Source organism: Pholis gunnellus (assembly GCF_910591455.1).
Source record: "Pholis gunnellus genome assembly, chromosome: 7".
Classification (NCBI taxonomy): domain Eukaryota; kingdom Metazoa; phylum Chordata; class Actinopteri; order Perciformes; family Pholidae; genus Pholis; species Pholis gunnellus.
Genome location: NC_136533.1, coordinates 7,628,427 through 7,768,341, shown reverse-complemented (window position 1 = coordinate 7,768,341; position 139,915 = coordinate 7,628,427). Strand labels below are relative to the sequence as shown.

The window sequence follows — 139,915 nt, the reverse complement described above, 5'->3', positions numbered from 1 at the left end:
GGTCCTTTAGTGTGACCCCGACTCTATGCCTTCCAGATATGAAAGTCTGCATAATGTTGGAGGATATAAGCTATTCTCTACTTTCACCGTGAAGCGCAGACTTGAAAAGAGGCCTCTCTCTCTCTTCGAAGCCCCCTCGAGCTGCCTCCGATAAAATCCGTCACACGCAGAGGGATTTGGGACATGAAAGCTCAAAAATTTACATGCGCTTCAAATCATTTTACAACTCCTTTTGTCTCCCAAAAAACGGCTTCATAAGATGAAAAGGGAGGTGGGGGATATACTTGAAATTGAGCAAAAAGCTGGCGGAGGATTTGCCGAGGTCAGTGCTGCCTTGGCTCGTCTGGCTGCTGTTGCAGGCAGGATGTTCCGCAGCGAAGGTTTAGGGTGGCTGTTGTAAACCGAGCTGCCCGTTCATTGCAGGAAAAATAAACAGAGGGCCAGGCCTGAAGAAAGTCCTGAGTACAGTGAAGCATATGTTCCCTTGCTTAGCTGACACATTGTTTTAGAAATAACAGTCTGAGAGGCCACTTTCCATTCTTCTTGCACATACACACACACAAATGCATGGACACACTCGCATGTGCACATTTTTATAACCGCTTTCATTCGTTGTCGTTCTCTCAGAAAGCACTCACACAGGTTCCCTAACTCACAACCCTGCAGGACTCCTTTTCCTCTGCGCCGCTGTGATAACATTGTGACTGGATATGGAATGGAATAAAGCTCCCTCCTTTCCTGCTCAGCTTCCACTCCTCTATCATTCATCCTCCATCCAGCGGGCTCCCTCCACACAGCCAGCTCTCCATCCCTCTCCTGTCCAGATGACTATTTTTAGCGGCAGCGCTGCTATTCTGGAATTTGTTGCTGACTGGCTGCTGCTGGGTGTCTGGGAGGCGATCTCTTCAGGAATGTCTGGCCCACTCTCAAACCACTCCAGAGTCCCAGTGCAGGGTGGACGGCTCGGGGCTCTGATTACAACGTTAAGCCCGCTATAGCTGTAGCTGTAGCTCACTCTCCATCCAGCGGAAACACAGAGAGAACTTTCTCTGTCCTATACCACTACGGTACTTTTACTTTTGTCAGTGTCTTTATGTGTGCTTTTGTACTTATATTGATTATAGTACGTAGTCAGGACAACAATCTGTTAAAACAGTGACTTTATGTAGACCTGTCATTTGGTCCTCACAGGGTAAACCATTACAATTTAGGGTTTACACTTGGTTTTCTGGTTAAAACTGAGAAAAAATGAAAAGATTGACACGACTCTTATATCGGTCAGTGTCCAGTTAGCTTAGCTTAGCATAAAGACCGGAGACAGGGGAAAACAGCTAGCCTTGTTCAGTGCCAGGCGGCAACCTCGTGCGAAGGCCTAAATGTCGAATATGAGACTTCAAAATGGCAGTCCTCTAACCAATTGGTGACATCCCGTTGACTACGTCCACTTCTTATACAGTCTATGCTCTGTCCCAAGATGACAAAATCCTTTTACCAGCACCTCCGAAGATCTTTAGTGAGCTCCCAGCCAAGAAAAACCCAGCATATACCTGCAAAATTGACATTTTTACACTTGTACAGATTGAACAAACAAGATACGAGTGAGCTAGAGGTGCTGGTAGTTGGATTTATTTACCATTGGACTGAGCCAGACCAGCTGTTTACCTCTGTTTCCAGTCTTCATGCTAAGCTAAGCTAACTTGCTGCTGGCTATAACTTTGTTTTTTTTGGACAGATGTGAGAACGGTATCGACCTATTAGAAAGCAAACACACATATATCCTAATATGTCGTACGATTCCTTTAAGGTAAGGATTTGGGTTGGTGTTAGGCATGTCGTTGTTATGGTTAAAGTTCGGTTAAGTCTCCAGGAAATGAATGGAAGTCCATGCTTACATGTTTTGGTGTGTTCGTGTGTGCGTGTACTTGTGTGTGTGGTCCATGAAAAGAAAATAAGCAGCACTAATGGGAAGTTTTTCCTGTCTTGGATCAGGCTTTAGGGGTTTCAAAGCAAAATTGTTTGCAGCAGAGGGAACGCCGTCCAAGCCCACCTGTTGCTCATGATTGCAGAGATCCGCTTGAGCTGGGCCTTGTCAAGAGACATACTGCAGTATGCCACTCAATAACATCAATGGACCGGGCAGGTCAATTCATTCCACAAGATTATCCAAGCAGAGGCGATGCACTACAATGCAAATACAAAGTACACATCGGCATGCCTGAACTGCTAAGCAATAGGAGAGATGCAGTGCTGCTCGCGTTTCTTTATGTGTCACCCAAACATTCAGAAATAATGTTTAAATGCTATTTAAGACAATACTGCTGCTTGTCCTTTCAGTAAAACATTGCTCTGTAGATGCTTTCCCCCAGGCTACAATGTGACTCCACAGGGTGTATTTCACTTACGTCTACATCATGTTTAATGAGATAAACCCTGCCCTTCCAAATGGCAATGAGAGTTCATCCGGTGAGGGAGTGTTTTCCCCCAGGCCAAGTGATTAGGGCATGAACAGGAGGGTGTAAAAATAACACGATGGGAGACAGCCAAGTCTATTAAAGCACGTATTCAGGCTCACTTTGCCTCTTCAGAAGCCAAGAGGAGGAAATGCTTCTATGGCACCCTTATATTGTATTCCCTGAACTGCCGATCCTCATGCTGCTGATAAGAATTCCAATCAGAAAACATCTTGTTCTTGTTAGCTTTAGGATGTACAAGGCCGAGTATGAAAAGTGAACAGTCAGCAGTGTGAGCATGGATGCAGCTAATTGGCCTTGGCCCTTCCCCAGTAAGGGGATGTGGGTTTAGCTCCAGTATGGTGGGGCCGAGTCTAGGCCATGGAGAAGAAGGGAGACAGGGAGGAAGCCCGTCAGACGCTGTGGACGAGCCATCCAGCTAACCGGCCAGTCAGGTAATTAAAGAGCCTTCAGCACTCTGTATGAGAGCTGTCTCTGTCCGGAGCGTGAAAGGCCGAGGCGAGGGCTGGGAAGCAAAGTCGTTCTTGGCTAAAGCTCAGAGATGTGCGGCCTGGCTGCTCCGGGACCCGATCCCATGGCCGCAGAGTTTTAGCGCTGCTGGTTTTAGCTCATCCTTCAATTTGGTTTTTGTTTCTGATGCTTTTTGCTTTTACCAACCCCCACCCCAATCCAATTCACCCATAGCTTTAAGTAGAAATACAGCAGAGAGAACTGGATGGATGGATGTATCCCCCAGCTGGATAACATTCCTCTGGTTTCCACTTGTGTCTGCTTCTCGTTTTTTATGGGTCAGTGTTTCTGTGATTAAAGTTTCTTTTCCTTTTTCCCCTCCCTCTGCTTTTCCACTCTCTTTCCATTCATAGCTATTTTCCTCTCTTCCCTTCTCGCCTGTCCGTTTTTTCATGTGAATTTAAATAGTCCCCAAAAAATTTGACCAGGGAACTTCCCATCCAGTTTTGTCCTGCAGCCACTTCACCACCAGGATTAAAAAGAAAGGAACCCTCATTTCTCTCATCCTGTAAATATTTAACATTTGAAAGTTTAGTCTTGCAATTATTGTACCGGCTTTATTGAAACAATAAAATGATAAGCTGTCTCTGCTCAGTGTGCAGTGGTGTTGCAGCATCATGATCACACTTTCTCACGCTGCCACCCAACAGAATCTCTTCACATGGCCTTATCAACTATACCAACTGACTGGCCATTCTCAAACTGATATTGCAGTGATTGATATGAGCATGGGTGTGGACTCCCTGTCCCGCTTCCTCTTCCTTCGCTGCTCTCCAGACGTGGTTGTTTCACACGGAGGGGGGGGCGGGGCGGGGGGGGGGGGGGGGGGGGGGGGGGGGGTGGGGGGGGGGTGGGGGGGGCTCGATGAGACTCCAGGTGTGAGATGTGAGGTGCAGTATGTTCATTTGCTTGTCAATAAATGTGGTGCACGGCCGGTAACCCGATGGCAGCATCCAGCAGCTGGATCGATGTATGACCACAACAACCAAACACACATTTATTCTGGAAATTCCAACCTGAAATGAGATTTCAGCTCATCATTATAAATTAGGTTTTTTTTTAGACATCCTGTCAATTTATCCTGTTAGAGTAATCAATTTGCTCGTGTCTCAGCAGCTAGTTTGGAGAAGTACACTCTGTCCATTACGATAATCTGCTCAGTACAACTATAACCACATTTACCAAGAATTTGTTTTTTTCTTATCTGACCTCTTTGCCACATTCAGAAAACTTGGTAGTAAAACACAGGTCCACATTAATCCCTGTCAGGGTGGTCCATCTACTGTTGTCTCTTTTTAAGAGGAAGAGGGGGGGAAAAAACTTCCCAGGAGTATGTGAGGCCTGACATTCGCTATCCCATTACAGCCCACCTAAGACACAGACATGCACATAAAACAACGTGAGACACAAGGTAATGAAGTGCTAACCACTGAGGTAATCACTCTCGGAGCAGCGACCCTCTCCTGCTCCCTTCTTGTCCTTCCACCCTTGGTTCTTCTTTTCTACCCCCCCCCCCCCCCCCACCTCCTCATGTGCTTTTACAATAGTATGTCACTGACGAGAAATTCCACCAGATGAATGAAAATGTGTTTTTGTCCCAAGTATGCTTGTGGGAATGGAGACAACTATGAGGAGGTTTTGTGGTTCTCTTCGTGATGAGGGGATTAAAAACAGCCTAGGGGGGGATGAATACACGCTTCCTGGATTGATTTAAGTAAAGAGGAACATCCTAGACAGATATAAAGGTCTGCATTGCCTGCCAAGACGAGGGGTGGGGAAGTTCTTTTGGGAACGGTTGAGTTTCAAATGAAAGCAAGCGCTTTGCGACTACAGGTGAGTCCTGTTTGATGCTCACTTAGGGTGACATTTGGATGGGAATGCTGCACTTTTTTTTTCTCCTCCCAGGCAAAGATACAAATCTCCCTTTGGCAGCTGCGCTTTGCTGGGGTGGGGGTCGGTTGTTGGGGTGTCTTGTCTTAACATGGTAGATAGGCTGGTGAGTCGTTCCTGAAAGATTCCCTTTATGAGTGATGGCCATCTGGGCCATTTCTCAGTATGTGTGTGAGTTTTCCTTTTTTTCCTCCTCTTTTCCCCCCCCTCCTAAATAGCAGTGAAATGTTGAAGGAAAACAAATGAAAAGATAGCGCTTTGAAAATGGATCTGTCCCAGCAGCCTTCCACCACCACCTCCCTCCTCCTCCTCCTCCTCCTCCCCCCCCCTCCTCCTCCTCAATTCTGACCCCCTCCTCCCTCCACTTGTGCAGGCTTGATGAAAGAGTATACCTCTTTTCGTCGCACGCAACAGGGGGAGTTGGGAGGGAGGGTTGGGGTAAAATTAAAAGAGGGAGTAGGAAGGAATGATGGAGACGAGATTGGAGGAGAGAGTGACTGTTAGAGGAAGATCCATCGGCGGAGGCACGATGGTAAAAAATAGTCGCTGGAGAGCAGATAGAAGAATGAGCTGAGAGAGAATAAATGGCAGCGAAGTTGTATGTAGGGGAGGTAAAAGGAGAAAGAAGAGGGTTCTTTGCAGCTGAAGAATATTAGGAGGTTCAAAATAGCTAAAGAACCGTAAAAGGGGCAGGAGGCGTATGGGTTTTTCAGAGCTTCTATGCTGACAACAGCCGAAAACAGGGTGGTTGAAAGGGGACCTTTGAGCTGTAAAACCAAACAGCACCTCAGTTTCCACTGATTACATAGCTAATGTCTAATCAAAATAAACTTAAGTTTAGGCAACACAATTACTTACTTAGGTTTAGGAAAAGCGTAGTTGATGTTAAATTCACTGACTAATGAATCATCTCACTACCAAGTGAGGTGTGGACGAGCTCACTCTCTAATTTACATCAGTTGATTTGAGCGTCTAATAAAGACGCTGGGGTTTACATTGGAGTTAGTTGACAGTGCGATGGGTCACATTCAGATGCTAAAGAAGGCATCCATGCGTCGGTATCAGACACCGAGGGGCACTGACCTAGCATCGGTATTTGACGAGTTGGGAGTGAGAACGGGTTAAACAAACCAAAACAACAAGCTAAATGAGGCTAAAAGTTGTGTAGAGCTGAGGGGACATGCAGAGTCAGGTGATTTCACTACAAGCTGTAAGGAACAGAGATTAATTTGATCCTAATATAAAAAGTGCAGGTTACAGACACAGAGAAGAAGGCTGAGACAATGAGCTGTCTCAGAAAAAAAAGAAAACAATGCTATCACTTGCATGCAAAGTGTCACATTTTTACCTGACACTTTATTCAGAACCCTTTCCAACTCTTACAAAACAATGATCGTGCGATGAGCAGGGAGCTGCCATAACTTGTCCCTCTGACCACTGAAACACTGTACACCGAGACATTCAGTTCCTGACAACATCAAAGACAGTAACTGACACACACACACACGCCTCCCACACGTCTCCTTCTCAAAGCACAAATCTTTCTTAACCTAATGACACGCTATAGTGGTGAGCTATGCACTGAGCAGGGTGGGAAAAGATTAGTGAACTGACAGACATTCCGAGTAGCTGATGTCAACGTATTATCGCAAAATATGCTCAATATGATATTACGAACCAAAATATGAGCCCCTTGGACAATGTGATAGGTTATATGCTTGGACGAGGGTGGTCCCCAACTGGCTGACCTAGAGGTCGAAATCATAACTCCTGAGGTAGAAATTCCTCAGGCCTGGTCTAAAGAGAACCCCACAAAGGTGAGAGGTGGACCAGGATGCCTTTGTTGTCAGACACTGGAAGCAATACTACCCAAATGACTGGTTCACGGGCCCACTGACCACAAGGGAACATTCCAGACATTCTGCACTCCGACAGTGACGTCCTGGTGAGTTTACGGAGGACAGATGTCCGCTTCACAGCCTGTGTGGCAGAGTGTGTGTGTGTGTGGGGGGAGGGGTCTTTTGATAGCATTGTTTTTTCCCACTTTCAGACTTGCTGTGGTTTGAACTCTGGTGAATCACTCTGAGTCCCTGTGAAGCTCATCCATCTGAAGGCCGCCAGAAGTTTATTTAGACTGATGTTGGACCAGGATAACCTTTGACCCTGCAGGCATTGCAGCTTGTAGTTTCAAGGTCAGGTCATCTGGACTATGGAACAGAGCTTAAGCTCACATGTCCGAAAAACAATCATCCTGTTGTTGTGTCCTTGAGCAACACAAAAACCAGACCAAGGGAGATGGACTTACATATATCAGGTAGAAAAACATTACATGGAATGCCAAAGCAGCTATAAAAGCACTTGCTTTGCAATGCTTTATAAATATAATATTCCTCCTAAAACATGCCAAGTGTTGCCCAACATTTTTTTTTAACTAAAACCCATAAGACAAACTACCGTCGTTGCTCAAGTGACTCTTGCCTTGTCACGGAGGTCCCTCGAGAATCTCCTATGCTAGCTACAGAGATGAAATTCAATTAACCGTCATTGTATTTGGAGGCAGAAATCTTGGTGACATTTAAATCCTATATAGAATAAACCAAATTGACAAGCATGGCTAAATACCACAAATACCGTGAAAGAAAGAGAGACAATGTGTTCATTGGCAATGCAAACCATTAATGGGTATTTTTTTTAAAGTTTTTAAAAAAGTGGTGCAATAAAATATATTATCAGGAGGTTGCGAGTAAAATCTCTGCTTTTATCTTCTCATTATAAAGCAATCAGTGTGCATCACTGCAAATCTGCTAAGTCAATTACCTGCCCTTTTCTTCAATGTTAAATTTGTCCCGAAGGGTCAGCACTCGCTGAGCTTTGATTGAGTTCCACCAGGTGCACATACAGTATTTAGACGTGGTATTTTCCTTCATCTAATTCACATCCTGAAATGGCTGTTTTATCTGGAATTTCCTCCGAATAAAGCAGCTGCATAAACAGGACAAGCAATTTGTGTGCATGCGATGCTAAGCGCCGAGGCTTCCTCTGCCACATTTGGCTCTCAGCGAAATGTCAGCGACAGTTTAGAGTTCCAGTCCTGATCCAGTTTCCCTCCCGCAGAGAGAAGAGTTTCATTATGGGGCTTGCCATAGAAAGTCGATCGCACTCCAATTAACCTCTGCCTTCTGTGGATGGAGATAGAAGCTTTGTGCGGCGCGTGTGACGAAAGGCAAGCCTCATATCTCCAGTGTAAACACAGCAATTATTGAAGAGCTTGTTGCTCGGAGCCACAGAGACTACAAAGGGTTTTGTCTCACTAGTGGTGTGTTTGACTTCCTTTCCCGCACACATGACTTGTCTCTCAGTCAGGCACGGCCAAGGGTGGAGCAGCTACTTCCTGTGAAAAGTCAGAAAAGGCTGAAGGGGTTAAAAGGGAGCCCACTGACCCACATAAACAAGTACTCTCATTCATGGCCTCCGTTACTCCCTCATTGCTAAAGACTGACTCACAACGATCAAACACCACTGGAGTGCTACACCCTCCCACCTTCCTCATCACCACCACCAAACTCTTCTCCTTCTCCCACACAATTCACCCACTCCAGTAAAGCTCTCTCTCTTGTATCCTCCCCTCAGTTTAAAAGTCAGCATCCACACCCTACTGTACTGTACATACAGCGTATGTGATCATAGACACATACTGTATATATACACACACCATGCATGCACCCACTCACTCAGTCTTTCCTTCACACACACAAACACTCCGGGAGAGGGAGAGGAGGTCAACATAACTCTTCTCTCAAGAATGCAGCAGAAGTTTATGTTGCCATTGGAAAGGGGAAGAGGCATCTTGTGTGAGCTCAGATGAGCAATTATCCTTTTCAGCACACAGACAAAAAGAAAAGGGCCCTTTTTCTGGGAACGTGCCTCCCACCAGTATTTCTCCAAGCAGCCGCAGGAGTACGACAACGTTTGCACTAAACGGGCAAACGTCAATCTGTCACTGGGTAGGAATGTGTTATTTTTACCGTGACTATTTTTACCTCCACTTATTTTCTATGGCGCCAAGTAATAACTTTTTGTTTGGACACATAAAAGTGGAACCAGAAATGGTTCTTGAGGTATTGGTTTTCAGATGGTATTGCGCTTTGCATGCTCAGTTACATTGGCCCATATAGACGGTGGATATTGCATTTTGAATTATGAGCATTGGGGCTCATTTTGTTTATGGTCCCGGCTTACTAAGATGTGGTGATATAAGATAAAGTCATGGCGTCATAAACACATTGTAAATTAGATGTTATAGGCCATCCAGATAGAAAAAACTCAACTTATACAGGCATCTGTCTGTGTTGATTAACGAGAGTAACCTATCTCTGTTTGAAGAACTTCACACAACTTTATGGCTGTGGGCTTTGGGGTTGTGTAAAGCAACTTCTGCACTGTAACCATTTACTCTCATATCAGCTTTTATGACGAGTAGAAATAAACATTCAGGGCTCTAATCTTAAATAAGTCCACACCCATTTATATACAGCCATAAATATGTGCATGGATGTCCACGAATGCAACACACACACAAGTTTGTAATCACACACACACACACACACACACACACACAGTTTGGCACCACCAAGCGGTCCTTCCTCTCCTTCCGCTGGTGTTTTCAACTAGATTGCCACAGTTGATCAGCGATGCCGTCCCCGCCAACATTTTAGCAGCCGTCCTCGTGTATGGCAGGGTGGCTTCCATGGCACGTTGATATGATATGTTTACACCTCTTAACCTATCTCTTCTCTCTCTTTCTCCCTGTGTGTGTTTGTGTTTATCCTGTCCGCTACACAGTCTTCCTGCCCTCCGCCAAAGATTAATTGAATTGTTTTCTGGCATCTCCGCTCACAATGTGAATAAATGAGAGGCATGCTAGTGTTTACAGTTAATTTCTCCAGTTGGCAACTCAAACTGAAACTTTGTGTTTTGCTTCACCGCCGCAATCCCTAGACAGAAAATAGCAGGAAGTCTAGAAGCTACGATTTCTTCACGAGGGTTGAGCACACGTACACTTCGGAACGGATTTTGTCAGGCGCTTGTATTGATTGTTGTTGTGTGAGTTGTTTATGAATGTGTACGCAGAAAATGTGTGAAAATCTACCATTTCCCTCATAGAGGCGAACATGAGGATTAATATATAGAGAATTATAGTTATTATGTTTGTTTAGTCAACAGCTTTCTATGAGATACAGGTTTCTGTTGCCATCAAAATGTTGTTTTCTGGAGCACCTTGGCTGAATGGTTGCATCACATGTGTTGCATGTCGTAGCCCCCTCTCGCTCCCCTTTCTAGTCTGCCTCTTATGTCTCAACTATCCAATAAAGATAAAGATAAAATCTTTAGAAATAGTGAATACAAAAATTCTATCAAACACAAGCCAGACAGTGAACTGTTTTACCTTTTAAAGACAACAACCTGACACAAACCTTTTCTTTAAATGTTCCAAAAATCGTGGAATAGAGACAACACTGTATATCCAAGACTTCATCCCTTCAAGACATTTAAAAAAAAAAAAAAGTGGAAGATGCACTGCCTTTTTTGCCTCCTTCCCTTTCTCTACCCCCCTGTCCTTCCCTCTGAACATATTTTAAGGATGGTTGGCAGACAGAGCTCAGTGTAGTAAGAGACAAAACCCCTCCAGACAGGATGGGAGCCCTTATTTACTTTGCAGATAAGGATTGTGGGTAGTGGAGGGAGCGAGGCGTGTTGGCATGTTGGCTTGTTTTCGGGAAGCTTCTGGGATGTCTATGATAAGAACACAGTGTGCATGTGTGTGTGTGTGTGTGTGTGTGTGTGTGTTCGTGTGTGTGTGTGAAACAATGTTTCCATGCAATTACACAACCAATGTTTTGGTAAGTTTGGTCAAGACTACAGTATTAGCCTACAACTGAGCTGCAGCTGGACATTTCATTTACTCAATACATTTAGCCGGCCTTATTATTACATCCTTATTATTCATTAGTTATTTCATAATTTATCCACTTTTAGCTAAAGCATTCAAACCATTTATATGACCCTCAGCTTTGTCCGTTAGTCCAACTTAAAGCTAATTCAACTATTTATTCTTTACTTCAAGCTAACTATTACATATTATTTTTAACAAACTGTTGAGATGTATCTGCTTGAAAACATGTGGATTCCTTTTTATTCTAATTTCAACATAATACATTTTTTTATTCAGCTTCTACAAACTTTCCATGTACCCCCTGGTAACCTCCCCCTCAGATGTACCTCCTGAGGTGCAAGTATACCCTTGTTGGGAATCACTGTTTTATACGATCAAAACTTTGTATTTTGTAAGCCAGTACAGTCAGCATGACTTTATACTGTAGATCTCACAGCGCAAGCATACTGTATGCTGATAAAACCAGACACAGACACGTCAGCTTCAGAGTAGTGCACACATGAAACAGCTCTTTAATCTTTGCAGAGAGGAGAGCAGGAATGCATATTTATTGGTGTGGCGTGTCTATGCCAGGCGAGCAAGACCGAGCTGAAGTGTTAAGTGTGTCGGGTGAGAATTACAGCCGTGTGTGATCATTATAATTATAAAGTTCAGGGTATTGCGCTCTATTCATCATCACTTGGAGGTAGCTCATATCTTTCATAGACTGACTGATTTGGCTGATGAATGATGTGTCATGGGGGTGGGTGTGGATACAGCAAGAATCCAGCCGAAGTTAGTTTAATTTCTAGTTTCTAGTTTCTAGTTTCTATTTTCTTTTGTGAACCTGTGAGCATGTGAGTTTACCCAAGAGTGTGTGTGATGCGATGGGGTGAGAGTGAACGATCAACTCCAAATCACAGCCCGGGGAACCATGTCAAAGTAACCGAGCTGTGAATCACGAGTGTGAGTTAACCCTCCCTTTTAAAAAATAGAAAAAAACAACTCCCGCTCACATGTGAGAACTCGGACGCGCTGGTGTTTGAGGTTCTCAAATGAGCCATCTCCCAATCATATCTCCAAATATCCAATATCTGCTGCTCACAGATCCATAACACCACTGACTTCCGTGGTGTTTTTCCAGCCGCTGACTTCGCCTCTTCCCATCATTTCCACTCATCGTCACTCGCTTTAACTGCTGTTGGCATCCTTGCAGGCATATCTATCACTAAAATGCACAAGAAGCCTAGATACCTCAATGGAACTAGGGTGAAAACAAGGCCTTCCAGCGTTCCCAAACATCCCGTTCAAGTCCAGTGAATTCCTCCAATCTGTGATTCATCTGCGTGTTGACAGACAAGACATGCGAGAGAGAAGAGGACACCTGTGAAGGGAGGAGCTGTAGAAATTCAAGGCATGACTATCTTTACAGCAAGTTGGTTATCACGGCTGAAAATGTGGTTCATTTCCAAAAGAAAAAAGGTATTTGTGCGTGTGTGTTTGTGCATGTGTGTGTGTGTGTCGATAGATTAGATAAATGGAGAGAGAGAGTGAGACGTTGGTCTATCCTTGTGCTCACTTTCATCCTGAAAAAAATTACTGTTTCCATTTTATAATAGGGGCCGCTGTGCCCTTGTACAGGGTAAAGAACCCAGTTGGCCAGCAGTATTTCATTAACATCAAAGAAGTGCATCAGGTGCACTGCAGTTTCAACTTGTGTTGCACAACAAATCGGCAATTAGCTCATTCTTGTGCTTTGGCATCATCATCATCCTCTCTGGTTTAATTTAACTTACGTAAGAGTGTCCCCTCACTGCAGCATGCCTGCTTTGTTTGGATGCTTTAGCAATGATTATGCAGGTGGAACTGACCTTGTGAATGTTTATTCCCTGCAGTGTTTACATGTTTACGAGATGGCGGCTGTGATCACTCACTGGATTAAAGATAGGAAAAGGTAGTTTTTCTTTCCTATCATGAGCCTTTCCTCAAGGCAGTGATACACAGGGTGACATTTAGGGCAACTTTTAATTGGCAACTATCTTAACGGAGCAATAGCATTTAAAGGTGATATCTAATATCTTTCTGGCGCAGTATAACTACCACTATATCAGCAGGGGTTCTGCTGATCATTACCAGTTGCTTCTTTGTTACCTCAATGGCTGCACAGATTTCAAGCTTTTGAAACTGAGTATCTGCTTCAGAATGTCAACCCTCCCAGGCTTCTTGGACAAAGCTTTGTTTAGCTCCATCCAAAATCGGATTAAATGGAGAACGTTTTGACTTGTCATTGCAGAAAAAGCACAGGTGTAACTAATAACATTAATGATGGCTGCATTCCATTTAGCTGTGCCAGTAAGGCATGCCAGCAAGCGATAGCATGCACAGTATGAGGGCCCTGGCACTGGAATATCTGAATGGAATGCACCCATAATTGTCCACTGTAAGAAACATTTGTCAGCATTATACTTGTTGGAAAGCTAATGCTAGCTAATGTTAGCTAATGCCAGCAAACATCAAACATCACTTCTCAGAGCATCACAGCACAGTCACATTTTACAAGCGTCCAGCAGTGCATTCACTGTAGCTTGTCTTGCTAACTTTAAGCTTGCAATATTTATGTGGTAAAATATCACAAGTCACTTTGTTTTTGGAAGATATGTGAATACGTGCAAGTTTAAAAATGAGTAAAGTTGAGTAATAACTGAAATGTTGTGATCAGCGATGTCATCATTAGAGTTGCAAAGTGGGAGGAGCAGGAGTCGCTAATGATGGGTGGGAGCTAAAACTGATATTACAACCTGCAGCTTAAATCTGTTCACTTTCTGGGTCCGTTTTTGTAGAATTCGGTTGCTATATGGCGGCATGTTGTTTTCACACCTGTAACAACAACACGCTTTTTTAATACCGTTACGATCCACGTCTCTGACTAGCTTTATCTCCATAAAAAGCATCACCCAAGGCTCATGGGTATTGTAGTAACTAGATCCATCAGTGGGCGATGAAAGGAGACCATTCTGGCCATGTTTTTAAGGAACAAATCCATCAACCTCATCAACTAGATTCAAGCTGGTATAGGCATGTACCTTGTTAACGTGCTCTTGAGCAAGATTGTGATCCTGTTTTGTAGCTGGTGGGATTGGTATTGCAATCTGACCCCTTTCAATATGAACGAATGACTTACCTCAACTGACAGAAACAAAAAAATGCCAATGACTGAAAAGAAATGGAAAAGTTTAAACCTACATGAAGCTGGATGGGCGGCTGTGTGCCAAAAATATGTCTCACTGTTACTAAGCCACAGCCTTTCAAACAGTGCTGCAAGCTGGTTTTAAATGTTGCCTTCCCAGCTGACAGGAAATTGGAAACAGACAAAAATATTTGTTTTCTAGTGTTAAAGATGAGTGTTAAAGATGATGGATTACAATTTATCTCAAAGGGTCTCTTAATCCTTTATCCTATGAAAACTGGTTTAAATAAACCCTTTAATCAATTTGTTGAAGGATTAACTACTTTGCTTGAGTTCATGCTGTTAAACTTTGTCACTACAATTATCATGTGTTCAAATGAAGTTAGTTCATTATTGGAGGCAGATGTTCACTTAGCTGACACTGCTAATTGTCAATCTCCTCCTGTGTGTGTGCGTGGGTGTGTGTGTGTGTGTGTGTGTGGATGCCTGTATGTGCATATACTCAAAATTCACAGCAGGCAAGAATCCCAAAGAAAGCCAGAAGTGATCCAATCTGACTCCAGGCCATCTGTCTCTGCCAGAAGAAATGATAGAGGGAGCAGTGATAAATTATTTCTCTGCTTGTGATCTTCAGGGCAGCATTCTTCCCTTTCCATAAGCATATGTGACCCCTGTCTTCCTTTTTTTTTAATATACTGCCTTCCTCTGGATGTGCGTTTTATCTTCTTCCAAATGTACCAGCTCCTCACCATTTCTCTCCTGTGGTTGGGTCTGCGTGTTGTGTCGTGTGGCTGCCTTTCAGATGTCTCCCCAAGGCCTCCATGAGCAGCAGATGGGTATAACGGGGTCCGTGAGCATTTTGAGCTCCATAAGATCATGTGATTATGTGACACCCAAGGGACGACAAAGGGAGAGACTGATCTCATCCCTTTTCCATATAAGTCACCTCCCTTGTTTAGGCTGTGTAAGTCTGGAGAAAAAAAACAGATGCTGAAGCAATTTATTGTGGAGTTTGAGAAGAATTAGGGATGGGAATTTTCTGTGGTGGCTGCACCCTTGAGCCAGACCCACACTAGTCCCACGTAGCCAGACCTGTCTCCACACTGCAGTGGCACTGTGCCAGGAGAAAGGGCTGGCAGAACCCACTATCAGTGATATTATAAGTGTGTTCAAAATGTGGTTTCTTACAGGTTATTTGCGTAACCATTCTGTAACTTTAAGACTAAAATTATAAACATTTTCTGTATTTCTCACCATTTGCCACTGAGTCAAAACAAACCATACGTAGTTTAACACCACTGCCAGATGTCAAGTCACATCATCAACGACAACCCTACAATTTAATTTGATACCAATTCTTTAGGTAATGCTATATTTATGTTGTCTGCACTGGCCACACCAAACTAGGTTTCCATAAAACACAGGCTAGCAGCTACCCACAGGTGGGTCAAGGGACATTTTATTTGTGTTTGGCAAATAGATTTACAGAGTTTGCGGTCTTTTATTTAACATTTATATCTGCAGTAGACCTTTGAGCCACATGAGGGTGCATGAATGTTCATGTTGTTCTGATAATTATAGCCTACGTATAACATTGAATCTAATGGAAAAGGTTGGTGCACATTCTGTTTGTTAAACTGTTTAGAGGAAAAAACAAGAGACCGTTGACTCTGAAATGGGTTGCGTTTTGTCATTTTTGAAAAGATGGTCTCCAGAAAAATAGTTTGGGAAACACTGTTGTACAATTAAACGTGCTGTGACAATTGTGCAGCACGAATTGCATTAAAATTATCATAAAAAAGGTTGGATCCTAATTGCTTAAGATTATCTATATAATATTCAGAGCATTAATATAGCAGCAAACAACTACATACAGTGGAGTAATGTCTTCCCTGAGCAGATATTGAAGTTGCTCTTCCTCTGTGAGACTGCGCCGTCGTGGAAGCTAGCGCCCACCCTCGGGTTCCCCCCCAAGTAAACACCATATTGCCATGTTGAGAGCCATGTGGAGGCATCAGATATGCTCTAAATTTAGAATTTAGCACCTTTAAGGAATTGATCAATTCAAAATAAAGGTCATAGATAGCTAACACATGTATGTCGGCTCCGTCAGCATATGGTCACTCTTTCTTTTTCCAATTTCAACTCCTCCACCCCATCCCTCTGTGTCCTTGACGCCTTGGCTTATCCTCTCCTCCTTGATTCGGCTACCACCCATGTGCCCACATGAGGTCATTCGATCTTTGATGTGAGTCTGTTTGGCATTGCCTCACGCGAGTAGGAGCCATCTATACTGCCTTTGATTACAGTTTTGATGAAACTGATGGAGCAGGGTTTCTGTGGGAGCTGTCTGCCGCCAACCTCTTCTAACTCCCTCAGCTGGTCCTCCGTTTCCCCTACGGCTTCCTCCTTAACTCTGACACCTGTGTTAGGCGCCTCTGACAGGTAAATCACGACAACGACCTTGCATAGCTTTCACTGAACTACTCAATCTACTTTGCGCCGCCTATCCCACATACCCTGGATATATGTCTTTCACCACCAGCCTATGATGGCCAGACCCAGCGATCATACCAGTGATGAAATGGTCTGTCCCCGCATACAAGCAGCCTGACTGGGAGGATTAATTAAGTCAGGGAAGATGGGGGGTGCAAGAAGGGGGAGGTTAGGCGTGGGCTTGCATGACTTTCGTCTTTACAGGGAGCTAGAAATTCTATGTTTACATAGGGGGAACTGAAAAAACATACATATGCATTGACAAGTGGGACTTTCATGTGCTGTAATGTTGTGTTAATGAGAAAAAACAAGCGGCTCCGTGTGTGAAAAAGCCGCATGTCACTAAGTGAGGCACCTTCAGCAGCTGTGAATTTAAACATACATCCACACACATGCTGCACTTGTACAAAAACACAGAGACACACGAACCACATGTCGGCACAAGAAAGAAGTGACAGAGTTCTATAGTTGTGTCGGCAATTAGGTGACTCACTCACACAGCTCACGTGTTGACACATATTCTGGTTGTAGGGTCAGCGCTTTAGAGAGCCATAAAAGGTTACCTGCACACCTGCACACATCATGGTACCAGCTCTTTTCACTTAATCATCTCCACTGGTCCACCTCCTACCAATAGCATTTGACTTGAACAGAGTGCCTTTCTAGGGAGACAGTGGAGGTGAACTGGTGTGTATTCTCTGCTGAAGATGGGATGTGGGAAGCTCTATGCGTGCAAAGCCTACATTCATCATTGTCAGTGGCCTTGTGTTGTCTGGCCAACCCCCCAAAAGCTTGGGTATGAACCATTGACTCCTGTAAAAGGGGTTTCCACTTAGCCATGGCTCAATAAAAAGAGCCAATGCACTTAGTGTGCTGTTAATTACCCCACTTCAAGTGAAGCAAAACCCCTGTTAACTTAACATAATGGACTCTGTCACCACTTGTTCTGGGTAAATGATGGGGTTGTTGTCAACGCAAGAGATGTGTAAAGATGACTTGTTCTGTATGAAAACAGTACAAGAACAAATGCAAATTGTTTTTGTACTATCCTCTTTCTCAACATTGACTTTGTATTTCACCACTGATTCATTTTTGATGCAGAAACTTTTATTTTTGTTAACCATTCTTTTTTTATGGGCGGTTCCTGTTATACCTTCTCTTGAAATACGGATGGCACCGATTGCAGCCATTAAGAATTTACATTCAAAAGTCACACAGGTTTTTTTTAACTTGAGAACAATTGCAATCAGAAACTCACGACCAATAGTCTGCAGCCCGTTCTTTCTCTCCTACCTTGGAAATAAAACTGTCAAACTGTCAATCTTGAAGTGCTTATCAAGCGCGATAAGAGAAAACACCTGTCTGAGTGGACCAAAGGTGTGTAGGGCTTGATGCCCATTTGCCCGAGTGGCAAACTGCTGCTCCACTGCAGCCCATGAAGCTTTTCCGTCTATGAAACTATTGACAGGACACCTCAAACTACAAACAAGATCAGTCACTACTCTTTATAATGGATTTTTTTGCAAAACCTTTTATGTACATTCCACTTAAGTCAGGTATCAACCGACTGGGACTGAGCATGTGAGACACTGACGTTCATGTGCAATGGGCCGCACACAGAAGAAGCAAACCAGGAACCAAGAAAACATTTTAGGCTTTCTTCTCACCATCTTAGTGTCCAGAATACATTTCTTATAATACATTCATGGCCTAAAGGCTAATGTCAGCGTGGTAATATGCTTATAATGACAATGTCAACATGCTGATATTTCACCAAAGTTATCATAACTCATCATGTTGGGTAACTGTAAATGTCTGTGTCAAATTTTATAGCAGCAAATAGTTGGCAAGTCACTCTCAAGTCGGGGAATCACCAACTATTGTGATTCATTGTCTGGAAAAATGAATGTCTGTACCACGTTTCGTGCCTATTAATCTAGTAGTCAAAATATATCAGCGGGTCCTACCACTATCCTGGCTGAAAAAAATGAATTATTGTCTTTCGCACAGTAAAAGGAACTGATGTGGAAAGGTTCTGACTCGTCTCTTAGGGGTCATATAAGTACACAAAAACTAGTGGCCAGAGGACTGGAAGTGTGCGTGAGGCTGAAAATATCTGGCCCAGTTCTTAAATAACCCTCTCTAAATTGGTACACTTCTCTCAGGGGCAGCTGGCCTCAATGTTTATTGGTCTTTTTAGAGACAAAAGTGTTTGTGCGTGCGTGTATGACTGTGTGTGTGTTTGCATCCTTGTGGTTTTCCACATGACTTTGAAACAGATATTATTGCCATAGTGAGGAATCAAGCGGATGAAGACTTGGCTTCTTCTCAGTTTGAATGTGAAGTGAGTGAAAAATGCTGGAGTCAAATTCAATTACCTTAAGTGGATCGAACTCAAAATGAACAGGTCTGTTTCAAATTGGGTCCGTTTTCAACTCACAGAACAGCCCTTTTAGTTCACTAAATGTAATATGAGCTCAGAGGCAGTGCCACTGAGATTAAGACATTTACAGACAAAACAAGCTATCAACAGTTCATGTTTATAACTCAACACAGCAGTGTCACTGTAGATGGCAAATTATCACCAACTGTCAATGCTCTACTTTCTTGGGGTCAGGATTTCTTGCGATCGCTGTTTTATTGGATAGTCGCTGCGGGGTAACGTTTCACTTTGAACTCCAGAACAATGCACTGGTCATTGTCCTGCAGTTACAGAAACTTCTGGAAATCCTCATTTTCAGCTTCAACCAGATCTTTCAGTAGCTATTATAGTAAAATATTTCCTGTTGGAGGCAAAGGAAACCCAGACAGCCATGTGTCAAACAGCCCGACCCAAAGTAGTATCCGCTCGCTATTCATCTGCCGGCTTCAACAGAGAGGACACAAGAAACTTCTCCCACAGACAAATCTGTGCTGTATCTCATGCCAGGACATTTGTCTAATCTTTTAGTGAATCACTTTTTGTCAATGAAGATCTTACCTTTACGGAGAGTGAGCGCAGGAGAGAGAGAGAGAGAGGGAGGGAGGGAGGTAAATTACATAATGAGATCAAGGGCCAGAGTGTTTGTGTGACCCAGTTTGACAAGTAGTAAGCAGACACGATCTGAGAACCATTATGCACTCTGACAGGTCCAAATGAATGGGCCATTTCTCTAATGTGGAACAGGGATGGGGGGCCTCGGATACTTCAGATGTTTCAAATTCAGCAAAACAGTGACCTCCCTCCAGAGATCTGCGAAAATAAATCCCCAGTCACACACTCCAACCACAGGAAAGGAGAAAAATGGGCCCTGTCTACACAGCCCACTCGCTCGCTTTCTCACCAGCATGTGAGACAAAGTGAAAAAGTATGTGGTGCTCTACTCGCATTATGTTGCATGTTTTTGTATGTGTTTCATGTTGTTTTTGTGTGTGTGGATGCACTGTATGTGTGTGAAATATACTGGGTGTCCCTATTTTCAATGCCTACTGGATGTGAATCTTCAGCCTCTGTGTTTGTGCTTAAGAAATCATGCAAGTGCATGTTTTCATGTGAGTGTGTGTGTTAACTAATCAACTGAAAGACCAGCTGTAATTCTCCAATGTGTTTTCTCCATTTTCTATTCCTCTCTGTATCGTCTCCCACTGTCAGTCTGCCCACTAGGCCAGCATCTCTGGACCTCAGCCATGAGGAGGCCATTTTTTGGCTCCAGCACTGCGTGCTGAAAAATCCCCACTTGAACTCTGCAGACACCCCAGCTTCATGAGAATCCAGCTTCATGGCTAAAAGGTTGCATGTTTGACTCCCAACGCTGGCCGGTAGAGGTGCAACAATAAATCACAGAACAGGGACCACAATGGAGCACATATCAACTAAATCTGATCAGTTGTGACTCCAAAAGATACACGTTTTTGTCGTCCATTAGCAACATTCAGAGGTCTCAACTGCTGTACCTGAAAATCTATGTAAAATAACAAGATTAAATTCTATAGGAAATATCCTTGTCTTACTCAAGAGATCTAAAATCTGTTTGAATAAATTTGGGTTTGTGGCAAACTGAAGTATTTAGAGAACATGAACTTCTTACCAAGTTTGGCCAGTTGCTCTTTATGAGAACATTCAAGCCATTTTTATTCCCCAGTTTAGCTTTATGCAGACAAATGTCTGTTTGTAAAAAAAGCTACCTTGGTTTCCACCTTCCCTTTGCAGTCATTTTTACAATACAAATTACAAAATTCACAGTACAATCTTCAAACCCATAACTCTCTTTGTCTTCCAAACTTCTGCTCACAGCCCATGTAACTAAGTGTGTGAGCATGCCTGCACAGACAAGGAAGCTATAAAACCGTGAAGTGCTTCTTTTCCTTCCCTCTGACACATTTCTCTTTCGGCGGTGCTTTTTTAGCACACTGAGCAGGAGGCAGCAGCAGCAGGAGGAGGTTGATGGAGAGGGCCACCTGAACAAACCCAGTGTGGAACCAGGCAGCCAGGACAGCCAGGTCCAGCCAGATTTATGACTCTCCACCCCTCTTTTCCCACACAGAGGCCCCTCTCTGGAGCTTCTGGATGCATTGGACCTTGTCTATTACTTTTTGTCACTTCTGTCTGCCTCGCCTTCCTCTCCCTTTACTGTCCCACTTTCCCATTTCTCTTTTTTTATGTCCAATCTTGGTATCTCTTTCTCCCTTTCTCCCCCTCCTTTTCTCCCAGACATCCTGGCCAGCTGTTCTTTCAGACAGCGTGTCTACAGCTGTCTGTGCGAAGCTGGGTTGCAACTCCAGAGGTAGGCCGCATAGCCTGCGGCGTGGAGCTCTTTCCCAACACCTCTGTCTCCTCTCTTCGCAGCATCCATGACCTGAACGTGACCTTAACACCACAACTACATGTTTTGTCAAAAAAAAACAACACCCACCCACACTGCACGGAGGTAGTCTTGAAGAGGTAGCGCCGTAGAGAATGCACTGGGAAAAAAACAACGCAATATAGTGTCACACAGAAGCACAAGATACTCTAAAATAAGTATTCTGTCAACAAAACTAGCTTTGAGGGTGTAGCATTTGCAGTACAGTAAACACGTGATATGAAAAAAGTGCTCTGAGCCCTTTTTCTTTCTTTTTTCATTCTCTTCTCCATCCAGCAACAGTGAAGCCTTGGCAGAGGCTTCACATTGCCCAGAGTGAAAATCAAACCACCAACTACAGACATTCAGTAAATGGGTAAAACTTTTCCCCAGACAAGAGTAAACTCTGGTACAACACCCCATAAGACAAGGGGTAGTAAAACCAAATGAAGTGTGCAGCAAATTAGCCCTGCCTTGCTGCAGATATTGCAATAATTAATCCAGCCCTTGCACGCTTCTCTGCTGTGGTAGTCTGCTCAGTTGGCCAAGTCAATCACAGATGACGGACTTGAAGAACTCCCAATTTGCCTTCTTTTCAGAAAAGAAAAAATGTTCATCTGACTGTACCTTCATGCATATGGGGAACTGTGTTTCAAAGTTATTTGTTCTTATGTTGGAGAAAAATATTTCCAGAAAAGTTTACATAGCTGCGTCCCTATTATTTATTCGCGTTCCAGGGTAATTGTCGAGATAGGTCAAAACAACATTCCTCTCTGTTTCAACAAAGGAAGAGTTCGATTATTGGAGGCAGCAGCTTAAAACTCTTGAAGCAACATCGTACTAAACTGCAAGTGAACTCAAAACCTTTTGAGTTTTGCCGCACAGTGTTGACCAAATGTTATGAATCTTGGGAAGCACGGTTTATTACTTATGGGGGGCCTCCAGTGTTTCTTGGTTGTCACAGTAAACCCTGTTGCCATCTGCGCTGCATGGCGGAGACCTGAGACCTCGAGATGGACGTGTTTACTCTGCAGTTAATCACCATGTCTGATGCGGCCTCTCTGGACGTGTGAGGGGGGAAATGCCGGCTAAATGCAGTCACCACGACCTAACGAGGTGGTTAAGCTGCAGCAGCGCGCCATCAGCCGTACTCTGTAATTCAGAGACACCGACTCAACAGTTCCCCTGGCCAGCCTGCGTCACAAGTGCGTTCGTCTGTATTCGCCATGTCGCCCACAACCCCGTGAAACATGTAGAACGGCTGCTATAGGAGATCGGGATCCAAGGGGCCGTCAATCAGCGTGAAGTGTGTGGTTTGAAAATGGGGAGAATGGAGAGAGGGGGAATGATTACGGAGAACAGGGAATTACTGTTTGACCGATTTTCGTGGGGCAAGCGTCAAACGTCCCATATGAATGCAAAATGAGTGTAAAATCTGTTGCACGTACACATACTGAATATCTCTGCCACATACAGAAGGCACAGAAACCGGCCTTTCTCCTCCTCTCTGTCCTCGTGGCACAGCAGTGCTGTTCTTGGCAGTACCTTGTGCTGTAGCTCCACTCTTTGCTAATGGTTAAACAGCATGCCCATGCCATGCTCGCTAATGACAGGCTAGGCTTACTCCACTGAAGTGGCGCTTTTCAGAGTCAACAGTGCACAAAGAGCATATCGAGCACCTTCCAAAGCTGCCGAGGTGCTGTGAGGACACTGTCTACATGCACAAGAATGCACACGTATTATCAGTCAAACAAAGCTGTGCAACATAGAAAGTGTCTGCTTACACAGATTTTCGTGGTGACTGATGGATGTGGACTGAAATACACACAAAGATCTTTGTTTTTTCAGCCTTTATCTTCCCGCAGTTCCTCACAGATCTCTCTTTCTGATATATTTAGCGAGAGGTATCAACTTCTAGCTTTATAACTTAGCCAACAGTTGCTGTTCATCATGTATCATCTCGTCTTTACTTGTATGTAATTTCTCATTTTGAGAGCATTGATCTGCTTCACTTCGAACCATTAAAATCACCAAAAGCCGACATCTGCATCCCGATAGTCTTGTTGTTTACGGAAAAGTCAAAGTGTCCCAGAATGAACCCTCTCAAATTCTCTGTATATCATATAGAGAGATATGTAAACAAATTGGAAAGAACTATAAGTAAACCTTTCCCAGATTCATAAGCTATAACTCCTCACACCTTCACTGAACAAGATGAGAGTGAGTGTGTGTCGTTTTAAAACAGGACGGCCAGAGCGCTTTGTTTGACTTGGCATTTGTTTAGCCATATTATTGGGACAGTAAACTTCCGAGCTGAGTCGTTATGTGCACCACATGTTGGGCCTCTTCTTTTTTACGTTTCCCATGAGACAGCTAAAATGTAAGAGGACCTCCACCTATTCCCACAAGAAGTGATGTAGAGGAGGTAAAGGTCTGCAAAGTGTAGGAGAATTTCATGCACATCATCCATCATTTTCAGCAAGCAAAGCATAAATATGTGTGCACGTGTGCATGCAAAAAAAAAGAACTTTTTCTTGCATTTGTGTGTGTGTGCATGGGCATGTATGCATCTCAAGCCATGCATTCACTCAAATTCTCTCTCTTTGGGATATCTGACTCTCAGATCCTGACACACTTTCCCAGCATCCACAAACTGGATCTGTTTCTGCCCCTCGGCGGGGCCATTTCCACACTTCCTCAGCAGAAAAGGTGGGAGCTAGAAGAATGTGTCTTTTCATTAAGACTGGCGCTGCATGAATATTTCAAACAGGCAACATGATTCCTCAGTGCCACCCGACACAAAGGAGAGTTCTCCGGTTGAACTTCGGGGTGGGGCGAGCAGAGGTGAAATCTCAGATTGGAACTTGGCTTCAAGGCACCACCTGCCCGCAGTGACAGACGGACAGACAGGGCCCTGGAGCTGGTGCCGTGACAGGGGTTTGGTTAAACCCTGTCTGACCATGTCTGCATGTATCTGTGCCAGGCCTGCCACTGGAACTCACTCTGCTGTGGAAAAGTACAAGCTCAGGCATGTGCGTGCATTGTTGATTGTGTTTGTGTGGATGGAGAGGATAGGTGAGCCTGTGGACATACCAGGCATTCCACGTCGGCAATAAAGCCAAATTGAAGGTGGGGGATAAAGCCGGGGTTGTTGAGTGATACCAGGGCCGCTGGGACTGAGAAGGTGGGACAGAGAGGTTTAGGATGGTTGAGAGGTGCTGACACTGCTTTAGGCGAAAAGCGGGGAAAGATTATGCAGTGGGGACTTGGGCCAATTTTGTGGTCAGACCAACATCAACTAGGTTGTGCTCCAATTTTGACTCAGAAATAGACAATTATGCCCTCAAAAGTGCAAGATATTACACACTCTGAAAATATGTGAATTTGCCCGAGTTCACTCTCCCACAAGCAGCTGAATAAGACTTGAGTGGTTTCGCTCAAAGCATGCACTGAGCGAATGTGTATCAAACATTTCTGTCAAATGGCACTGATTCCTGTACTGCATTACTGCCAACACCCTGTCATATTGTTATTGAACATGTTCATGGTGGCGACCCTGGATGTCACGTTGGTATGATATCTCCACATTTGTTTGGGTTTAGAAACCATTCCAGGGTGCTTGTTAAGGCCTTGGCCAAACACAGGCCACTCTACAGATCAGAAGCAGATAGCAGATATGTGGTTAAAAAAAACACACATACTTTTCAAGTACAGGGAACAAAATGTTCTTTCAAACATACTGCACAAAAAGGATATGTACATAACTCTACAATAATTGCCTATAACAGTAGTCTGTGACCACTTTAAAAGCATTGTCTACTCATGACCCCTCGTCACAGGATGGATATGTTTGGTGTATTTATGAGTTGTTTGCAGTTCAGACTCTCACAGATTGTTTCATTTAAATAATTGTGAAATGCTGAACTGGCAAGTATCTTATGATAGAACAAGACTTTCTGACGTGATGGTGGTGCTAAAGGAAAACTCAAGGGAAGTTACTACAATTCATCCAGAGGGGAACATGTACTGTATGTATGCACCAAATTTCATGGGAATCCATCCAATAGTTAGTTGAGATATTTCACTCACAACCACAAATGTGTATCTGATGGTGGCACTGGAGAAAAGTCATGGGATCACCAAAGTCATTAGGATTTATCCTCTGGGAACCATGAATGTTTGTACAAAGTTTAGTGCTAATCCATCATGGATTCAAGGATCCAAGGATCCAAGGATCCAAAGATTCAAGGATCATTCATTGTCAATATGCAACACAGGGATACACAACAACATTTAGTTGTAGCCCATTTGTAACACAACAAACCCATGACAAATGAAACAACACAAAGCAGTATTACATTCCTGTAGTGCGATTTTTGAATTAGCATCATAAGGAATGTAAACAGCAGCAACAATAACGAGTAAATGTTTGATGGTCCTCAGATCTGATTCAAACTTCTTAACGGATAAGTTGTTCTTTTTTTCCTTCTGTAAAACCTTTTGTTGCCATGAAATCATGAAGGACCATGTTATTGCTGTTCATTTCAAATTATTTCCCAGTATGTTCAATATATCAGGTAAAATGCTGAAGTATTGCCAGTCGATGTTGAACATGATCTGCTGTAACAAATATTTAACACCTCCGGTGTACAAATCTCTGCGCAGCTTGAGCTCTGGTACGTCCAGTTTTCTGTACAGCACCTTCATGTGTTTGATACAGTTCCAGAGATCTCTGTTGGTGAGCGCAGAGCTCGGCTGAAGGCACTGCCCATTAAGCCACAACACTGAAGCAATTAAAGCCAATTAAAATGCTGTTAGGAAACCCGATGGGCTCCCCGCTGAGACGGGTATGTAACATGACACTGATGAATGCAGGAGACAGGAGGTCCAGACCGCCGACACAATGGGGTCATCAGAGCTCACAGGGAGACAATGTTACAGTGTTCAAATGGACTTCCACTTATGTGAATGGAAATTCCTCACAGATTTGGATTTTTAAATCTTTTAATTGCTCGAGTGTGACCTGGTCTACATCACCGTCAACTGTTTCACCTGCTGTTCACATTTCAATTTTCTTTAGTGGCCTTTGAATTTGCAAAAGCGGCCTCCATTGTTCTTTTGATGTACCATGCAGTCCCTCACTCACACGCACACTCTGCTCTGTTGTGGCAAAGACATGGAGTTCTGCTGAAGCCCAGAATAAGCCTGCAGCTTTAATAACGGAGCAATTTCCAAAGCTGTGTAATAATAACTCAATGCCCACAGCTGATGGCAGCAGCTCCGACTTGAGTCTTTTGACATCTGGATGCTCTTCAGATAGTCTCCCTAACATGGCACGGTCAATTCAAAATGAGGCTGCCTTTCAAAAGACAACAGAAGGGGCTTTTGTCTCGAAGTTTGACAGGCTTCCAGGCAACATGTGGATGCAGGCAGCCATTTTAAGGTATGTCTTCCTGCAATTCTGGGCTCTTTTTACCCCTGGACAGACTAATGCGAGCCAGATTGTTGGTGCTTTGGGGAAAATATAGATCTCATGATTACCAACAATTGACCAATTCATTTGAGGCCTCCTTTGACATGGCGTATGTGCAGCTGCATTCAGGATTGTAGTTATTGTGTGTGTGTGTGTTTTTGAGTGTGTGTGTGTGTGTGTGTGTGAGGTTGATCACTCCCACAATAATAAATCAAAAGAGGCTGGTAGCCTTTAGATCATGTTGGGCCCCATGTTTTGAAGAATGGATTGGCACTCAATATGAGCACTGATTGAGCCACTGAGAGGGTGTTTGGATTAGAATGAGCCTATACATTACACAGATGGGGCTCAGCCTAAGTGCTTATGTATGTGTGTGACAGCCAGCGTATTCTTGTAAACGCAGTTTTGGAGATACTGCACAGTGTCGTTAAACCCGGCCAAAGCAGGCAGCACGTGCGAGCAGTGGCATTAAAAGAAACAAAGGTCGCGTGATGTACGATTTAAAGGCTCAACTGAGATCAACAGCTTTTGTAGCTGGAAGTTTTTAGCCTATATAGCTTTAGATGGGCTGCCATAAAATCAGTTTGGAAAGGCGAAAGGAAGCAATAGAAAAACTTTACTGGCTTGAGATGAAGTGCTTGTGTACAAAGAGATTCCAGAAATGCCAAGGGAGATGGAGACTGCCCACGGGCCAGGTAGCTCAAAAGCATCCTACTTCCTTATCATGAAGCCGTTCACAGCTGGAATACAGCTGATTCTTTGCACTGCTCTGTCTGAAACCTCTGGCACCCGTACTTACAGTATATACACACTAATATAAAATGTATGAGTAGGGGATCTCTCCAGATAACAGACACGATACATCTGAAAGTTATTTTTCTGCTTTTTATCTTATCTTATCTTCTAAGAGCCCAATGCTGACAGTCAATAAGAGGCAGCCACAGTGACTTTTGACAGTGACTTTTGTAAATGAATGAAGAAACAGTGTTCTTCACAACACAGCCACTTCACTTTGTAAATGGTGCCATAAGGGAAGAGGTTGTTGTCTTATAATCCCATCAATATGATTATTAGGTTTTAAGAAGATTCTTTTTTAACATTTTCACTTCTGCATGTATGCAGTAATAGTCACCAAAGGCCCAACCAGCCACCACAAGAAAGCCAAGAAAATTTAGATGAAAAAAACTCGATATATATATATAACCAAAAGCAAATTGTGGAAATGTGAATGTGTATACAAATGAATGATAGTTGGCCTCATGTAAAAGTGGAGATCATATAGTTGATCTGTAAAGATCTTTTTTTAAGAGATGTTTGCTCAAAACAGTTTGTCTTTTCAGTGAGTTGTGGTTCTTTGAGTCTGAATATTTAAAAAACCCTGATAATTGTAAAGATACTATCTGGTCATAAGAAAACAACTGTCCATCAGCATCAGAAATGTTTCCCACCGGTTTAACTCATATAAGATCGGAGCCGAACGCCTGTTGTTCCATTGCCTGTTAGCGTGCGATTCCTTGATCCTTCTGTAACATGAAGCCTGTGTAGCGAGCCGGACCACATGGGGAGTGCGATGTTGTGAGGTGAGGTATTTTTCGACTGGGAGACGGATATGTAATGCATTCCAGACACTCGGGCCGCACACGGCTTTCTCCCCTGCTACCTATAGGCATCAATCCTCTCCCCTTTCGCTAGAACAATAAACCCACTGCCACTAAGGAAGAAGTCATTTCAGACCCAGAAACACAACTACCTCTTCTGTCGCTTCCTGGAGCCTGTTGAGTGGGATCCGAACATAGTCTGCTGTCTTGGTCTCTAAACACGAAACACTTTCTCTGACCCATAAACATCAACCCTTGACCCAAAATGTAAGACCTTGTACCCACGTTCACACCTTAAAGACCCCGAGTGTTTTGCTATTGACCTTCAGCTCACCCACAGAGCCAACCAGGACACTACATCTCTCACCCATCCCCCACAAAACAGATTCTCCAATACGTGACCTCTTGGATGATCACCTCGAATAAAGATGTTTCTGGGGATTCTCCTACACGGAGGTCTAAGCTGGTTTAACTGAGTTGCATAACTGGGATGATACTCAGGTTTCCCTGTCCAATGAGGCCCAGATGGAAGATGATGGTGTGTTTTTAAAAAACAAATCCCAATGGGACCTGCGTGCCTCAACCCTCCTCCGCTCCCTGACTTCCTCGCCTCTGCCCTCCATCCTTTCCTCATCTCCTCCACACTGCATTAAGGAGCACCAATCAGGTTTGAGCTTAAAACAACAGCCTCTCTTTTCACCTTGTCAACACTCGGGCGGGGAGGGGGATGCAAAGACATATGTGAAACACAGCGTGCTGAAATAATACTCATAATTAATGTCCAGGGGTTGCTAAAGAATCAACATTGTTGGTTTTATAATCGTGCCCTTTCCTCCCACCTTTGAGTGAAATTTTCAGCAATGCTCATTTGCAAAGCAGCTCTCTCTCTGTGTCATTTTGGTTTGTTTCTCTCCCTCGTTCTCTCTTTATTAAATCAGTTGCATTGAATGTTATTATGTCAGGGCTGACTCACCAAACAGAGCCAGAAGCGTGTGGGGATGGCAAGTTAATTTTATCTATTCTAAACTATAGTAAAAGCAGATCCGTCTTCTCGTGCTTCTTCAAACTGCCGCCAAAGAACAACAGATTGACAGCGCTCCCTGTGTGAGACGAACACTCCCGCTTGGCATTCATTTGATAGGAATGCATGGGTGGAAGCATGGCTCTTTGTGATGTCTATGTGTGTCTCAGCTTCCCCTTGTCGCTCCAATGTTCTCTCCTCTTTCATCCCTCCATTTCTTTGTTTTATTTCCTCACTTCCAAGGCATCTGATCCTGCAGACCTTGAGACACATGAGAGTTGATGGTGCATTCTTCACATCCAAACTGGAGAGCTTTGAACTAAGCTGCATTAGACAGAGTCAGCGAGGCCAAACTGAGCTCTTTCCCCAACTCCCACGTTGGGAACCTCTGCTTTCGAGCATGTCCAAGTCAATACACAAATATTCATAGTCAGGAAAAAATGTCTTTTTATTTCTCTAAATATTGAACATTGCCTTCAAGTCAAGTCTAGGGAAAGAAGTGTCAAGTATGTCAATTCTCCCAGCAATCATGTCCAAGTCGAGTCTGGTCTTCTTGTTTTTGATTGAGGTCTGATGTAAAGTTTCATATCTCAAATCAGCTTATCTGGTTCTGATGGTTTCAAAGTACATGGATGTGCATTTGGCAGTGTGCTGAATTTATTCTACTGTATAAGTAATCGTTTACATTTCAAATTAATTTTATAATAAAGAGCAGCAACAAGGAATTTAAATGAAAAGACCCGAGAGTTGTCCAGCATTTATTTAACTGGTGATCAAAATACCAGAAAGTGTAAAAACAAAGCTCTTTAAGCAAGACTGTTGTAATTATATTCACCTAGCTTGAGAAGGCCCTACACGTGTTACATAAAAAAGCCCCTTAGCCCTCCACATACCTTACTACCTTAACACAGGGGGAGTCCCCTGGAAATCACAGTAGCTGTTCTAGCAAACTGCATAGCACAGTGGATCCAGTTCCCTGTCGCTTTGTTACCTGCTGTATTTTTGCGCATATGCCGGGGTTCTTCATGTGAGTGTGAGGTTATGGCTATCATGTGTGTGTGTGTGTGTGTGTGTGTGTGTGTATAGGTGTGTGTGTGTGTGTGTGTGTGTGTGTGTGTGTGTGTGTGTGTGTGCTAGAAAAGTGACAGCCAACATGAAAAGATGTTTAGTGTCTGCAAGTTGCTGAATTGCAAAAAGAAGAATTACAGCTTACACATTAACTGCAACAAAAAGATAACATTTGCTGTTATGCAGATCCACTGGGGTTCCACAGCTGATAGTATAATAAATCCTTTATGCAGAGGACGGCCTAAAAATATGTATGCCACACAAGGTTAGGTCATGCTCACTGGCCCAGAACTGCCTCTGAGACTTTGTCTTTTCTTAGTTTCCGAGAACTGCAGTCCGAACTCACTTTTATTGACCTACTTTTGAGGTGGTGCACAGATGATATATAGAGCAGGCCTTTTTAGAGAACAGGGCTAGCCAAGTGGTGGGGGCTGCGGGGGGCTGCAGCGTTGCATACCTCTGTGTATGTACAAGGAGTAGCCTTTCACCTCTCAAGCTCTGTGCTGCCTTTGTCTTTGCAAAGGGGGACATAAATCAACAGAAGTCCAGCACAGGAATCAACAGTGACCAGAAACTCTAAATGAATACAGAAAGAACAGGGGCGAGGTGAGTAGAGAGGTAGAAGTTCTGCAGAAAGATTGTGTTCAGTTGCTTAATAATCGAGACATTCGTTCTGAGTGTGAGAGACAATCTCCTCTTCCACCCCCATATGTATGTGAGTGCCGAGGCAGGATTTATGTTGACTCTGCAACATGTTCAACTCACAAGTCTGGCAGACAGCTAGGAGGCTGGGCGAGCACGAGACATAGATAAAGCGAGAGAGAGAGAGAAGAAGAAAATGATCCGGTCTCTTTCTCTGGCTTAACTCTAAGCAGCTCTGCAGAAGGAAAACCCGGACAGGAGTCAGCAAGAAAAAAAATGCGTGAAAGTCCAAGCTTTCAAAGAAAAGCCTCCGGCATCATCTACTGATTTGTCACACAAGGGTGCAGAGTTAAAGGGTTTTCTCTTATGGTCTTGACCTATAACCTTTTTCACCAGAGTGTCAAAAACAAATGACAAGCAAGTCTTTTAATTGTCGACAGACAGGAGGCTGCTGTCCTTATGTTAGCTGATACTGTCTTCAGGCTTTAAAAGTTTAAAAAATACGATCTCCAACAATTTGAACAAGGCATCCAGAAATTGTTCAATTTGTCTTTTTTATCAATCAATCAAACATATTAAATGCTAACATAGGCATGCTAACATATACACAATGACAATGCTAACATGTTGATGTTGGCAGGTATAATGTTCAACATGGGACGATGCTAAAGTTTGCTTTACAGCACCAAAAACAAAAAAGGAAGGCTGAGGTATTTAGTCATAAACCAAAGTATTACAATTTTGACTTGCTTGTAGCACTAGAGGAAAAGTCAGGGGATCACCAAAGTCATTAGGATTCTTCCTCTAGGGACCATGATTGCTTGTATAAAGTTAATGGCAATCCATAAAGTAGTTATTCTGTCTGGACCAAAGTGGTGCTACCCACTAAAACCTGATGCAGTCTTTGAGTAACTTTCAGTGCCTTTATAACCCCTTGGTGGTGAAAGAGCTAGGCATTATGAAATTGCAGACAAAATGACTTTAAATAATTGTGTGGGATTTGTTTATTTACCACTGTATTATTGAGATTATTATTATTCAGCTTGAGGTATAGGTTAAATGTATATAATGTGTCACGGAAAGGAGGTTGTGTAGTGTAACACCCTGTCAATATTAGAGCGTTTAATCGCTCATCTTCAACCACAGCTGTCACTCTCAGATCTGTGGAACAGAAGTGATGATGGTTCTCAGCCATTACACACACATATACACATGCACACACACACACACACACACACATGAAACACACACTGTTACCTACAGCAACATGTCCCGACAGGTGTAGATCCTGTACACCTGGAGGTTTTACACGCTGTTGCTGTGCCATTACATAAGAGTTTTGTGATGGGGGCAAAGCATTCTTACAAGCTGATTCACAAGTGTAAAAACATTATAAAACATGGGAATGAGTAGTCTGTAGAGGACGACTTTGACAAGGGAGCGAATCAGGAGCCATTAAATCAATTTAAGACCAGAGCAGGGCCAGGACAGGTGTGAGCAGCTTCCCAGGTGCACCTCCACAGGCCATGTAGCACCAGTAATCAGCAGTCAAGGGTGGTAATGACAGGTTGCTGTTCTCAGAGAGCTGCACACACACACACACACACACACACACGCACACAAACAGGAGCACATACAGTTATAACTCAGAGGGACACTTGCACGCACACAGTCAAACTTAGCCTGTTTCATCACAACAGGCATTTTGCTTTCTTAACCTTCTCACACATTTACCCTCAGTGTGCCTCTCCCTCGTCGACCACTCAGACATTTTCACACCTCAGCTCGGATCTCTCACCTACTATCTCACAGGTCAACACACACGCAATAAACTCAAACAGCAGCTGTGCGGTTATATAAGCAGCTCCCAACCTGTCTGCAGACCTGTAGACCTCCAGCCATTAGGGTCAGATCAAAGGTCAACCAACACTTCCAATACAAAAGAAAGAGTACAAATCGAATCGTTTTTGATGATGTAGGAAATTAGAACAGAGCCTCTTTTATTGTAGTTTAGTTTTTTAATGGTTTACTAACGTCAAACTGGTGTAAGAAAACATAGAGTATGATATATGTTAGTAAGAAGTAGAAGTAAAGAAACACTTTGAGATTTTTAACAATGCAGGCCTGAAACATAAACTTAGTCATTTCTATCTATATTTCACGTTTTCCAAAACATTATTGTTTCTTGTTCAATTTGGCAGCCATTAACAAATATCACTTTGCCCTTTCCTTGAAATGTAATTATGTATAATAATTGAGATAAGAATGACTTAATACTTTAAAAAGTACAAATACACAAGTTTGTTGCAGTAACAACAAAATGTAATTTGTTACTTCCACAACTGCTGATTTGTATTTCAGTTTTTTGAGGATAGAACTGTTTCTGACAGCTATGAGAGCAGTGTGTGTTTGCATTCTGTCAAAGAGAAGATTGATTGATGTAGGAGATTTGTGAAAGGCTACGTGTATCAAAAGCAGCCTAAAGTCACCTCTAGGCCTAATGACAGATGAAATAAACATTTGCCACCTGTGTGCTTTTATCTTCAGCTGCTGTTAATCTGAGAGGGGGTGGCAGAGCACCCAGTCTGTCACGAACTGCAGGTATGTTAAGACACGCAGCCCCTGCTTTCCCCCCAGTACAGGGTGTGGTAACGGTGCTGGCACATTGCGTCCTCAGTTCAGAAAGAAAAACACCCCATACTTAGCACCATACTTCTCGACTAGTGGTGCACTTTTTTCCCCCTTTAAATTTCCATCACAGCGATGTCAAAAGTGCAGTGAAGCGAACAGCGAGCAGATCTGGCCTCCGGTCTCGCCAGGATGTCATTATGAGATACCAGCGTCACCGCATGCTATTTTTAACTCTGTCCACAGTCACAGCCAGCAAGCCAGGCTTCATGTGTGCGTTTGTGTGTGTCGGTGTGACCCTGAAGTCTAGTCGGTTACGTATGACGGGGGGCAAACTGTCTTGCAGCTTGTCTCAGGCACATCTCATGTATGTCTGCAGATTACAAGCCCTGTCAGAGCGTATTCAACAGTGCTGCAGGGGAAAGCTCTCGTCCCTAAGGTGCTCAATGTGGAGGTATACGACCGCAGTGACCTTCCTCTGTGACCCTGCTGACTGTAAACACACACCAGGCCTAATCTTCGGGGCCTCCATAAGCTGCAGAGCAAACAGGACCCCTGACATAGGAGCTGTGTTGAGGAAATAATGAGTGGACCATATTGGATGTACTGAGTGAGAATCTAAATTCCACTGAAAAGTGGGAAACAAGAACACTAAATTATCACTTTACCCTACTGTTATGGTCCTTTAAGTAGCACAGAGATGAGTCGAAAGGGTAATAACACAGAAGCAAATGCACAATTCACTCTGAAGGGGATGCAGGAATGTGTAATGAACATATATCGGCCAGAGGCTGCCCTCCGCACTCCCCTCCATGCTGACAGGTCCTCAGCAGCCCTCAGGGCCGCAGCTAAAAGTCATGTCAGATTGGCATCTTTGCTCCTACATGACCCCCAGAGATTCTGCAGCCACCACCACGGCCGCTGTAGAGCTCAGCACAGAAAGAAAGCTTTTGTCTCCGAACAAAGCCAAAACGCCACATCTGCCAGAAACACTCTTTCCATCCTTTTACATCGATACCAAGCACGACCCGGGCAGGCTTAATGATCTACAGCGCAGGGAAGAAAAGTCGGTTGCGAGGCAATTGTGTTTGTATAGACTGTGGGTTCCGCTGAAAGGAAGCTATGGGTGGCAAGAGGAAGAGGAGAGAGGTGAGCGGATGTGGGGAGGACAGTGGTGGTTTGGCACAAGCCGCTGTGTGTGAGCGTCAGGCAGCATTGGCTGGCTGATGGAGTAAATTGTGCTATGTAGTCCTGCATTTGAGGGTTTTTATAGAGTGAGAGTGAACGAGGGGGAGAATGATCATTATGGCTCCTGGAATAGCATAATTAGAGAGAAAGGCCTCGCAGTCTGAGTGTCTGTGCCTGTGTATGTCTCTGTGTGTGAGTGATGTTTTTCTCTTTCTCTGGGGAATAAAACGTCAGCATCCCAGGTACATTTATGCAACACTGGTTTACTTCTTCTTACTCTTCTTCACAAGAGGTACATCTACCACACACGGAATAGCATGTTCATTCATTTGGGGTCATGTTTTGGGCCACCTGTTGAATGTAAGTCAAATATTCCCTCTCCCTTTACAGTTGTGGTCCCTGCTAACTCCTGAGGGATAATATGTTCACCAGCCAGTTGCTAACTGTCTCTGTCTGCTGTTTTGTCCTGGGCAGGCAGCATGCAGTGGCAGCCAGCTTCTATGTCCAAAAACAACACCATGAGAGTGGTGAGAATGAACCAAACCGAGTACAGCACAGATGTTGACATTAGTAAACTGAAGTCTTACAATCCTTACAGCATCTCGCTTGTTTAACATAATGTCTGCAGTCTGTAGATGAAAAATCCATTACCTGACACATTCTAATTCATCTCCAAAGGAAAGAAAGTTTATAGATAGCTAGCTACATACTTTAACCTACAGCTCCTCCGTTGCATGCGAGCACAAGCTTAATGAGGATGCAAGCCACTGGAATGATGGGTGAGACAGGCAGACGAGATGCTCAACTAATGTCAAGATTAATTAATGGTATGGTCCCCTTTAGGGGTGTCTGAAATCGTATTTCTTCAAGGTATTGATATAAGAAATGTATTGTTGTATTATTATATAAAATCTCTGTAGATCTGAGGGGAAGTCGGGTATTCATGTGCGCCCTTACGCATTACACATACAGTGGTCATTTTAGCAATTGTTATCGTAGAAACATATAGTTGCTATGGACCTATACTTCCTGATTTATGATTATGTGGATTACATAGAAATTGATTTTGTGGGATATCTACAAATGAAAGCGCATTGGTCGTATGTGTATCTACGAACGCTGTATGAGAACAGTAACAAAGCTTAGAGCAGCACAAGCTGAATTCTATTCATCTTCATCCCACTCTCTTGTATTGGGGCGGGGTCAAAAATCTAAGAGACAGAAACCCAGCCAACCTATTGTTGTTGCTTTTAATCAATTTGGATGAATTGAGCATTCAACATTTTGTTAAACTCAAAAGAGTTCATACCCTGTAAGTTGATATATCAATGACTAATTCTATAAAGATCTTCAGGTTTGTCATTTTAGTGCTTCTGACTGTAAATGCAGGAAGCATTTTATCAACGACTCTCAACAAAGGGCCTTGATTGAAATTAGTCCATTAAGTAAACGCCAGACGGATGAAGTAGCCTAATCATCACATCTCATCAAGAAAACGTGGATGTGATAGCGGTTAAACGCACATCAAGGCCGTGTTCAGGAAATAGGAAGTGAGCACTCAGTGCAGCTGTAAACGGCAAATTGATTTTCTCCTCGGAACAAAAGCATAATCATACCGCTTCCAAATGTAGTGCCCCAACATTCCCGTTAACAAAGGGCAGATTAAATACTTACAAGTGCACAGACACGCTTTACGCACACACTGTGAGTTAATTGCATACATGCATGTGTGTGTTCACACTCAGACACACACCACCATTCTCCACCGCCAGCTTGACTTGATTTGCTGCTGCGGAGTGTGAAGCCGCTCTGCTGATGAAAGGCAAAGGAGCTTGATCTGTCACTGCCGCACGGGCAATACATGCACAACAGTTTACACAACAATGGCACACTAAAGTTGGCCTTCATTAGAGGGATTAGAGGCCTAATCTAAAACACTGTTCAAGTCTCTCATCCCAAACCCTAAACAGCCTCTCCAGGGGGGCCCTTCCCTCCTACACCAACCATAACATCTCAGACTTCAAACGCTCCATCTGTAACCCCAACCTCTGGGAGCTATCCCCTCTCTCATCGACCCCTATCTCAGAGCGAGGGGTTGCAGAGGGTGATGGACCCCATGTGATGGCGCAGCTGTGGAATGATTTATTGCTGGGTTAATTGTTGGGTGAACGGGAATTGTAGCCATAGGCTGCTAGTTCTGGTTTGATTACGGGTTCACTTGCTATCAGATTGTAGCATACAATTCATTAGCTTACTCTCTGTGGACGACTGAGGGCCACGGAAGGAAAGGTTAGAGTTCAGGTAATAGAGGGTGTCCTGCTCTATTGCGGTAATTAGGGGTCATTCGTTTTGGACTTCCTGTTCTGACCAGCTGCATGGTGTCTGACCACCATAAAGCTGCAAGGATCAATGGGCCCCCAACAGCCTTCTGATGACTTTGACCCTCAAACGTTCTGTTTCTCATGTGGTCTTAAGAATGGAACGATATTTATCATTGTTGCTATCTGAGCTTGTGAATAGCTTTGGTTTTATGTGCTTGAAGGTGCTTGAGGTTTTGAGTATTTGCTGCTGCAACCCTGAAAGAATGAGGTGACTGCAATTTTGAATGTGTGGCTCAAAACTTCACTACAATTACAGCTAAATAACAACAATTTACCCATTACTACTTACATTTACATACATTTTATTATCTCACACTTATGGACTTTTAATGTATTGTGCTGTTAGTGTAATGTTTTTTTTTGTATACATGCTGGGATAACAGATGCAAATTACCTTCTAACTAACTCTGGTGCAATTACTTTTCATTGTGCGCTGTCCCTGCAAAAATGAACAATAAAGTAAAATACATTTTATCACTATAGCACTTCAGAACAGAGTGCCTCACAATTAGGCGGATAAAAAAAAAAAATACTGAGCCAAAACAATAAAATTCTCAATAAATCACTGGGAAGCTGATTATAAAATGTGGGCTTTTAAACGTGGTTTAAAAGAAGAAACAGAGTCCAAAAGGAGAGTGCTGTGCTCAATGGGTAAATGTTGATGCACTCAATAAACAGACTCTAGTGGCTCTTGAAGGCAAAGTGTTGAAACATGAAATGGGTGAAAAAGAACAAACTACAGGCGCTCATACGTTGCAGTTTTGTGTAATTTTCAAAAAAAAAGTATTTATTGGTCACATGACTTGTTCATGAAACAGCATTGATTTTTTATTAAGAATTAATAAAATAAACATTTATTTTAACACACGTGTTGAATAATGTTTTCCTTTGAGTTAATGTGTTTTGCTCTGTTTTTTGCTTTCTAAATGATACTTATTAGCTCCACCTGTTGTCCCAGTTATCCAATCAACATATATTTCTAAATGAATGCACAAAACAGGCTCAGACATATAAGGCAAACAGAATTGACTGCAGTTGTCACACACAGCAAGTCACTCCAAGGTCTAGGAGCCCAAATTGCAAAGTAATTATTAGATCTGTGCATAAAAATCCACAAACCTCTCTATGATCATTATTTTTCTGAGGAACTACTTTCTACTGAAGAAATAGCTCTTCTGAAAACAGGGTGTTCTGTTTATTATGCAGTGTAATAGTGATGCTGTTTCTGTAGAGAGATGTTGCTGTTGGATTTTTAAGTCCAACACACTCAAAAAAAGCTGCCATTTCAGAGACAAATATCTTAAAACCTCAGCATGTAAAACCAAAACTAGCCATACGGCTGTATCGCCCGATAATCCGAATGTATGTAAAACAGAATATATGAGAGAATGTGTGCAGCTCAAATGTAGACAGAGGAACAGAGAGAGAAGTAGGATCGACTGAGCAGTATTGTATTTGTTTTTGTTGCTATATGGTCTCATGTGTCTGGAAATAAAGTTGAGTATATAAGAGTTGGTATAATCAGTCTCGGGCTAAAGGACTGCAATCTTCTGTTTCCTGATATTAACTACTAATAACAATCAGCCTGCACTGCATCATGCATGACCTTATACACATTTCAGGATAGAAACTATAAAATGGACTGAAGAAGAAGTGTCAACTTTCATTTCTGTTTTTTTTATCTCATAAAAACCTAAACCAGACTTTGGAATCTAAGGGTGTGAGGTGGAGACGGAGGTGATGGTGCACATAATGGAAACTCAGCTGCCATATTTTTAGCAGTGCTGATTGGATTGCTTTTGGCGTGGCTCCCCTAACTCCACCCTGGAATCTATAGCTTTTTTATTATTTCCCATAATGTGAGTACTGGCGGAAGCACACAGAAAAGGCATCCCTGTGAAACCACGCGAGCTGTGAAGTAATCACCCAAATACGTCCTTGTTAGCCCAGAGTCCAGTTGACACTCACTGGGCTTTTACCCAAGCTAAAAGTGCGTCTCCTTTGCTTTCATCTCTCCTCCCTTTTATTCAGCGTGTGAGAGCTTTACTGGGTGCTGCTGGTCCGGGGCCGAACTGAGGCCTTAAGCCCCTCTCCTGTAAAGAAGTGGGATGCCAAACATCCTCTGATTTACAGCTTGGAGCACACGCTATGCCTTTGCCCCTATGGGCTATAAAAGGCAAATGAGAGCGAGATGTCCAGATCCCGCTTGCTATATTAACCTACATTCTTTCCAGTGGAGTAGAGTGGCTGCATGAACTGACTATAACCACATGGTGGAAAGAGGCAAAGCTTCCAGGCCCCAATATACCGCTCACGTGAGGGTTGGGATGGCGGTCTGATAAAATCAGCTGCTGACCTGCTCTTGCATGCTGCGTATAGAGCGGCATTCCTTTTCTGCCACACAACACTGGCTCCACAGCCTTGTCGGGCCTCAAATCATATTAAATATTTCCTCGGGTGTTTAAGGCAGGAACACCTGGGGACCTGAGTGACGAGAAGTCGAAAAGAGAGGAGCCAGTGTGATCCATGATCAGTGTCGACAGCCACGCTAGCCGACACATTCTCGTCCCAATGCGTCAAATACTGCAGCTTGGTTCAATGAGCTTGAAATTATGACGCAATACGAAACCCTGTAGCGTCAGTTTTGCCTGTGCCACTGATAGCTTGCCAATATACACTTGTTGCATGTAGTGCCTTTTAAAATAAACTTCAGTTTTTACAGAATGTTAAGGCAAAAAAGTTTAGGAAAAGAGTGACGTTAGCTTGACTGACTGATGACTCACGGGACTAACAACACTAACAACTTACGTGGCAAAATGTCAACCGTTACTTTTAGTTTCGCACAGGACACAGCGGCCTCAGTGCATCGGGTGTCATGCGATGAGGACCACTGACCAAGCTGCGATAAGGGTAAAAGTTAAGGGATTACCAAAGCTGTTGCAACTCATTCTCAGGTCCCTACAATAGTTGTTGAGAATTTTCACTCACTCCACAAATGTCAAGCTGCTTTTGACGTTAGAGGAAAACTCATCAAAGTCAGTAGGATTCATGCAGACCATTGATGTCTGTACAAAATTTCAGGGTGATCCATCCAATGTTTACATCAGTCTGGAACAAAGTGAAGGACTTTGGCGTCCATAGAGCCACATTCTTTGCATGGCTGAAAATCTGGGAGTTTAAGGAGAAAACAATTGAAATGTAAAACTAAAATAAAGGGTACATGAAGGGGGGGGGGGGGCGTTTCTATCAGGTCCTTGTAATCCTTTGAAGCACAGCACATCAGGCCCCTGTCGAAGATGCCGCCAACTGCCTTAACCCCACCCGTTCCTCTCAGGATTAGCTTTGCTATGATTTAGCGCTGTTTCTCACTGGCCTCTGGAATGCGACGGATGACGGATCTATTTTCCTACATTGTTTCACCTGCTCTAAATGAAACCACATGCTGCACAGGACCGCCTCTCCTTTGCCTGTAATTGGAAGCACATGCACAGTGAAGCCAAGAGTAAAGCGGAGCAGCCACAACCGACAGGTCCAACCCCCCCCTCTACCTCCACCTCCCCTCCCCTCGGTCTGGGGTGCCATTTTGGTCCGGGCCAAGTGGCAGGACACAGTGCAGAGCCTGAAAGAATTCATTGAACTAACTGACCTGGCATTACACGTCAAATTCAGTTCACTGGGACGACTGTATCATGTGTCCTGTGAGTCTTTCAGGCCCCCGGACTGAAATTTGAGTGACAGTTGAAAGTCTGCTAAAGGAAAGAGGCCTTGACATTGAGTCTGACGTGCTTTAAGAACACAAGCAGTACTACACTGTTCATTCGCCAGAGTCTGTAATGTCTGGATGCGACAGGCCATGGATTCAGGGCAGAAGTATCACCAACTCTTACATCACTGCAAGATTGCATAAGGGAAGAATGTATGATAATTATTAACCTCATCAGTCACGATAATTTAACACGTCTGCCAGTGATGCACGGGACCTTTCAGTGATATCCAGAGGGAGAGAAACTGAACTCTCTATATTCAACCAAACCCAAGGCTTGTTGGCAGAGATTTAACCGTTAGTTTAGCTGTTACGGTAACATATTTGTTGACCTAAAAGTTGTCAATCCTCCTCCAATCAAATATTGATTGGTTGATTTGATTATTCATACTGTCCTTGGATGTTATGAGTGATGAATGAAGATGATTATGTATAGTTTGACACTTCATCTGCTGAAGGTTCTCTGTGCTCAGCTAAAATCTAAAGTCAGTCACGGTCCAAAATGCAACTCACACAAGTGTGTTGCGGAATCTACAAGCCACTAGAAATGTACTTCTTAGTGAAGTAAGAAACATCTTTTTCAACGAGGGAGAATTAATAGATGTGATTTTAAGGAGTTAAATGTAAAAACATTACAAAGCATTACCCACCGATCGAGACTGTAAACTCTCTCCATGTTCCTATAAAAAAAAAAGGACCATTAACAAATGAATTTGATCATGAGTGAGGTGAAGAGGTTTTTATGTCCTCTTCTCTCTGAGCCAAATTGGAACATTAGCTTAGAACGTCAGGCATGCAGGTTTGAAATACAGATTAATGAACGGTTGGTATTTCTGTAAATATGTTTGTAAATTCACTTGGCAGCAAAGCGCCTCTTTTCCTGTTTTTCTCAGTCTAAATGGCCAGATAAGTCATTACCGGGAATATTGGGAATGCAAAACACCGTTTTTCAGGTTTCAGCCTCATTATTGTGAGAAACAAAAAGCCGTGTCCGTGATTGAGCTTGACATCGTCTGTAAACTCATCAGAATATAAGCTCACGTGGGCCTCTAAGTGGCCTGATTGCCATGGAAAAGATGGCAAGGATTTTCCACCAAAACAGTGATTAGCACCCTGGTACAGTTATTGGGCTAGATTAGTGACTCTGGCGCCAAAGATTAGTGCAACCATCTGGCTTCACAAGTCAACTGGAGAAGATTGGTTGAGCTGCTGGCTGGCTTTAACCATTTTATCACTGTGTTTGCACCCTTAAAGCTGCTGCCGTGGGCATGGGTGCAGGACAAGGAGATGCTTCTCACTTTTCATGGATATCACAGAGTGAATGTAGATATCAACCAAACATGGTGTTTGCTTGTCCTGAATCTGTCTTGCTGGCTGCAAGGTTTAAATATTGGACTGTGCTGCAGTGACACCTAGTGCTGATAGTTGGAGTTTATTTTTCTATTTGTATATTTCTTTTGCTTCATGCTTCTTATCCAGTGGTGACAGCATGTAATACATTCAAGTGAAAGAAGGAATGAGAGATTAAATTCAATTAAAATCTTCCTGCTCACGTGTGATTACTATCCAAATAAAACCCTCAGTATTCTCTTTGAAGGACACATGTATGTTAGAAGAGTTCAACACACAGCTAATAGCTACTCCAAACAGGAAATTAGTGCACAGTAAAACCTCATATCTATTCCAAATTGCAAATGAAAATAAACCAAACAAAAAACACTTCAGATATTACAGTTTTATATTGAGCAATAACCTACAGACATAACCCAGGAGATCAGTATCTAACTGCAATAAAACTGAATTTCCTGTCGTCTTTTGTGACTGGATTTTTGTGCAATGGTGCTTTAAAAAAATGTACGATCAATGCCAATGTTGCCAATGCCACGTACAATATTTATCTGAGACGCCAACTACGGTATGGTTAAGGTTAGGGAAACCCCATAGTTATGACAATTAACTAAATTATGGCTGAGGTGTGGTTAGGCAACTAAATCACTTGGATGTGGTTCGGGAAAGATTGTCTTTACAGTTAATAAAAAGGCACATAACCACCCTCACCTCCAAACCTTGCTTTCTGCTTTGCTAGATATAGCGCACGCAACCTCCTGCTTTGGCACTAAACGTTAGCATAGTGGGGGGTAGAATTGTCCATTATGGATGTAATTCCTGCTTGGCTGCAGGTAGAAGCAGAAATGTAACAGTTTTGACAGCTATGTCAAAACCTTTGGCACATAAAACGACTAGAGATATAAATATCTTTTTCTAATTTGTATGAAAAGTTTTTTAAATTTGAGATAACAATACATCTCACACATATTAATGTTGGATTACTATCCAGTTTTGTTATGATGCTGTTTGTGTATGTAGGCTGGCTGGGGTGATATAAGTCCATTCTCTACAGCTCTCTGTCCCTTGGTGACTTATTAGTAATTTATCTTGCTCAGTATGACATGAGCAGCTTATATTTTTCAGTTCTTAGTTGCTGCACCTACTGCATAATATGACACGGGATCACTGGAGGGGCTCAGACTGCTGCTGTGCAATGAGAGACAGGACAGAATTCACATCCTCCCACCACCTCCTGCTCCTCCTTCTGCCTCCTCCGTGCACTCCCAACTCAGTCAATTACCGAGATGGAGCTGTGATTGATCTTGTTGCAGGCAGACAAAAGCCCTCGGTTCAATAATAGCAAATGTTCTCTTCAGCAATCCTGAGCAGTCTGTCCACGAGACTCGTTAAGAACACATGCAATGCTCAAGTCACAGGCTCATTGATTACAAAAGGCAGATACATTTCAACAAGGACCACAATCAATAACCACAGCTGTGCAACGGACAATATAAAAGTCTTTAATCATAAATAATTGTACCGGATGACCATGCATGAGTTTTACAGAGTCAATCTCCTCATCTCAGCATCGTTGATGAATTAGGTGATATGACTGTGTGTGTGATGGGTGCATTGACACCACTGATGAGCAGGTAGTTTGTGCATGAATGATGAAGCGCATGTGTGAATGAAAGATGCACAGAACATGTGAGAGAGAGAAAACAGCCTTTGAAATATGACCAGATCATCTCACTCATAACCTCTCATAATCATGAAATCATACAGCCGTCAAAAGCATAAAGAGACACTGGTGGGCTTTTAATAACCACTCCAGGTCTTTTCCAGTGAGTGAATAGGCATGTCAATTATTAGAACAATTCACAGCTGCTTTGATGTCAATTGGTTTCCGTATTTTTCAGCCTTAATGTGCCACAAGGATCTTACATTTCCAAACATTAAAGGAATAGTTGGATAAATATTTGCTTTCTTGCCAAGAAAGATCAGAGGATGGATACCACTGACAGCGGTGCCAATCTTTTCAAATTCTCGGGAAGAAAGCAAATAAACACATTCCCCAAAATGTCCACCTACTCCTTTACGACGTATGCTACGTCCCTAAGCAACCACTACAACAATCCAACAACAGCTTTTTACAACTATCCCACAATGTGCCACTGCGGCATTGCTTCAGACCACATTCTGCCCCCTTGTCCCTGTTAGATTCATTTAATAGGTCAAAGGCATTGACATCCATCATATACAGGAGGAACAACCATAAAGGGCAAAGAGGGGCTGATAAAAGAGGGAGAGACAGGCAGAACGACACGCTGTAAAAGCCAAAGGCCTCTGGTAAGGACTGACGCAGGGGAAACTGAGGCAGCAACAGGGAGGACATGTAGACATCAGGAAAAAGGGACACCAGAAAGTATAATGTCTCAGGCGGCCTTCTAAATCACTCGGTGCTGTGGTGCTGTAGGCACACTGCAGCTCTTCTTTTTTTTATAATATGCTGTAAACTACACAGTACATTAAGCAGCTCTTTGTGTCTGCAGTATATTCTGCCTGAACAGTGTAAACGCTGCAACAATGTGAGCTGACAAATGCCTCACGTTCAAAAGACACCACATGAAATCCCATGGTATCAATCTGGCTGATAACTGGCGACACAGCTCGGCAGCTTGTGGGCGTCACTCTGGAGGAAACAGACACAAACAGTAAACAGCATGCGAGTCCCTATTTTTATGCAACTGGTCATGTCAAGGCTTACACTCACATAGACAAGCGAATAAAGCGTTTTGTGTGTAACGCGGAAAGAACATCTCTTGAATCTCAAGTGTTTAAAGTTGGCTTATTTCCACCCTCCTCTGGGGTCCTGGTGAGCGGAGGATGTTGTACATTCATCAGCAGAGAGAGCCGTCAGAAGCCTGGCTGACAAATGACCTTGGCCCCTAATGCCCGCCAAGCTGTGTTTTTTTTATGTTGACAACGCGCTGGTGATATTCTATGTTCTTCTTTTTGTCAACAAAATCCATTAAAAAAAAAGCAGCTATGAATTGCTTCTTCTAACAAACATACAGTGATTAAATACCCAGAGCCGGATATAGCTTATTCCTCTATACCATAGCCTTCCATTGGTGTCACGATATAGTACTTGTTCATTCATTATGATCAACATGGGCATTGTAGATCATTTTTTGAAGTAGCAGTTTGATTTTATATATATGTGATAACAAAGAAACTACAGGCTATTATGTGAACAAAATGTCGTACTCTCCATCAGCTTGGTTTTAGTCCTTGATTTGTTGACAATAAGAAAAATACAGCAAAGCATCAGCTTTATCCTTGAAGGATTACATACAGAAGAACAACATTCACAATAAAGTGTGATACATAATGTATAAAATAGATTGTAATAAAAACAGTTACAAAGCAATGTCAATAAACGGTAAGAAAAACAAGGAACAATAACACAAATTCACCACCTCTGCCTCTCTTTGATTTTTTTACAATTTTTTGCAACTGAACAACATTTTTGTTATTTAATAAATTAAAAAATTCTGTTTCTAAAAAAGATATTTATTAAGTGTGAATTTCCCAGAAGCACTAAAATCAGAGCTACTGAGGGGAAATAATCAAACATGCAGAGAGAGCATGAGCTTTGTGATGCATTTTGTGTTTGCCGCTTTCTGCGAAACTCCTCCACACAATGAATCATTCATGGCTTCCAAGATAACTAACTGAGCAGTGATTATTATTGCAGAGGGCTATTGGGAACGTTTGTAAGTGAGTTAGTTGGCTGGGTCTCCTGTCTCCTCCCTGAGAAAGAAAGAGAACGTTCCAGGGGAGTGACCAAGAAGCCAAGATGGCTGTCGCAATGCCCGTTGCCACCTCCCACAGCCAGTCCCAGGTTGGGCGCTTGTCGGCTATGATCTTTTTTTTTTTAGCAGTGAAGGTTGATGATGAATGCTGTATGCAGACGTCTGCTGTGCGTCCCATGAAGCAGCATCAGATCCCCGGCAAGCTATCGACACCCTGCTCGCTGACAGCATTGAAGCGACTTTATTAAGTGTGTGGTGAGTCAAAATAGGAGCACTTACATGCTCTCTGCCTGTACTGTGAGTGCCTCTAGGTCAGGGGTGTCAAACTCAAGGCCCGCCACGTCATTTTATGTGGCCCGCGAATCCGCCAGCAAAAAATTAAAATAAAAAAAATAAATAAATAACAAGTTAGACTCGATAATACAAATATCCCCATAGTCGAAATTATGAGATAGAAAATCGAAGCTATGAGATAGAAAGTCGAAGTTATGAGATAGAAAGTCGAAGTTGTGAGATAGTAAGTCAAAATTATGAGATAGAAAGTCAAAATTATGAGATAGATAGTCATAATTATGAGATACTTAAACACAACAGTCATAGAACCCTTGAAAGGATTTTAAGCTTTGAACAAAGTTATTGTAATAACTTGTGTTTGATATTTGTCTTTGCTATTTTCTTTCAAAGTTTGATAGAGTAATGTGGGTTTCTTAACCCTAAATTAAAAGGATTTAAGTTATAATAACAGAAATGTGCTTAAATATATTTGTACATGTATACAGTATAACTGCATGTACAATATTTTAACACTTGAATAAACAATAATCAAATGCAGAGACCGTTATTTACCAATATGCTAGGAGTAGTTACATTTACACAGTCTTACATTTACAACCGGCCCTTTGAGGGCGACCATGATGCTGATGTGGCCCAGAGTGAAGATGAGTTTGACACCCCTGCTCTAGGTGAATGAATATGCAGGATCCTGTTGAGACAAGGAACAGAGTCATTGGCTCTCGTGTGGGTCTTTGTAGCAGCTTCACTTTCAGAGGCGAAATACAGAAGAGCAGCTGATGTGAATAGCTTAACAAGCAGCCTCGTTGTTGTTTTTGAAGTACCTGTGTTGTGTTCCCTTCAGTGGCTGCTAATCTGCAAGAGGGGAGGTAAACAGAATCAGTGCCAAGATATTTATAGGACAATTATTTGACAAATTTCTAGTTCTTGTATTTCCTTTGTCAATGTCAAGAGAGTGCTCGAAAAACACCCACGCACTCTACCGAGACCTTAGTGGTGAAAAAAGAGCCAGTACTTGTTGTGCCAGAGGATATGAAAACGAATCAATTCATTATGATGTTTGACCTGGATGAGCACAAGGACAAACATGGGAGGAAAGACACCGGAGGAAATCCTTCAGGACTGCAAAATACAACAGCAAGGTAGCAGTTTGTTTCTTAATACGGGTCACATTACAAAACGTTAATGTCATTTTTTATATTGGTTCTATAGATCTGTCAGAGAGGTGGTTATATAAACAGTGGTTCATTAAGTCAATACCATTGTAAACTGTATTACAATAAGGCTGTCGTGGTCCCTAATTGGAATAGTAAGGCTGTGGATAAGAAAAAATACGATACAATGGTTGTATAATATCTTATGAAAAGTAATTTTTAGTGCTTTTTCGTATTGTTTTCATACGATTGTCCAGCAACATGAGCGTTCAATGTGTCTGTGCAACCTCCTGCGGTGTTTAGGCAACAAAACTACTTGGTTAGGTTTAGAAAAAGATGGCGGTTTGGTTTGAATTAACTAAGGAAAAGGCATTTCATAAAGGTCCAGTGTGTAGGATTTAGGGGGATCATAATATTTATAACTACTGTATGTTTTTTTTATTAGTGTATAATCATTTTGCTACCTATAATAAGCCCTTCAAGTCTACATAGGGAGCGGGTCCTCTTCCCAGAGTCCTCCATGTTGCACCGTCATGTTTCTACAGTAGCCCATAACGGACAAACCAAACAACGGCTCTGGAGAGGCCGCCACTTTAAAAGGGAATTGTGAGGGGATCCAGTTTGTTGCAATCTGCGCCCTCATCGCTGGAAGACACTTAATCCTAAACACTGCTCACTCAGAACACGAACAGCGGCCTCCTGGGTAAAAGTCCTGTTCATACTAGATCACCTGTCCTGGCTTACGATTGCGTGCATGATATATGAATTGGTAGGTAGTAGGTTGTACAGATTACAGTGCATTACAAACAGTGTATAAGAACAGCCTGAAGAAAACATACAATAGGGAAATAAAAGATTGTTTATTATACTTGCATTGCCATAGTCGAAACAAATGTTGTGAACCACATTCATCTTCACAGCTGTGAGTACCCACACTGTTACAGTAAAGGGAATGCTTCTTATTAAGACTCACTAAAAGTAAAGGTCAAATAAAACCCCAAAATGCTGAAGGCACGCAGGCACATGGTTTCATGGAGTGGCAGCTCAGCCACTTGGGATTATTTCTCTCTACGCCCTTAGCTGCTTCACTACGAGATGCTCTTCAATTATCCAGAGAGTGAAACGCAGAGTACAGCGTTACAGACGTTTACCTTTACATGTGGACTTGGACTGACTGGCGGCCACAGCGGTCAGGTCTGCTGGTAGACCTACATATACGCCACCATAGTTCCTGAGGGGAGAGGAGAGGAATGTAGCAATTAAAAGACAAATCAGTGATTAGATAATGTTGGTGGTGGTTCTCAATCGATTACAGTTACTCCTTTGAGCAATGCATTAGCTTTCTAACTGTTCATGGAAGATACCACATCTGTTTAAAAAAAAATCTCATTAGGCTTTGTGTGATGTTGTAATGCATTTAAAAAGATAATTAGGTGTGCCTGGAATCTTTGCATCTTTTCATCAAACGTTTTGATTGGGTGATCAGGAATAAGTGTTAAATGGAACACAGCCATTGTTTATCTTATTATTTACACCAGTGCTTGTCAAAATAACCTCTATTAAAAAGGCCTATTCATATTCAGGTTCCATAGTCTGCATACTACATGAAAAAGGATGGAACTTTTCAATTACACAGCACAAGTGGATTAATATGATTAGATCAAAATGCTCCCACCAGTACCATACAAACTAAAATGTAGTTAATTAGACAAAAGGTTTAAGAAATTAAGCTAATTACCTTCTCTTCTCATCGTCTGGCGAGGGTTCTTCTGTCCTGATTGAGAGAAGCACAGGTCAGGTCAGCTCTTATGGGAGCGCAGAGGACATACGAACTGGACAGCAAACAAACATACAGTGCACGCTGATGAGAAGAAGTAAGAGCTGGACAGTGGAAGTGCATTTGCTCAGTTGCAGAGCATTCGAGATATGCTGCATGAGCCCTTTGGGGAATTCTGCTAATTCCCATGTGGGAGTTCTGAACAGCTGATGATCAGGCTGAATTGCAAATTTTTGTTTCAGGTCTGGAACCAGGCTACTAAACAACCAGTTTCCAATGACCTCTGTTTTTAGGGTGTGTTGTTGTTGTTGTTTGTTTGTTTTTAAGGACTGACATGACCACCCAATTTACTGTGTGTGTGTGTGTGTGTGTGTGTGTGTGTGTGTGTGTAGGTGTGTGTAGGTGTGTGTGCGTAGGTGTGTGTGTGTGTGTGTGTGTGATATTTTGTTGTGTTGTCCTAGGAAGCTGTGATTAGCTTCAGTGAGTCAGTAGTGTGCTACTGTCAGCTCTCATGAGTCCTGTGCTGACTGTTCAGATGGTTATCAAGGAGCACACACACACACACACACACACACCATCACACACACACACACACACACACACACACACACACACACACGTACTCACTGATTCCAGGAAATGCTTTGGAAAATGCTGCCCCTCCCAAAGCTTTGATAGACGCTAACTGTTGATGGCAAAAGACAACCTGTCCTCCACATGACAATATTGTCTGAATTTAATGTTCTAAAGCTAGAAGAAGAGTCAAGTATCTATTCATTTCTTTTATTTTCAATGTTTTTGTTTTGTTTTTGACAGTAAAGTCAATATTTTTTAATATTGGTATTTTGGTAAGCATAGATGAGACAACTTTTACTTTGCAGTAAAGTTTTTAGCGCATCTATCAAACTACGAATCACTAGAAGTCGTCATTCTGCCAACACACAGTATGTATTTGTTTGTCATGAAGGAAATAACTATATATTCTATATATCACATATGAAGCAAAAGACAACACATTAAAGAAATCAGCATTTTCAATAGTTCATTTTTATTGCTGCGTACAACCATCAGTGATGGTTTTGTGTGTGCACTGAAATACTCACAGTGTTTTGAATTTATATTTTAGTTATATATTGTTTTCTTCTGTTCTTTCAGCTGCACTTTTACTCGACAATGCTTTTATATTGAAATGTATATTTGTAAAACATCGGCGTGATATCAGTGTGGACAAAAACATTTGAACAATGAATACAACATGGGCAGGTATATCACGGTGTACATTGTGATCTGAATGTCCAAAAGCCACAGATGATGAGCCTCAAAAATGTTTTAAAAAGTTGGAAATGACTGATGTACTTACACATCTTTAGAGACATCTGCTGGCCCTGAAAACAGGTCAAAAGAGCAGAATGAATTCATCTTTGCTGTGAAAAGAATTCAAGGATTTGAGTTACCAGTAATATTCAACAGCCTTGGGATGTATACCATAGACACTTAAAGATAAATATAGACAACAAAATGTAATACATCACTCTTCATAACACGACTTATCTAGCAGCGCCCTCCTCATACACTATATCAGAACATTTCACAGAAACTAAACACTTCTTCATTTGCTCAGCTGGCTGCTTTGGAGAGCTCTCCATGAGACCACCTGGGACTTTTCCACGGATCTGGTTCTGGAAAAGCATCAGTGAATATACTGACAACTGGTTAGTTAAGTCCTACACCCTGTAGTGCCATGGATGCAAGATTTACACAGAATGTAAATCGGGAAGTGCTCAAATCTACTTTGCATGGGTTTTGTTTTGTCAGTTTCCTGTTTCTATTTTGTTCACTCCTTTAGTTTACTCCCCTTGTGTCTTTCCTTCTTTTACTTCCTGCCTTCTTTCTTCCACCTTTGGGATTGTCTGCCCCTCCCCCATGAGTTCCACCTGTTCCTTGTCCACCCTGCTCTCACCTGTCCCTCGTTATCTCCTCCTTTCCTCGAGTATGTCGTCTCTGTGCTCCCATTGTCATATGTCAGTTCGTCTTTGGACTCTCGGTCTTTAAGCCTTTTTGCTTTATGAAAGCACGCCATGGTCTGCGTTTGGGTCCTTCCTCTGCTGACCTGGTCCCGCTGGGCCAAAGCTACTTCCTGATTCTGGTTGCATATTTTATTAATTCTATTCCTGTACTATTTGATGTTTACTTTAATAGGCAGTAGTTCATGCCATAAACCCATTCCACATACCACTGCATTGAAACATATAGCCTATGGGTTTGCAGAGTCCATTATCAGATAGGCCTTCAGAAATACAAACTTCAACATTCAAAAAGACAAAGAAACAGCACAAAGCACAATGACACATCTGAAGGCAGCAGACATATATGATATTAGGCATACAGTGTAAAATGCCTTCCCAGTGACACGCAATGTGCTCATCCCAATCATGTTTAACTCTTTTATGATTAAACAACAGATCATTCTTTGCTGAACCACAGGCAGTCCACTTAACTTGATTTGAATCTAAATGAGACCACAATGCCTTCGGTTGGATAAAAACCTAACTTCCTGCTTGAACGTTCTGTATCACGTCATTGATAACCGCGGGGGGAACAAAAGCCTTAATGCTGCCATTCAGATGCTTTTTCATGCCATTTTCTATTGTATTAGTGTAGAAATGTACCTTGAAAAAGAACACTACACAAATAAGACGTAAGAGCAGAACATTGGAAAATCTACATTACACAGAAGGAGAGCGAATTTCATCCTTGTAAAATGTAGTCTGCTGACATGACACAGGGGCCTATTCAGGAGCCTGACAAAAGCTCATTCATATCCAAGGGTGCACATCTGGGTGCATACGACTAGGGATGAGCAATGTAACATAGAGTGCACTGAGGCAGTAATTTGATGTTTGATTAGCTTGAAATTAAAACGATTCTTGTATGACTTGAATATCGCATGGAAGCTAAGAACTAATTAATAAACGCATTTTACTTTAATAAAGATTTAATACATTGTTAATGATGCACTGACAAATGGTTTTAATGTAAAGAATTTGTCAACAATTGTATTTTCTCCCATGAAGGTACATCATAACTGCAATGTCTGTATTATCACTAATTATCTGTTTATACATCAGCCTGCACTTTTGGGTGCCTAAAGGAGGAGTTTCAGTGGTTGACAAATACAGTGTTAAATACTGCTAACAACTACATTGTTGCGTGTTACAAGCCAGTGTTAACTGTTTATATACTGCTTATAAATGCTAACTACAAATGTGTAGTGACATAGTTATACATAAAAGCAGAAGGTGCCGCTATCTATACTTGACAGAAAAGAATAAGCAATATACAAACATTTTATTAATGGGTTATACTACCTTATAATGTAGTTGTTCATGGATATAAGGATATGTTTAAGTGTTTCGTAATGTGCAGTATTTCTCAACAATTATAACTTCTACCTTTACTGTCAAGACATACAGTATTTAATATAAAATCTGTCTGTGTTGGCATCCACAGGAGTTATAGTTGCTTACACCTACATTACAGTGTGTTGAAAGTAATTATTAAATGTTTATGTATTATAGATGATAAGACGGTGAGGTAAATACATTGTAACCAAATAAACACTGGACACACATGTGCAGTGACACAAGTATACATCCTGGGCTAAAATGATGTGCAATTGGAGCAGTATGGTTGTTCCATCGTAATTCTACAGAACATAATAGCGTGAGGAAACAGTGTCCTTTGCCTCTGGCCTGGTGTCAGCTGGCGTGGACAAATGAGTGCAACCATTAATCCACATGTCACAAGGCCTTGACATCGTGCTGAACAGTGACCTATGAGAAGGAACAGAAAAATGGACCTGCTGCACCCAAATGAACGCAGCTGCTGTTTTTTTGTAGACAAGCAAGCCGACACTCACAACAAACTCAGACACCTAGATGCTGTTCACAGATATATAGGAGATCAAATTCTGAGCAAAAGACAACACCGGGTTACGTTTCCCAGGAGCTCTCTGTGGCTCTGTTAACATGCCTGGCAAGCACTGATTAGGTACCTGCAAGCACAAACACATTTGCAAAAGCACAAACACACACCGTACTGATTTAATGGGCAGCGGTGGTGAGGTAATCCTGCAGATACTTCAATCTAATTACTACCTCAATTTGACTTTGACTGTTTGACTTTGTTTGGTATAATTCAAAACAGGTATTGAATCAGGATAAATCAACTGAGAGAGATGTGTTATATGAGGACAAGCTGCGGTGAAGCAGGATGTCTGTTCTCCTCTGCTCAAATGTGTCCTCCTGGCTTTATGAATGAAACATACCCATTGATCAGAGCTGGGTGTTTGTCACTAAAGCCGGCTGTTATACACACTCAAAAATCCTTTAAGAGAAAGAAAAAGACATTAAAAAAAAAGGACTCGCTTTTCTGTCAATGTAGAATTTAACTTTGTAATTACAATATCAGTGTCATTGTTGCTATCAAAGCGGTACAGTCCTAAGGCTACTACTCTGGTGCCTTATATTAGAATATGGGCGAACCTTCACGATCGACCCACCACCCTTAGCTTTACGAGACCACTGCACGCACACTGTGGGGTAAAAATGTATCATTTTTGAGGCACAAACATACATGATGATGCACGGCTGAGCTGTCTATCTATGAATGAATTCAAGACACACAGGTAACACACACACACACACACACACACACACACACACACACACACATGGACACATCTCAGTACATACACTACATGCAAGCATAACCCCGACACACTTCATTTACATTCAAAACACCCTCCCCCCTTGTTGCAGATCCAGTGGTAACTCTCTCCCTCATACTCTCACCCATCATCACACACACACATATAGATGCACACACACACACACACACACACGCACATATTCCTTAAAAACACTCACTCACCTCCTGAGGTGTTGGTGGCTGAGGAATTGCCACAACCCATTTTGCATCGATACGTCCACCGTCCAAGCAGAACGGAGACGCTTAAGAAGATGAAGGAGGAGGAGGAGGAGGAAAGAAGGGAGACTCAAGACACGTTGGGAGAGACGTGGGGATAGCAATGTCTTTCACTGTGACACAGGGATCTCCTTAGGTCGTTTACCCCCCTCCCCTCTGTCCAGCCTATCCGCGCCTATCCTCTTAGCAAAGCAGTGGAGAGCTGAGAGTGAAGTGAAAGCATGGAGAGAGGGGCTTTTATACACACACACACACACACACACTCACAAACACACACACACACTAGAAGAGAGGATGAGAGAGAGAGAGAGAGAGAGAGAGAGAGGAGAGAGGGGAGAGAAAGATGCTATGCCCTCACATGATTTGCTCTTTTCCTCCACCCTGAAATGGTTGCCCGGGAAACCGGGGGAATGTGGGCGGAGGATGGGGATGAGAATCAACCAATAGGGAGCTTTCTTTGTTTGTATAAAGGAGGGGGGGTGATATACATTTAAGGGTCATCAATGTAGCAGCCTGTGTGATAACTTGTAAAATCCTCAAATCGTCTTTGTGTGCCGAACAGAGGACCTATATTCATGCTACACACACACACACACACACACACACACACACACACACACACACACACACACACACACACACACACACACACACACACACACACTCTTGTTTGAGGTCTTGACAATCACTGAGAGTGAAGTTAAAACAATCCTATAACAGTCTTGTAATTTAACCACGAGGGTCACGCAAAAGTCAGTTTGCAGACTCCTAATAAATCCCAATTCAATCTCTTCCCCTCCTTCAGTCACGCCATTGTGTGCCGAGAGCCGAGACTAGAGTGCAGTCATAAGAGGGGGAGATGAAACGACAGGAAGAATTGCATAAGCAGTTTCCACCAGTGTAAATACGCTTCACATGCAGTGGTGTTATCTTATGATGTCAAGATGTCTGTGTGGTTGAGAGGCAAGATTCTTTAAATTCTTTGTTTTTTTGAGGGAACTTGCTCCGGCTCTGACAAAGCCTCCAAACAAACTGAATCTCTCCTCCGCATTTTGTTTTGTTTTGCTACAAGGTGATCATGTCCCCGTCAGTATGAATTCTAATAACTTTGTTGATCCCTTATTAATGTTTCATCTAGAGCCCTCATCGGGTCAAGATTTTCTTTTGTCTTTACTTTGCTTTCTGACTAAATGCCTGCAAAACTAATGGCATTGCCACAATCATCAGCTAAACAAGCTAAATTAAGATGGTGAAGATGGTAACCATTATACCTGATGAACATAAACATGTTATTATCTGTGAGTAAAGCTCTGAACGCAGGTACATTTTGGCCACAAAAGAACTTCTACTTCTCTTAAAAAGGGTAAGTGTACAATAATTGAGTTGTAATTTTGTGTATTTATGTACTGACTGTCCCAGTCACAAGCTTTTGAACTGTAAATATTCGTCTCTACTTTCTTTCTTTTCTTTCTTTCTTTCAATGTTACAAACTAGTGTTTCATAATTATGCTTTTAAAGATTTCTTGAAGTGGTATTATCCTGAGATAATTGAGTTACCTCTCTGACATCAATGTATTACTGCTGTTCTCAAAATAGACCAGATTGCCTTGGAAACAGGTGAAGTTATCATAGTACAGTTCATTTTACAATTGTTTTAAGTGAATGCTTTTAAAACTCCATATTAAATCAAAGGTTGTGTAAGGATGGAGATTTTGTTTGTTTTTTTGCTTTCACCTCTGTGTCAACAGTCCCCTAAACCATTTGATATAAATCTTTAATGTTTTTGTCTAGAAAAGCTGCAAAATACAATATATGATCATAATTTTACGTTCAAGTACATTTTTCAATATAATATTTTGTTAAGGAAAATGTGGATCTATTAAAACTTGTATTAAACGCCTCCATAATGAGTTCCACGCCTGAAAGACTGCGTCATTCTCAAATGATGATATCTCATTCTGCAAATATTGTCGATTTTATTATTCACTTAATTTGAGAATTCCCAATTGATGCTACTTTATGTTTGTACTTTAGAGGGAGTAATCAGTCATACGTAACCAAGTGAATTACAAAATGAATGCAATTGTTATCAGTTACAGCTACATTTGTATTTGAATTTGAATTGAATGTTGGTAATTACAAAAGGGGTTGCATCCGAATATATTCATTTTGGTAAAAAGCTCAGAATACAACATTCTTTCTGTGTGTTGAGTCAGACAGTGTTGAGAACTGTTATGATGTTTACACAGCCTGGTTTAGGTTTTTGGGACTTTTCAGCTTTATTTCCCACATTAAAACATTACTTAGAGAAGCAATCAACAAGTAATCAAATTTATTGTGTTACATTACTTTGATGAAGTTAAATCAATTAATTTGTATCAAAACTATAATAATAGTATACCTAACATATTACAAAGATTTCACCTCCATTATGACTACATTTTACTGCTAATATTTCTGTACTTTTAGATTCCAGTAAAGGATCTGACCAGACAATAATTTAGTATATTGTGACCTTGTTCTGGTGTGATGTTGTGCAATCAGTCAAAGCTTTTTTCAAGGGACGAATATCGGTTTTTGAAATTAAACTTTGCAATTCTGCATATGTCCACATGGGGGCACTGTTGATAGTGAAATGGTAAAAACGTTACACGTAGCCTACATCTGCTACAACAGTCAACTGCTAACTGCCCATCGAAACCTGGGCAAAAAAATCAAATCACATCTTCAGAAAATATTCTAATTAAAAATAAAACCATACACATATTTAGTTTGCAGTTAGAGTGAAGCTGTTTTTAACTATTCACTGTGCTCTCAACGGATGAGATCAGACTGGGCCCGCCTCCAACTCCTACGTGGTCCTCTCGCCCGCGCAGAGGCCTCTGGGAAACCGAGTCCACGCTTTAAATAATTCAAGCTCCCATTCCTTCTCTTCCAACAGCTAACAAGATGCCGGCCGTACATCACAAACTGCTCCTGGAGGAAGCTCTGCAGGACAGTCCTCAGGTAGGCCCGTGCCTCCCCGCTATAACTACAGTGTGGTTAATACTGCTAATCACAATTATCGGCGTTCATGCGTCTGTGTGTTTTGTTTACAACGCTACCGCCCGCCACAGGGCGACTCTCCGACGTGCTGGTGTATATTTAGACCCGCATCACCGTGGGAGCCGTCACGAGCATCGCTCAACCAGAAATCCTGCAATGTTTTAATTCTCTAATATCGTGTGAAGTTGGATTTTTGGGGGGGCTAGACCCTGTCCTGGGAGCAGAACTGGGCCTTACTCGCAGAATGTGGGAGGGGTTTCCATTATCGGACGGCACTAGAATTAGCTTGCAGCAGTGGTAGCTGTCAGCAGTGAATACCAGATGATGTTTGATGCTTAAAGGTCTGATAGTGCAGTCAAGTTATTGAAGTTGCACTAGGCCTCGTGCATGGTTATCGGCGAGGGTGACGTGTATTGCAGGACAGTATTTGCTATAACGCTCATCTAATGTAGGCTACATTTAGATGTAGCCCACATTCTCTGCTTTTAGTTGCATCACTCCTTTCCTAGACTCCTTGATAGTTCTGCTTAAGTGCAACCCAAAGCTAGAGGGTTATTTCTGTCTTTATGGGGGTTTTTTTAAACTACAAAATGCTGTTTCCCCCTTACATGAAATAGGGCTGGAGTAAAATGTGAACACAGCAACGGTTGGCAGATCGTTTCGCTTTGGTGTGAAATGGCTTTCAGTCAGCTGGAGTGAACTGCAAACACACTCCGGCTGATGGGTGTGTTCCTCTGTATCTGCCCTGCCCTGCTGCACCTGTTTGTGGAAGAAGAAACAACTACGCCCGACAGGATTCTCATTTGCATAGTCAGCCTGCAGTAAAATCATTCTGCCTTTTTTAGTTTCACTTCCGAGCTGCACCTCCATATATGTGCCTCTGCACACTGCAGACACCCTCGTTTCTTCTTATGACATCTTTCCAATTCCAGCTTATTCATCTCTTTTATGAGTTACAGGTTCCCTCCAAAACTCAAACTGTGCTTTGTTTTTTAACTTAGGCACTATATAAGTCTGGTGTTCATCACAAAAAGGATCATTTGACACGATTACAAGATGCCGAGCTCCACCTGATTTACCCTGATGAACACAAACGTTTGACGTGATTTGTTAAAACACGCTTAAACTTATTTGCATAATGAGCTGTTGCCCCAAGACTAATGCACGCCTCATTATGATTCACAGTGAGTGATGCAACCAATAGTTATTTAATTTTTTGATTAATTTGCTGTTAATAGATTAATAGTTTTTATTCTATAAAATGTCAGAATGTTGTGAAAAATCCAGGTTGTAATTAGTCAAACTCAGACTACTGAAGCCTCATATACACTTCACTTAAACTTTAGATCATTTGCACACAGAATGAGGCCCTTTGATCTAGTCTGCAGTTACTTGCGTTGGAATCGGTAACAGTTAACGGTAGCAATGACTCCAGCAAGTACAACCTGTTTCCATGTTTATGTGGGCACCTCACAGCTGTCGCTAAGAAAGTGTGAACCTACTCTTTTTATGAGTTCATTTATCTATTGTCTCATCTGTTCATCCTGGTGTCATATTAATTAATCAGTGTGTGAATATCTTCTTCCACAGACTCGCTCCCTGCTCAGCGTGTTTGAGGAGGATTCTGGGACGCTCACAGACTACACCAACCAGCTGCTACAATCCATGCAGCGTGTGTTTGGAGCCCAGGTACTGAACAACACACAGACTCTGTTCCCTTTGCTGTGCGTGGCTAGGATTGAATAGCAACTTCCGAATAGCAAATGTCCACAAATGCACTCATGATTTAAAATTCAGTGGTCCGAGATCACTGTGATCTCACAAAACGCATGTTTGAACACATCTGCTAATTCCTCAGCATGACTAGTTGGCGGAGGCATACAACCGCTAGGCAGTAATTCTAGTTTTACATCTGAACAAGAGTCAAAACTGTATCTGGTTGAAGATGATTTGGGGTTAAACGTTAGTAGAGGGTTGATTTGAGAAGATGGTCCTCCTGAACAGACAAATGCCAAACTAGGATATTCTATTTTATTTAACCCCACAAATGCAAACTGAAGAATAAATGACGTACTGAAGGTTATTGAAGGTGGAGCAGAGAACCTTTAGTTTTTCAGCTGGAATGGAGGTACCGTACACTGTGCCTCTGTACAATTTGACAATTTTCGGTAAGTGGTGTGAAACTCCTCTTGTGCTGTCGGCGTGTAGATAGTTTTGACTTTGCTGTTCTTTTGTTCTCTGGAGAAGATGATGCCAAATTGAGCGACGCGCTTAAATGTCGCAGTCTCAATACATGCTTCATTTTCCTCCTGAAAACGTACACAGCCTGTGTAACATGACGTCAGACCCTTTCTCAACCAATGACCGTTCGCCAGTAGAGTTGGCATTAATGTGACCCATCACCTTGTGCTTTTCCAAGGAAGTTCATCTGAACCCTCATTCATCCATTTATTTTCCTTTTTATTCCTTCGAGACTGAAAAGAGAGAGTGAAAGGAAATGTAGAAGCTACGGACAAATCCGGAGTAATCCTTTGTGTTCACTTTGCTTTTTGCCTCTATCTGCCTCCTACAGAGTGAGATGGGATTGGCCACGGAGCAGCTCTCACACCAACTTCTGGATTATGAGAAGAAAGTAAGTATGGTGGTGCCATGGTTTTGAGACATGTCCCTTTCTTGTCTTGTGTCGGCTTGATTTTCCTTTCTGCAGTCTCTCTGAACGTTGCCCTCTGAACGGCCAGCCCCTGCAGTCCAGATAACAGAAGAGAGAAGCTGACGGAAATAGTTGACATGCTTGTCAGTCGCCTTCAATTATCACCATTCTCTCAAAGCAGTGATGTTAATATGAAAAAAACAACAGAAAGAGACGCATCGTTTAATCATTTTTCATTTCTTTCCATGTTGTGTGTGTGAGTTTGCGTGTGTGTGTGTGTGTGTGTGTGTGTGTGTGTGTGTGTGTGTGTGTGTGTGTGTGTGTGTGTGTGTGTGTGTGTGTGTGTGTGTGTGTGTGTGTGTGTGTGTGTGTGTGTGTGTGTGTTAAATAACCTTGAAGCAGAAGTGCCTCTCTGTTCAATCTATCACGGGGTCTGGTTTTATGCCGCCAACGAGAGCTACAAAATAGAAAAGTTGCTGAAGTCAACAGAGCAGGTCTATTAAATCATGCTTAAAAACAAGAGATATGTTGGCTTTCTGGATTAGGTGGGCAAAAAAAAAATGCATTGACCAGTAATGGATGCACTTTTAGCTCCTTTTAAACAAGAATTAAAACTCAGCATCTTAGCATGGTTATTAGAATCTTTGGTCTTGTTCCATGAAAGGAACGTGCCGTACATCCTGGCTTCTTGGCACCTAGTGTAGGCTCGATCTATGCAACAATATGCGGTTTCTTCAGGGTGTAAACTTGTTTCCCTTCTTCTATTATCTAGAATTTTGCACTTGGAAAAGGGGATGAAGAAGTAATCGTCACGCTGCAGAACTTTGCCAAAACTGTAATAGAGGTGAGCTGCATTTTTGTTGTTTTATATGTGTGTATTTATCTGTGAGAGGGATGATAAACCACTGCATGGTGAGTAGTCGGTTCTTTATCGTGCAGCACCTGTGCTCCACTAGCATGCCGGTGAAAAGACCTTTAACCTCGCTGTGAGACCACATTCGATTGTATACAGATGCTAAGAGGGGATATGATGCCCGTCACAGTGAATGGAAGGAGGAAGGAGGGGTGTGTCGGCTCAGTTGTATAGACAAAACAGATGGGCCTGTCACTGTCAGACATGGCGGTCCACAATCCTGTCCAGTCAGCACTCAACAGGATTTAGGACACACCAATCCACACACGCACACATGCTCAGAGGACACAGGTTGATTGTTTGCTTGACCTTTACCTCATGACTTACAGCCGGGAACTCCTTTCACAATGAGGATTAGGCCTAATGCTGCACCTGAGCCAGTGAACTTTAGCACTTGCTCGATCGTTCCGATAAACCTGGATGTCATCTCGTTAGATGCTGGAGCGTAGCTCGTTGATAAGAAGGGAGACTTCTATCAGGACTTCCTGGTGTGTGCGATGTGTGGTTCTGTTTCCAATATCACAGTAAACAATAGGTTTTTGTTATTCTCTTCAAGAAATGTTTCGCAATATGGGCTTTTTATGGTGTGGCGGAGTAATTATCTGCAGTTCTGCACCCATTTCGCTCAAAATGTTACTTTCCATCTCGCTGCAGGAATAATAACTGGCAGCATGTGTTGCTGTAAATATTGAAATAAATTGAAATCCCTCAAGATGTTTGGCAAGGGTGCATCTTTTGTTTGTTTCCTTGTGCAGTGCATGACAATTTTTTTGTTTTTGTCGTTCAGCTGAACTCGCTCCACTCTGAGCTAGCCAACCAGATGGCTGACAGCATGGTTTTCCCCTTGATCCAGTTCAGAGAGAAAGACCTTTCAGGTAGACACACACACACACACAAATATAAAAAACTTATTGTAAAAAAGGTTTATTTTTCCAAGTGTGTTGGGGGTATTTTAGGCTTTAAGACCACGTTAACAGTCGAAAAATGACAGATAATGAGGAGAGAGGGACGTTGTGGTTCGTGATCAGCTGTCCGCGCCCTAACCCTGGGCCACTAGATCCCATTCTTACACATTATTGTGACATTATTACAGATATTTAATCTGTTCTCTGTAACAGTTAGATGCAACAGGCGAAGCCCTACCTTCTGGCAAAAGACAATTTCAGTGCGGTTTTAGTGATGCTTAGTAAGTTAGAAATGTATTTAATTCTGGATAAATTTATATTCTGCAATTTAAGGTCAGTGCCCATAAGTTCCGCCCACACCGGAGGAGACAATATGCTTTTTATTTTTACTTATAGTTCATACTGCAGCGGCATTTACAAAGTGCGTACTGTTGTGTGCCATAAGCTTTCAATTGGGACGTACTACTTCGTCACAACATTACACCTTGAACTTTGAACCTCTTGCTCATAAATAGTATGATAGTATCTGTATTGGAAATCATTATTTGTATTGTGTGAAGGGGCCTCAATTATGTCTCCTTACAAATGACAGCAAAAGTCCAGAGAAGCTTCTGTGTGGTGGAATACACTAACAACAGGGTCAACAACACACAACTACGTTTTTATGGGAAAACTGGGAGATCCTGATGCTCAATATGTCTGATGTTAAGTGTGCAGCAAGCTTTTTGTCCGAAAGTCAGTTTTAGGCTAACTACATTTCCGTAAGTTAAGCGAAAGCATCTTGACAGTAAATGATGTGTGACTTTAGTTATCCGCTGCTACTCTGGTAAAGAAATGGGGCTAAAATAATCCTTTGACATGCTGAAAAATTGCCCAAAGCTGCTGTCACAGCAATGCGATCGGCTATTTGTCAGGTTCTGTTAGTCGTCATTTGATCGTGGTTCGCAGAAGCCCGTGTTTTTTTTTCAAAGAAGATAAGAATTTTGTTCACAATGATCAATGTGGATTCTCGCCTACAGCACAAATTTGAAAGCCTGCCTTTTGAAGAAACCGTGAGGTTAAACACCAGCCTCGGGATATTGTTACAAACCAATCCCGCTAGATGTAATAATAGGATGTAACGAATCGTTCTCCACGAAAGAAATGGAGAACTGGTAACTGCTGTTGTTAGAGAGGACTGTTTAGCTCCCCGTGTTATTCTGAGAGGATGCTGCGTGGTTAGGCTCTCAGGATGTCAAGCATCTTTCTCAGAGGATCACCAAACAGGAAAGCAGCAGAACAATGCGGTAACATTGTGCTTTCTAGGCAGAGCAAACGTAACTACACAAATTGACAGCGCATACAAACTGTGTGAAATAGCAAAATAATGTAAAATTGTGTAATTTTCTAAAGGATTCAGTTTGAACCGACAGCTTAAGTTTATCTACTTTAAGCATCGGTGCATTTTTTCACGTTGTGGATCTATTTTAGATATTGTAACAAAACTTCACATCCTTTGACTCTTTCAGAGATAAGCACACTGAAGGAAATATTTGGCATCGCCACTGATGGTAAGTAGATATCCTAACTGATTTTTAGGAAACCCATTATTTTGCCGTTGCTATCTGATCCTCATGTTCTGTCTCTTCTCTCCTGCAGAGCACGAGGCAGCGATGGTCAAATACAGCCGACTGCCCAAGAAGAAGGAGAATGAGAAGGTAGAGTGAGCGCGAGCCACGTTCAAGACTTAAAAATGAAGTAATACTCTGGTAGTGGAATTGTTTAATTAGCATTTGAAATACAAATAGATGGAATTACCCAGCAGGCCCCACAGTTTTAGTCAGACTGTAACATCACCATGACCTTTAATGGCTGCGGAGCAAAGATTCCTTTATTTGCTTCTATTAGATGTGTCGATAATGTGACTGAGCTGCTTATTTGTATGTGTGTGAGAGAGTAGGGCAATGATTTGCATATGAATGAGTGTGTGTGTGTGTGCGCAGAGCTTGATAATGAGTTAATGCTGGATGTAATGTTTTTATATATATGCTGTATAGTTGCATGTTTAACCCTCTCCCGTCTGGACAGCTGAAGTCAGACTTGGTGAAGGAGGTGGCGTACACTAGAAGGAAGCAGCACCAGGCCTCACTGCAGTATTACTGCGCCCTCAACGCCCTGCAGTATCGCAAGAGAGTAGCTATGCTCGAACCCATGCTCGGCTACACACAGGCACAGGTACTTACAAACTAGGTCAGACCACATTATCATATCGGTATTCAAATACGGTAGTCAAAAATGAGAAGCAATGTCCTCGTTGGAACTGAGCTAGTTTGCAAATGGCAGTTGACAATGTCCATGCATTTCAAAAAAACATTTTATAAAGTCTGTAAGCACGTAGAGCTGCAACGAGTAGTCGATTAATAGATCAGTCGAGCGACAGAAAATCTATCTGCAACAATTATTTGAAACTATTTTGTGTAAATGCCACATAACACTCTCTTTTACCAGCTTCTCGAATGTCAGGATTTGATGCTTTTCTCTTAAATATATGATGGCAAAATAAATATCTTTGTGTATTTAGTATTTTATTCCATTTTACAGACGATTAATTAAGAAAATAAACGGCAGATTAATCACTAATGAAAATAATCATTAGTATACAGCCGTACATGTGATCAAGTGATTATTTCTTTCTTGAAATTTCTATCAATTAAAAGTATAACTGTAAAAATAATCAACATACAAGCTGAATTGCTCATTATTACCTTTTACTTCTCAGATCAGATTCTTCAAGAAAGGCATTGAGCTGGTGTCAAAGAAGATGGACAACTTTCTCTCCTCCGTGTCCAACATGACTCAGAAGTAAACATCTCATTAACATTCGTATTTATGTGTGCAGCAAATGTGATGAAACATAGCTGTGGTATTAACAATATAACATAATGTGGTTTGCTGTGTGTGTGTGGTCCTAAACAGAAACAGTTATATTGTGACGTTCTGCAAAAATGAAATTCCATCGTTTTGGTTCGCATCTTAATGCTATAAAAAGTTTAAATGCATTTGTCTAAACTTTATTTCCCGTCCAGTATCCAGGCCCAGCTTGACACAGAGGCCGAGGCCATGCGTGGGTCCCAGAGGGAGTTTCTGTCCGTGGAGGACACGGTCTATATGCCAGATAAGGACACTGAGCCTGTCAATCGTACACTCATCCAGAAGGCCGGCTACCTCAACATTAGGAAGTAAGATTAATTGCTCTCATTATGACTTTATCGTAAATCGAAGGACGCTTCCTGTCCACGTAGCTTTCCCCGCTAGTCTAAATGTTAAGGGATGTCTTTGGGGGGGGGGGGGAATATACAGCTGAGGATTATGCTTTGACTCTGTCCTCATTTTATATATGTGACAATTTAATAATTAAGTCTGGCGCAATAGACGGTGCAATCAGTGGTAAGTCTTAAATCTCTGAATATAATATTTTTGCTTCTTTGGTAAAAGTTGCTCTAAATACGCATGACCACAGTAAACAGTAAGTCTGTCACAGCAGACGAGGTGCGTCAGGTAAGACGTTGACAGTGTGCGCTGTCAGCTTGTAGCGGAGTGGATGTATGAGAAGGGAAACTCCCTTAATGGCTTCAGGAGGTAGAACTGCAGCGTAGCCCGCAATGTGATTTAGTGAAATGTCAGCGCTGTCAAACTCTGTCTCTCGCTCATATATATCCAAAGTCTCTGAGAAATGTCTGTGACACCAGAGAAAAGGTTTCCACAGAATGGCATTCTGTTTAATGACACGCGCACACCGCCAGCAGCGTCAAACGCTTGTCAAACGCTGAGTCCAGAGAACATTTGCTATTTTCGACTGGTTTCTCAATATTAAGGCTCTCAGTCACCCGCGGCAGCATGAGACATTCATTTTGATATTAATCAAAGGAAATTTATCCAGGAATAGTTTTCAAAGTGGACGTAGAAGCGGAAGGCTTTCAGGTGAGCAATTTAAATGAGTCATACACGTGTCACTTTGTTTTGAAACAGAGTGAGTCAAAGGTAAATTATATTGTAGTTTATTCTTTATATGCAAAGTCCTGAAAAAATATGTAGCTGTTTCTAAGCCTTTTAAATGTAACACCACTCTGTTGACAATTGGATGAAATAGAAGAAATGGTTTTGATTAAAAAAAGTACTTAAGCTAATATCGTAATGACAGCAGCAGAGGGTTTCAGTGAACGGATAAAAACTTCTTTTTGATATGTTATACCGCCACAGAGTATCATTTAACGAGGACTGATGGACAATATGAGGCAATCTGGCCGTTGTAAATGTATGCGTTTGCAGGAAAAAACACACCCAAGTCTGGCCACCCGCGGTCAAAACCACCGGTGAAACGGTGTAACAATTAGCAGATGTAACAATCTTCTAAAAGCCACATTAGTCGCTTGCACTGACATCACCACAGGGGGTTACGAAGTAGAGCATGGATTAAATTAGTGGCGGTATTTCACCGGCAGAAACATTATAAGTTAGTATGGCAAAAACGTACAAAATGTGGCAGCTGCTCATGCTCGCCAACCTCTGGGGAGTAAAGGAGAGATCATCCAGCATCCATGTAAAGGCCCGCTCTGGACAATATGCTAGACTCAGTCTACAGAGTACTAAAGCCCCCCCCCCCCCAAGTTTTGAATAAACTTGTTTATTCAAAGTTTATGATGGAAAAGTTCATAGCTGTCCCCCAAACCCCTTCTATTCCTTCATTAAGCATAACGGTCTACTATTTGCCTTTTGTCATTGTGTTTTATCCGCAGACTCAGCTACCTTAGGCTTTAGGTTCTAAAAAAGCCTTTTTTTGTATTTAATACATTGACATGTCTGATTTGACAGATTATGTAGTTTCTTTTAAATTCTTAGGCAAAATGCGCTACAAAGGCCAAAGTATGTTTGTGATCGTACATCCCTAATATCCTCACACTTGTACAGGGAGAAGGACATAAAAGACACTTCTTGCATATCTTCATTGTGAACTGTGAGAAAGGAATCTCCGTCACATCCAGCCTATAAATCCTTGACATTCTTCCTCTCTATGTAGCCCTCTTCACCCATTCATCTTTTCATTCACTTGTTCTGCCCCTTCTCCAGTAAAACGGGGCTAGTGACCACAGCCTGGGACCGACTGTACTTCTTCACCCAGGGAGGGAACCTCATGTGTCAGCCGCGTGGGGCGGTGGCAGGGGGCATGGTGCTGGACCTGGACAACAGCTCCGTCATGGCTGTGGAGTGTGAAGACAGACGCTACTGTTTTCAGATAACTTCCCCCTCAGGCAAAACGTATGTACACTTTCCTACATATCCAACAATGAGAATAATGTACACACGCGTGTATGAAATACTGGATGCATCTTATTTATTTCTCTCCATTGCCATCAATCCCTCCAGGTCAATGATTCTACAAGCTGAGAGCAAAAGGGAATATGAAGAAGTAAGTGTGAAAGAGGCCGTTCAAACGGCTTCGTTTGAGCTTCCTTATTGTTTTTATCCCAAATACATCTGCTGGTCCAAACATTTCATATAGCAATGGAGGAGCTGTCGAGACTTGTATGTGTGGTTTTCATATTGGGTTTTGTGCTTCGACACATCTGACTGGCCCGTCACAGTCTAATGATTTCAGGTGGCTCGTGTCTGAGCTAGAGGAAGTCCTAATGTGGATCTCTGTGTTTCTTTCTCAGTGGATTTGTACTGTGAACAACATCTCCAGACAGATCTACCTGACTGACAACCCCGAGGTAACGCACACACACACTTAGTGAGAGGAAATATTAACATTTGGTGATGTTTTAAATATTTTATGCGTTCTTACACACAATATTATACTGCTCTGGTTTTATAAATGATTCACCTGCTTTGTTGTTGTTAGGCTGTGGCCATCCGACTGAACCAGACCGCTATCCAGGCAGTCACCCCCATCACCAGCTTTGAGAAGAGACCAGAGGGCTCGCCCAACCCTGACAGGTCAGGCATACTGCTCGCCATTCATACTGCATCCTCTCCTGATGTTAATAATTCAATAACCTTACAGTGGCACGTCTTATCTTTTTGAAAACGGAGGACTGAGCTGCACCGTCATTTTTGATTTGTATGTTGCATGCTTTTTGTGTCGTTTTGGTTTTGGCTCTTAATGTCAGTATTGTGAAATGCTCATTTTTCTTTGTGTCTGTGCAACACTGTAAACATCACATCTTCCTCTATATGTATTTGTTCTTGGTGGACAAAGTGATACTCAATTTACATTGATAACAGTTTGCTTCAGGACGGAAGGAAGAATACATTTGCGAGCTGCAATTACTGAGGATGATAATCGCTGAACTGAAAACACACAAACATTTTGTATCTTTTCTGCTAAATCTAACAATTTGCAGTAAGTGGTCACTTGGCTGTTCACTAAAAGGCTTCTTTGAACAGCGATTGCCCAATTATATCTTAGCAACGGTACATAAACATTACAGGCAGGAGTGTTGGGCTCTGAATAACTCGGCATGTTGAAGCGCCGTGCATGTGGCTCTGATTAGAACAAATGTCCTTACAGACACCGGATGGTGGTTTGTTCTTTCATTCTATCTAAAAGCACGAGAGAAACATGTGTGAGGAATAGCCTCGTTTAAACTTTATGTTTGTCCACTTTCACGTAATGCCTGATGCACACGTTAGCATGTCCGGCTAACTAGCTTCTTACCTAGCATACATGGTTAACTCAACGTTACTTTAAAGCCCCATGAACATTTCATCCCATGTTGTGGGGCTACAGATTACAATAAAAACTTCAAGATGGAAAGATTTTTAACCAACTGATGGAGCAATGTTTAGCTCAATTAGCTGGCCAGGTGCAGCTGATAGATGTGCTAGCAACAGATGTAATTTAAGTTGGCAAATCAACAAGTCACCCACTGTACCTCAGTCTAAAATCAAGGACTAATTGTACAATAATACCAAATTTGGCATGTTACATCTGCCACTGTTTAAAACATAGGTTAACACTTAAAACAGTACCTACCTGTCTATACTGTATGTACACTGAAAACACAATTGGTCGCTGTGATTGGTCCTCTTGTCCATACTGGCTGTGAAGGGAATCCTTCCTAATGCAATTGAAATGTAAGTAACAAGGTTCTTTAAGTATCGTTGTACAACATGGTTATGCAACCAAATGCAGTACGGCAGCTGATACTTCTGTTACTACGTCAGCAGGGTGAACATGCTGAAGAGGGTTTTGTCTTATAATATCCTTTGAGCTCTACGCAGGCACCTCTTTTCACCAATATCTCTGACGCTCGGTAGATGGGTACCAATGATATTCTGGATTTTAATCACCTGCTGTAGAGTGATGTGAGTGATGAGGGACCAAATCCACAGTCCACCTTCCATGCATATGTTCACTCTGAAGATGGTATTGCACAAGACAAGATTTGATCCCCCATCACTTACAGTGTAGTTGTGTTGGGAAGGGATCTCACAGCCAGTGGAGAGGCTAAACAATTTACTTTTTGTGAGTATTGTATTGAGAGACTTTAAAACATGTGGACCTTACCTTTTTAAGTTGAGTAGTGGGTGATGTTGTTTGATGTTTACTTACATTCTATCTGTCTCACTCCTGAAGGGCGAAGCCAGGAGGTGTACATGCTGCCAGTAGTGGTTCCCAGAAGACGGGGGCTGCTCCGGAACCAGAAGACCTAATAGCCCCTGGGACACCTATTCAGTTTGACATCATGCTGCCGGCCTCTGAGTTTCAGGACCAGAACAGGGCCGGGGGGAGGTGAGGGAATAACTGGGGCAGGAAGTGTGTGTGGGTGCATGTTTGTGAGAGACGGACCGGAACGACTAGTGTTGGTGGGTGATGATGTTGATTTCCTGAAAGTTGGCCTCATAGTGGTTATTGTATTATTTCCAGGAAGCCGAAGGCTTCTTAATGGCTCAATGCAGCAGTTTAATTGTTTTCTTTGCTGGTGTGTCTGCTCCCTTCCTGGCAGACGCACAAATCCGTTTGGAGAAACGGACGATGACTGCTCAACAGAAACTGACGGTAACCATTTTCCTTCCTCCCTCTAAATGAAACTGAACGGTTGACTCTCTATCTGTGCAGCACTGTGTGAGTTCTGCTTAAACTCATTGATTGTGTACCAGGCGTTTGCTTTCCTAACATGAGTGCTGTTGAGTTAAGTCTTCATGCTGCTGACATATTCCTGTTTGTGTGTTTCCGCAGACTCCCTCCTGCAGCAAGTATTTGCCGTGCGCTTCCAAGGCTCCATGGCGGTGCGTTGTGGCAACAATCAGGAGGTGATCTATGAGGCCATGAGGCAGGTGCTGGCTGCCCGAGCCATCCACAACATCTTCAGGACCACCGAGTCCCACCTCATGGTCACCAGCAGTAGCCTCAGGTAGAGTTTATCACATATGTATGAACTGCTACATAAATACCACCTCTGAGGACAGACAAAGACAACTGATTAGACCTCAGCATATAGTAATAGTGATGCAATCAGAAATTTCCCAGCAATATAGATAGAAAATGCCCAAACTTATGCTTCAATTATTGTTTTCTGCCAAGAATACTGATGTTTGTTAATTTACTGACATTCACCAGACTCTGCGGACTTGTTACGGTATTACAGGTGTGAACATAGTGCAGTCTTTTGTTTTCTCCGCAGTCTTTTGGTCCTCGTACTGTGTGGAGAAACCATTATCCTGTTTTAACTTTGCCACACAGCCTCACATTGTTTTCTGCAACCAGTCAGAAATCAACTTTATTTTATTCAAATCTGTCTTTATAATTGAATAAACTGCATTCAAACTTAGTCGGGTTTGGACCTTGATCACAGATGTATAGTCCTGACATCCTTTAGCCTCCCACACTGCACAGCACAACAGGGAAACACTATCATATTTACAGTATTACAGTTTATCTATCTAGTTCTATTTCTTTATGCACAGGAAATTATATTGTGAAAGCCTGAACTTCAAAATCCAAGCATTAATCAAACACAAATATCTGCAACAAACTCTCGTACACCACTTGAGTTATTGAACTGTTGTATAATAACCCATGATTGATTCTCACATGTGTAGGAAGTCTCACCTTTCCTTACGCATTGTTCAAGCGGCTATCAGAGACGAACACAAATCAGACCAATCCAAAGTCGAGGCTTTATCACTCCTGTGTTTTCAGACTCTTGTATGTCTCCATTATGTCTTCACTATAGGTTGATTGACCCTCAGACTCAAGTTACAAGAATAAGTGTAAGTATGACAAAGGATAGCTTCAGTAATAATCTTTTTCTCTTTTTTATGAAGAGGTTTTCAGTCATGTCCTCCTACTACAGTTTTCTTTTTGAAATCTTTATTCTCTCACTGTCCCTTCTCTCAACTCTCCTCATTGCTCAGTTCCAGCTTGGAGAAGTGTGTCAGTTTGCAGCCCACCAGGAGAACGGGAGGCTGATGGGCTTCGTGGTTGAGGGCAGAGACTGGAGCGACGGAGATGAGGAGGGAGAGCCTTCGTTCAGCGCCTTCGTTTTTGAGAGCAACACAGAGGGCGAAAAGGTAGATACAGACGCATTGTTTACTGATGCACATATATATATATATATATATATATATATATAGCTCTCTCGCTCTCTCGCTCTCTCTCTCTCAGGATGTCTGAAGGCTCTTACAAAGTGTTAAAAGTTAATAAAACAATCTAGCCATAATTAAGGCCCTTCAAATGTAAAAAGTAAAATATCCTGTTAAAAGTCATAAAATGTGTTCTATAGTATGTCTTTAAAAAAGTCATAGTATATTACGCCATGAAAATGTAAAAAATAAAGTATGTGAGTATATGCAATATAATAGCACAATATGCCATTGACTCATGCACAGAAATAGACATACGGCTAAAAACAGGGACAACGTCTGGTTTTTAATGAAATATCTACATAGGAGTATCTGGAGCATCACATTTGTGGGTTGGATTATACTCTCAACATGGCCAGAAAAAGAGAACTTTCATGTGAAACTCGCCAGTCTATTCTCGTTCTTAGAAATGAAGCTATTCCATGCGAGAAATTGCGAAGAAACTGAAAATTGACACGAAATTGTCTGGGTGACCCCAAACCTTTGAACGGTAGTGTATATTTAAAAAGTCTCTCACAGTGACAATAGTCCAATGGTGCAGAGAGCAACGGGTGCTGGAATAAATAGGATTAATGTAACATGTTGCTTTATATACATGAGGTAAGTGGATATGTCGGTATAGTGTAAAAAGCAGAGCTTGTATTTAAATTGGTTGTAAATGCTTCCTGAACTTTTCCTGACTCTTGAGAAGTGTAAGTCCTGGATGGAGGGCGGGCTGGCACCAGTGATTGTCTCTGCAGCCCTGACTGTCCTTTGTAGCCTGCCCTGCCCCCCCCCCCCCCCCCTTTTCGGTAGCTGAACCAAACCACACAGTACTTGGTGTGCAGAGAACAGAATGCAGCGACTCCTGAGGTAGCCTTGAACTTCCTGTGTGTGTGTGTGTGTGTGTGTGTGTGTGTGTGTGTGTGTGTGTGTGTGTCTTGGGAAATGGTGGATCCCAGAAAGGCTTCCACAGCAGACACGGCGTTGTAAAGAATGGTGGTTGGATGCAGTGTAGGCGCGCTCCTCCTCAAGTCCTCTGTTATCTCCGTAGTTTTTGAGCGTGTTTACCTCCATGTTGTCCAGATCATCCACTCACATGTTGACCCGGTAGGCAAATTGCAGGAGGCCCCCACAGGGGTCCTGTGATGTCATTCAAGTGGGTCAACGCCACTCTCTGGAAGGAATGAGCACAGACATCTGGGTGATGGGCCTGTAGTCATTTAACCCTTTGATGGGAGGTCGCACAGCTCCAGTGGTCTGATAGAAATGTGTGTGAATGTCTGAAAGTTTGTGCTGACCAGCTTGCCGCCATCTTCATAGTACAGCATGCCAGAAAGAAATAAAGATAAACAGTCATAGCATGTGGTGTCATAAAAATGTCATGGTGAAGTAAAAAGTCAGTGTGTCATAAAAATTGTCAAAAGTCATTGTGTAGAATGTCGTGAAAGATTTTCTAAAGAAAGTAATTGTATAGTCTGCCATGAAAAAGGTCTAAAAAGTCAAAGTATAGTGTGTCATTAAAAATAGCATTAGTGTAATATGCCATGAAAATCCTAAACTATAGTATTTGATAAAAAGACGTACTGTTGTATGCAATAAAAATGTCATAAAAATATGTCGCTGATGTATTCGTTTAGATCTTAAAGTGGCGAAGATGTCTTAAAATGTGTTCCATTTAACTTCAGGATCCCTGCACATACTCGGTAAATATTAACTTTATCTTTTTGTTTTCATTCACAGATATGTTACACCATAAACTTGGCGAAGGACATTACAGAAGCCAAGAAGGTATCGTCACCATGTACACAGAGGAAAATGTTTCTGCATTTAAATTCAAAACTCATTACTATGATTTTTGATTAAGATGTTGAAGTAGAAAACAACTAAACAAAGTGGCATGGGAGTGTTCCCCTTAAGAGAGAAATGACATTTTCTGTTAGACAACACTGCAATATTATTTCAATGATGCCACTTTATTTGAATCAAACATTTATCTTTGTAAACATACTTATTTAAAGTAATAAGACTTGGCTCAACTCTGCAACAGTCTCCTCAACAAAGAAAACTTAACAAAAACATTTACTTTACCCACACTATTGTCATTTTATTTTGATCCATTTTAAATCTCCTTTTGTCTTTAAAGTTTTAGTTTTATTAAAGTATTTCTTTAGGTTCTATAGTTTTATAACCCTACATCAGTTATTTTTTTAGTGGCTGAACAGAAAAATAAAATCTGTACACATTGGAGATTTGTTTTCATGAAGACAAATAGGAACACGACCACCAGAGTTGTAACATTGTACCTCCCGTAGCCCTAAAGACATAAAGGATAAGTAGGTAGATTCAAAATGTATTGTCACAACCAATGGAATTAATAACACAAACAAATAAAGCTCATATGTATTTCTTTTCTTTACAAGGACCCAGAGGCCCTGGCCCAGCTGATGAAGAACATGCCTCTAACTAATGACGGCAAATTCCTGCTGCTGGAGCCCGAGACGGGCGACACGAGCAATGGAGCAGAAGAAGACCTGGAGTCTGAAGCCTAGTCTCCGTCAGGACGCAACAAAGACCAACAACGACCAGAACCACGGTCCAGGAGAGGAGGCTCTCTACGGCTGAAGGGGACATTATGACTCTCTAGCCCTAACTGTGCGACCGTAACACCCGTATTAGAGCGTGTACTCCACTTCCACCTATCCTGTGTTACTAGATTTCCAGTTTTCTGCTGAACTGAAAGCGGATCTAATGGGTGCTTCATTCGATCTGCTTCTCTACGGTCAGACTGTAGCGTGGCTCTTTGGAGTTGGAGCTGGGTTTTTTTTAGCCATCTGTGAGCGGTACTTCCATCAAAAGGGACACTATATAGGTATTGATTGTGTTGCGTTGTCTGCTAATATCCCCCAGCCTTGCTAACAGAAGGCGGTGAAGCACTTCATTTTTAGGTTTACATTGTTTGGAGAGTTTATTCTTTTACACGTTAACTTGTACGTAAGGCTCTTATGCAACTACTTTGGTGTTTATTTCTTGTTTATGAATGTACAAAAAAAAAGTTATTGCAAATCCCAGGTTAATATCTGTTTAACGAGAGTGCAGTAATTGAGACGTTTAACACAATGAAGGACTTGAAAGAGGTTAAAGTCATGTCAGTTCTTTTCATCGGCCGAGCAGTGACCGTTGCATTGCTTATTGTTGTAACTCCATGTGTGTCCTGAAGCATCGGACACAGTTGGACCAAACGTCTTTGTTCTTTCTGCACTCTTGCCACTATAAGTTGCACGGAAAAAGGCACCTTGACTTAAAGCATTCCCACTAAATCTGAACTGATGTCATATTGTTTTGTTGTTCACAGATACCTGTACAAGTCCTCCGTGAGCAGCCCAAACCTTCTTTGGTGAAGTTGTGCTACGTTTCTTGAAAGCCTGTAAATATGAACTGTTCCAGTGTCTAATATGATGATTAATCACAGTCGGCTACATTAAGAGCTTTCAGAGTCGATATGCGGTGCATGATTAAATAATAATGTTCTGTCCCTTTTGCAGAAGATTAAACCCTCTAAAAACATTTCTAACTGTTACAGTAACGCATGTAGGCAGCCCACAGTGTGGTGTTATGTACTCAATGAAAAGCAACTGGCTCGTTGCTTATACATATAAATACTAAACGGAAAACATGAAGGAATGCGACTGATCAGTGAAATTCTGCCTTTCCTCACGATCTCAGTGCGGGTTTATTCCATTGCAGCCAATTTGCGCTGTACCACTAACCTGATGGACGGGGGAGGTGCACTGTGTGTAAATGTTTTTGTACTGTGTAATACAGACGGGGGTCAAAACCACTGACTTGACGTTGATCGTGACAGTTGCGTTGTGTTGACAAGTGCGTTAGCTCGTCTGCTTGCTTTTTCTACATCAGAGCTCTGGGTAATTAGTTATGATTGTTTGATTGCTTGTGACACTACTTATTGTCTTTAAAGGTTGACAGTTGGGGAAATGTGCTTATTTGCTTTCTGGTGTAAAGTTAGATGAGAAGATTATAGCTTTAAGCCATAACGGTTAACCATCTCTCCTCCTTTTGCCTGATGTAAATGCACATCTGCAGGTCTTCGGATGCTGTAAACTGTTGTCCATCCAATAGCCTTGTACCCTCCTTCCTTGAGTGCTGGTTGAAATGCTTCAATCACACTATTAATAAAACTACAGCGATGCAAACAAACGAGCTCCGTGCATCAGTCGAGAGAAGTATGACGTTCCTTTGTCCAACTTTACCGTCCAGTCGAGAAACCAAGTGCTCAGCTCGTTGCACGTATCACAGCTGTGCTGCAAAAAATTTATTTATTTTTGCTTTGCAAGTTAGTGCAGTCAGGAAAACTCTATGGTGTAGAAAATAAATTTCATCACTAAAGCAGGGACTGCATTTTCTCCCCGCTCCCTTTGTCTTTTTGTAAATGGCTGAAGTGTACAGAGTCCACTACCCATAAGGCTTTACACCTAATTAGTCCTTGTTTTCTGAAACTATGCTAACAAACAATCTTTAATAAATAATTAGTATTTCTTTTCTTACTCATGTAAATGTGTTTTCTCTACATTAGAACAAAGAACATCAACACTAGAGAATAGAGCATTTATTTCACAAAGCGGTTTTATTTACATATAATTGCCACGTCATGTATATGTACTTAAAATCTACATAGCTGCAGGCACACCTGGGCGTGAGACTGTACAGTGGGCATTAGCATCATTAATTACAAACTTTAGCAGCATACAGGTTTAGAAGTAAAGCCATTAATCAAGCACATGGACATGGAGGTCAAAGCCTGCACATTGTTGAATGCATGCCCTAATGTAAAGAACAGGTGGGATTGAAGATATGTGTATTTAGACACCGACATGAAGGCCAGATGAACTGAATTTATTATATACGAGTATATATGATTATCTGTCTTACAAACATATCGGGGACTTTACAAATGTAACCACTCATGGTACACAGGCTCGGTATCTAACATGTATCAGGTTAAGTACTATAACACACAGCAGTACACGGCTCAGGAGTCTTTGTAGTAGTTGTTGAAGTTGATGCGAAGAAGGAAATCCTCTAGATGAGGCTGGTAGCCTCTGTTCACCAGCTTGGTCACCACTGAGAAGAAAAAGATATTTTTTTAGAAAAGTTCTATATCTGTAACTACAGTTAAGAACAATAAAGCAAAACCTCCAATTTAATTTAGTTAACTGCAGCAAATAAAAACTGATTTAACTAAAACATGTTCAACACGTTTGTAATTCACTGATTGATTGGTAATACTTTACAACATATGGTTTCATAATTGTAAACCTAAGCCACAGCCGAATCAAATCCCTTGATAAAAACATGAAAGTATTTAGTCATTACCTTTGAAAAGGAAGTGCGAGTAATACTTGAAGGTGTTGTACGACTGCTGCATGGCGATGAAGCTGGGGTGCACTGCTTCCCCCTGCTGGCTGCCCCAGGGCTGTGCGATCAGCTGGGCCCGAAACTTGAGGATGAGGCTGAAGATGCTGTGGATGATGTTCATGACCGGAGCCGCCTTCTCTGTCAGCAGACCCCTGGGGAGCCAGGAGAGTGCAAAGTTTAGGAAACAGGACAAGGAACTTTGAAATTACTTTTGAGACTGACACAGAAAAGTGTGATACTAACAACCTCTCCTAATGAGATTAAATCATTCATTGGGTTCAGAAGTCAGTCTCACATCCAGCTGGAATTATAATCAACTCGGTACGAGGAGGTTGAATTAATTTTAAATGAAATTATGGCTGCAGAGAGATCCACTTCAACTCAGAGCCTGAAGAAATCCTTTCACTCTCCTGAATGTTTCTGCGTTTTGTCAAGTTGTAGCCGGAAATCCTGGTCTAAATCAGACTTCTGCTGTAGTTTTGACTCCTTCTGTATTTGAAGGGTCCCAAAGAGGTGCACCCAGTAGGGCTGCAAGTTTATCTTTATTTATCGCTTGATCTAAAGCTTTTTTTTCAGCTCTGTTACTCGGACTCTATTATCCATACCAGAGATGAACCAAACTCATCTGGACCAGTGCCTGAATGAGCCTAAAGCCGATACCCAGACCGCTTTACAAGGTTACATCACCACTATTGGATTGTTGGATTGACCGATATCTGAGATGAGAACACATCGAATGTTCAGTTTGGAGAATCTGTCTCTTTAGCATGTTACAGCGTTCATTCAACACAATGTTATAAACCTTAACTTTAGTTGTTGCTGCAAAATACCCCCATTCATCACAAAACAGTTTGACAATTAGGGGTATTACATGTAAACATATCATAAAATTCCAATTTAATGTATTTTAATTCAGGCAGCCACATCAGCAAATTCTATAAAAAGGTTAAAAATACAAATCCATGAGAGTTTGATACTAAACTTCGCTAAAAGGAATGTGTGTGGAGTGACTTTCTGTAAAGCATGCACTTCATATCTACTCCGTGTACCCAGGTGATGTGTTTTTGGTGCATTCAGCGTGAAACCTACTTCCTATAGATTATGCATGCAATCTTTGAGTGTACAAGGTTATCTGTGCCTGCTCTCACACGGGGTGCAGAGGCTAAACGCTGATAACACTGAACGCTGTTGGAAAGTTTCAAATGCATTTCATTCAAGGGGAGACAAGGACATTTGGTCTTGTTCCAAAATGTCCTCTCCAATGCAATATATTAAAAGAGAAATATCATCTATCACCGAGTCTGTGCACAGAGATAACAGCAGGCATTATACTGTAATAAACACTGACACGTATACAGTCCCGGCCCCCACCTGAAGATGGCTCTGTTGAGGTAGTCTGCGTGCATGCGGTGGATGGCGTCCAGGTCACTGGCGGAGGCCAGCTTGGCTGTGAACTCGCTCCAGGACACTTGCAGGATCTGGTTGGCGATGTATGCCTGCATCACCTTGACAAAATGCTGCATCTCATGTCGGTACAGCTGCAGCTGATGAAACTGCACCGAGCGACCCGCTCCCTTCACCAGCGCTGAGGGAAACAAAGGCGGCAACGCGTCATGATCAGTGCCGCAGGGACTACAAAAGAAACCTTTGCTGGTTACAGACATTAAAATGTGAACATCTGCAGCTTTTCTGTGTCATATCACAGCAAAATCCATAACTCTGTATTCCCGCCGGTCAGATATTTGAGCTCACTTTGGGCTCATTCATTCTTAATGAAAATAATTGATAGTTAAAGCACAGGCAGGTTCTTGGTTCATTGTATTATCATTACATCTTATAGTCAAAAAATGCATTCTGAGTTTGTATTATGTAATAATCCACATTTTCCCCCGGTGATCAGTAATATTGTTGTTCTGGTCGGTGGAGTTTACATCGCTCTAATACTTTGTTTTCCCTTCAGGATATCCATCTAAGTAGTCCGTGTGCAGGCTTCCACTGATCAATACTACCCACTGAAGCACACTATTTTACAACAGTCCCACTGCTGTCAGAAGAGCTTTGTATGAATAAAACATAAATGAATGGCAGTATTCACCTCGATGCATATTTCATAAACAGGAATAGTCTCAGAGCCTGAATCCACGGATCCCACCTTCTCACCTGTTCTCTTGAGGTGGAACCAGACTTCCCGAAGGCTCCACACCATGTGTTTGAGCTGCAGCAGGAACGAGAACAGACGGTTGTACTTGTTCATGCAGCTGTCCGTGATGATGATGTTCAACGGCCAGTCCACCTGGGAGATGACACGAAGGGGACGAGACGGGGGAGGGGGTGTGAGAGTGTGAAAGAAAAAAGGAAGGAAAAAGGAACAAGGAGTTAGGAATAACAGGTAAAAGGGAGAGTGAGGAATGAGGCGAGGAGAAAGGTGTGAGAGCAAGGATGTTGAGAAAGGAGGTGAGAGGGTTGTGAAGGGAAGACAGAGCGGGGGCGGGGGGGGGATGAGGAAAAGATATATGAGGAGAGAAAGTGTGGAGCAAAAAGACATAAGAGATAAAGATACGGAAAGGAGGAGGAGATTCAAACATTTAAAAGATGAAGATTCAGCAGGACAGTCGGGAGGGTGAAGAATACACAGAACAAGAGCAGAGGACAACATGTGCAGCATTAGTCACTGTACGTGTCATCCAAAACACTCGACTCCAATCAATCTACAAGCTCCAAACATTTAAGTGTGCGATAAGCTCATTTTGCACACCCAGGGCCGCTTGTCAAAACGTGACGGGTTGTCACATTCCAGCTGCCACTCACGGCCGAGACAAACGCGCCCACGCACCGTTAACACGCGGCCCATTGAAACACGCGGCCTGACCTTGTAGCGCAGCTCCAGGCAGTTGAGGGAGTCGGGGGCGTGCGGGTGGAAGGTCTCTGGGAGGAAGCGCAGGGCGAAGGTGAAGTTCCCGGCTAACGGGGTGTCCCCGTGGAGGCTGTACTGCAGGGCCTTACTGAGGATGGAGTTCAGGACCAGGGGGGTCAGCAGCTCGCCGGGGGTCTGGCCATTGCCCAGCTGGGGGGGGAGGAGGAGACATTTAGTTAAATAAATACACAAAAGGTCAAACACAGATTACTCGCCGATCTTTTCAAGGCCCACGAGCTGGCAGGTTTTCATCCCAAGCAAACACTGCGTGTAGCTGATTGCTATGATTGGCTCGCTTTCCGGTTGAAGGTGTGCTAATCAGCGAGATCAGCTGGTGTAGCGTTTGGCGGGAACAAAAACCTTCTGTCTCACGGGCCTCAGGGGACAGACGTACATGAATGTGTCTGCAGAACAGCAGCACCAATGTGTTAGCAAAGGATGTGCTCGTTATTTCACGACAGGAAGCTTTGGGCTTATCGGAAGTAGGCTCGGAATCTAGGCCCTCATCTTTACGGAGAGTTTCAGCTCATTGTTTAGCGGTACGAGCCCACAACTTTACTATTTTGGGTCACTCTCACCACTCTCAGAACGTGGTTTTCAGCCGCAATAGAGAGCCATTTCAGTCAAAAAAGCTCTAAAAACCAACAGGTAATTCCCTCAGGAGCTGGTAGAATAAATATTTGGACTTGAATATTAGAGACTCGAAATAAATGAATATGTCACTCTGTAACTGCTGAACGTGTAAGTACGTCAATGTTTGCTTAACAAGTTCACTAAATTTGTGACCAAATGTCAATTTTGTATCCACAAGGAGCCAGGCTGTAAACTAAATATTGACATGTTGATACGCTGGACGTCTTAGCAAACCGAGCCAGCTTACACATCCAGCAGAGGAGCAACATCATCATTCATTTGGAGCAGCATCTCTGGCCACCTGATGAATGTACCTTCTTAATATCAATATAAAAATATGAATAAGAGCACACAGGCTCTAGTCTTTAGCGAGTCGAGTAACTTCCTCTAGAGAACTGGCCTCTACCTGTGGCGCATACACTTTTAGATAGCGGCTAACTCTGGGTATTACTCAGCCTGGTACTTTATGCACACATTCATTTAGTTTACAAGGTTACCTGCTGATAACACTAAATACATGCAGGGCTGCTCAACTAAAAAAACAAATGTGTTAGTTTAAAAATGCGTTGCATTGAAGAGGAGACGAGGACATTTGGCCTCGTTCCAAGAAGATCTCTCTCTCGTCCTTTTGCTAGAATGCAACAAATAGATAAACACGTTCTGCACAGAGAGGAACACTGTTAAAAGAGCTTCACCTTTTCAAAGAGCAGATCGCTGAGGGACTGGGCGAACTCGCCGTCCTCCATCAGCAGGAAGTGGCGCAGCGCCTCAAAGTGCCTCTCCACCCCCAACTCCACAAAGAAGTAGTCCACCACTGCCTTGTTCACCAAAGACACGCTGGGGACGGAAGGTGGAGGAGAGAATGACCGAGAAGAGAAGAGAGCAGCTTTGACACAAAAAAGAAATCAGGACGGAAATTTATGCTGACTTGCATATTTGATACAGGTTGTGAGGATGAGCTCAGGGGATAAACCGGTGTTTCACTTTTCAGATGACTTCCGCTTTAAATTATTAAATATATAACAGTGGGATTTAAGGGAGACTGTCAGCAGAGAAGATACAAAAATAGAGTTGAAAATCTCTGACACACTCCACCGTGTCGTCTAAGCACAGGATAAAAATGTGTTCATAAAAGTTTAGAGCTATGAATTCCACTGCTTAACACACTGCACCCCCCTCTGTGTGCAGAAAGGGACGAGAAAGCCATTTCTTTACACACAAAGGCTAAACTGCACAGTGTGCAGAAACACCGCATTGAAGACTGACAAGCTCGTCTGGATCTCTGATGGAATTTCAAAAAACGGGGGGAAAAAAGGTTCCTACGAAGATGGAAAGTAATAGGAATTTAAATTCTTCCTCCGGTGCAGAATGTGCACTCCACTACAGTTTAAGTGGCCTGAAGTGGCAGAAAAATGAGGAGATCAGTGAGAGCCTCACACCTGCATTTCACTTAAACAGAGTCTTCCAGCTTCTCCCTCAGACACTCAAACTTATAAACAATACGTTGTATATGTACACTTTCCTCCTGTCAAGACACTCACTGTGTGATGAGCGGGGTGGTGACGGCCTGTTTTATCAGAACTGGCAGGGAAACCATCTCGCTGAGTTGGACAGCAGTGGTGTCCGTGGCCCTGCGGAGCGTGGGGTCCGCGGGGAGTCCCCAGGGGCCCCGAGTCACCTGCGTCAGCAGCTGACACTCGGGGGACGAAGCTGTGCGAGAGGGAAGATGACGGACGTGTTCGCTGAATAAGTATCACTCTCACTACAGCAGAGCGCTGTGTGAAAAACAACAGCATGTATGGTGACAGTGGAAGTAAGAAGAAGCGACATCCTAGTATGAGGATGCAAAGGTTTGAATATAAAAAGATCAAGTTTAGTAGGATCAAAACATGCGTATTTGGGCTTTTTACCATTTTCTAAAACGATGAATTGATAATGAAAAGAATCGTCAGTCATAAGCAGTGCTAAAACTCTAAAAAGGTCATTAAATGTGTTATTTTGTCCACCGTCTACATTTTCAGTAACGCTCCCTAAATGATCACGGCTCCTGACTTTGATCGGTAGTGTGGAAGATGTCTTCGGCTGACGGATTTCATGGAGACCCTGGAAGCCGGCATGAAAAATAGCAGCGTGACACACTGAGTGAAGAAGACGAGCCATGATGCATCTCACCCAGACATGAAGCAGACTTAACACCCTAATGAAATATCACTGCTTTGTATACAACCTCTGTGCCGGCTGAGGGAGTAAATATTAAACAGCCCCTGGACACATGGAAAAAGGGCTCGTTTTAATTGATGACGTAAGCTCCACTACGGTGTATCATTTCTTTCACAATTTCACGTAATGTTTTGCTTCTATTTCACAAGATGTGATTTCAGAAACATCAAAGGACGTTTAACAGGCTGCACATACTGTACAAGCCACCTTTCACCGTGAAGATATGCTCGTAGTGTTCGATGTAGGCTGCAGGAGAACATTTCATCGTCTGACTGATGATCTGTAGCGCAGGCTACAACCCTTTCTGTTACTAAATTAATGGATTAAGCTTTGTTTTAGGGGTTTAGTCTCATCTCACCAAGTCCACAAGAAAAGGCAACACTCCAAGCAGAGTTATTGTACTGTAGAAAAACTCAATTTATGGGCCAAATAATTTACTTTTGTTCATTTCATTTATGATCGGAGTACAGTACCTACTTTACTTGGGTTGTGCTGTAAAATGAGCCCACGTGAATTGTTGAAATAAGGATTTAATTAACGTTTAGGCCTCTGCTACTCAGATTTATATGTATGGGGTTCAGAGCAGTAGAGGATCTGTATTCAACATTCAACAGAACTGCAGTTCCTCCTCTACAGTCACAATGTGGAGGTCCTCAAGGCTCTGTTTTGGATCCCCCTGTTTTCTATTTAGACGATCTGTTTGTTATTATTTGTCGTAATGTTATACATTGTGTCGAGAATCATGACCTGACTGCCCACATTCCCCTTAGTATGTACAAAAATTATGACGTCATCAACTTCACATTGTCCACAAGTACTATGTGCCAAAGGAACCATTCAGCTTTGTCCCGTTATACGTTATTAACTGACCCATTAGGTTGTAGCAGTCTTCGTACTGTTCCACCTCGTACTGAGCACACAAAGCCAGGAGGTATTCCTGCTCAGACTTTTCTCCAGGAGACAAGCCTGCTGCCCAGGACCCCATGAGCTCCACCAGCTGCTCTCCAGGGCCGTCCGACTTAGAGCCTGAAGAAAGATGTAAAACAATAGATCACAGTTTTCAGTGATGAGTGATATGTACATATAAATCAGACTTTGTGACGTTGTGACTGTCTAGAGAACTCTGACTCATATATTTTGGGACTGCCCAAAAACTACTGCACGTTCTATTCTTTGCAACATAGGAAACATTGATCTAAGATATCTGTTAAGGATAAAGCGCAAAGATATAAATCAGTCTCCGGGTCAAAGCAGCAACCTCTAACATATTGCATAGTGGAGTGAAAGAATTAATTTGGTTTGTGTGAAGAAGAATATTAAAGCAATTTAACCGCAACTGGAATTAGAAGTATTTATGAAGAAAACAATTATGTCTTCAATTAAATTTATTTTATTCATAATTTTTACTAATATCATCTCCTCTATGTATGCAAGTTGTTCTGTTTTGTCTTAAGTTGATGCAATAAAAATAAAGTAAAAATATAAGAGTGAGTTTATTGATTTGGATCACATTTGCATCAAAGATAGTAAGCTGTAGATAGTTGCTTCAGAATGTGCATCACTCAGATATTATTCATTACCTTTAACATCTTCATTGTCTTCTGTCTTGACCACGCACCCAACCGCAAGTGAAGAATCTGATGAGTGGCCATAAGTGCTGCCAGGTAGTGCAGCGGGTTGCGCGTCTGTCCCAAACACCACACAACCCCCCCCCATCGCCGAATCAGAGGAGTGACCGTAGACGCTGCCGGGTAGCGGTGAAAGTTTGTGTTCATCTCCTGAAACTACACATCCAGTAACCAACCCGGAGTCTGAGGAGTGACCAAAGGAGCTTCCAGGGAGAGCAGCCGAGGCGGGTTGAGCTCCAGACACCACACAGCCCGACTGAAGCATGCAGTCCGAGGAATGCCCATGTTTACTGTAACGAGGTCTTTCTTCAGGTATGTTGGACACAAACTCACCCACTTTAATATTAGCATCAGAGGAGTGACCGTGGATGCTGGGAGAAGGAAGTAGTGCAACAGCATCCGAGATGTTTTCTCCGACCTTAATGTGGCCGTCTGAACTGTGACCATGAACATTGGCAGAGTGCAGAGGGGCAACAGCATCCGAGATGTTTTCTCCAACTTTAATGTGGGAGTCTGAACTGTGACCATGAACATTGGCGGAGGGCAGAAAGGCTACTACTTCTGAAACGTGCTCACCGACTTTGATGTGGGCATCTGAGGCATGACCATGGACATTTTGAGAGAGACGAGGAGCCACGAACTCTGCGACATTTTCCCCGACTTTAATGTGAGCATCAGAAGAGTGGCCGTGAACACTGACGGAAGGTAGAGGCGCATCGACTTCCGACATATGTTCTCCAATCTTGATGTGTGAATCCGATGCCTGGCCATGGGCATTAGGGGATGGAAGGGGAGCGGTTACCTCTGATGCGAGCTGTCGGACATTTATGTGAGCATCAGAGGAAAGTCCATGGAGGCTGGATGAAGGCTGACGGGCAACGGCATCTGAAACCAGCTCTCCAGCTGTTAGGGGATCGCTGGAGACATGACTGTTTGGCAAAGAAATATTATCACCAGCTTTATCTTGAACATCTGAGCTGTGGTCATGACCATTATCCTTGCCACTTCGTTCTGGTGCAACAACATCATCTTTAGTAGCCTCAACAGATTTACCCTCGTCCTCATTTCCCTCAACTATGCTTTCTAAATTCCCAATTATCGGTTCTATCATAGATGCAACTTCCGTCTGCTTGTTTTTTGCCTTTGAGCCACTCCCATCCTCCAGCTGCACTGTGGCTTGAGAGGGATGCCCATAAATGCTTGCTTTGAAAGTATCCCGGGTCTCCTCTGGGGTGTATTGGCCCAGAGGAAAGCTGGATTTGGAGGCTTGGCCAAAGGGGCTGGATTTGGGGAGACCATCCTGGGATTGAGACACGTTCTCGCCAATGGGGATGTGGGAAAAAGAGGGATGGTTGTGGAACAAGTCAGTCTGACCTGCAGGTCCCCAGCAAGGCCGTGGCTGGACCAAGGCTTGGCCGGTGATGCCCTCAAGTGGACTAAAGGGGGCACTGAAGTCATAGTCTACTAGTTGTGCTGTAGGACACACTTCAGGAAGGTCAGAGCCGATCTCCTGTAGTGCGGCGTCTACCTGCTGACTGCCAGGATTCGGTGACTTGGGGAGACAATCCTTGATGTTGTTGTCCTCAGAGATGAGGACAGGGTCAAGTGTTAAGGTGGGTGAAGATGGGTCAGGTGGTGCTGACACAGCACCACATGCTTGAGTCTCCGCTGGCTGCTGTTCAGTCTGATCCTGACTGGGAGGTTCCTGTTAGGAGAAGATGCTAATGAGCACACACTTCCAAGGAGCATAACGGAGTGGAAATAAATGGGGATTTATGTTGAGAAACAGGTTGTGTTGTCATACCAGTGTTGGTTGTGGTGTAGTCTGTTGAGCTGAGGGAACAGGTGGGAACACTTCCACGGGAGGTCTCTCCTGGCCTAATGGATACTTCTTCAGCATCGACTGGAAAGGAGTCACGAGAGTCCGCTTAAGCTTACCTCCCTTTCCTTAAATAATCATAATAAATATCTTGTTTCCTAAGTTAATTCAATACACACCTGAGTCTGCTCCCTGTCATGCATGAAGAACTGAGCCCTGGCTTCGTCGAGTCTCATACGCTGCACCTGCCACAGGGCCCGTCTCTCTCTGCGAGCTGCTTCCTCTGAGAGACGGCTGTACTGATCTATCAGCTCCTTCCTACAACGTGGGTGCAGGAACACACACGTTACGGGTAAATATTCTGGTTGAGGGTTTCATCCAGAGCAACTTGCAGTAAATGCTTTTCTAGGAATGTCACATGAAGCTAAAAATGACGAATAAAAGGCCAATCTAAATATCCCAGAGTCTAAAAGGATGTCTTCAAACGTCTTGTTTTGTCGCGCTCTAATGTTGTGATACATGATTGTTGAGGATCAAATAAGCAACGTCGTATTTAAGGGATTGTGCTTTTTAACCACAGGTCATTCAGTCACCAGGGGGCTTTGCTTTAGCTAGCTCTTCCTAAACACAGATTGACAGATTTTTCCAAGAAGTCTGATATTTCATCGTACAATAAATAACGTCTTATTTGAACACTGAATCATTTATATTTAAATTGGAGAGCAAATCATCCAGCAATCAGTATTCTTTGTACTCTGGGAAGATAAGCTTTCATGTGCATGTGCTGATAAGCGTATTGGTCTGCAATAAGCTTGATGTGTGCTTTCAGGCTTTGTGTTGGCTCTCAATTCAATTATGAGCAATTTCCTTCACCAATTGTCAGCCACTTCAATGATCTATAGTCGACTAATCAGTAAAGGCCAGTACAATATGAAATGTAAGTTCCTCAATGAAACACAGTTATTAAATCTGGAAACTTTGTAACAAATTCTACTGCGAGGCAGGAATAGCAAACAGAGCCACGGTGAACGGGTTAAGTTAAGAAGCAGGTAATCTCCTCATTGAGCCAGCTATCAACTTTTAGCCATCTTATGGAAATCCATTTGTGCCACGCTCGCATTACAGGCTCTGAGCATATTTGCTCCTGCTGCGGCATCGTGCTGCACGGTCATTCGGCACAAGCCCAGCTGCTGTAATATCCCACGCAGATGGAGTTGAAGTCCCATCGTGTTTGCACATGGTCGGTTCATATATTCTAGACCAAATAAATTCTTAACAGGGAATAATCAATCATCAATAAAACATTTGCATCTCGGGTAGCGGCTGTAAAAGCAGTCAGACCTGGCTCTCTGCTCCAGTTGCTGCTCCAGGGCTTGGAGTCTTTTTTCTCGATCCCTCAGCTCTCTGGCAAAGCCGAAGTCATCCTCCTCCTGCCGCTTCTGGGCTACGCTGCGACACTGGAGCACACAAACGCACACAAACACACACAAACGTATCATTGATTTCACTTTCTAAAATCGGCTTCAAAAGCAATGGGTGGTGGATAGTATGAATCAGAATTTCTGTTTTTATTCTCACCCTGACAGATGTGTTCATTTGAAAGTGGCTATAATCAATATAATTATAAAAACAAGTATATATGCTGCGCCCCTTTGGTTTTACAGGTTTTTACGGCGAGTTTTAGCTCAATATTTAGCCCAACTTTACTGATTTGGTTCACTCTAATAGCACCATTATGGCAACAGCAGGCAGCTGTTTTCTGCGAAAAATTCTCCCCAAAAAAAGAACTGTACAACACCTGCTCAGCACCAAATGATAGACAAACACAGTATCAGTGACTAACTGGTGGACATAGTGGAACATTTAGCAGCTAAAGAGCCAAACAGTTCCCAGAGGAGTTGGTAGAGACAAAACAACCCAAATGCTCCGTGTCTGCTAGATGTGTAAATGCTAACGAGATTCTGTGCTCACAACCTGTTTCCCCGCTTCAAAGTGGCCCCAAAAAATATTTTTGTCTCTCTCACACACACACACACACACACACCTCTTGTTCCTGCTCCAGGTGCTGTTTCATTTCCTCAAAACGCTCCCTCTTCTTGGCCTCGTCAGCCAGACGAAGTGACACCTGGCGCCCTGCAGGAGCGGAGAGAAATAACAGTGGGCTGCTTACCCCCCCCACATAGAAAAGTACATCATCTCTCACTCTCACTCTCTCTCTCACACACTCACACACACACACACACACACACACACACACACAACCATCTGCCTCACGCAAACTCACACAAACACCTCTGCTGAGACATGCACGGAGCATCAGGACAGACCCCCCCCCCCCCCCCTTTGCCACACATCTTTTTGGAGTAATAAATGATGTGAGGAGTTTGCTAAGCTGTGCGAGCGATGATGAGATTTCACAGCCTACAGTGCTGTGAGCCATTGGAAAGCATTAGCCCTGTGCATCTCTGCTGCTCTCCTGAGAGGAATGGCTGTAGCCGAAGGACACTCTCGTAGTCAAGAGTGAAGAAACAAGTGTGGGTTATAAAGGGTGTGCATATACATCAAGCAGTATATAAAGTGATACTCACAGCGTGTGTGTGTGTGTGTGTGTGTGTGTGTGTGTGTGTGTGTGTGTGTGTGTGTGTGTGTGTGTGTGTGTGTGTGTGTGTGTGTGTGTGTGTAACACTAACCGCGAATGCTCTCCAGGGATTTGGCCGCTGACTCTCTGACCTGATTGATCAGCTCCTGGCGTGCCTGCTCCACTCGCTGGGCCTTACGATAGACAGACAAGAAATCATCATTAACAAAGATCCCCCCCCACCACCACCACACCTCTGCCAGTCAGCACTGCCAGCAGCACACAGGATATAGGTCATACACACCAGGTTGTTACACTAAATCAAGCAGCGAGCAAGCCCCACACTTCAGCTGCATCATTATAATGACTCGCTGCTGAAAGTCTCAGTACTTAAGGGGCAGTGTCACCATCATGGATCATGTTAAAGGAAATAAATAAATAAATAAATAAAAAGAGAGAGCGAGAGCGAGAGAGAGAGAGAGAGAGAGAGAGAGAGAGAGAGAGAGAGAAGAAAAGGCTTAAGGACAATACCTGTGTAATGACTTGTCTTGCTACAGGTTTGACTTCTCTTAAGCTTCCATTGATTTTTTTAAATACATTCTAGTCAGCTATCAGTGATATAATGCTGTCTTTATTAAAGTAATACACCATGTTGACTGCCATGTCTACTTACATCCTTACATCGTTCTTCAAGCTAATTTGACCAAAGCTCTTGACAGATATAACTGATGAGAAGCAATATTAACAAAAGCTTCAGAAGCAATCGGTTTAAAACGCATCCCAGGTGAGATGCTACTTGCGTGGGAACAATGAGTGTCAGTACTTGCTCCTCCCTGCTGATGGCGCTGTGCTTGGCAACCCTCTCCATGCGTCCGCGATACACAGCGCAGTCCCTCTCGATCTCCTCCACCTCCCGGAGGGAGAAGGTGACGGCAATGCGAGGCACCGGCAGCTCCGACCAGCAGATGTAGTGCTGTGGACACGCAGGAAACAGAAAGCCAATCAGAGGCTCATTGTTTTCAAGTCTTGCTTTGGTGTTTTACCCACCTTGGACCCCCAAAGGTCGTTTTTTTGCACTCACAACTATGAATACTGTTGATTAATTTGCCCAACATTTTCTTGATTAATTGATTGGTCTATTAAACCTCAGGAAGGAGTGCAACGTGTCTTTACCATCATGGAGGACAAAAGCAACTGGAATCAGTAAATATTTGCCATTTCGGCATCAGAATAGTCGATTCATTTTCCGTTAATCAAATGATTGATTAATAGACTGATTGTTGCAGCTCTAGCACCGTTTGTAACTAAAAATGTACAATCAGCTGGAGAAGAAAGTAATGTTCCTCGTAGTGTATCGTCTGTTGGAAAATTATTTTGAATAACTAACTGGTGTCTACAAAACATTGGGTGTTTCATTCGAAACATCCGCCATAACACACTCTTTTCTGAAAAGAACATTATCTTTTAGCCGACCGAGTAGCTCTTAAATAGGACATTAGTAAAGTTCCTTTCACTTTTGTATGTTATCGAGATCATTTCACATCCGGCAGTATGTCCAGGAATAGCGGACTAAAATTAGCACACAGAGAAACACTGTAGTTACAGAATGCCAATTAGTCCGGAGCATGAGCCCTGCGGTTTAGGTCAGGTAGGTCGAGTCGTAAAAAACCCGAACGTGCTCGTGAATTAGCAGGTGAGTCACAGAGAACTGAGGAGATTAAATACAATTAGATTACACAAATACGTCAACGCTTCACTGACGCTTTCCATTTGCCGGGCATGCTAAGCTTCCTGTCACCATGCCAAGTGTAGGGGTCCATTCATATACAAGGACATGTGCACGCTAAGGCTGTTAAGCAGGCGCTTTGCAGAGAGCAGTGCTGGGAGTCACACAGTAACTCACAGCGACACACAGACTGTTTCTAGTGCACAATAACAACGGTTTTACCACACAGACAGTTCCGATATATGCCAGATATTGCAGGAATATCATCTAGATTTCAAACAAATAGTTGATTAGGCCATTGACAGAAAATAGATCCGCAACAATTTGATTGATAATTGCAGCAAATTTGAAGCAATAGTGTCAAAAATGTTTTGTTCCTGCTTCTAAAATGTGAGAAAACAAAAAGCAATTGGAGACAGCAGCTTGGATTCCAAGACCAAACAATTAAGCAAGAAAAACAAATCGGCATATTAAATATATATTAAAATAATTGTTATTTGCAGCACTAATATCTGTTCCATTTAGGGCTGCATCCAGTGATTCCTTTAATTATTGATTAATCTGCCAATTTTTCAATTGTCTATAAAATATCAAGGAGGACTGAAAAAATGCTCAGAACTTGTGTGACATCTTCAGATGTCCTGCTTTGTCTGGCCAACAGTCCAAACCTCAAACATATTCTGTTTAAATTGATACAAAACGGAGAAAAGCATCAAATCCTCATATTTTAGGAATATTTTTAGGGAATGCATTAGGGTTACTCTAGGGTTAGCATTTAAAAAAAAGTTGGCAATAATATGTCTGTAGATCGACTTTTAGTTTTAATCAACTAATCGTTTCACCCGAGCATACATCACGATAGCGCCGCTGTCACAAACGAGGAACGTATATATTTCTAAAATGGCAATATTAGTTTATTTTATCAAAGCAGGACTCAAAGTCTGCAGTAGCGGAGAGCGGAACAGTTCAGAGTTCAAACGTCTGCACTGAATGATAAAAACATCTCTGCGTCAGTACAACAAGACAATCCATCACAATACTGATGCACGTCTTTTGATAACGTTTTGCAGGAGCCCGTGGCCCCATATGTTGCAGCATTGATTATTTGTCCAAACATCTTTAGGCAGTATTGACTTCCAGATGTTGTTGAAGCATGATGTGGCAACTAGATAATTGTGGGGTGCGTGTGGACGGCTGAGCCTATCTCTGAGCCAACTCAATACATTGAATGACTGAGAAAAGCAAGAAAAAAAGCAATCAAATATGGCAGGGTTATCTAAAGGTTTATCGTTTTATCTGCCAAATGTATTCACAGCAAACACCCGTCAAAGATTCTCTTTGTACTGAATAAATTAAGACTTAATTAGGTTATACGCATTAATATCTTTACAGAACGTTCAGCTGCTTAAAATCCCCCATCTGCATACATGAATGTGTTAAATGTGCAAAACAAACCTGCGGGCAGCAGATCTTGAGGAGGTTGATGGTCTTCCCACAGACGTACACGTCATTGCCGAAGTGTTTCAGGAAGATGGGCACACAATCCTCCACGTCCTTTGAGATCAGAGTGTAGCCTTGGACCCAGAAGTGTTTGTCTGCAAAGAAGCAAAGACGCCGCCCTGTTACATGCTGCTCTACTATTCAGACCAAGTGGTTTTACGGCTCCATTATGCCTCCGACAACAGTACAACACAAAAAAAAAAAAAGAAAGACGTAACTGTGGTGTCGTATTATTCAGCCTGCACCAGGCATAAAACTTTCCCTCATTAGTATGACTTACGGGGCATGGCAAAACTCTGGTCGCTTGAATTAACACTTGGAAATTGTTAGCGCTTAGCTCAGTGATCCTAAACAAAAAGCATAAGAGAACACGAACACAGCGAGCTTCGAGAACTCTTTACAGAAAGCCTGCGGCTTGCCAAGAAAGCTTAGCCGCTGATTGCTTCCCCGGGCCGACGGACTTCTGAGGAGAACAATGACATTTGTGTGTCCTCCAAAAAAAAAAGAAAAAAAAAAAAAAAGAGCGGGAGCAAGAAGTGCAGAGGTTCACTGCAGAAGCTGATGAGGTGTAGCCGATGAGCAAATGAACCTCTGAGCCAGACAAAGCCGAGGTGATAGCCTGACCTTGAATGGGGTGTTGCGAACATACAATATTTGGACAGGCTATGATGATTCATATAAAACTATATTTATGGAGTAATGGAGCAATTACAGAGTGGACTCATTTGGGGAACAGGTTTCCATTAGGATTATAATTTGCTTACAAATAAGTCCCTCATACAGGGCTGAAGCTAACCATTGTCGGTTCATTTGCAGATTATTTTCTTGATTAATCGGTTGGTCGTTACATTTCTGTAAATAGTGAAAAAAGGCCCTTAACATTTTGCGACAGCTAATATTTTCAAATGTAGTTTTGTTTGAAACTTGTGAGTTGATCTCTGGTCAACACAAGATTTAAAGTGTGAACTTTAAATCTGTGTAAACTCAGTTTTAACAGATCCGTCGATTGAAACTAATCGATTACTGTTAGTCGACTAAGAAAGACTTCAGATGATCACCTGGATATTGTGATGGCCATTTGTTTCTGTTTTCTGACAATTACATTTTGCCTTGGGCTGTAACAAATCCATGCGTCTTTAAATAAATATTAATGTTAAAATATGAAAACAGGTTAAATCTTACAGACGGGTCTGTATGTATCTGCTGGGCAAGAATAAAAAAATAAGTCAGCTAGTCCAGATTTGTCAAGGGCAAGTACAAGAGAAGACATTTTAAATTATAATAATAATGTATTTGAGAAAATGTTTCAGCCAGCATGGCGTACTAACTGAAGAGAATGAGGGAACATGTTTGTCTTCTTTCTGTCCCTGTGGCTTACTGAGATGGCTCTGGGTCCAACGCTGCGGTAGCTGATTTTGTTTCCCACTGATTATCATCCAATAACTTCATGACATTCTTTATAGACACAAGGACGAATATAACTAGGCAATAAAGGCAGTAATGAAATCAATTGTTTTTTTCTGCTAGACAATCTGTCGGGCAGGCTTTCCATCTTCAGAACCTGCTGACGGAGGACGGCGTGTGTTCGTGTCGTCTCACCTCTGAAGCAGAGATAGTCCTCATTGACCTGGATCATGAATTCTCCATAAACGTCCCGAAACACGCCACTATACACCCAGTCAGACACAAACCTAAGGAGAGTACGGGGGGGGGGGAAACAGTCACACCCAGTCCTGACAGAAAAATATAGAAAGAGCAAGGCCTGCATAGCAATGAGGTAAAGTCACTTCTTTTGGGTTGTATCATTTGGCTTTGAAGACACATGTCTGCATGAGGAGCGTAGTGACTGACCGTGTATACGGTTCACAGCTGCTCTTCAGCAGCGACAGCAGGACCGGATAGTTCTCGTTGCTGCAGTTATTCTGTGCTTCGTTGTACAGGTAGGACAGCATTTTAACACCCTGAGGAGAGCCACATGACACTGAGCCGACATCCCATCTGATAGGCTAAACACAGCCGTGATGGATGACATTTTGCAGTAAGAAGAAAAATAACACTCACCACAGGGAAGGTAGCCTGGCCTGCACCTAAAGGCCCATCAACACAGCACAGCTCTGACAGGTACCTTCGATTAAAAGAAAGCAGGCTGGTTGTTGTTTTTTTGATGGGATGATATCGACATCAAGGTCCTTTAGGACACGACTGTACTGCCGACTGAGTGAGGTTGATGTTCAAAACAGTGAAATTAGTACTAGAGACATAAAGGCGAAAAGAAGCAGCTTTGACCTCACCTTAGTTGGCGGCCCACTTTGCGGAAGAGGAAGCCAATGGTCAACAGGCTGAGGGTGGGAGGAGTGCTGAGAACACAAGCCCTGTAGTAATGCAGATACTTCCGCAGGCCACCTGTAAAAGCCTTCGAGAGAAACACAATGTTATCTATGACGGCGCTAAACCACTGAAATTGTCACGATACATTCAGTACAGATAATAGAAAAAGCACTTTTGCACATTTGGACTTATTGTGATGTTGGATATTTTTGCCCCTGGTGTACAAAAACTTTTTCTTACACGATCATATTTGTGTTTATAGATTTTTTTGTGTGAATGAATTATTTGTCTCAAATTGCCACAACAATGGCAACAACAAAAGTTCCGTGCAGAGCAGAGAAGGCCGGGGTAAAATGTGCGTTCTCAACGGTATTAATGATGATTATGCAACTTACCTGAAAGACGAGGCCTCTTTTGTCGGCACTCTGCAGAGCAAAGCGACTGAGCCTCAAGTAGTGGGTGCCGTGCTGGGCCAGCTCCCCCAAGAGACGAGACACACTCTCCGGAGAGGCTCCTGACACGCACACGCCGGGTCTCACGTCAAACTGAACACTCTGCGAAGGAGATTACATATTTACAAATGGCGGACAAAATACAACGAACAACCTTCAATAAGTCCTACAGCGAAGACCGTCTTTGAAAAGCTGATAATATAGATTTTTTTCTTGAGAGTCACCTCCATGGTGATTTCTGAAGGCACGGTTTGTGGTGTTATTATATTAGACCGCAATACATAATCAGGAGTTTATTATGCTGTCCTCTTCATGCTTTGCTTTATGAGATCTGGATAGAAACGGTCCCAGACAGGACCCTTCTGGGACGACAGAAATAACAGACAATGTTTCGCAATCTAGCACAACACTACCACAAAGCGCAGCCTCTAGGATTACCTTTGAGTTTAATAAACAGTCTCAACAAAACTTCTTATATTAGAAGCCTTGCAGACGTTGCATAACGCAGGACTAAGGTATTAGATTAGGTTAGTTTGTAGGTGTTTATGATATTGTGTTACCTCTTCTACCAGCCTGCTTGTTGTTGATAAAATCTGCTAGGGAGCGAGAACACAAGGGGGTAAAAAAAGGGAATAAGGATTTAAATAACTAAAATCTTCTGGAGATATAAAAACGTAATGGGAAACAATAAAGCAACAGAAGAGCTCTCCTGTGGTTTTGTTTTTTGCATGAGGACTATTTTCATTTATTTCCTCATCTTGTAATGTATCTTGTCAGACGACTAACTGTGCTTGACACTGCCACATTATTTCTTTTTGTAGTTTTGCGGTAATATGCTTTTATAAACCAACTGGGTTTCTTGTTTATATATCGCACAGATTGTCCATTGATTCTGCTCTCAGTTTCTCTTCTCTCTTGTGTTTCTTTTTGTAATTGTTGTCACGGTGCTTTTATCACCTCGTTCCCTTTTATCGTCTCAGTCTGACAGACTCCCAAAAGCAACAGATCAACTGCATTTTATTGCATTTAGGAGGCCGATAAATGAATATAATGAAATGCACCTGGTTGAGAGGGAAGGTCGTGGACGCCACTCCGATCAAGACGTTGAGAAGGTCAAATACCAGCTGTGCCTGAGAGTCCAGGGGCAGCGGGAGGAGAGGAGAGGGTGTAGCCGTGCTGACCACCCTCATCTCGCCCTCCCACAGACGATAAAGTTGGTCAAAGGCCTCCCTGCCTCCCTCTGTCAGATAGAGTGACTCTCTTTTCCCCGGTGGGCTAGTAGGAACAAAAATGTAAAATGTTGTGTTTTTAAACATGTTAGATTGCTGTAAATTAGATCTCTTTGGGTTTGGACTTTTTGTCTGACAAAAAAAGTTGATCACCTTAAATTTCTGATATTTTACAGACTAAATGATTCATCAATTAATCAAAAATAATTGACCAATTAATAATTCCCCTCCCACGTTAAATGTAACTGTTGGTTGATTGAATAGATCTATGTACAAGTTTCTATGTACCAGCCAACAGACTCCCAGCAGCGGCGTCTTCCAGGCTCAAACGTGCGCACCGCCTCCCATATATCAACGTCTGGAATGGGGCTGGTCTCTGACTGAGAGTCTGGGGTCATGTTGGAAGCGGACTGGAAGCCCTCATCCTCAGACTGATCCAAAGACGAGGGGACCTGCACAGACAACAATTAATCCTGAGGATGCCATTGCATAACACTGGGGTTTAATCCTTATTCAAAGAAATTGTGCCAACAACAACAACTGTCAAAGTGCATTCGCTTAGATATTAGAAAAAGACATTGTTTCATACCCTTATAGCCAGCCCAGTTACATCAATATTACTGGGAATAGGAGGCAGGTCCAGTCTTATGTCGATGTCTGAGGTGCGAGTGTGCTGCAGTGCTCCAAACAGCGTCATCCTGGTCTCCCTCTCAAATCTTTCTTCCGTTTCCAATTTAGTTCTCAGAGCCAGCAGCCCTGTGCCTGGAGGGGCGCCCATCAACCTCAGAGTTCCACACAAACTCTCCAAAGTCCCCCATTCCTCCCCGCACACTAGACCCCACGCCCGGGCCTCCAGCCTCTGCAGCTCCTCGCTCTGGTAGCTCCAGGGCCGAGGCCTCCGCAGCACGGGCCTCTCTCGTCTCATGTAGTCCCTGCTAAAAGAGGTTGGGGGTGGAGGTGCCGAACCGGCTAGATGCACCAACAGCTCGAGGACTGCGTCTATCTCCTTCAGGCCAGAGGAGGCTCCCTCCATCAGCATCCCCAGCTGCTCCTCCAACCTCTCTGCCTCCTCTCGGCATCCCGCCACCCGCAAGTCAAAGCATATCATCAGGATTCTGTTTTTGGGCGGTGTGTTAGCTGTGACACTCGCTCCTGAGGCAGACCCTTTGGTGGTGTCATCTTGAAACAGCTTAGACAGCAGCGAGCCGTAAGCACACTTCTTGAGGGCTCTGCGGAAACCTTCTCTTGAGACTCCCCCCAGGGCACGACGCTTCCAGGACACCCCTGACAGGCTGCAGTCACACAGGGCCCCCAGCAGCTCAGTGATGCTGCTGCTGTTGCAGCTGGACTTCATGTGGTTGTTGGGGCTCGAGTACATGGTGGCACAGTTACCTCAGCGAAAATGGATTTCTGTTGCAAGAAATTATAGTAAACATCAATTGAGATTTCAGGAACTATACATGCTTACAGTCCAACAAAAACAAACTAGTTAACTAGACGTTAACGTCAGTTTTAAGTTAGATGAATTACACCAGCTAACGGTAACTAGCTAGCTAAGCCAACATGTAGCTAGCTCATAATACTGTAACGTTTTATCAAACTGCATATTATTGAAATAGTCAGCCCAGTTCCAAAACAATGCTTCTTGAGATTATTTACCCTCTCGCGATGGTCTGTTTTTCGTTGATTCAGAGTGACAGCTTCAATCTCGCATCCACCCCAAGTGACTCCTTCCAGTGCATGCTAGCGTTTGTTATTAGCAAGCCCCCAACTAGCTAACGTTAGCTGTCCTGCTTAGCTTGTGTGGCAAGCATGCGAAACCTAGTGGGTGTGTCCCCTTCACAGCTCCCAAATGTCTTTATTATTCAGTGGTTGCTTGTTCCGGCACATTAGTGCCAGTTAATATGATGTACTGTTGTTGTCGCTAGCTAATTGCTAGCTAGATGCTTCATTCATCTTCCATCATTTACCGCGAGGCTACGAAACATTTAGAATCTGCCCCCTTGAATCTGATTGGACAATAGAGATTTCAGACTCCGGTGATTGGCTGTTGTAGAAGCCACGCTGATTGGTCAGAGGTGTTAGTCAATCATAGAAAGGCACTTTGCTGCGTTCAGGTAACACGGGGGAAACTGTAGATATGAGCTTCCCCCCTGTTAGCGCCTGTCATCGACAAATACATTTACATGCAGGATTGCAACGTTTGGCTCGTTTTGAAATTGAATACGAAATCAATCTCTAACTGCTAGTGTGACTAGTAACTGTTAGTAAGCAAAATAACCAACAAAAGCAACCGGTATTTACGGAACTCAGTCACTCCGTTGACATATACCGTATTGTCTCTCCCATGAGCCTGAATGCAGCAGAAGAGTATTCGAGCAAATTTTGCGCGGGACTCAGAAACTCATCGACACAGTTATGGACAAACCTGCAGCTTTCTTCCTTACGGCATGGGGTTCACACACATAAACTGTGTTTTCCATGTACAGGTTAACACACTTGCTTGTAGAATATGGTGTCTAGATTTCCGTTGATTAAATATCTGTAGTTCATCATCATCAGGCAGGAATGACAGCACTTCATGCATTCTTCAGCAATGCCCTTTGCGTAATTACGCACTGGTCTGAATCATTGAATTAAATAATGGGTTCAACTTTGGTCTAGTTTATCTTAATACAGCCCGTGCGGAATGTGAAACATTCACTGGTCGCTGTATATGGTTCTTCTGTCCATACTGGCCATGATAGAAAACCAATAACCAACAGTCTTTGTTCTGTGCAAAAATGCAGCTTGTTCCAAAGTTCAGCAGAAGCCAGAATGAGATAATGTTTAAAATTGAAGTGGATTTTGTCCCTCATCTCTTACATTGGTGTTGCAACATGTGGGATTTGCCCAGTAGGTACAGGAGGAATGCTTACAACAAGCAATAAGTTGTATAACATTAACTTGTATAACGTGTAGTAACATTCCCGGGCATGTCAATATTGTTGTAAGACTGACTTGAAAGAAAAAATCCTTATATTTGACCACATTATGATTGGCATTGTAAACAACCTGCTGTTTTAGGCTATTGTTTGAAGTTAAAGGCTTTCTCATTTTAAAATGTCTCAAAGGTTTTTAATAGTTTTTTTATTACAGGTCTCTTTGAAAATATAGTGGATAATATTTTACTTTTACTCCAAGTTGCTTAGGCTACATATACTATTGCTGTAGCCAAAATGCACAGATATATTATTCCAAAGCACAACAACCTCAACTCACGGACAGGGTATTCTATCATTTTAATGTTTGGGCTTCAGTATTTGTGGTTTGAAACTCACCTCCCAGAGAACGGTTCTCTTTATAGACGAGTGGTCTTTTCTCTCTCTCTCTCCTCCCAGCCTATTAAACTGACCTGTTGAAGAGACCACAGCTGATTTAACTGTCTGCAATAGCTTTGACCGCTCCGGTTTTAAGAAGTTTAAATTCAAACCCCTCTCAAATCATTGTAGTTGCAAATCTGATAAAAATGCAACCAAAACCCAACAGGATATTTTATTTTGCTCCAGGGTTATTGCTGAGCTTAGCCAGCCATAGAATCAGTTGTTGGTAGGTTTTAAATTATTCATCAGAACAACTGTTTAGAAATGACACCACGCCATCTTTGTTTTTATTTTCACCAAGTCCTCCTCCTCCTCCTCTTCCCCCTAAGGCGAAGGAAATCAAAGCCAAATCTCATTAGATGGTTTGAAACATGCGAGTGAAATGCAACCTGCTGGTAAACACAACCCTCTCCTGCTGAAGGAGAGGCTGTCTGCGAAGTGTCCCAGGCAGGAGAAGAGAAGCCAGCAACGTGCAGATTTTAATCCAATTTCTTGACAGAAACCCTGCAGACTTCAAATCGTTATTTTCAGTGTGCAGCATCATTGATTTACTGGACATTCAAGGGGATGGTTATTTTTGAAATCTTATCTCAAATGCAGTGCACGCCAAAGAATGTTGACTCCCAAAATGATGTAAGCTGCATGTCTTAATAGAAATAAGTACAGTATTGACTGATTTTCCAGCAGCGATCAAGGATAGTGTACAAGATGCCGTGCTTGTAATAATCAAGTGTAATCACTCTTGCTCTGGCAGCAGCCCTTGAAGTTGTTCTATCTGTTGCTGCATCAATGATCTGCTCAGTTAGACGATGGTCTGCGCAGGCCTCTGGTCTGTCTTTGATATCCCCACCCCTACGTCAGGGTTTGTTAAGCAGTCAGATGAGGCAATTTTGCCTTTCATCTTTCCTTTCTCCAATTTCATTTTTAGCTGTCAGTACTTAATTAATGTTTTCGCAGCAATTTTTCAACCTTCCCCGCCGATGACAGAGATGCCGTGCGGCCTATTTACATTATGAACTTGTTTCATGAAGCCAGACCTTTGCTTCTACTCTGTATTCTGAGCCGTGTGACAGGAACCAGATGTGGCATTTGGGGGGGAAAGGCGTCAGCCATCATTATTATAGGGTATATGCGGCATATAAGCACTGATGCTATCAAGAAAGTACTTTGAGGTGATAATATTCAGAAATATCTGAAGAAAATGTTCATGCACTTGGCCCTCTCTTTCGTAAAGTGATTGGTTGGTTTGAAAGTGATAATTTCCATAAATCCACCAATCACTCCCGTCTGTGTGTAAGCTCTTCAGTGAGTGAAATGTAATGCTACATAAATACCAAAGACTTAAAGCAAGGATTCAGTTCACTTTAACAAGAAACCTGGGGCAAGTGTTACTCCATCACCCAAGGTGATTGTATCTCATGCAATATGCATGAGAGGTGAGTGTTCATTTGAAGCAAATCAATATTCTTAAAGTGAAAGAAACACAGCAGATATGAAGGGCGTATATGTCTCTGAGTTTATTCACGGAGGAGTGTATGATGAAATCTGTGGGAAACTGCTCCGTACACACACACAACCTTTGTAAAATGTAAGTTCATCCAGTACAACCAAATCAGGTACAAGATCGAGAATCTTCGGAGCTGCCTTGGATGACGAGTTGGCTCCCATTAATGGTCCTGCACTGAAAATGGAGTGTCCCAGTTTCTTATATCATTACAGCACATTCACAAGTTTCAAAATGGAAAAAGTCTCGACAACTGCACAAACAGCTTTTTTTCTCTTTTGTTTTTTTGTTTTTTGTCCCAGGACTCAATGCATAGGATTATACAGTTAAGATACAGTATTTCAACATGTTTTACAAAGATTTATATGGTATAGGAAACATGAAATAAAAATAATAACTGCACAGCAGTAAGAAAAGTTATTTGTCGAGTATAGATAGTCATTTATCGTACACACTGTGCAACACAGCTGAGAAACACAGGGCAAAAGGAATGAACACCGCTGGAACAATTTTGCGCTATATTCAGTCTACATAAGGACACCCTTTTGATTTCAGACTAATTTAGGAATGCCAGACATTTTCAAGGGAAACCCAAATAACATTGGCCACATTGTTTTACATTTATTCATTTTGGCCGTTTGCCCTATAGCCACCAAAGTCCTACTAAGCACACGCCACAGACACCCAAAGGAAATGCACACATCGAAACTGCAACCGTAAAAGAAATCATACTGAAATGTCTTCAGCCTATTGGCACGTACATGGCTGCAGTCGGGCATCTAGCAATTTAGACAGCACATATAATATCACAAGTCCAAATACATTGCTGTGTCTATAGCACTATCGTCATCATAATCACCTAGGTTACCAATAGAATAATTTAGAAACAATATATATGTATCATCCTACTCAATAAGGCACGTTTTTGGTTAAAGAAAGGCTCTGAAAGAAGCTTCTTGCATCAACTCTGTCAAAGAGGGCGGAGTCAGCAGTAAACAACAGCGGAGACGAGGATGGAGTCTGCGGTCGGTATGCAATTAAGATCGAAAGCCTCCCCTGCTGATTCCATTATACAGAGTGCCACTCTGCACTGCGCTGAGAGGGCAGTGCCAAGTGCTGTTGGTCGGGATGCCATGGTGCCACGCTGAGACAGCAGGCAAACGGGCAGGCTCGAGGTCTGTGCAAACCTCTCTCTAGCCAAGGCAGGAATCGTTAACATTCTGGGGTCTCTGGAGCTCCGTTGTGCTCCGTCAACTACACACACATCCATGATCAGACACGGGGAGTACAATTAAATCATCTGTCAACAGCAAAACCCACAGTTAAGGGATGAAGCATGGCGGCGTTCAATGGCCCAAGAAATATCAAACCCTCATTCCTACCCTGTCAACACCTCGGATCTGACACTGACATATCAACGACTCAATTACTACAACAATTATGTACATGATTGAATCTGATCTCCCGCACATCACACAAAAAGGCTAGAATCGCTGTCATTTGTTCAAAACATACCAAGAACCAACTGCATCTCTGGCAGGTAATCAGCAAAAGTCTATTTCATAGCTTTAGCGGCCGGATGCTCGATGACTATTTGGAACATTACAAGAGCAATACAAAAAAAAATGGCACTAAAAATCATTAACACTAACAATAAATGAATCAATTTGGAAATGTCTCTAACATATTGCTGAATTGCTACTGGATGTGAATACACATAGTAAGCTAATGTGAGTGTCGATTGTGGCTCATGGTATTCTGATATTATTGCAGGGCTAACATTGTTCCATGGGGGAATAAAGTTGCTTCTAGCTGACACTGAAAAAAAAAAGTTTTACAGCACAGAAAAAATATGAACTGAAATGTCTTAAAAAACCTCTTGAAATGTCTTCCTGTGCTTTAGTTGAAGTGGAATGTATCATGGCACTGTACAATAAAGGGAGACAGACTGTGCTATTATCGATTTCCACAAGCACAAATGGCAATCCAGCTTGAAGCAAATCTGAGTGAAAATTATTTTACTCAAACATTTCTGAAACTACTATTGACCTATCAATCATGTGAGCCTGTACATTTGCTAGATTAACCAGTGTCCTTGTGAGGACCCTTTGGTTTCTGTCAAACAGCTCGTGAGAGCACAGGCTCCAGTGTGTCACTGGGTATGGGGGATTAAAATGACGGAAAGCAGGCGTCCCTTCGCCTTCACGCCTGACAGTAGGCATCCTGTGTGTGCACACACATTCGCACACATTCACACACACACTTACAATTTAGCAACGCACGCTCTTGTTCACGTGTTGTACTTCACGCAGACATCTACGCACACACAGGCTAATAAAAACACTATCCGCACCACACGGTGATCCATTTAAAAAGATAATTTGTTTTCCTTATAAAGCTTTCCGCATAAAGACTGCACAATAAAAAAAATATATAATACAATTCTTAAAACCTTTTTCTACACAGAAAGAAATTGAACATCTGATTATCGCCTGTGCCAGTGCTCCACAGAGGGGCTTAACTCTCAGAGATAGGTCTACCGCACTGCATTGTGGGAGGAATCTTCAGTGAAGCGTAAATGAGCGAGCAGACCTTTAAGGTTTGGCAAGTGAGCTTTAAGGCGTACCTATGACAGTGTAACACATAATTGTCTTCCCCATTTTACTCTCTCTCTGCATTTCATTAGTCCCTGCTACTCCACAGCACAGACAATTTGTCCCAGGGCCAAGATGTACAATTTACACGTCCACATGAGTCCCCTCTCACCTTTCTCTATTTCCATGTTTTATTCTCTAAAAGAAGAAATAAGCCCGTGTAGTCACTGGCGGTTTCCTACCATTCCCCTCCCTCCCTCCCACCCTCCCTCCACTCGTGGGTTAGAAATCAGTCACTTTGTTTTTCCATGGTGGCTACTATCTGCTGGAGCCGCAGGGCCAGCTGTTTACTCTGGGCAGCCGGGTCCTCGTCGAGGGATGCGATGATCTGAAAGAGGAATGGAAGGAGAGAAACAGAGGAGGATGAAGGAGAAGTCGGAAATGAAAAGCGAAGAATTGGGCAGAGGAGGGCAAAAGAAGAACGTCGGAAAGGCAGGGAAACAGGGAAGGGGGAGACGGATAGAGAATGAGGACAGGACAAAGAGGAAGAAAAAGGGCGGAGAGTGGGAGGAGAGGATGGTGTTATTTGACATCAACAGTCCCGTCATATAAGCCATTATTGTTTGCGAGCAACACTTAGGGGAGACTGACAGCCCCATTTGTTTATCCAACTTGTTCATTAGGTTTTGTTTATCCCCTTTTCGTGACCTCAAGTGGCAATGCACAATGGACGCTTAAAAATCAATTCCCAGAGCAATTTTCCAATTCACATCCCACAGAAATGCTTTCAATTAAAATTTCATACAATCACTCTTCTGGCATATCAAGAGTGAAGAGAGAGAGAAAGAGAGAGAAAAGAAAAAGCAATAATATAGTGGGCAGTAGTGCATTCAGTGGAATAGTCTCCTTTGGGTGCGATAGGAAAGAGAAGGGCCTCTTACCCCATCATAGTATTTGCTGGCGTACTGGTAAAGCTGATGGAGAGCCACTTGTGTGTTCAGTTTGTCTGTGTGAGACTGGAGAACATAAAAGACAATTAGGGTTAAAGAGAAAATGTAACTTAACCACCAAACTGTAGAAATGAATGAGCAACGTACAGTACTTGTTTCCAGGTTTAAAAAAAAAAAAAAACACTTAATAACAACAATTATAATAAATATTATTATTAATAACCATCAGATGTCAAAGTTATATCCTTAAGATGTTTATGAAATAAAACTCAGTTTTTGATAATATTTACATTTAGAAATGACGTCTCTATATATATATATAGCATTCCTTAGTTAGTGGCAGAGTCCGCCATTCCCGCGCTATATGTAAATTGCCTACCAATGCACGAGGGATTCACAGGAAACTATCTCATTCTCTCTCATTGATATCAGCCTCACTGTTCGCTCTCCTACATCTGTATAAGAACCGTATTAAGTTACTGTTCATGCAAACCAAACTCCCGAAATCCCTGAATTTCCAACTCCAGCTAGTTTCCAACCAAATTAAGCGCAACTCTTAAACTAATTTCCAGAATGCAAATTAATCTGCATTTGCACCCGCTAGTGTTACTACTACTACTACTGAATAATAGGAGTTGGTTCATTGGGAGAAACAGTAGGTGGACATATTAACAGATGCAGGGACCAATTGCACACCTCCTCCGCAAGATAACCAACTGCTGTTACTGTGCCCTGTTGTTGTTCTGGGATGCTTCTCGCGCAGCGGGAAATCAGATCACAGTAGCAGAAATTATTGACGGACTTCTCGATGAAAACAAAACGACTTTGCATGTGTGCATTGTAAACAGATGCACCAACTGCTTTTCGATTGTATTTCTGAGGAAATAGCTGCTTAAGGAAGGTTCCTGTTGCGTTAAACCTCACTTTCTGTTAGCACGGTGAGCACAGCTCTCGCATAATCAATCAAGGAGAGCTTGAAGTGGCAATCTCAAAGCTTTTCTTTGAACTAAATGCATGTTAGGTTACACAACACACAATGAGGATTGAACCTATTGCCCACGGATGAAAGTAACGCAATATATATATATAATTGCAGTATTAAGAAATGGTTGACTGCGGCGACAAAAGAGGAAAAAACTCTGTATTACATATAAAAAAATCAAACTATGCACACAACTCTGAAAATCTGAAGCTCGTGTATCAACATAAAGACTCCTAAGCCCTAAGCAAAATCCCATTGTTTTCACTAGGCCTGAACTGGGACTGAACGCTGAAGGATTGTCACTTTAAGGATTATAACTTTAATAGCAGAGCAATCTAAGTGGAACAGAAAATGACAGCAGTGTTTCTCACCCGTGACACCTCTGCCAGATGAGTGTTCATGTCCTGATCACTGACAGGAACCATCTGCCTGATGCCCTTGTAGTAACTACACACACACACACACACACACACACACACACACACACACACACACGGAGAGGAGACAAGAGGTTTTAATCATTACATTCTATAATTGTTATTGACACATCCCTTAAAAGAAGCTTAAAGTGGCAAGAAAACAACAGATCGAAAGAATATTGTGCTGATAGGACTTACTCATCCACCATCTTCTTATAAGTGGAGATCTCCTTTGCATAGAGTAGTTTGTTACTTGGAGAGTCCTAGAGACAAAAAGTGGACACAAGGATGAAAAACAATGGCACTTGAGATTGAGCGACCTTTGACATTCCTACTTCTCACTCCGTTTTACTTCTCATGTAATCCACTTTATAGTCTGAGCTCACTTGTTCCCTCTTGCTCTTTCACCTCAACACCCCCCCCCCCCCCCCCCCCCCCCTTTTCTCTTCCTCCTCCATCCCGTTTCCACTCACCCGGCTGAGTTTGTGCTCGCTCTTGGTACAGGCGTCCATGAAGGTCTGGGCGATGACGGAGAGCGAGGCGTCCACCACTTCAGACACGTGGACGTCGAAGGTGAAGTGGGGATTCTTGAGGATGTTCACCCAGAACCGCAGAGGAAGGCTGCGCGGGGAAGAAAAGGGCAACGAACAGGCCATCATCGCGGTTGTTATCACTTCTATTGCTCCAGAATGGGGGAAAATCTAATCAGCCGCGTTACATCTGTGAATTAATTTGCGTCAGAGAGGCATTTCATGTGTGAGAGCACTTGCCTGAGGTGCAATTGAGTGCAGTACAAGATAATAACAGGGATGGAGAAAAGCCTTTCTTGTGGGTGTCAGTTTATTCAGAACAATACCCTCGATTGTCAGTTCGTATTACTACTTCATATGATACCGACCTCTCTGTGAATCATTGCTGTTAAATGAAAATGAAATGAAGAAAAAAAAAATAACCTCAGAGAAGTTCCTAATAACAATAGTCTACGTGGAGACACAGTCAATGATGCGTTTCTTCTCTAACTAAAAGTGATTAGAAATGTTTAAGTAACACCAAAACTTTGACCTTTCAAGTTTGCGTGCAGCCTTACAACCTAAAGCACCGACTTTAATGTAGTGCTCAAGTACGCTCGCTAATTTCCCTTCTGAATGGGAAAACACGCGCTCCATACACTCCCTTTTTAACCTCATGCCACCTTGTGTATTCAAAAGAATGCCCAAGATGCTGTAGTTTCCAAAAAACTCCCTGATCAGTGCGAATGCCCCGCCATCTGAGACATGAAGCGCAAACCGTGTAAAATTCATACTGGTTTGGTAATATCTCCGGGGAAAGCTGCAGTGAGAATACAATAGAAGCATAAAAATAGCAATGTTGCTATAATCACAGAATTAAATTAGCTTGGGACATAATTACCATGTTTGTTTGTTTGTTGTGGCTCATACACACATTCATATTTAATACATGGCCCTCAGTTGATTTGATAAACAGAATGGGTGGATGCAGAACGTGGTGTGGAGTCTGGTAAGTAATTAAATCGCTCATCTCCTGTCCTTGTGTGGGGGCTCTCTTGCCAGCCTTACGTCAATCACTAGCATCTAAATGCAACACGTCGTCTTGTATGCTTGAGCCTTAGCTGACGTGACACTAATTTATGCACTTAAATGTCACATGGGAGCAGGGAGATTGCAAATGCAAACTAAGTGAGCTACAATAGTGCATTTGTATTCAGCTCTTTCTTGGAGAAGTAAGTTCTATTTCTTGGAGAGTTACTGTATCTCAGGCATCGGGATGTGATGTGTGGTGTTGCTCAGACTTAGACACTATGTGTGTGTGTGCGTGTGCATGTGCGCGCTTCTGGAGATTATAGTTAAGCACCGCACAGTACAAATTTGAGGTAATTACTTTAGTATTTCTATTTTATACTACTTCTACTCCAATACATTTTAGAGGGAAATATTGTACATTTTACTCTACTACAAACATTTCACAGATATAGTTGCTAGTTAGGCCTAATTTTCAGAATAAGATTTTGCATAAAAAAAACATTTGATAAGCTTCTAAATACGACGCTCTATCAAAGTGGTTTACAAAAAAGCAAATGTCTATGAATTGAGCAGTTCTACTAAAGAAAGACTCCTTAATTGTTTACATAGAGTTACTGTGAGGAACATAGAACAGGTTATGACAGAGTCTCAATTTAATACTGATGTGTCTATATGACCTACATAGTAAATGAGACCATCAGCGGGGAGATTTCTATATAGTTATTCCTAATGCTAGCCATCGGGTGCCACTGGGTCGGATTCCAGGCAAAATCAGTAGGTGAGAACTCCGCGCCTGGCAGCAGCAGCTCCCCCTCTGGCCAGGAGCAGAGCTTCGCCTCGCTGCTCTGCTGGTCCCCGCTGGGAGCCAATATCAACAACATGCTGCTGGAGGCCCAGGCCGTTCTGGGCCCACTGGAGGGAAGCGAGGAACGGGAGAACCAGAAACAAGAGCCGAGCAGGTCCGACTGTCGGACCCTGCCGCAGTAAAATTAGAGGTTTTCTAAAGGGAGTCTGCTGCTCTGAAACACTACCACGTTCGTGCACAGGGGCCGCCAAAAAATCGACACAAAATGAAAGTTCCTCATAGTAGCCTATTGTTCATGATCTGAAGACTTCCTCCACCACTAATTACTGTACAGTACATACAAATTAAACTGTATCTGTGTAGGCAGACGCACAGTACTCTTACCTATTCGTCTTCCAGATATGAATGGTCTCCTCATCCACATTGTTGTGTTTCAGCGCCTGCTCGTCCAGGAAGTCAAAGAAATATTTGATAGCCGGTGGCACCACTGCTCCAGAGCACAGCACGCTACGAAAGAAGTCATCCACAAACTGCTGCAGTGTTCCCTGAAAGGAGCCACAAATAATGTGAGACAGGGCAGAGGCAGAGCAGAGCCAGAAATATCATAGCTGTGAGATGTTTTTATTTGCAGGCAATGCCAGTATAGATATTCAGGCTTTTCTGCGAGTATTTTAGCATTTTCTGCCAGAAGCCATCAATTTAAGTTGGCTGTCTGAAAACTATTCCTGGAAAAGCACAAATTGTTATTTTCCAGGAATTAGAGAACTACTTTAACAAACGTCTGATTGAACACATGGGCCTGTCTTTGTACCTTGACAGAAAGGAGTCGCGTTAAATAGATCTCTGTAATGGCTTTGGTCATCGACTTGTCCTTTATGCTCCCTCGTTTAGATTTGATCTCATCCAGTTGGTCTGCCGGCCTCACCATGTGAAACACTTTGTCATCTTCCAACAGAGCGTTCCCTATGGGCGGGGGGGGGGAAACAAAACTTAAGCCTTTCTTCTAATGATTCTGATTATTAATTCACTCACACTCTCACAGAAAATATTCGTATGATAAAGAGGAAGGGTGCTTGTCAACTGAATTTGGACGCAGAGAGAATATCCAAGAAGAAATGCTAAACAATAAACTATTCTGAAATGCACATTAAAAAGGCAGAAGATGAAAGTGCATATTATTTCAGCATAATCTCAAAGTGCGCTATACATAAACAACATGCATTAGCATGTTAAATGAGAGCGGGGATGTTGACAAAAACCCTGGGGATAAGAATCAAAGACAAGCATTGTATTCTCAAGCTCACACCTGATGTATGCTTGTCTCAACAAGTGTGTGCCTATGTGTACACTATGAGTGTATTTAGAGATACGTACGCTCTTCATGGTTTTCCTGGTTCTGGTCATAGTTCTGCTGAACGGAGAACACTTTGGACAAGACTAATGTGGCGTTATCTCGCACCTGGAATGCACATAACAGTCTTTTGTTAGACAGAAAACTCCCACTTTACAATACACACTTACTTCACACACCTTAATAGGTGCTGTGACTGAGGTCAGCAGTCTCTTTTAGTGGCCCAGAACTAATTCATAATCAATGCGATTGAGTAGACAGCAACGGTGGGCCTTTATTGGGGTATTTAAGGACCATTTTCTTCGGCGTCAACCCATTATTGAACCCACAAATACTGTGATTAGCACTAATCTGACACAACCAATGAATCTGTGGCAGCAAGGTTGTCCTTTAAGAACAACTGCCAGACATCAGCAGGTCGGATGAAAAGGAAGGAGTGCCATTGAGAGAGGAGAGGAAAAGGGGACAAGTAGGGGATTTTTGCGAGTGACCTTTTATTTCACTTGAATCAATATAGTGCCAAGAAGATTTAGTGGCCTTAGAGCTGACGAGAACAAACCAAGTCCAGGCTCTTTCAACTAGCTGGTGGTGATAAATTAGAAATTGTTGGCATGTTGCTAAACTGACGAAGGCAAACGCTGAAGAAAGAAGGCTATGTGGTGTTTTCTTGTATATTTGATTGAGGGACACACATTGATCTGCTGCTTAGCTTGGCACAAAGACTGGAAACGGGATGACAGCTAGTCTGTTTTTTCTTACAGTAACATAATGTGCCTACCAGCAACTCTAAAGCTCATTAATTAAGAGCCAGGCTAGCCGTTTCCCCCCGTTTCCAGTGTTTGTGCCGAGCTAACGAACAAGCTGCAGCTTCATATTTAATGGACATGTGAACATGGCATCAATCTTCTCATCTAACGCTCTGTTTTAAGGAATGCTGGCATGTTGTTATCACCAAGCAAGTCAGAAAATTAACATGTTTTTTTACACATTGATTTAACTGGTGGTTAATGGTATGGACATGTAAATAGGCTAATTAGCTTAAAAGAGCATTAATCAAATAATCACACGATGACTGTTGATGTGTCAATGTGCAGAAGACAGATTTCATACACACCACTGTGACACAAGATGTACAGCTTTGAGAGAAATAGGGTGAAAATAGGCACCATCATTCACATCCACACGCCCACATACAGCTATTTACTTCCACTCTGCCTCCTCACATCCCTTCTATTTTAAATATGTTTCATCAAGACACTAAAATGTTGTCAGTACTCACGTTGTAGTGTTCCAGAGTGTTGATGCGTTTCCACCGGCCCTCTTTCTGGGAAGTCAAGTCCAGATCTGACAAAATCTGTCCCGTTGAGCCCGGGCGCCACTCTGTGATGAAGGCCGGAAGAGAAAGTCAATCAATCATCTCTGCTACTGTAGGTGTGCTGCCTTGTTTGGCAAATTGTCTCCATACTTCAACCTTTTGTTCTTTCTTTCAATACTGTTTGCATTTATTTCATCATGGCTCATTGTTACCCTGAGGCTATTCTCTAATAATCTGGTCTGAAATAAATCCAGCTACCCATCCTAATGTCTGCACGGCTCTCTCTCTTTCTCTCTCTCTCTCATGAGATTTAGTGGCACGCTCAAGTTAATTCTGGCTGAAGAAGTGACGGATCAGTATTTTCTGAATAATTTAAATCTAATTCCAAACTTTGATTTGCACCCCAACATTTTCAATCTAGAAAAAAAATCCGCCACAACTGCAGACCTGAGCTCAACACCATCTGTGACATATGATTCATGTACATGTACCACCAAATATAAGGGGGTTATCTTTCCGATTCACCATGAAAGAAGACGGATCTCTGCTTATCTAAAATGTATAAAGGAATGAGATCTACAGCCTGCGTGGGAATAAAAAATGGCTTTGATGTTGGAAAATGTCTATAGAGCTTTCGCCTTTCAAGTCAGTCCCCAAGGTTCCTGACTACAGTAGTGAACAAAAACTTTGTTTAGGGATGAAGGCTATCTTCATGTTGCTGACACTGAACAACTTCTCATTCTTGGTGATGCCTATTTTATTCCACAAACAAATCTATCAAATGAAGTTAGAATGAAATGAATAATCAATTATCTATTTAGACAAATGCATTCTGATTTAATTAAAAAGACATTTCAGTCAGGACTGAAATAGCGTCTCCATTTGGATGTCCTCTTCCCTCCCTGCAACGCTTACATTATTCATCGTTATTAGACATTTACCGCTTCAGCTCATCCTCTGCTTATGTGCCCTCATTTACTCACCCAGTGTGACACTGTCAACCTTGGGCCGCTGGGAGTACGGCAGGTTCCTGTACACCTGCTCAATGATCTTCTCTTTCACCTGCGAGATGGTGTCACAGCTCAGCACCTTGACGGGCGTCACATCCGGACCCTCGCCCTGCACCAGCACTTGCAGGGTCTGGCAAACACACACAAACACACACACACACACAAACAAACACACACATTAAGCCTCCAATATAATAATATGTCAAATATACGTACATGCACCTACGCAAACAAATGAGAAATATGCAGAAATATTAAAGCATGGCCAGAGCACCCAGCCACCCTCCCACACAAACAGAGACCCTCTGTCGGGATGTTGTCGTCAGGGCAACCAGGCTCCTGTAAGCACACTGTGCTGACACCTGAAAGGACTCCTGTCACCATGGCCAGCTAATGACCAAGGCTCAGCGGGTGCAAACTCTGACCCACCTCTCCTCCCCCACACTCTGTCAGAAATAACTAACTGACCACTCGACAGACTCGAACGCGGGGCGGGCAACACACTCGCGATAGAAACCTTGTGAGCCCGTCTGTCCGTCTTTGAGGTGAATGAGAAAAGCGCGCTGTGAATTGAAGACAAAAGGAAACACGGTGTCCGTAAAATCTAGCCCATCGAGTTTTTACCTCCTATAATTCAATCACAGAAGGCGATCCATCACGGCAGGAGACGTGTAATTCAGGCTAATTTGGTAATTGTCCTCGACAACGCCATTACCCATGGGTCTTTTTATTTGCGCTGACTTCAACAGAAAACAGCTGTGTTCACATTAGCTTCCATTACCGAAACACGATACCAAAGCGAGACGCACAGGCTTTTCCTGACTTCCGTAAACTGCCCAAATAGACACAGAGCAGGTGCAGGTGCAGGTGGGGAGGCCGAGGAGAAGTTGTGGAGGTAGCTGGTACTCTACACTTGTACCAACAAGCAGAACTTTCACCTAAGCCGTGCATTTCCCCGCTATATTGGAATGTGTTGCCTGTGTTGTTTTCGAGCAGAGAACATTGACACTGAAAATGGATGTCACACAAAAGCGGGCAGTCGCCCTGGGGTTTTTTTGGTGGTTACCATGGCAACTGCACTGTGTGCGCGTGCGCGCACGTGTGTGTGTGTGTGTGTGTGTGTGTGTGTGTGTGTGTGTGTGTGTGTGTGTGTGTGTGTGTGTGTGTGCGCGTGCGCATGGTTGTGTTGTTCAGAAGGCACAAAACACCATGCAATCTCAAAGCAGTGTGTGCAGTGTTTCCGACACTGAGTTTACCAGTTTGTGTGTGTGGGGTCTTTTTGTGTGTGTGTGTGTGTGTGTGTGTGTGTTTGTGTGTGAGCGAGTCCATCCATCTCACCAAGACGGAGTACTCTACATCGTCGCCCAACAGGCCCGTGTCGTTGAGGGTGTACTTGGCTTTCTTCACTCTGGCGTCCACGGGCCCTTTCTCGATCTGGTGCTTGATGGCTCGGAACAGTTTGTACAAGGGCTCTCCTGCAGAGTCCTAATACACAGACACAGACACAGACACACACACACACACACACAGACACACACACACACACACACACACACACACACACACACACACACACACACACACACACAGCCCTTTAGACGTCTCAGATGTTGTCACGGAGCTAATTGTTGTGATTAGCAGTTTAGAAGACGGATAAATGCACATTATCAATACAGAGCACTAATGAAAGAAATGGAGAAATCCATGCACTTAGCCCACAGTTTAATGCTGTAGCATGTCATTATACACATTTCCTGTATCAGCAATTAAGTATTTATGCTAACAGATGACATATAATACATTTTTAGTGAAATTCTTGTTACCTTCAAAAACTGGTAAAGGCAGATAGACATCCAGTTACATAGCATCCTTTCCACCACTGTCTCTGACCTGGAAAAACACATTAGATGGACAGCTTTTAATATCATTGTAAGAACACAACTGAATCATTCTGGTATATCGATGCTGTATCTTATTAAGTTGTACAAACATAATTTGATTAGAAAATTCAGGAAAAAAAGTGAAACATCTAATTAGTATTTTCAAAATCATGACACTTAAATTCTGACTCCATGAGCTAAGAATCCTAAATAGTCACTACTTGTAATGTATGTAATGTGAGCTCATATAAGGGTTTTTAGCATTTGTCTATACATATTTTGTAGTATGTTTTTGGTGTTTATTGTGTTTTATGTTCAAGTATGTTTACTGTGTTTCACCCAGAAAAAGTTGAAATGTTGAAATACTACTTTCTTAAGAATGTGCATCTTCAAAATGTCAACAAGGGAAATTCCTGCACAAGCATGTCAGGATGTTTTGATTAAAAAAAAAAAAATCACGTCAGTGGTCACTTGACAGATCACCAATGCTAATGTCACATACCCACCGACGGGGCCTATCGTTAGCTGCTAGCATGCCTAATTAGATGTCTTGTATATAAGGGGGCTTGTGTTGGCACAATGGCCTAATCAGCATAATGAGCATCTCCATTGGGGGATAATTAAGATTGTGTACTTGCACAACAGCTAGTCACAGCGTGCCTAGCCACAGCAGACAGTTCAATTCACATAACCCCCTCCCAGCAGTGATGAGCGACTGTACGTTCAGACAAGTGGGTCCTGCTGAGGGAGGAGGAGGCCGCCGTCAGTGGATGATTTGACCGTGACACGATCATTACAGCGGTGGAGAGGGTGAAGAACAAAGAACGCTAGAATTTAAGATTCTTTTCTGAGGGCCATTTACTTCAGTCAAATTAGCCAGCTGAAAGATGACAGACTCTAATTCTACAAAGGCATTATGAGATGTTGCCAAGGGAGAAAACACAGCAATTAATATTGCGCAATATCAGTGAAAAACATTTGCTGTTTTGGCAACATCCTAAAAATACCAATTAATTTGAGATAATAGTGTTGCGTCATGCGAATCACAAACATATTTTTGAAGAATTTATGACTCATGCATTGCTATTTTTTGTAATAGAACAAATGATCTCTCAATTATTAAATATAATTCAGGTCAGATTAGATGGGTGCAGGTGATGCATGTTGTTGATGAGTGTGTTCTGATCAGGATTGAGAGCTGGAGATTATTCATGCAATAAAACAGACTCAGCATTTTTTAAGAGATACAGCATCCATTGAAAAATCCTCCTGGTACAAGATTAAGCCATAAAGCAACTTACAGAAAGCCAATATAATTGGATTTATGTATTCAAGGCAATCAAAAACAGTATAGACCAAAAGCAATTTTCAGCCTATTCACCCAATTGGTCAAGATCTATAGGTTAAGAAGATGAAGAGGATGAGGAAGGGGAACAGCAAAAGGAGAATCACACAGCACGTTGTGCTTGGAGGAAAAAAAAAACACAGAAGGAGAAACAGAAGGAGGACTGATCAAGCAGCAGTCTGGCTCTTGGTAGTGGACTACAGTAGTCAGTGCAAAATTCAACAGACAACATGGCAACAGAATGAAACTGTCCACTGCCTCTTGAAGTGAATCCCAGTCCTCATACAATGGTTATTATACTGCTGCCAGGGTTGAGACATGTAGTGATTCTGATTGCAGAGCTTAGATATAAGGACATTAATGATATCACGGCAACATTTGCCAAACAAGACAGTCAACAGCCCTGCTAGCTGCTCTCTGAGGATGTACTTACAGCAGGGACAGTTAACCTCAGCATGCCAACATGCTCACGATCACTAAGCTAACGTGCTGATAAGGTAAACATAAAGTACCGTTGAGGTTGATATTTGGTCGTTAACCAAATTATAATGGTGCTTGATGGGAAGCTAAAGGATCTCCAAAGTTATTACAATTGATCCTGAGGGTGACATGAATTCCATGAAATATTGTCCTGACAATCTACGCTAGCGCTGACAAGATGTTCTACATAGAACTAGAAATACCAACCTCATGGTGGCGCTAGAGAAAAGAAGTCAGGGATTACTGACGTCATTAGGATTTGAACTATGGGAGCCATGCATTTAGTGTCAATCCATCCTGTAGATGTAGGCATTTCACTACATGAGTGAAGACTTTGACCTGCTGATGTTCACCATGGTCAGTGAGATTCATCCTGTGGGGACCATGAATGTCTGTACAAAATGTCATGGCGATCCATTCAATAGTTTTTGAGATGCATCAATCTGGACCTGGACATTTTAGCAGTACAAAATATCTTGGATATTAAACTTGGCACTGGCGTTTTGACATTGTATCCGACTGCTCCAGTATGTACTGAGCAGTAGCACTGAGGGACTCCTCACTCACCTGCGCAACATGAGTTTAGGGTTCTTGCTGTGGACGTATTCCTCCATCAGCTCCAGCAGCAGTGTTCTCATAATGTCGGTGTAGTATTCCAGTTTCCCGTGCAGAGCCACGGTCAGCAGGGATGCGAAGTACACCTTGGCCCTGGCGTTGAAGTCTTGACTGCGCTCCAGGGTACGGATAAACTAGAAACACATATCAAATTCTAGTCAATATTAAACATTTCACTCGGAAGCACAAAAAGCTGATGACGTTAGAGGAAAAACCACACGGGATCACCAAAGTCATTAAGATACATCATCTGAGAACCATGAGTGTCTAGACCAGTTCGCCCCTTGACCAGACTGTTCCCTGGGTCCTCTATAGTAGCTGCCCACCGCTCCTTATACTTAAAGTTGACTGACATTTACATATTTCACATATTCACATGATTGTGCAGTATAATTACATTAATGAGGAAGGTCTTTGAGTTCAGGAGGTTGGAGAACTGGTTGAGCGCCTGAGTCACTGTGGCCCGTCGAGCCTCTGGGATGTCGAGCTTTCCTGTGATCATCACATCATTGGCACCGTCCTTAGAGGGCAGGAAGAAGACGCGTTCGGTGTAGGTTTTGTAGTCATGGAAGGGGATTCGTCCCTCGCTCAGTTCGTTGGTGTGGTCCTCCATCTCGATCATCAAGTCTGCGAGATAAAAACAAGAAAATAGTACAACCGGCTTTTCTCATTTGTGTGCTGCTCGTCTGTCTCAATCATTATGTTGCGAGAGGCAGCGAAAGGGAGCGCTTTGCCAGGAAAATAATTTCAGCTGTGAAAGATTGTTTTCTATTACTGTTACTGCAAAACTGCTTCTCATAATGATGATAACATGATGTTAAGCAGGATAATTTATTTAATTCACTGCAGTATAATACATCCAAGAAATGTAATCAGAGCTATGAAGCACTTCATTACTTTACAGCTTCTAAGAAGCATAGATCCTTTGAGGCACATGAGCGATACTGGTGAGGTTTTGCACAGCTGCACGGTTGGTACCTGTGAATTCTTTCTTGCAGCGGTCCCGTACGCTCTCCTCCAGATTCTCAAGCTGATGTTTCACCTTCTCGTACTCCCTCTCTGCCTGCTGACTCTTTCTCCTGAACACATTAAACAAACACAACACACGTGTCGTAAAAACTGAAAAAAGGAAAGGATTTAAACTTGAAAAAAATGAAAGGTTTCAGAGATCTAATTGTTGTTCAAAGACTCTGGTTTGAGTTGTCACAGTTGGCTGATAACTTAGCCACAGTGTTTCCTTTGAGTCTCCCAAAAATATATTATTAGCGCTGGCATTACTTTGTCACTGATGTAGGTGTTCTATAAATATTCAGCTGAAAATGAGCAAAGTTTAATTGATCCAAGACCGCCTGTGTTATTTTGGACAACCTTTAGGATTTAGGTCAAATTAAAAGCAGTATAACATTATGACAATACAGTTTGAGAAAAATACCATATTTGCATTAATATGTACCAAACAGAACAGAACGTGTGTCATTGTAGGTGGTTAGGTTTAGGTGTATGGGTTTGTGGTCAAACAGAGTTTTACTGTACAACTCTGTGACATCTAATTAACCACGAACATAAGTAACGTCCCGTTCATTAAATGTGCAAGCCCAGTTTTCGCCACATCAATACTTTTCAACAAAATGGGTTTTAAAAGGTCACAAGAAAAGTAAAAAAGGTATTGCAAGAAAAACTGATTTTGCAATTATTGTTATTATTTATAAATGAACAGCGTTGGGAAGTAAAGACGATTTTAACAAAATGCAAGGGTTAAGGGGGTCACAAGACAGAAGGCTGGAGCTGGGAACCACCGGCTTAAAAATATTGTGGGTTTGTAAGTTTACTGTTAGCTGACTAATGCTTTTTGCTGAACAACACACACAAATGGCCTCTCCAGCAAGAAAAATGTATCTAAAAACTGTGTAAAATTATAATATAAAAAAAAGGCCTAAACTGAGTACTATGTGACATTTACCAGTAGAGTCAAGAGGTTCAGATATCTAAACACCATGTAAAATACTAAGATAGTATATGCTAACCCAAAATAGCTTAACTCACCTGTAGCAGTAGACAGAGATAGCGATGATGAGCAGCATGGGGACAATGACAGCAGGGATGATGATGTAGAGTGGCAAATCATTCTTCTTCTCGTATTCCACCGAGCCGACCACCCACTCCCCTTTCCCAAACTTGATCTGTGGATAAACACACACAGAGAGAGAGAGAGAGAGAGAGAGAGAGAGAGAGAGAGAGAGAGAGAGAGAGAGCGAGAGAGCGAGAGAGCGAGAGAGCGAGAGAGAGAGCGAGAGAGAGAGAGAGAGAGAGAGAGAGAGAATCTTATTATCTGCACAAGCTCTTGACATTTTAGCCCGAGATATATTCAGGTAGGCGTCGATGGTAAAGATTCGACAGCGTTGGAGAGGAAGCTAGGACAGAGGACGATCTACATAATTGGCCAAAGTTCTGCAAAATCAGCTGCAGGACCTTTCCGTATTTCTAAAGTGCTATGTGCAAGTTGGTGGGCCCACATTAACTGAACAAATGCATGTGCATTGGGTTTGACACTTTATAATCAATCTTTTTCCATGTAAGTATTCTGCACCTTTTGATAGTTCATTGGTGCCCCTTCTTTATGCTGCACACAGCCACAGAAATGAAACAATGGCTCACTTAAGAGGAATTACCCAGAGGAGAGGTTACAGTATTCATCACAATTGTGGCTCGGCTATAATTAAATGTAATTATTAAAAGGGCCTGTAGCTACAGGCAAACTATTCAACCAGTGAAAAGAATGGGGTTCCCAGATGAACAGAGGACACGCCTAGAGAAGTACAGTAACGATTCATGATGCCTGCATGCTCCAAGCTGCAGGTCTGAGTAAGTACATTTACTCAAGCAGTACATTTAAATTCAAGTTTTACATACTTGCACTTGAGCATTTCCTTTTCATGCCACTGTATACATCTATTTTACCACATATCTCTTCAATGAAATAACATACATTGGTATGACACTTAATAGGGCCATTTTTCTGCTTTATGTACATATCTACATTTTCCTGATTATAGTTACATATTTTTACTAGTAATGGAGTATTTTGACAGTGTGGTATTGGTCATTTTTACTGAAGTAAAGGATCTAGGACATATTTCCTCCACCACTGTGTGTCTGCCTGACTTTTGTTGTTCTGACCGACCGTTAAGTCCAGCAGCTCGGGCCGAGTGTCTCTGCGGTGCCGTCTGGAGCGAGCGCTGGGCGTGCTGGAAGGTGGGTCCAGAAACAACTTGTCATCCTGAAGTGTGTTGACCACACAGGTAACGTCACCCACAAACGCTTGAGCCTCTTTGGCCGTCATAGCTTTGGAGAATCCCCGACCCTGCAGGGGAAGATCGACTGTAATGCTTAAAGTGTCTTCACAGAACGACATGGAAGAGAAATTAATGACTGCATTTATACACCATCAAGTAGACCCATCATATGAGTATTAAAAATATTTTCATTAGTAATGGATGGAAACTTTATAGCAGCTCGTCACTGTTCCACTCTGCGTGCCGAAAGTAATTAGAAAGATTAAGATTATATTCATTGTAAGCACATTTTAAAGTAATTTCTTATTTAAGACACTGTAGGCACAGCTCCAGTCACTCCCACAGTTCTGGCATTGCAATATACACTTTGAGATTTTGCAGCACACTTTTGTATCTACAGACATGCTTTCAATTATTCTAATGCAGTCTGCAATATAAGAAAGGTGAAATTAGCTTAAGTAAACCAGCGTCTGAGTAATTGAAAAGGCCTTTTGCAAATGTCTTTCCTGCCTAATTTACTGCAGTACTTAGAATGTCTGCACAAAGCAACCGCCTTGGACTTTTTGTGATGGACATTTTTCTGTATTTTCCGTATAGATTTTATAGATTTAATGACTCATGAAACATATAAATTGATGTATCTGTAAATAAGATAGCGTGTAAAAAACCCTGTCTGGGTTCTTTTGCCGGGTCGCTGTACATTATCCCTTACATAGCGACTGCACTCTACTGGCAATCACAATGATTATTGCTATTGGCTAATCTGGAAGCAGGTGACGTGTAGACCCTTTTACAGCCGACGTCATGATTACGTCACCATGTTAGCTGGAGGCAAACGCGACTCACCTCACAGTAGTGGGATGAGAGTGAGAGATGAGAGACATTTTGCCAATAGGCTAAACTACTACAGAGATGAAGAGATGGTCCGCTGTTGGACTTGTTTTCTGTAACCTGTAAAAGCATAGTGGAATTAGCAGGCTAACTGGCCAACGGCTGGCCACTTGGCTAGCTCGCTAAGTCCTTCATGCTTTCACGAAAAGCTGTGATTGAAAAGTTTTTCAGAAATCTGTTTTTTCCTGGTAATCCTCCCATGACCCATGGGATTTACTTTACCAATCCAGAGTTGGGGGAAAACTGTCTCAGAGAAAAATATATTTGCATTAAGAATATTACAATATTAGGTATTTTTATCTTTTAAAAGGGTTAGAATAAATAAATGCAACTACTAATGTACATTTGCCTCAGTTCATTTGACTTCCCAAAGCCCCACTGTGCTAAAATGTTAAATGTAATGCTATTTGCCTAACTTCTATATGCAATGAAAGCCCATCCATAACATAAGCAGCTAAAGAGCAAAAATGTGGTGCATCAACTGCAATTCAGCATCTTTTCCATTTTTATCCTCAAGTCAGATAATAACACCATTTATCTTAATTCCTTCATCCAAAGAGGCATATTTCTCAGAAACACTGTGCTGTCATAGTACAACTGCAGCATTAAAAGGGACCTGAGCAGCCTGCACTCACAGTGACGATGATGAGGCTGGCCTCCGTGATGACCTTCTTGGCCAGCTCGTTGAAGCTGGGGTCAGGGTGGTAGTCGAAGGGCTTTAGTACCTTCTCCAGGTTGTCAAGCTGGATGTAGGTTTTAAAGGGCTGGTTCAGGGAGCTGTTTACTGTTGGAGACCGAAACTGGATGACCGTGTCGTTCTTCTCGTGGGCTTCCTGAATGTATCAGAAGGTGAGTAAAACATAGCTGGACATTAACAACAATGCAAAGTTTTATGTTGACACGTAACACATGTAAGAAAAAACACATATTAAGGAAAATACAGCAGTATTCGACATAGACAATATGGTGAGAGAGAGAAAAGCAAACTTTTGTTGTGCTTTTGTTGTTGTGCTTTTTCAGTCATTCTACTAAAATCCCAATCTGCCATCGTAGAATAGCAGCCTGTGATGAATCACAACTCACACTGAGTCACTCCTCTGGCTTTGTTCATTAACTGGACCGATGGTGATATTTCACTATATGTCACTCTCTGATTGTTTCGATGCAGGGCCGACAAAACTGTGTGTGACAGCCAAACCCTACAGTCTTACACACAGTTACGTTTTTCAAAAGGACAAGGCAAAAGGCGTAGGCTACATCAGATAATGCTTTAAAAAGTCACAAAGACCTACTATAAAGTTTGAGACTGGTTGTATGAGTTGAATGTTTTTTCCTTATTTAGCTCAAAAGTAAATTTGTCCTATTTTAGGGAGATTTATTTGCATAAATGGAATATAACATTGAAAAACTATGTTTTCTACAGTGTATAATGACCTGAAACTAAGAATTGTTTTCGTTAGCTTAGCTTTGGGAAATGGCGGATAAGTATGAAGCTACAGCCAGCAGCCAGTGAGTTAAGAATGGAAACAGGTATAAAAGCTAGCCAGGTTCTGTCCATAAACCAAAGCATTGAATAAATTACCATTTCGACTTGATGATAGAACTGAATGACAAATCAGAGGATCATAAAAGTTATTACAAAAACCACAAATCTGAACCTCATGGTAGAGGAAAAGTCAGGGGTCAAAATGTCTTCATACGAACTACTTTGGGTGGTGCTACGCATTTTAAGTTATTGATATTTAAATCTACATCAATACAGCAATAATCTACATCAATAGAGCAATAATTTCATCATTTTTGTAACTAGGCTAAGTTTGAAGTCACAAGCAGCTGGTGCAACCAGCTCTAGAGGTCTCTGTTTACAATTATAAACAAGAAATGCAGGGTCATTACAGCCAAAAAAAAACTAATTTCTTTGAGCCGCTGACCTGACCTACAATGTAATCAACATGTTTTCACCACAAGCCAGCAGCCAACAATATTTGGGTCTAGTTCAGTGGATAGACTTAAACCAAGAGAGGCTTATGAAGTTGACCAGCCAAGGCCTTTGAGATAACACTTTACATTCGCTGCTAGTTTGTGGCAGCCAGGAGTCTTTTCAAATCTCTCCTGTCCCCCGGGTAGCAGAGGAAAAAAAACTTGAATGCAAGTATTAAATTTAGCCCTTTAAATGAAATGAACAAAATTGCTCCTGCTTAACACTGCCCAGTAAACTGGAGGGCAGGCAGCGGCACGCTGTGTGCAACTCCTTCAAGTTCCCGGGCAGGGTCAATCCACTTGATTAAGCTGGACGAGGAACATAGTTGTATCTTGCTGAGGGTGAAACAGTAGCGCCGCTATCTGCAATCTTACAGGTTTTAAGGATTTATAGCCTAAGAAGTGAGATGACGTAATACTGGCTTATGGACTCTCTCTGATCAGTGGAAGCATGGAGGAGTGCAGATGTGTGTGTGCATGCTTGACAGAGCTTGAATAAATCACCACAGAAGTCGTGGGCTCATGAGATGTGTGGAGATCGATGGACAGTGCTGCTACTGTGAGGGGGATGGACATTTTCTGAGACAAAGAATGGTAGGACTGAGAGTTAAGGGGATACGGGGAGACGCTGATTAATAAAGGGAGTAGAAAATAGAAATAGAAGACACACCTCATAGGCTATTGAATCGTCTCCTTGGACCTTCAGGACTGCAGTCTGGATTAGGTTAAAGCCGGAGCCAGTCACCACAATGTTCCTTCCTCCACTAAAAACACACACAGACACACAGATGTACAAAACACAGTAAAACATATAAATGAGATCTAAAAACAGATATCCCCAGCCAGCCACATAAAGACAAGCTCATAGAGAGACTTACGGGAAGACAGACACACTTCTTAAATTGCACCTGGGGTCATTTTTCACCGAAGATAAAAACAAATTAGTTTAGCCTGCAAGCAGCAGGTATCTGTTGTCTGTTGTTCCAGGCTGCATGCCTAATCACACGCGCACTAGTGCTTTCAATTGCTCAGAAAAAAGCAAGGTAACCGTCTAATGCATCCATTTTCAGAGATCATCAAGCAGTTTGGTACAACATCAAAGTCTAGCATTTTGTATCCCCTTCAGCAAATCAGATGTAAGTATGGGAAACATTCTGCACACATACACAAACAACAGGTATACTATAGGAGGACAAATCAAGCTTTAAAAAAAACTAAAAGGTTTTTGGAATTAATAACCTTTACCAAGGTTTCAGACGGACCTTGCGTGGCAGAGAGCAAGGCCTTTCCAAGAGTTCAATTTTCCATAACAGTACTTTTCCATACAACCTTGTCATCAATGTCAACAAAGCCTTTGCTCTTCTGTTTTGGCTTCTCAACTTTAAATACAAATGCAAAGTGCAAGGTATTTAAAGGAGAAGACATTTGCTTCCGTCCACCTGGATGTTATTGTGCTATTTTTAAAAAACTAATCATTATTAAATTGGATCTGTATCTGCAGACTCGGGTAAGAATTACATCAATAATGACAAGGAGAGCGGCCTCCTACAGCTTTCCAAACAAAGCAGGGGAGCATGTATTTGTTTAAATTTTCATTACAATCCACCCAATGGTCGCTGAGACATTTATCTGAAACTGCCAAATAACAACCTTAAGGTGGCGCTAGAGGAAAAGTCAAGGGATCATCACAGTTAATGAGTTAATCAGCACCCTTCCTTAGCTCCATGGATAACTGTACCATATTTAATCCATCCAATAGTTATTGAGATATTTCAGTCTGGACCAAATCGGTGGACCGACCAACATTGCCATCCATGCTGCGTTCACACCAAACCCGGCGCGAATTATTTGTGCGAGTAGATTACATACAAAGTCTATGCACAGACGCGATGAGACTGGAGTGACGCGAATTTGCGATGGCGCGGCGCGTTTAATCGGCCAAACGCGTGAGTTGAAATATTTCAACTCCGGCGAAAAAATGGCGTGACGCTGCGGTGCGATAGCCTATCAGCGTTGAGATGTTTCTCCTGTCATCACTGACGTCCTGCCGTTGTTGAATCGGGAAATAAATACTGCCGTCTGTGTTCACCCAGAGCTCTACGATACCTCACATCAGTAGAGACCGGACCAGACTATGTGTATACATGTGTGTGTAAACCTTGCGGAGAGAACTAACTAAACATGAATTCAGACTTTTTACAAATTGGCATCATTACGTAGTTATTTCGGAGTCACTTTTTGTCCGTTTATTGCCGTTAAACCGCAGCCAAATCAGTTTATTTAGTGTTCATACAGCTGTAGTAAACAGCCGACGTGTGGCTTGCTAGACACAGTGAATAAAAGCTCGATACAATCCACGGAGCTCCTCTGGACTATGTTATGAACCCAGACATGACGGCGTTTAGTTTGCCGGGATATCTGGGACTTCCACAACACGTACTAAGCAGAAATAGAGGTTATTTTTTCCACGGTTGATGGCGGACAGTTGAACGGCTTCCAGGGCGATAAGCCACGCCCCCTCTCCGGCGCGGCCAGCGCGATTCACGCGAATGAACACAAAATGGTCCCCGGCGCGAATGACGCGATTTGGTGTGAACACGGCAAGAGCCTAAAAAACTTAAATCTAACAGAAATAATTGTCAACACTTGTGTTTGAGCGCATCGGAAAGTAAAAAAAGAAACCGGACCCTTAAAATCGCTGTAGATGTTGTAGCAGACTTCCCAAACCTCTACAAAGAAGGTGAAGGTAAAAAATGACGTGGACAAAACTTGAAAATTACACACGCCAAATATCACAATATCCCTTGAAATTTCATTCAACACGATATGTTTCCGGGTAAACTGAAATATCAATATTACAAACACTTTGATTCGAGGTAAAACGCTTGCAGGCTGCTACTTTATACTGACCAGACAAAGCTTTCTTTGGGGTGATGGTCCAGCACGATGGGATTTTCCAAAAATTGGAAGGCACTTGGGATGGTTGTTGTGGTACTCTTTCCATACCTCACTGTGACGGTGAGAGGGTCAGAGGACACCTTATCTGTTCGATATTCTCCTGTCCTGCAGGTGATCTCTGCTCCGAAGTGCAACCTGCAAAGACAAGGACACAACACTAACTGGCTGCAGGAGTCGGGGTCGCACAAGGTCACTGTGCAGTGGAAGCCAACATGGCAGCAGTCTGACAGCTTGTTAAATCCCGGCTTTGCTGCTCCTCTAGCTCGTTATTTTCCCGTTACTTCTGCCTAAAATGTCACCATGGACTTGGTGTGACAGAACAGTGTTGGTGACAACAGTGAAGGCAAATGGTAGAAGTAAAAAAAAATCATGCTTATGACACCAAAGTTAAGGTCAATTCCATTTTTGCTTCAGAAATGTAAAAAAAGAAAATCAATTTATGGGCTTCAAAGTGTGCATACTGTAGAATTTGCATAGAATACAATGTCTGAATAACAAGTAGCACTTATCAATTTAGGAGACTGAATTGAAAGAGAATTGGGCTTTGGCATGAATGACAATTATTGAGGAAAAGAAGGCCTTACACAGTGCAGTCCACCCCTCCGACGGAAACCTGGACATCCTCCTTACTGCCAGTGTCCAGAGATTTTCCAGAAATGGTAATGAGGGTGCCCCCAACTTTCGGACCTCTAGAGGGTTTCACCTCCTCTGGAATCGGGTCCTGGTGAGGGAGGAGACGCAAAGTCGCAAGACACAGCATGAATACAGACTCATCTTTCCCCTGCAAGGATTTACATGCACACACAAGGTCCAACCCACAGGCTCGCTCACACACTCAACAACACGCACACACACAATGCTTTGGCATAAAGTTACACACATTTCCTCTCAACCTCCTTGATCTCCAGCTCTCTATTAGAAACATTCACATTCACACACACACACATATATACACACACACACACACACACACAAACTCATACAAGCACCACATCTGCCTCAATTTGCTGAGCAAACAGTTAGGAGGAGCACTCCCCTGTGGGGGAAGCTTTAGCGGAGCCAGAGATATGAAAAGCCAGTTTAATACTTTAACAGGCTACAGCGTAGCTATTTGAGAGAAAAAGGGGGCCTACTGCACAGCATCTGGTTAAAGAGGAATGCACGCACATTGTGGCTTTTTTTATACAGTGCATTACCATTGTAATGTGACAGCATCTAGATGGTGCATTTACCAAAACATTAGGATGTACATTCTGCATAAATGACATGCCCTTGGTATGTTCTGATAAGGAACTCTCATCAGTTAGGAAATGGAAACATAATAGAGGCAATAAAAGAACAAAATCAGCTGAAAGCTTTTGGATGAGTTTATTTTCTGGGTCCAAAGTTTTACACCTCCATATTGAAAGTGCATCTGAGGAGAGAGAGAGAGAGAGTGAGTGTGTAGTAGTAATAGTAGTACGTATTTACCCTGTAGGTGAAGTACATGGAAGAGGTTCCTCTCTTTTCTCCCTTCACCTCCACCTCCACCTGGCCCCAGTTATCATTGATAGGGTCAACAGGGCCGATCTCACACACCACGCTGGACAGGACAACAACAAGAAATACTTTAGAGTAGGGCTGCAAGTAACAATCATTTTAATGATCGATTCATCTACTGATCATTTTCTTGGTTAATTGATAGTTTTTGATGAGGTTAAGATACAGAGAATCATTACATGTTGCTGTTTTTGTCCATTGACTGAGCGATTAACTGACTTGTTTTACCTCCACGTAAGACCGGTATTCCTGATTAATGTTCTTGTAATGTCCTTCCACAAATAAAAACTCTTGTCTCTGCTACGTACTTACGCCTGCTCTATTGAAAACAAACAGATAGCCTCATGCAATCTTCGTCCAAATTTACCATCTAAATCAGCACCTGAATATTGTCGACATTGGCAGACAAACGAGTACAGTCTTGTTTTCGTTAATTGGAGGAAGTGGTGAAAATAACTCAGGTAATTGAAAAAAAAAAAAAGGCAGTACAAACAATTTCATCTGATGACTAAGCGGATATGAAGGCAGTATGTTTATTAATGCCAGATTGGCTGCTTCTAGCATGTTAGAAATGTAGTCCTTTGGGAATTATAGCACACTGCAGAGTCTAGGAGAAGTGTGATAAAACAAACACGTCCACTAGGAATATGTGTTGCTGATGAAACCGGTCAGCATAAAATGGCAAGCGTCATTCGGGCTAACAGGTGGGCCACTAGTAGACAATTAACAGCTACGACAGCGATGTGTGAAGGAATGAAATATTGCAGTGGAAAACCTGTCAAATCTTAAAGCAAGTGAGCGCCAACATGCTGTAGACCGTGGAGGACAGCTAACAACAAGGTGAAGCCTACAGCGGGCATGTGAGCTCCAGTAGTGGATGATTTAAGGGTGAAAAACATTCCATCTGGTCTCATAAATCCTGGTTTATGCCTCATCATGCAGATGGCGGGGCAAGAATTTGTCGTAAACGTGGATCCATCCTGCCAGGTGTCAACAGTTCTGGTTAGAGGCTGCGGGGTGACGATGTGGATGTTTTATTTTTCATAAAGCATTTGAACAAAGTGAACGCTGCTGTGACTGAAGTGCGTTTTTTTTTGGGAGTGTCTGCAGCATGAAGAGGCCACCAAAAAGCTGTGGCATATGTGTGACGCAATCAAATCAGTGCTTTGGTGAATTCATAGCTCAAAGAATGTCGGCTGCTCTGCTCATTTGTGGCCGCAGATAGTATTTAAAAACTGACATTCAGCAGTCTATAGGGGAAAGTAAATTTTTTTTAGGTACTTTCTGATACTTTATACTACTGCAATTCATTTCAGAGGAAAATATTGTACTTTTTATTACATTTAGCGGACAGTTGTAGTTACTTAAAAAAAAGATTAAACTAGGGCTTATAAAACATTTGTCTAGTTTACTGTCACCTTTCAGATGTCTATGAGATATTAGATGTTCTACTAAAATGTTCTACTAAAGAGACAAAACGTAATGACTGGTTTAGGCCCAAAGAGGTGAAAGTATCCAACATTTCACAAAAAAAAAAGAAAATATTAGGGAAGTTAAAAATATGAATACCAATTAGCAATGCTTAGTTTTTTTCTTATTTCCTACACTATTAACAACGTAATAATGTATCGGACTACTTCTTCCACCACTGCCATTCAGATCATTACACTGGCATAGTGAGCTCATTAAAACATGCACCCTGGTTACCTTCCTTTTTGCAAACCTGCCAAACACAGTTTGACCAAAAGCGAATAGAGAGAAAGTGGGTGTGCTGCTACTGCTCATACATTTGTATAAATACATCAAAGTGAGTATTACCTCGTGGAAACAGAGTACTTCTCCTTCTGATGGATACAGGGCACCCCAACCACACTGATGCTTTTAATGTCTTCCTTGCTGATGCCGAGGTTGGAGCCCCTAATGGTGATGGAGATCCCTCCCCGCATGGGGCCGAAACGAGGGATGATCTGGATGGGGAGATACAGTGATGGGGGGTGGGGGGGAGGGGGGCGTGTTTTAAAAAAGAAGGGATTTGAAATGGATTTCAACAGATTAGTTGTGCAATAAGAATGTACAGGAGATTTACACAGTCTCTTTACGTCCGCTGAATGGTTTAAGTGTTTAATATTCAAGACCATGGTTGGGAATTACATCCATACGGTATGAGCCTAGTTTGCATATATGTGTATGTATTAGAGCCCAACTGATGCTGGATTTTGGATGCTGATACAAAAGAAACTTGAGGATAATGTTCACCATTTTAGTGTAGCATGTTAGCATGCTAACATTTGCTTAGTAGCACTGAACACAAAGAACAGCTTAGGCTGATAGGAGTTTTGCAGGTATTGGACAAATTAAAATTACAATGGGACATGATGATGGTGCTGGATGAAAACAAATCAGGGGATCGCCAAAGTTATTACAATTCATCTTGAGGGGGACATTAATGTGTGTACAAAATGTTGTTGCAATCCATCCAGCAGTAGACAGGACATGGCACTAAAGGAAGTCAGAGGATCAGTAAAGCCCGAAGGATTCATCCTCTGGGGACGATGAATGTCGTGAATGAATTTCAGGGCAACCCATCCAATAGTTGTTAGGATATTTTAGTCTGGACGAATAAAATGGAGCGACCGACATAACAGATTATATACATAAAAATGCCACAAAACATCTAGCCAACACACACACACACACACACTGTGATATCTTTATGTATCGGTCAGGCTGTTGTATGTACGGTCATAACCTCTGTCACAATGACATCAACGATTTTTGTCAATGACAATGTGACAGCGACAATTAAGTGAGCAGAGACAGAATTGATCCAATCATGATGTGCTGCAGATCAGCCCAACACGCCCTCAAGGAGAAGCAACTCCGTCGAGAGAAAGTGGAGAGGCCAATTAGGTGGTCCAATCAATAATCCAATCACCAAAGTCGCTGCTTTTTCACTGCCAGTCACAAGCCTTTCATGCACATACTGTCTCCAGTTCAAAAGTCAACATGAAGAGATGACAACATCGTAACTACTCACATCAGTGATCTGGGGGTCGGGACACTCGGTGTTGTAAGGATCCTCGGACCCTTGTTGGTCAGGATTGCACAGCTTCTCGTACACACACGCCCTCTGCTTGGCGCACCACACACAGCTGTACTTTGGATCTGCATTCTTACAGAGACTACAGTCCTCCCTCCCCATGGAGCAATTATACAGGGTGACTATAGGAGAAGTAGGGAGGAGAAAAACTATTAGCACAGTTTGAATTATACACATTTTTTCACTTTTCATGAATAATTAGCAAGATGTTTATGTTTGCGACAAGGTAACTGTGCAGTCATTTGCATTTGAATCCTTCATATTCTGTCAAAAAATGTTTGGTGATACAGTCATTACCAAATAAGTTTCTAATTATTTTTAATTAAGGATTAAAAGCAGTTTCTCAGATCTAATGGCGGCCCCACACTAGGACCAGCGGCATTAAAAATACTGTAAGCCCTCCACGATAAAATGTGAGCGAGTGTACCGTTCAGAGTGCTGTCCATCTTCTTGCCCGACTCTTTGTCCTTCACGTAGAAGAGAACATTGGTCTCCGGTGACTTGTCGTAAGAAAACTAAGAAATTGGAGGAAAATGAATTATTAATTCAGAATCCAGTGATTAATGGCACTTAAGCTCTTCTCGGCAAACAGTGTGGGCTGCCGCTCCCTCATGCCAAGGGAAGAAAAGAAAGGAAGGGAAAAAAATTACACCCCGTCTGGCAGATTTTCAGCTGAAGAAATCAATGTTGGGAAAGAACATAGCTGGGGGCTAGGTACTGTTTGAGCTTCCAAATCACAGAATTCACAATGTGGAGAGGCAGTAAAAATAACTCCAGTGAAAAGAGTCTGTCCATTAGAGGGAGCTAGAGAATATCTAAGTGACTGCTAAAGGGTGACTTGATTTATAACCCTGAAAAACAAAGTCAGGTCATAGATAGTTCGGATCTAAACTGTTTAAAATGTAAAATCGAGCGACGGACAAATTCGCCTTGCATTCGCATCTCAGTAAAGGAACAAAATCAGCAGTTCATTGTGAATACAGAGATACAGTTGAGGGTCAAGCAACTAAAAAACAGTCGTACTCACATTGAAGCCGCTGAAGGTGTAGAACGGCCCGTCCTCAAACTTTAACTCCTCTTCCGTGTTTTTCATCAGTGCAGTGCCGATCGTGAAAACACCACCCTGGAGAACAATAACACATTTAAAAAAACATGGCGGATTAATGTAGATCCTATTTGATAATAAATGTTCTCTCATGCTCCTCATTTCTTTCACTGCTGAGCACGAAATTGAAAAGACTGTTGTACTGTAGACTCCTCCAGCCCTTGGCTGACATGGCATGATTGTCTCTTTTCCTTTCCTGTTCGCAACTGTATCAACGTTTTGTATAAGAGAACACTACACACAGAAGGTGTTAACATGGAGTTACCGGCCCATCCTACTGTTGCTTTTAGTTTTTGTTTGATTATAGTGAAATACTTTTATGAAATGGGTAGCTCAAATCAAGCAATCTGATTGCTTCCAATTCATAATACAATACCCACATAGCTGCGAGAACCGCCACAAAAAAATCTGATGCGGGCCTTGACACGAGAGAGACGAAGTGTGAAACCTCTCTCAAAAGCCATGAGCAACCACAACTCAAGGACGGCAGAAAGTGGAATAACATCCTCTCCAAGCAACACATCCGCACAAATAAAGGGCAAGCCCAGTACGAGCAGCTATCAAAGTCATTCTACCGACGCCGGACAGTTTCTCAGTGGCTGCAGAATAGATGGCAACATTCAAATATAATGTAAATGAAGAGCCAAATAATAAAATCAATACAACGCTAGCCTGTGATGAAAAAAAGAAATATTCTAGCTGCTAGTGTGTGTTTCCATATCAACCACCTCGGGGTGCCTCTTGTGCAGGCAACCAGCCTAGGAGGGCATCTTTTTGTGAACATTATTATCCATCAATAAATAGAATTTTATAGAATCTTAAAAGAGTTTTATAGAAGCGATAGATCACTTCTGCCCGAGATGTATTGCGATCATATCGCAGCGAAGGGGAGTTGTGTACTTCTTTGTCATGCACTGGTTAAAAATTGCGATCAATCCGGCTCACGGCGGGCCTAATGCCATGCTGAATAAATGTTTATATGAGCCAGTTAGTTCTCCAAAAATGTTACAAATCCTGTGTCTCTTTACCTGGTTGACGTTCAAATTGATCCCCTCGAAGCTGATGCGAGTCTTGTAGCCCACAGGGATCAGCACAGGATCTGGATTCTCAAACTGAGGACACTTCGCTCCCTGAGAAGGCATCAAAACAAATCAGACACTCTCACTTTTAAAAATTTACATTTTAAATATGCGAACCACTTAACGGACACCCTCGTCTGCGGTTACAGATAGTGTATCGCTGAAACATCTGCTCACTTATAAATTGATATCCTCCACCCTACAGTATTTGTCATGCAAGATGGTGCCAGCTGATACCGGGATTTTAGTTCTTTTTTTTATTAATTTTGGATATTAAATTTGGATCATTCATGCGTCCCCTCACATGTGGTGATTAGACGCATCTTTTAAAACTTCTGCTACAGTTTTTCCACACGTACTATCAGAGGTGAAGCTTCTTGACATGCCATTGATGTGTTAACACTTGAGAAGACTCACCTGACGGTGCTTGATGATGTTCTCACCCGTCACACTGTCGTCCATGTCGCTGCAGGTGTGGGCGTGTGTGTTCCACTGGCAGCCCCACGAACTGGCCACGCATGACATGCACCTGAGGATACACACACACAAAAACAGACCAAAGATGAGAAAATGCTTTCAAGGGCATTTAATTAGGCAGTCACACACACACATAAAATCACACACACAAACAAAATCTTAAAAACATGCAAACTCATCAAGGAGCGTTCGGCAAATAAATCCATGTTGCTGACAACAAAATGGATCTCTGCAACTTCACATAAGCAAAGCTCGTTCATCACACATTCCTTGGCATGAACGAAATGAAGAAAAAAAAATAAGGAGGTGGAAAAAAATGGCGAGATCGACTTTCATTTTTTGATTAATGAAAAGGAAACTGAGGCAATTTCCTCGGCTTGATAATAAAAGGAGGAGAGAAAATGCAAGAGGTGCATTCAAAATTACCATGCATCACAATTTACAAACACAGCCTTGATCTCTCATCTGTTCATGCACGGTGATACATTTACATCAAGGTTGTCAGTTGATGCTGTGTTCAGAGTCACTGTGTATTTTCTGTGAGTGACGGAGCAGAACTGATAGATTAAGAGTGACTCACGGTGTGTTTTCGGATTTCCTAAATGTGGCAGCACAGTTATAGAACTTGAACTCCCGCGTAGCCAGCTCCACAGTCTCGTTAACAAAAATCCTGACGGCCACGGCCACAAAGTCTGAGGACGCAGCAAAGAGAGGGTTAAAATGTGCTTCACTAGCTTTTGGTGGGATATGAGTTTTACACATTTATGAATGGGGATGGTGTCATCGGGAATATTTCTGAATATGCAAGACTTAAATTGTTCATGGCAAGACAAAACAACACAGGAAGGACGACATATTCTGACAACACATGATCTTCAAATCATTTTTGACAGAGCATGGCCTCAACTTCCTTTATACTAATTATGTATTAATGCATCCATTTAAGCAGACTTAGAGTCTACAGCCATGCTCGTGGCTATGTAAAGCTGTACTTATTCACACAGGAGCTCTTTGAGCCGAATGCTCCCGTCGCCATGCTTACACGCTCACAATGACAATGCTAACAAATGCCAACGTAAATACATTTACTAATTAGTAAAACACACAAAGTACAGCCGAGGCTGATGGAAATGTCATTAGTCTTTTTAAAAAGGTAACGCCTGCACACTTACTCCGTGCCACAAATGAATGACTAGGTTTCCTAATTGGATCTTCATCAGTTGAGAATGTATAGAAAATAGAAACTACACCCGTATTCATACATCCCACACACACCAACCAGCAAATAAGCTCTACGATGGCAGGTGAGGTTTATCCAAGAAACAGGATGATAAAACATCCACAATTTATAATTCAACGAAGTGCATAGAAAGAGTTCATAAAAAACAGTAATACTAAAGCCATACTTCCAAATATCACATGTATGTTATTTCTAAACATTAGATCGTATTCATCACCACATATATCATGAACTTCATCACCTCTGTTCCAAAATATTGCATAAATTGGAGGAAAACAGCGAAAGAAGAAATCTTGAATTGGGTCAAAACACCGATCTAAAAAAAGTGATCATTCTCGATAATTAGTCATATTAACATCGTCATTTATAAACCTTTGTGGCATGAAATAAGTGTGCAGTCGTTACCTGTTTTACTTACTGACTTTGTTTTTCTGATAGCCTTGAATCTTTCCTGATGTGCGTATATGTAATCTTCTTTAATATAATTAGTTTTACAATTCATCCCGTGAGGGACATGGATGTGAGTTTCAAACAGCATAAACTAAAATAATAAAGCCCATAAAAACAGACTTTAGAAATGAATACACCTCTATAAGGACAAGGCCACAAGATTCGCTAATAACCTACCTTAGTTCAGTGGTGGTGGCTTAGTCGTGCAAATTCCAGACAAATACACAATTAATTAAATTACCAAAACCAGCTGACATGCTGTAAACCCTGAGGCTGTTTGTCTGCTTCACCCATTGGCGATACAACCTTGGTTATAATGGATAACAACAGACATTTGTCCGGACATACCTTGGTCCTCAGGTGTATGTGGTATAAGCGAAGGGCTGGGTAGATCGCAGGAGACCTGACCAGAGTCAGACATGGTGCCTTCACTCTCGAACGACTTAACGCAGCACAGCAAACGGTCAGAAAGCCCAATCGCAGGAAGGGAGGGGATGTTGATCTTCACCTGAACACAAAATGATATACAAGTGGCTGAAACTGAGTTCTTCACAGAAAGGACTCTTGCCTATCACCTGTTTGGCTGAGTAATATCACTTTAATTGAAATTAATTCCGCTTCTCGGTGTATGATTCTGATCACTGTTTCCTTTTAAAGCCCGGAGATTGATTGGTTGCTGTTTGTGGATATACAAGAGTGAGTCAGAAAGGGAGGGACAGAGAAATAGTCAAGAATGAAAACAAAAATCAAAACCTTGAGGACAAAGTGCACAGGAGAGGCTCTCCAGCTTCAGGCTGTGAGCACAATCAACCAGGTCTGTTATAATAAGCCAGTTTTGAGTTGTCTGGGTCGATCGATAGTGAGGCAGGAAGACCTAGAGCCCAGGGTCTCTGATTCACACTGGAAACAGTTTATTTCTCAGGCTGTGCATGTTTGCGTGACGTGCATGTGAGACAGAGAACAAAGAGAGTGAGTGAGAGGAGAAGCGGCGCAGTACCTTCTGAGTCTTTTTACAAGAAAGGTTCGGGGGATAGAAGGAGACGATCTTGACACACTGCTGCCTGGGGCTCCACAGCCAGCCATTCTTCTCCTCCGCCCGTCGGCACTCAGACCTCCTGGTACACCTTCAGACGGAGGATGAACAACTCCCATCAGCCTCTGCTCCACAACCCCTCGACGCTTTTACAGTACAAGGTCTCAAAAAACAAAGCCTATGGACTCCAACAGACTTTTAATGTGCTTCTCTCAATAACAACCTCATGCCCAAGTGGCTTCAAGCTGTGTTCGTGCAGATTTATAAGATTAAGTTGTATATAGCTAGAAAAAACTCTATATGCCCTCGTTGTTATCTGGATTTGTGAAATATATGAAATAACATTTGACAATGTATAGTATGATTTGATAATAGTATATTGCACAGGAGACGGAAAAAAAATCAATACATAATCTTGAACAAAAAAACCCTCTTTTGTCATTTTCAACTGGGTATAACACAATTCAAAATAAGATGTAACACAGACGAAGATGATGTCAATAATTTGCAAACCAACAGGAGCACACATTATAATAAATTAATGTTCATTAAATACTTTTCAAGAAGTAGAAATGAAGAGAGAAAAGCAAACAAGTTAAGTAGGGCCGCTACTTATTATTATTTTCATTATCTATTTATAGAATCATTATTTCTTCATCAATCTTGTCGATGAAACATCTGAAAACAGAGAAAAATGTCCAGCACATGTCCGGTACAGCTCAAGTTCTTGTCATCTTGCTTTATCTGACTCACGATCGACTGATCACAATAAATCTGCTAAACGCTGCAGCTTTAAAGCTTAGCAAAGAGCGTGCATTGTTTCTGAATAAGAGTATCAACTTCCAGAGGGACACAACTGTTTTTCTGATATTTGTCTCTTTCCTGCTCCCATCTCTGTAAAATAGATGATACATACCGCCCCTTCTACCCTCGAGACCCTGATAAATATAGGCCGATGAGAGTAAATTGCACAGACTGCCTTCGCTGCATGAGGCTGACAAACAGCTTTAATTCCTCACGGCTGCACGGACAACAGGAGACGGAATATAAACACAGAGGGGTACTAAAAGTGTCTGCAATAAAACACAGAACAAATACCCTGCTGTGTTTTACAGATGGAATTGCATGTGTGGGTGTTAGTGTCGGTCTGTCGCTGTGTGCCTGCATTTTTAAGTGTGCGTGTGATCCTCATCCTCACCTGCCCTCCAGGACACACCAGCCACAGTAAGGGTCCCTCAGTTCCACACATGATTGGCAGTCCTTCTTTTGGAGGCACGTCTGCACCGGCACCTTGGTGATCTGGAGCATAGCAACATGAAACATGATCAAACAATGCACCTTAGGGGAGACACTGCTCGAAATATGGGGCATTTAAAACACGGCTCGAAACGATCCTCAGTTTGTTGCAGGTGTGCAGAGTGGAAGTAAAACACGTCCTGTCAAAGCACCGAGACTTCCTGTCTGCTCCCCATGTTCAATTACTGAAACAATTGCCTCTCCCTACATGCCAAATGTGCATTGTACCCAGTGGAGGAAAGCATCTAAGGTCATTTACTTTACATGTGCCTGATAGGATAGCAGATAGGCCAGGTGTGCAGGCAGGATTTTAACTTTAATATAATATAATCTAGCCTCGTTCCAGAGCTCTGAATCACATCTCCCGAGTTGTTTAGCGATTCAAACAGACTGAAAGAAGGGAAAATGAAATTGCTACTCAGTCTTATTATCAGGTTACATATAGTGCAATCATCTAATAAAACATGAGACGGTGTTATAGATTAAAGTGCCCAACAGTATTAGGTTTGTAGACTTGGCTCCACATCAACCACCTACAACATTAAACTGCTACTTACACATTAGTGCGTCTGTAATTCAATTCCAGTATTGTAACATATACAGTAAAACAATATCACATTCATTTGCTGATAATACTTTCAATTTTACATTTTGGTATTTCTTCTTTTCTTCACTGGAAAGAATATACTATACACACAGAATATTTGGCGACCCATTTTAGCACTTTTTATTTAAACTTGTTTTCATCTGTCCAAGAGAACAATGCCATCCGCGATCAATTAACTGTATCTCTCCCTTATTTGAATATATATATATATATATATAAAATGTATTTATTTTTGTAAATGTATTTTTAGAAATGATTTATTTACTTACTTATTTATTCAAGAAAATATATTACTTATTTTCAGTTAAAGCCAGATAGACAGTGTGTGTACAATACTGATGAAATAGATACGCTTCAATTTAAATCAATACAGCTGTCGTACTGGTGTTTAACTCTTTACACATTTAACTGCGGCTCAAAGCATCTTTTTCAAGTCTACTTTCTTCAGTTTTATATGACTACATTGATTGTGTCTTGGGGTCTCAACGCTGCTAAATCGCGGGGTAACATACATCCCTGAACGCCTCCTGCGTAGACGAGTGTTATATATGATATGTTACAAAAGGGCCCTGACATACACACCTTCTTCTCTGTGGTAATGTAGAGGTGGCTTTGACTGCCATCAAAGAAAAGGTTCTTGTTGACCTTCTCTCCCATGGTGTCACCAGGAGCCTTGCTGTACATGTATCCCTTCTCGGTCAGGTGTACCTGGATAGAAAACAAAAAGGTAACACTGTCAGACATAAAGTCCCTTATCCTGCTTCCCTCAGGTAAGACTCAATGTTTAAACGGAGGAAAACAATAAGCTGAGCAGAGAAGAGCACAACTCCACCTTGAAGACCTCCCCTTGGGTGTTCCCCAAGAAGGCGATGGTGTGATCATTCTCCACAGCGACGGCCACAGCGGACAGCAAGGCCGACTTGGTCCAAACCGCGTCTGCCTTTAAGGCAAATCCCGGATTGCTGGCCAGAGGGGAAGGCAGAAAGTCTCCACCACACTTGACGTTTTCCAAAGTATCTTTCTATAAAAGAAAAGGAAAAACAAAAAGGATGATGAGATATTGTGAACGCTTTATTTAATCCAAAGAATATGAGAGGAAATCACCTGCGTTGTAAGTGCATTTTCAATATGTTTTCTTTAAGAATTAATTAGAATCAAATTAGAATCAAAAATATTTTTAAAAGCTTGCAATAAAACAGAATAGAAAAAATAGAACAATAAAAAAAAAGATCTGCAGAACAAAGTAAACACAGGCATTAAAGTAAACAGTGACACACCCATGCATTATTAATAACACTAAGGGGATTCTTCAAAACCTATCCCAGTCACATCTGTTATTCCAAACTCCTTTAAAACTTCAATCAGCTGACACAAAAAAAGCTCTTACCGGAATTGATGTGCAGACAGTTTTAGATGAGTAGGGGATTCCCACAGCAGGTAACCCGGAAATGATCCCCAAGTCGCTGTAGCAGGCGCTGATGATGTCCACCAGGCGCTCATTGATGGAGTTGAGTGGGTACATGCAGAGAGCCGAGTCGTTGACGTCGTCATCGGGACTCGCCACCATGAACAGAACTTTGCTCCACGAGACGACCTTCCCATACATACCTAATTCAGTCATGACCCGTGCCAGCTCTTTTCCTGGTGAAGCCACATACGCAGCTTGAACTTTGTTGTATCTGTTATTTTGGCCGCAGTTTAACTGGAGCTCTGTGTGGGAGTAGTAATGGTCGTCATTTTCGCAAAGACGAGACACAAAGGTGACGTTTTTATTATCCAAACCATCAGGTGACCGCGAAAAGAGGAAATAAAGAAAACCATCCTCTTTGAAGGCATGGCGGAAGTCATGCTGGTACTGGGGAACAAATGGCGTCGTCTGCACCGTAGATGCCTCAATGATGCTCTCGAACACGACCCAATCACGGAAGTCCTGAAGGATTCGTGTGCTGATGAGTTTTGCAGCATCCAGGCCTCCGAATCCCTTCCCAACAAGAAACACACTGAAGGTGTCACCATCTTTTGAGTAGTTGGACATGACGCCCACCACGTTCACGTTATCCTCTATGCTAGTCACGTAAGTCCTCTCTCCTTTAATGTCACTGTAATACAGCTGCTGCTCCACGTTGGTCAGGTTGAGGAGGGAGCAGATGCCTCGGTAGCGGCTGCCACAGACGATGAGTGAACCGTTGGTGGGATGGACCAGCAGAAGCTTGTTGAGGTTGGGCATGGGCTTCGTGTCCTGGCAGGCAGAGGCAGGAGGCGTACAGGTCCGGGCGTCATTTTTGGGGCCCGTCTCGGCACGAGCCTCCCGCCGGAGGGACGGCCCCAGCTGGTAGATGGCGTTGACCGCCCCCAGGTAGATTCGACCGGTCTGGGGGTCCTGGACCACATTGTTGATGGAGGTCTCGGAGGTGAACTCCAGGATGGGGATGGTGCTGCTCTCCTCCTGGGCTTGTGAGACTGGCTGGCAGAAGAGAAAGAGGAGGAGGGAGACCCAGCTTGCCATCTCTAGAGAGAAAAGAAAGAGAAAGGTGTTCCATTATTAATGCAGTTAAATGCACTCGTAAGTGTACATTAACCATCGAAAACTGCAGTGCAGAGTAGGCGTGTGGTTAACATACAACACTTAATACACACTCAGACATGCAAAGTAATGGTCATGTGGACCAGTCAGATGTCCCACTCACGAGGGTTTAAAAGAATAGTTTT

The 139,915-nt window shown here is 42.4% G+C and overlaps 4 protein-coding genes across 4 annotated transcripts; 1 reads left to right on the top strand and 3 right to left on the bottom strand.

The window, feature by feature from the left end:
* Positions 1-48,797: 48,797 nt before the first annotated feature.
* Positions 48,798-54,409, bottom strand: c25h12orf75 (chromosome 25 C12orf75 homolog; the record flags this gene model as incomplete). The annotated part of the gene is made up of 4 exons (XM_079163480.1): positions 48,798-48,891; positions 49,399-49,434; positions 50,798-50,822; positions 54,370-54,409. The coding sequence occupies 4 exons, from the start codon at positions 54,407-54,409 to the stop codon at positions 48,798-48,800; spliced, it is 195 nt and encodes a 64-aa protein (XP_079019606.1).
* A 2,898-nt stretch (positions 54,410-57,307) lies between these two features.
* appl2 (adaptor protein, phosphotyrosine interaction, PH domain and leucine zipper containing 2) lies at positions 57,308-76,055 on the top strand. Its single transcript, XM_079162384.1, has 21 exons — positions 57,308-57,429; positions 59,059-59,157; positions 60,041-60,100; positions 60,891-60,962; positions 61,819-61,906; positions 63,445-63,486; positions 63,575-63,633; positions 64,004-64,150; positions 64,695-64,777; positions 65,002-65,154; positions 67,043-67,231; positions 67,340-67,382; positions 67,630-67,686; positions 67,818-67,912; positions 69,555-69,710; positions 69,925-69,977; positions 70,158-70,332; positions 71,155-71,191; positions 71,336-71,491; positions 73,286-73,333; positions 73,966-76,055. Exons 1-21 carry the CDS (start codon positions 57,373-57,375, stop codon positions 74,092-74,094), a joined length of 1,998 nt encoding a protein of 665 aa, XP_079018510.1. The 5' UTR covers positions 57,308-57,372; the 3' UTR covers positions 74,095-76,055.
* Positions 76,056-76,260: 205 nt separating this feature from the next.
* Positions 76,261-97,950, bottom strand: tubgcp6 (tubulin gamma complex component 6). The gene is made up of 25 exons (XM_079162549.1): positions 97,665-97,950; positions 96,595-97,415; positions 96,294-96,457; positions 95,838-96,051; positions 94,720-94,878; positions 94,288-94,409; positions 94,058-94,121; positions 93,848-93,957; positions 93,596-93,687; positions 91,952-92,091; positions 89,594-89,743; positions 88,883-88,964; positions 88,237-88,325; positions 87,534-87,649; positions 86,372-86,510; positions 86,178-86,276; positions 84,326-86,078; positions 83,616-83,771; positions 82,067-82,235; positions 81,221-81,362; positions 79,848-80,042; positions 79,139-79,271; positions 78,350-78,563; positions 76,937-77,130; positions 76,261-76,684 (listed from the first exon to the last, which is right to left on the bottom strand). The coding sequence occupies exons 2-25, from the start codon at positions 97,381-97,383 to the stop codon at positions 76,593-76,595; spliced, it is 5,577 nt and encodes a 1,858-aa protein (XP_079018675.1). The 5' UTR covers positions 97,384-97,415; positions 97,665-97,950; the 3' UTR covers positions 76,261-76,592.
* Positions 97,951-103,732: 5,782 nt separating this feature from the next.
* Positions 103,733-139,712, bottom strand: plxnb2b (plexin b2b; the record flags this gene model as incomplete). The annotated part of the gene is made up of 35 exons (XM_079163241.1): positions 103,733-103,853; positions 104,407-104,481; positions 105,769-105,844; positions 106,015-106,079; positions 106,290-106,437; positions 108,547-108,707; positions 108,974-109,125; positions 109,537-109,621; positions 110,793-110,893; positions 111,812-111,968; positions 113,177-113,323; positions 113,662-113,728; positions 116,111-116,292; positions 116,556-116,785; positions 117,137-117,237; positions 118,202-118,338; positions 119,340-119,519; positions 120,978-121,175; positions 122,993-123,086; positions 125,233-125,415; positions 125,865-126,001; positions 126,751-126,862; positions 128,638-128,786; positions 129,857-130,041; positions 130,347-130,434; positions 130,947-131,042; positions 132,053-132,154; positions 132,521-132,632; positions 133,161-133,272; positions 134,619-134,778; positions 135,268-135,394; positions 136,502-136,602; positions 137,789-137,914; positions 138,039-138,227; positions 138,594-139,712. The coding sequence occupies 35 exons, from the start codon at positions 139,710-139,712 to the stop codon at positions 103,755-103,757; spliced, it is 5,553 nt and encodes a 1,850-aa protein (XP_079019367.1). The 3' UTR covers positions 103,733-103,754.
* Positions 139,713-139,915: the final 203 nt, after the last annotated feature.

Bases quoted from the DNA above. Each gene is read 5' to 3' on its own strand.
- tubgcp6 (XM_079162549.1), bottom strand. From the start codon at position 97,383: ATGTACTCGAGCCCCAACAACCACATGAAGTCCAGCTGCAACAGCAGC. The intron at 96,052-96,293 runs GTACATAGAAAC...TGTTCCTACTAG, and splicing joins TGCTGGGAGTCTGTTGGCTG to CCCACCGGGGAAAAGAGAGT. The intron at 94,410-94,719 runs GTAAGTTGCATA...TTTCTCTCGAAG, and splicing joins AAAGAGGCCTCGTCTTTCAG to GCTTTTACAGGTGGCCTGCG.
- appl2 (XM_079162384.1), top strand. From the start codon at position 57,373: ATGCCGGCCGTACATCACAAACTGCTCCTGGAGGAAGCTCTGCAGGAC. The intron at 67,687-67,817 runs GTAACGCACACA...TGTTGTTGTTAG, and splicing joins ACCTGACTGACAACCCCGAG to GCTGTGGCCATCCGACTGAA. The intron at 73,334-73,965 runs GTATCGTCACCA...TTTCTTTACAAG, and splicing joins ACATTACAGAAGCCAAGAAG to GACCCAGAGGCCCTGGCCCA.